The following is a 144,179-nucleotide window of genomic DNA, read 5'->3' as shown; positions in this document are numbered from 1 at the left end:
CATTGCTAGTGGAAGGTACATCACTAGCCCCCTGAGTTGATTTCATTGTCTCTGAGGCAACATCCTCAAAAGTGACTCTCCGAATCTCTATTTCCTTGATAGGTTGTTTATGCATTTTCGACTCATTGAAGATCACATCTGAACTACGGATGACTGGACAAGATTCCAGGTGTCAAAGACGATATCCCATCTCTCCATCTGCACCATATCCAATGAAAATACATTTGTGTGACTTTGGCAATAACTTCTGTCGGAGTTGTTTAGGCACGTGAGCATAAGCTTCACAACCAAAACACGTAGATGGTCATAGTGGGGCTTACATTTAGACTATAACTCTTCTGGAATCTCATAATTCAATGGCGTACTTGGCGAACGATTTCTAATGTGCACTGCGGTCAAGACGGCTTCTGTCCAAAATCCTTGTGTGAGATTTTCCCTAGAAAGCATGGCTATGACTCTTTCCTGAATCAAACTCCTTGGAGACATACTCTCCACCGTTGTCAGTCCGCAACCTCTTGAGCTTCTTGCCAGACTGATTCTCAATGAGTGCTAAGAATTATTGGAAACAGGAAGGACTTGATCCTTATGTTTCGAAGGATGTGCCCACACCTTTTGAGTAGAGTCATCTATGAATGTCACAAAATAGCTGCCCCCCCTAGAGATTTGGTTGACATAGGACCACAAACATCACTATGTACTAAATATTAGAGGTTCAAATCGCTTTTGACCCGATGGTAAGTGCACGGACCTAGTCTGTTTGCCATAGATACAGTGCTCACAAATAGGAAAGTCAACATAAGACAAGACAGGTAAGTAGCCAAAACGAGTCAGAGTTCTCATTTCTTTTTGGCTAATATGACCTAGCCGACAATGCCACAACTCAGTAGACGGCAGCTCGCCTATAGATATGTAATCATGACCAACATCTAACACATGCATGGAATATAAAGTACCATGCTTCTAACCTCTGAGTACAACAAGATTACCTTTGCGTACTATCCACGAACCATTGCCAATTGTGATGTTGTAGCCCAAATCATCAAGCTGACCAACATATATCAAGCTTTTAGTCAACTTGGGCACATGTCTGAGATTACATAAAGTAAAGTGCATGCCATTCCTTAGATGCAATTTGACGTTTTCGACACCCTCAATGTCTAGTTCATAAGCATCACCAAGTCTCACTTTGCCACAAGAGTGAGAATAAGTAGAGAACCATTCTCTATGTGGTTTCACATGGAAACTCGCACCAGAATCTACTATCCAATTTTGTGCATATTGCGCATCTTCTGTAGCAAGAGCCTCGACAGGTAGGTCTGGCATAACAACCGCTGAAAGAGTCTCTACAATAGGAGCATTTGAAGACTCTAGCACATTGATCTCCTCTAACTTTGCTTTGCCCTTGCTTGAATTATCAGACTTAGAAGTTTTACCGGATTGTTTATCCTTCTTGCTTTGCTACCATTTCCTGCAATCCTTCTTCACATGCCCTTTTTTATGGCAGTGATAGCACTTGACATTACACATAGAACCCTGAGACTTACTGCGTGAGCCCCCACGTTCCTTGCTTTTGGCACGACTTTGAGTGCGACCCCTATGTCTATCACTAGCAACATACGCATCACCATCCTTCTTGCCTTCGAGAGATTTCCTGCGAATCTCCTCGGTAAACAGACTCCCAAGGACGTCCTTGTACACTAGACCGGTACCAAGTACTAAGTTGCTAATTGTAGTACAAAACGCATCCCAAGATGAGGGTAAACTGCATAGCAAGAATATACATTTGATTTCCTCATCGAAGACCAAACCCTGAGTGGTCAACTGAGTGAAAATGATGAAAATGATATTGAACTCATTAATGTGAGTAGAAATAGTGCCCTCTTCCTTCATACGAAGGTCAAACAGCTTCTTCATTAAGAAAACCTTATTAGTGGCACTTTTGTTCCCATAACTGGAACACAACTTATCCCATACATCTCTAGCAGTCCTTTCTCCAACTATAGTAAAGTACACAAATTCGGCCAAATGCAAACGAAGGGTAGATTTGGCCTTTGCATCAAGTTTCTCCCACTCAACATCTGTATACTTGCCCTCTAGATGCTCCGTGATAGGATCCAGCTAGCCTTTTTGTATAAGAACATCTTGAATCTGCTCTTTCCAGATAGCATGTCCCATCAAATTTCTGGATATTGTAAATATCCTTTTCGCCACTAGATGACATGGCTGCAAACTAAAGATAATATGGCAATAAACACTGGTAATTCTGGGAAAAATTCGGCAGAGTTTCCCATAAAAACTGACAGAATCTCAATCCAAAACTGTCACAAGAGATCAGTAACGCATCAAAAGTAATGCTCTCAAAGCATAAGACAGGCGCATTAACCACTAACTATGCATAAAAAGTCAAAAGCTGACCCAAGACTGCCAACATAGCGTCAAATGCACCTAGCCCTCTCTATACATGTCCTATGGCGAGGCCACAAAAAAGGGGTACTCCAACAACCTGTATCACCAAAAGGATCTCAACATTAGAGAATCCCCCAGCTCAAGAAAACCTCACGCTATTGACCCTCACAAAAGGTTATGCAGACAAGAAACTAACCCACTCTTAGAAAGGGCCTCCGAACCGAGTCTCAGAAACGGTCAAGACTGCCAGAAAAAAGCCAAATCGGCTCCACAAAAGGTACATATGGCAGTTTCCACAACTCAACGTACATCCACTGTCAACAATACTGCAAGGTGCAGTATACGCGCTCAAACAGGCGCCAAACGAAATGTGCAAGTAGTAAACAAATCCCTGCGGGGGGTAAAACCGCTCTCAAAAGAGCTCAAGCACTATCAAAACAATGCATATGCGCATCAAGTACTCCCACTGAAATCCGTGCTGATGCTAAACACTTCAACCTGTAAGAAACCTGGATGTCCTATATGTATGCAAGAACCTGTGAGGAGATGGATGCCTGAAAAACCCGAGACAATGTCGATGCCAAAAAGTGCTCCTAATTAGCCCATAAACACCGTCTCAATAGCACATAATAGCCATAAAACGGCTATATACAATCCCAAAATAGTCTCTGAACAACCTGCACTGTGTCCTGTACCTGTACCTGTAGCTACAACAAATGTGGAGTTGAAAAATGCAACTCTTGAAGCGTAGCTCGGATGAAGCTTTCGACTGCACGAACATCTTCGAAAGGGGGGTAAAACTCCAAGACACCTGATGGAAATGCTCTCGAAATGCTGAATTTACCGATGCCGAAATCAAAAACCTGTTTGCATTTTTGAAAGTACGCACACGCGCATACGCGAAAACGGCAAGCACAAACCTTGCTCTGATACAAGTTCAAGGTGCCGCGAGAAGCGTGTGCGAATGCAAGTGTGAGTGCGAGAGCAGAGAGAGACCTGCTTTGGGTGGAGCGCACAACAACATTATCCTGTTGTTGATGCTCCTTATTCTGTGGTATTAAAGAATAAGTGTATAATGGTTAATTTAGTAGATGGGCTAGTAGTAAGTGGGATGTCTGGCCAGTTGGCCTGAATCCCAACAGAGTGCATCTCATATGTTACTCTTTTTAGAAGCATTGTGTCCACCTATGGGCACACTGTTGGAGATTGGTGGAGGAATAGGACCTATGTTGAAGGCTTCCATGCACACAGGACATCCTTGTATGCTCACCGATAATGATGGACAAATATGTGATAGATATCTTACTCCTTTGGTTGCAGGTTTTTATGGCAATTTGGGTGGGGTCAATATCCATGGAAGTGGAGCTTTTGCTAGTGATGATGATGATGATTTTGTTCTTAACGAGGCTCCTTTGGATTAGTAAGTGACATTTTGTTGTGCCCTTGAGATAGCATTAATTTTTTGTATGAGAATTATTTTTTTTCTTTATCAAATCATAGTGAGTTGCCTGTCATACAGAGGAGATACTTGTAGCCATTTTGCTGACAAAACTCTGGTGACATTTTTTTGACAGTTTTATGCGCATCGTTGGTGCGATTGAGATTACGATTGCTTGTAGCACTCAGGATTTGTGAGCAGTGTTTTCCCTTTTGGGCGATGCATCGCAAGCATGTTTTGCTCTGCAATTTTGATCTTGAGCTATGAGTGCTCCAAATGTCGACCATATTTGGAGCTTTTAGTTTTGATCTCCCAGCTTCAAGTTGAGTGTAGTACTCCCACATGTGTTTCCATTTGCAATTGAGGACATCTTCTGCAGTGTTTTGGCTTGCTTATCGATTACGACAAAGTAGGTGTTGAGAGGCACATGTTAGAAACTGACTCTGAATAGCTAAGTCGGATTTTGACTTATCGGATATTTATTGAGCTGTATTTTGCCAAGTCGGATGTAACTGTCTTTCAGTTGCAGTCTGCTGAATGTCTTGTGACTGGGTAGTTAAGTCGGATTTATCTATATAAGTGGGGAATGTATCTACGCACGAGGTATCTGTTCTCTGATATGAATGTGATGATGATGGTGCAGTGCAGTAACTATTCAGTGTATTGTCTCTGCTTACTCTGATATTCTTTGAGTAGTTATGTTTACTGTGTCTGAATTGTTGTTGATGAAGCATGGTGGAGTAGATTGTCATTCTTGTTGTGCATGATGTTCATGTGTTGACCTAACCCACAACACATTTGGCGATCCACTGGGTTAACATTTATTTTCAAGTAATGATGCATGTCAGAGGGAGACAGGAGAGTAGGAAGAGTGTACTACACAAGGGCTCAAGCACAGGCTGGAAACATTGATCCATTTAACTATGATCATGACAATCAGCAATCACCCGATGCTCAAGAGCAGCAACCTGTAGACCAAGGAGGGGTAGGATCAGGAGCAGCAGGAGAAGGGAGAGTGAGGCAATTTATTGGAGCTTTATTCCTGGCAGGAAAAACCACCAGGAGAAGGATCCAGTTTGACCCACTTCAGGGGGCTACCAGGCAAAGACCTAGGAGACCACCACAACCCGTTCCAATGGCTCAACCACCACCCAACCCAAAGGTCAAGGCAGCCAAGTTTAGAGCAGGGAGTAAGAAAGATGCTGACTGTCATGTGGCACAGTTTGAAACTAAGTGGCAGGCAAGTGGCTATCAGGTGATGTATGCTGATGGAGTTAAGATGGAACAGTTTGCTGCCACATTGGAAGGAAAGGCCATGAGTTGGTTCAGCCAATATGGCATTGCACATTTTGCTACTTATAATGCTTTGAAGCAGGCATTTCTGCAGAGATTTAGAAAGGAGAAGACTCCGACTGATGTCTTGAGAAAACTCAGAGACATTAAGCAAAATAAGATGCTGGTTGAAGACTATGCACAGAAGTTCAGAATTTTAGTAGAAAGATTGCAGGGGAATGAAAGACCCACTAATGAAATGTTAGCAGGTTATTTTTTGAAAGGATTGAGAAGCAGCTTAAAGGGAGCAGTAGCTAGCATTGATATTGCTGGAGGTCTGGATGACCTTGTTACTGCTGCTGCAAGGGTGGAGAAGAGACTTGGCATGACCAAGGCAAAAGGAAAAGAAGACAGTGACTCAGATTCAGATGAAGCATCTGAAGACACAGATTCCAGTGGGAACTCAGATTCAGACTCACCATCAGACAGTGATGAGGAAACAGAAAAAAGAAAGAAGAAACAGAGCAGTAAGAAGAAGAAAGTCAAGCAAAAGCAGAGCATTGAGCAAGATTTGGTAGGCAACCTTAAAAAGTTTGGTTATTCTGTTGTAGCACCTAAAGAAAAAGTGTATTGTCACATTTGTGAAAGGGATGGACATAGCACTGCTAGCTGTTGGTATAATCCAAAGAATAGAGGGCAGACAGCACCTAACATAGGAAGAGGAAGACCAGAAATTGGAGCAAATCAAGCAGTACCATTTAGGGGAAGACCACCATTTCAGAGGGCAAGACCTCCTAGACCTCCTTGGAGAGAGCAGGACAACAATAATAATAGGAGACCCTGTGTGTACTGTGGTGCACCAGATCACTGGGTAGGTCCCAATTGTGCTTTATGGGTGAAGCATAGGGAAGAAAGTGGAATGCCCATTGTAAGGTACAATCAGCCCAATCAACCTCGAAATCAGCAACAGCAGCAGCAGCAAAACCAGCCAGCAGCTCAGGCAAATGTAATCTTGTTTGATGTGTTTTCTCAGGATGAGCAGATTCAAGATACTGACCAAGAACAGGAGCAGCAAGGGAATGAAGAGGAACATCAATGGGCTTGTGACTGCAACCAATGTGTGCAGGAGGATCATGTTGAAGTTCTAGCAGTGACTAGGTCTAAGGATAAAGCACCTTTGGATTGGAAGGAGCAAAAAGGGGTAAGAGACCAGGTTACAAAAAGGATTGCCAAACACCAGGCAAAGCAGGTGGATATTGAGGATGACCCAAAAGAGAAGGAAGAGCAGAATAATGGGAGCAAGGAGGTGGAGAATAAACAGGATAAGGATTGGTTTGAAATACTTATTAGCTCACCTCTTCAATTATCTTTGGATCAGTTGTTGCAATTGGTTCCAGCTTTCAAAGACAGATTGTTCAGAAAGCTGCAGAACCTGAATGGACTTGGCACAATGGACAGGCAGTTTTCTCCAGCAGCAGCAAATAGAATTGATCCAGCAGATGTGGACTTTGTGGTACCAGTTATTAAAGTACACTTTCTTGGAGAAAATTTTGATGATGTGTTATTGGATGGAGGCTCTGGGGTGAATATTTTACCAGAGGCAGTGTACAAAAGAATGGAGTTGGGAGCTCTGGCTCCAGCACCTTTTCAGGTGAAAATGGCAGACCAATCTAGGGTACAACCTTTGGGAATTCTCAAAGCACAGGAAATTCAGGTGTCAGGATTATCCTTTTTTGTTAATTTTGTGGTACTCAGAATGTCAGACTCAGCAGCTGCATATGAAATGCTGTTAGGAAGGCCTTGGTTCAGATTGGCTAAAGTAAGACAAGACTGGGGAGAAAATGTTGTCATATTGAAAAAAGGGAAAAAGAAAGTAACCATACCTATGAGGGGAAGGAAGATGGTTCCATTAAGTGAGAAACCACTGTTTGCTCAGACTATTAATTTTGCTGATGAGGTCACAGATGACCAAGAGGAAGAGTTCTTGAAGGCCAATCCAACTGTTGTACCTGTGTTTGAAGTAGATGTGGAAAGCATGTTACAGCAAGGTAAGGAACAGGATGAGCCAGATACACGTTTAGCACCAGGACAGACAGTGCAGGGTAAGGAACTGTTACAGTTGGTGGACCAGAAATATGCTATGTCTGATAAGGAACAGATTCAGCAGGAAGAAAAGGAGGCCAGGGATATGGCTGAGAAAATTTATGAAAAGAAGTTTGGGGCATCTAGCAGGGTAGAAAAGGATGAACTTCAGGAGCTGAATTTAGGAACAGAGGCAGAACCAAGAATGGTCAAAGTGAGTGCACACATTCAAGGGGAATTTCTGGCACAGCTGTTGCAATTATTGGTTGATTATAAGGATGTGTTTGCTTGGGATTATTCTCAGGTGAGAGGCATTGACCCAGCACTACATCAGCATAGGATTAATTTGAAAGAGGGTGCAAAACCAATTGTGCAGCAAAGATATAGAATGAATCCTAACTTTGCCAAACATGTGAAGGAGGAGCTTGATAAGCTCCTGGCAGTAGGGTTCATTAAACCTGTACATGAAGTATCATGGTTGTCTCCCATACTGGTTGTGCCAAAGAAAAATGGAGCCTTAAGAGTATGTGTGGATTATAGAAAATTGAATGCAGCAACCATTACTGATCCCTTTCCTATGCCATTTTGTGATGCTGTGTTGGATGCAGTAGCTGGACATGAAATGTATAGCTTTCCGGATGGTTTTTCTGGTTATAATCAGATTAGTGTTGCTGAGTCGGAACAGCATAAAACAGCTTTTATAACTGAATGGGGAGCCTTTGCCTACACAGTGATGAGTTTTGGGTTAACCAATGGACCACCTTCATTTAATTTTGTTGCTCATAAGGTGTTTGAACCTTACTTACAGGACTTTATGAGAGTCTTTGTGGATGATTTCTCAGTGTTTGGAAAGAAGGATAAACATCTGCTACATCTGAAGCTTTGTTTTGAAAGATGCAGACAATTCAGGATGGCTCTGAACCCTTATAAAAGTGTAATTGCTGTGAGGAGTGGAATACTTTTAGGACATGTGGTGTCAGAAGCAGGAATGGCCATAGATGTCAAGAAAATAGAAGCCATTCAAGCAGCACCAGTTCCTACCAATGTTAAAGAATTAATGAGGTTTGTTGGACAGACAAAGTGGCACTCCAGATATTTGAGGTATTTGTCTAATGTATGCTTGCCATTAACTCAATTAACAAAGAAGGATGTGGCATTTGTATGGGATGAGCCTCAGCAGAAATCATTTCAGATGTTGAAGAAAATGATATCAGTAGCACCAATTTTGCAGCCACCTGATTGGTCATTGCCTTTTCATGTGTTTGTTGATGCCTCGGATATAGCAATAGGAGCTGTACTGATGCAGGAGAAGGAGAAGGGATGGTTCAGACCTGTGTATTATGCAAGCAGGGTTCTCACATGTGCAGAAAGAAACTATCCTGTGACAGAAAGAGAAGCTTTAGGGATGGTATATGCATTGAATAAGTTCAGGCATTACTTGTTGGGGAACAAGATAGTTTTTCATGTTGATCATCAGGCCTTGTTGTATTTGATCAAGAAGCCACTTCTTACTGGAAAGCTTGCAAGATGGATGTTGTTGTTGCAGAAGTTTGACTTTCAGATTGAGCATACTCCTGGGAAGGAGCATGTAATTGCAGATTATCTAAGCAGGATTGAAACAGGTGAAGCACCTACGGGGGTAGATGATGCACTTCCTGATGCTCAGCTGTTTGATGTGCAGACTGCTGTGACTGATTCTTGGTATGATCAGTTGCTGATGTTTTTGACTGATGGAACTATACCAAGGGAGTTCAATGCTAATCAGAGAAGAAAATTTGCACTGAAAACCAGACCCTATTTAGTTATTGCAGGGGCACTATATAAGAAAGGAATTGATCAAGTGATAAGAAGATGTGTGCCAGAATTTGAGCAAAGTGCAGTCTTGCAGGAAGCACATTCAGGCACAGCAGGAGGGCATTTCTCTGGAGATATTACAGGGAAGAAGATTTTGCAGGCTGGATTATGGTGGCCCACAGTTTTAAAGGATGCACATGATTATGCCAAAAGATGTGTAATTTGTCAGAAAACAGGTCAACCTGATTCAAACAGGGATAGGATGGGGGATCATCCTATTTTGCCTTTGGAACCTTTTCAAAAGTGGGGTTTGGACTTTGTAGGACCTGTTAAACCAACTTCCAAGAGGGGATGCAGATACATTTTAGTGGCTATAGACTATTGCACTAAGTGGGTAGAAGCAGTAGCATTGAAGGATAATAAAGCTTCAAGTGTGGCCAGATTTCTTTATCATAACATTATGACCAGGTTTGGGTGTCCAGTGGAGCTGGTAAGTGACAGAGGAACTCATTTTCTGAATGAAGTAATTTCAGAGCTAACAAGGACACATATGATTATGCACAAGAAGTCTACAGCATATCATCCACAGGCTAATGGTCAGGCTGAGAGCTCCAACAAAACACTGATAAGGATTTTGAAAAAGATTGTGACAGAGAATCAGAAGGATTGGGATGATAAGTTGGATTCTGCCTTATGGTCCTTTAGAACAGCTTTCAAAGTCACTACTGGTATGACACCATTCAAGCTGGTGTATGGGCTGGAAGCTGTGGTGCCTATGGAGTTTGTGGTACCAAGTTTAAGAGTCTCAGCAGAGAAGCAGTCTCCAAAGTTGTCAGTACTACACAGGAACAAATATCCGATGCAGCTGGAGGAGGATAGGTTGGTAAGCTCTTACATTACTGAAGTCATACAAAGAAGAAGACAAGCATGGGTGACCAAGAATGTGAAGTTCAAGATCTTTCAGGTTGGAGATTGGGTAATGTTGTACAACTCTAAGCTGGGACCACATCCTGGTAAATTGTCATTGAGATATCAGGGACCATATCAGATTGTGCAGGATAAAGGACAAGGGACATTCATCATAGTTGATGTGTTTGGTACAAGAGTGGAAAAGGCAGTTAATGGTTTCAGGCTGAAGAAATTTCAGGGAAAGCCACCTCATTTGGACTGGCCAAGTGTAGCCTGTATGACTGTAATACCCCTACAGCCAGGAGATTCAGAATCAGCAAAAGGAAAAGGCAAAATGCTGGCTTGCATGGATTTTAGGAGGTCTTTTCATAGTATCCCATATAATTCACAGGTTGGAGGAAGCAGGCAGTTCCAAAGTGCACATCCGATTCAGCATTGCAGATGTTGGAAGAGTACCTGTGTCGAAACTGACCAAGTCGGAATTTTTAATAAGAAATTATTAGGCCCGATTAATAGCCTCGGGGAGCGTGCTGAAAAGAAGTTTCGTAGCACTTCAAGGATACCGGGTGGAGATATGTGTGGATGGTGCAGCGAGTATAATCATACATGCAACAAAAGTTCAGTACGTCCAGTTCACATGCAGCAGCGCAGAGGATTCGGGTTTTCGCTTGAAGAAGCCTTATTCAGTCCTGCCATGCCGAAAGCAAAGCAATTGGTGGCCATGCAACCACAGCCTGATGAGGAGCAGCCCGAAGGTTCGGGGCGACGTTTGAGAAGCAAAGCTTTGCCAATGCGTCTTGACGTAAGCAGTGCAGACGAAAACAGTGACTCTGCAGAAGAGGAAACGCCAACGTCGACTCCTATGTCAGAAGGTAAGGTGATGCAAGCATTAATGGACCCTTTTATGGACTTCAAAGTTGACATAGATTGTCAGGCAGAGCGCAACGCCATATGGTTGCAGCAGGTAGGATTGTATGAGTTTGCGATTCTGCCTTGGGAAGAATGTAGAAACAATGTGTATGCAAAGTCTCAGTTGGAAATACTTAGGAAGACTAAGGGGAGAGTGTCACCGCATGTGATACTCAGTGTGGAGTTGGTGTCTGAGGTGTTCAAGCTGCCTTTGTATCCCAATACACCTATTCCAAAGTGTTCAGAGGAAGCACTGAAAAAGGAGTTTGGTCCAAGAGAAGGAGGCAGGCAGTATTACATGTTAAAGAATGTGGCATATGCTAGGAGAGAGCAGCTTAAGTGGTACTTGGAGAGGCTATGCTTTATTGTGAAGTTTGACTATACGTCAAAAGAAAACTTTGCTCCATTGAGCTATGCAGAGCAAGGAGGAGAAGTGAGCTGGGCCCACTGGGTGTATGAAAAGTTGGCAGCAGAGATTCATTCCTCAGACAAAAGGAAGACACAGGCAAATAGTAGGTTATGTGGTTACTTGTCAGCATTGTTCTTTTTTGCATAGAGAGTACAGAGTGGTGAAGCAAGGTGACCTGTGAAAGCAGAAAAACTGGTGCAGGAGAAGCAGCAGCCAGTTCAGATTGAGCAGCCTATCATGGTGCATTCTGAAAAGTTAGGATTTGTGGAGATTAATGCCAAGCATATGGAGGCTTATGAGGATTTGGTGAAAGCCAAATATACTCCATGAGAGGCCTTTGAAGAAATCACAGCAAAAATGCAGTTTGCAGATTTTGGCACCATGGATGTTGATTCACCCATGCAGGTAAAAGCAGAGGAAACACCAATAAAGCTTGGTAAGGCTTTCACACTATCCAACAAGAGGAAGAAGTCTGAACCAGTCAGCAGAGTGTTTTCTAGATTAGATTTCAGTGCTGAGGAAGTCTCTGGAGTATCAGTAGATACTGGGAAATTGGACAGTGATAAAGTAGTTCAGATGCTGCAGCAGGTGCAGGAATTTGTGAGGCAGCAGAATAATATGCTGAAGGTTTAGAGTATGCAAGCTGAAAGGAATGCAGAAAAGTTGATGGAGTTTAAAGGACAGGTGTCACAGGTGAAAGAGTTTGAAGAGCAGATAGCTATGATGAAAGTAAAGTATGAGCAGGATATGGAGGAAACAGTGGGGAAACAGAAGATGGAGTTAGCAAAAGTGAAGAGATCATTGGGGGAGTTTAAGCAATAGACTGAGAAAGTGGAGGCAGTTGTTGCTTTGGAGTTGGAAGACATGGCAAAGAGGAATGCAGAGTTACAGGTCACTGTGGAGATGCAAAGGTTGAGATTGGAACCTTTGCAGGTACTAGAGCAACAGATGTTGGCACAGGAGGAAATTAGCTTGAGTGCAGTATTAATGAAAGAAGGAGAAGTGTCTATCCTCAAGCAGCAGTTAGCTTTGGTTGCACAGGAGATGTGGCAAAAGACCAAGGAGAGAATGAGCTTTGTCATTAAGTATCCATATGAGGTGATAAAAGCAGGGTTAGTGCATGAGGTAGAAGCACAATTGTTGAAGGAAGTGGAGGAATTGCAAAAGGAGAGAGACTGTTTGAAGCAGCAAGTTCAGCAGATGGAAGAGAATCAGAGACAGCAGCTTGCAGAGGTAGAAAAGAAAGAGGAGAATTTTACTAATAGTTTTTTGATGCAGGATGTAGTTGAGGAGAAAGTTGCAGAAGAGCAGATTGATACTGTGATTGCAGATATAGCACAAGAGGTGGAAATGGGAAAAGCTGATGCAGCAGAGTCAGATGCAGTAAAGGAAGCAGAGCTGGTGGATCATAAAGTGAATGTTGAGGACAAGAGTAAGGAAGAAGCTGTGCAGCAGAGAGTGGATTCCTGATCAAGGGATCTGTGGATCCGGGTCAGATTTCTGCGAAATCTACCACCGGGACGTGCCATGTATTGAGAGGCACATGTTAGAAACTGACTCTGAATAGCTAAGTCGGATTTTGACTTATCGGATATTTACTGAGTTGTATTTTGCCAAGTCGGATGTAACTGTCTTTCAGTTGCAGTCTGCTGAATGTCTTGTGACTGGGTAGTTAAGTCGGATTTATCTATATAAGTGGGGAATGTATCTGCGCACGAGGTATCTATTCTCTGATATGAATGTGATGATGATGGTGCAGTGCAGTAACTATTCAGTGTATTGTCTCTGCTTACTCTGATATTCTTTGAGTAGTTATGTTTACTGTGTCTGAATTGTTGTTGATGAAGCATGGTGGAGTAGATTGTCATTCTTGTTGTGCATGATGTTCATGTGTTGACCTAACCCACAACAGTAGGTGTCTTGAGATTTTGCTTTGTGTATGCTTTTGTGGCATATTGGCTGGAGTTTACTCGCCATAGTTTGTGATCAAGCTTAGCTCTCACATTGACAGGTTTACAAGCAGGTTTGAGAGTCATTTGTGAGCTGAAATTTTCAGCCATCGTTCCCTCTTTGCAGGTGCCTATGTATGGCTCAATTGTAAGTAAATGTGCGGCACAGTTGTGACATGTTTCTTCAGCTATTTGAGAGTTGAATTTGGGGCTGATTTGCAACCATATTTTTCAGCCATACACGAGCTTGTGTTACTCTACAAGTACAGTTCTTGTTACTCTTCATAGTGGTTGAGTTTTGACTCCCACTTTTACAACAGGTTGTGTATGCTACAGTTTTCTGGCACATTGCCCATTCATTGACACATTTTGGCAACAAATTTTCACTCACATATGATGTTATTTGTGGCGCCGTTGAGTGATACTCCAGCTAGAGCGGTTTGGCTCTGTGTATGACTTTGTGAGATGATTCCGGACAAGTACGTTCCCGGATTGGCCATTTAGGCATTTGTTGTTGTCTCCATTACGATTTACTATTGAGTTTTTTGCTCCAGTTACAAAGGAGACTCAGCCAAAATTTTGCCAGATACGTACGCCTATTGCAAAGGCTAGTGAGCTTGACCGTTTTCTCACCTTTTTTGCTTGAGACAGTGGTTTGCTCTTGTGTGGGAGAGTCTTGTGATCTTGAGCATTGTTTGCCATAGTTTTCGCATGGATATGGAGACGCTTCAGGTTAGAGGCGGTCCTCACTCACGATCACGGCTGACATGTTGGCACTGTAGCCATGATGGGCATATTAGACACCGTTGCTTCATGTGTATGAGGAAGCGGAAGAGGCAAATGCATGGTGCTACTATGAGGACAGATGCTAGAGAGTATGCATGTGATAGGCATGTCATTTTTGAGTCTACCTCGCCTTCAGACTACATTGTGTCCTGGGATAGCACATTGTCTATGCGTTTTCTACTAGAAGAGCATGTAGTTTTTCACGTGACGCGACATCGTGATTTGTTTTTCTCTTTCTCTAGTGGGAGGCTTGGTTGTGTGAAATTTGATGATGGTTCAACATATAACATAGAGGGTGCTAGAGATGTATGCATGTCTTTACCTAGCGGTGCATTGCTTATGCTATGAGATGTATATTATATGCCAGGACTCGGCCAGAGTCTCATTTTAGTGCGTCAATTATACAGAGTAGTGGACATTGTGTACTGCTTGGAGAGCGGTCCTTTCAATTGCATAGGCAATCACTAGTGATAGCCAGAGGTGCTAGGAGTGGTTTGGTATACCCTTTGCATATTTTTGACACACGAGGAGGTGTAGTATCTGTGTATTTGCAGCCATGTTTGGAGCGAGAGATGAAGTGTGTCTCTTTTGTGGATGTGCTATTGTGTATTTGTCTTATGGTGACGTTCATGCAGACAGTGGTATCTCTGGGGATGCACAGCTTGGTCAATCATCAGTTGAGGTGACATCAATTGAGCCAGAGACCGATGCATTGTTCTATGATGCGTCTGATACATTTGAGGGTGACAATGTCCTTCAAGAGATGTGTGTGATTGTAATGGTGCTGATTTTTTTATTTTGGAGTCATTCTCAACAAATATGCCTTTGCCAAACGATGTTGACATGGTGATGCATAGTCAGATGTTTCCTGATGAGGATGCATATGGCACTGAGGGTGCTGACAGGGATAGATTGGCACACATAGTGCATGTTTCATCGGCTTTCGGGTCTCTCATGTCTAGCCTTTTGGTCTTCAGACCTGATCTTGCTTATGTGGTTGGTGCATTTGCAGTGGGAGTTGTCAGTTGTGTGATGATTAACACTGGCATTGTGCATTGTGGAGCCATGCAGGTCGTCACTCGATACCTACATCAGCAGTGTCATCGTGGCTCTAGCCCTAGTGCTATGCATGTTGTATTTCCACTAGAGCGATTACAAATGCACTCACGTGTTTGGAGTGACCCAATGGGCATAGATTGAGAGCCGTCTTCTCGCACCTCTTGTATATACTAGTTGTAGGCTAGTCTTCTCACCACTTATCGGCACACAACCTTTAGTGGAAGAATGTTAGGAAAAGGCGGTGTGCCTCACCGTACTTTGCCCGTGTCCACCGACGAGTATCCGATCGTCCACATTTATCTCCTTATTCTTTATACATACAAAGAATACGGAGCTCTCCATGAGCCACTACATTTTAAAACGCCTGTAGCATAATGTCACAAATCCGCTTATGCGAGCACTAGAGAGAGAGGCAAATGCCCCTACCCCCTCCTCTTTCTACATGCTTCACTTCCTTTTCCTTTGGCTATAAACCCTTTCTCACTCATTCTCTGAGATTTGGGAGCTCCACCCCACATCCTTGTGTCGTGCTCTCTTTCTCTCTCGCACTCTCTCCATCTTTGCTACACACACACACGCCTCTAATCCATTCCTTCAGAAGAGTACTTTCCTCACCATATATTACTCTTGGAGCTTAGCTTAGCATAGTAATATAGATGGTAGAGAAGATGAGCATGCCATTGAAGCTTGACTCTTGGTTGGATTTGCATTCCATATCCAAGATGTGTTGGTGTAGGATCTCTACTTCTCAAGCTTGGAGAAGGAGATGGATTTATTGCTCAACACAATGAGAGAATGTGTGAGTGTGTGTGTGTGTGAGAATGAGCAAAAACGAGAGCCCTAGCATGCCTTGGTCGACCCCTCTCTCTCCTAGCACTAGCTTGCACCCGATTGGCTTCATGCCAAGGTAGGCCAATCACAAGCTATGGTCAAAACAAGCAATAGGGGTAGAATTTGGACAAGTGTCCTTCTTTCCCCCTTTGAAAAAGAGAGCTTAATTAATTAATTACATGCATCTAATTCTCATTGGACCTCCCTAAAGGCCATCCAAAAGGCTTTAGGCACACCATGAGGGTAGCAAGGGTAGAGGATTGACATGTGTCCTTAATGCATCTTGAGTCTTGGGCTTGCCTTGAGTGTGTGTATAGCTGTTTTAACATAAATAATAAGACATAATTGAACTTTTACATTCGAAAGACAGCTGGCTCTAGAGAAAGGAAAATGATAAGTAACAAAACAACTCAGTCTTAGAATTATCTTTGTACAATGTTTATAAGAATGAAGACTCATTCCAGTATACAGATATCAGAAGTACTTCCCCTGCAGTAGGTGTATGTGTAATCATGTGTGGACAACTGCTTTAAGCCAAAAAAAACCTTCCAAGATAAGATAGAGTCCTTACCTGCATCCATCCAAATAAGACAACAAATATGTTAGCCTTGGATGTGTTTTACAGGCATCAATGCACTATACTAGCTATTATCCAGGTCCATCTTACAACTTTTTTCAAACTTACAAGCTTAGTCCAAAGTATTTATGTGTTCCAAAAAAAAAAGTTTTCTTTAAAACCCAAAGTTTATCTTTTAGCATAAATATTATTCTGATTAGAAGGCCAAAACACCTTCTAATCCAAGTGTCTTATTCCCCCATCAACATCTTTATCAGTTTTTTTGAGTTTTTACTTTTCCAAATTAGTGAAGCTCCACCACATGAAGCCATAAAAGAAGCCTAAAAAATTCCATTTATAGTTCAAGAATGTCAAGTTTGTTTTTGTTTATTTAGGACAGATACATTTTTATGACCATTAGGGTTCATGGAAACCAATCCTTTCCCCAGTTTGTATGTCACTTACTTTAATTATACATCTCTTAACAAACCAAGTGGCAGAGAACCCTTGCGGTATCCAGCCAGACCGAATGTCAAACCATGAAGTAAAAGGAATATATGCCCTTATGGGTTTATTTTCCAACTATACCCAACCATGTGAATGCAAAAGTATTGTAACATCTTATCAAAACAACCAGTAATAATGAACAAGTCTAGTATTAGTATGCAACTGGGGCATACCCCCCCAAAACCCAACCAACTATAAACAATCCAACATTCATATGCTGCCGAGCCAAACCCCCAATATACAATTAGCCAGTATTTTACGCGATCTGTAACCACTATCAATAACAAGTCTAAAACCAACAAACACCTAGGGTATACCCCCCATCCCAAAAGATTTAATTTGAACAAGTTCAACGTTAGTATACAGCCGGGGCAATCTCCAAAAAAACCCTAAACCACTGTGTATAAAAAATCCAATAACAGTACGTAGCCGGGCCAAAACCCCACTACTCAATTTGGCTAGTAATTTTGTGCGACCTGCAACCTCTATCAATAACAAGTAAAAAAACAAATAAACACGCGGAGTATACCCCCCATCCCACAGATTTTTATTTACCATCAGTACGTCATGCCATCAACAATAGATCCCTACATTGCCAAGCAAAGCGGTAGCAGTTATTTACAACATACCCCAATATTTTTAAACCAAATGAACAATTAACGCAGAGTAACCAAAAATTAGAGTTTTGCTAAGTCAAGCGGTCAACAATCCTTAAGCCACATACCAACTATTTAAGGAGTACCTTAAACCACTGAACTGTATTACGCGGTGTTACTTAGAACCAAAATCCAGAAGCGGGATCATTAGTTTTCCACATGTGTATTAAACCATTCAATGTACTGTTAGGTATATCCAACCCATACATTGGGCCTTACGAGGCTTTGAGCGACAGTGATTACCATAGCCGGTTGTTTACATTATCGTAAGACAAGCAAAAAAAAAAAAAACCTTAATAACAAGCTTAGTGGCCAACCTATGTCGGTTGAGTTGCAAGCTCCATGTTTGGTGCAACAGAGAATAAACAAACACACAGTCCTATCTCTTTATGCAAGTAGAACACACACACGGCTAAGTGAGGGGCAGAATGCGCCCTCACCTCTTTAAATAAAAGAAGGAATACCACCATCACTCATGGCATGTAGCGCACAGAGAGCACTGAGTAGATCACGCTCCTCTTGGGGAACAAAAAACGAGTAGCTGCCTCTGATGCAGTCCGACACAGTAGAGCAGAGCCATCACTGCGCCTCACGGCAGGGTAGGTGAGGCCCAAAAAAATTTAACCACTTTATTTAGTTGCTAGCTAGGGTCTTGCAACCATCATGACCCTTTAAGGGTTCTATCCCGCGGTGGATATCGACTCAGTGTAACTAGGAAAAGTGTAGGGCTATAGTGAAGATATATAGCCAAAGTGACAACATTTCGAAGGGCTCGGTGTTCTCAGAATTTCATTCTGAGGTCATCTCGGCCACCGTTCAGCTTCGACAAAGGTCTGCGCATGCCATTTTCGACTACGTGGTCTCAGCGGGTGCAGATCCGACTCTGCAAATTTGGGGTTTTCGGCCTACGACTGCAGGTGCTGAGGATATCGACACTCCCAGAGTGTTGATTTGTGGCTACCTACACATCGAAGGACGGCTCACAGTTCTTGGAGGCGTGTCACATACGACACGGGCGCATCTACACACAGACTGTAGGCGACATCCACTAGTTCATCAGGTAGCTTGTGTTTGCTGCTTGATATTCCAGATTTCATCCTGACATTGCAGGTACTTCCACATGGGATGTATTGTCAGAGATGATGTATGTCTATTGAGGGTTTGCTGGCTGTGAGTCACGCAGCAAACAACCGCCGTAGCGGTTACAGCATACAGTGGGAAATTTGTGGATGTATGACTTTGTGGGAAGTCTATGTACTGTCAGATTTACTGCAGCCTTTGTTGAGGGTCGAGTGAGGTTTTATTGAGCTGGGGGATTCTCGAATGTTGAGATCCTTTCGGTGATACAAGTCTTGGAGCGATCCCTCGAGCACCCTTAGATAGGCAGCTAGGATGTATTGACTGTGAGTTAGACAGTTGGGATTGCATCTCTACTTTACTGTCAATGAGGCATTGTCGCAGTCTATGCTTATAGGACAGTGACAGGACAGTGAGAGACAGTACAGGTGCAGGACAGGTTTACCCGCAGCTTACAGTGCCAGAGAGACAATGTTTTTGAGCTGTTTTTTGGTCTGTTTTTAGTACACCAGAGCCATTTCACAAAGGAGACTCTGCCAAAGTTTTTGCAGAATCTGAAGCTTTCTTGGTTCATTTGACAGGTTGATATTGGTTCAGAGGTCAGTTTACAGGGGAAACTCTGCCGAATTTTTCCCAGAAAAGTAAACTACTGTGAAGCGTAGCTATGGCTGGATCACAGGACACTGCTCTTTACAATATCAAGAAGCTGGATGGAACCAATTTCCCATTGTGGAAGAAGCAGATTTGGCACGTGTTGGTACAAAAGAAGTAGATAAAACCTATAAAGCTCAAGGGGATAAAACCAGAAGATATGGACGAAGATGAATGGAGCGAAATGGATGAATTGGCACTTTCTACCATTATGCTGACTTTGGCAGAAAGCGTTTACTTCAATGTAGCAGACAAGATGTTGGCTTATCAAGCATGGTTAAAGCTGAGTGATCTTTATGAGAAGCAAAGTGCAGCTTCACAGGTATACTGGCTTAAGAAGCTTGTTGACTTGAAGATGAAAGAAGGGACACCTATGTCCAATCATCTGAATGAATTCAACACAATCTATAGTCAGTTGTCAGCTCAAGGTGTCAAGTTTGATGAACCTGTTAGAGCTATGTTCCTGTTGATCACATTGCCGGAAAGTTGGGACACTTTTCGCACAGCTTTGAGTAATTCTGCACCTCCAAATGGTTTGAACATAGCAGGTGTAGAAGGAAGTCTGCTTACTGAAGAAACCAATAGAAAGACAATGGACAAAGGCAAAGGAACAGCCTTAGTTGTCAGGGGAAGAACCAAAGAAAAGTACAAATGTGGAAAGAGGAATCAGTCTCGTAGCAAGTCCCGCAGTGCTAAAGGCAATAGTGACATAGAATGCTACCATTGTGGCAAGAAGGGTCACATGAAAAGAGACTGCAGAGAATGGAAAGCAAAAAAAGGCAAAGAGAAAGCTCAAGACCATGGTGAGAAGAACAAGTCCTCAGTGAAGATTCAAGAAATAAATGTGACAAACACTGTTGCAGAGGATGACAGTCTAGTGTCAGGAGACATCTACTTCTTGAAGAATACAATGGACTCAGCTCTTCTTACAGCATCTGATGGAAATGCACTGAGTGACTGGATTATAGACTCAGGGACATCACTTCATGTGTCTCCAAACAAGGAGTGGTTTACCTCTTATGTGACCACTAAAGATCATGTTCGGCTAGGCAATGGGCAGACATGTGAGATCTTAGGTGTTGGAGATGTACAATTGTAGTTTCAGAATGGCTCTTCTTTCACGCTGAAGAATGTGAGACATGTTCGCGCAATTACAAAGAGCTTGATCAGCACAGGTTTACTTGATGATGCTGGCTACGTCACCACTTTTGGACAGAACATGTGGAAGATATCCAAGGGTTCTATGACACTAGCACATGGAGTAAAGTCTGGAGGACTTTACATGATTTATGTATCAAATGTCTCTAAAAATGTAATCAATGTAAGCGAGCAGCCGAACGTTTCTTTGTGGCATAGCCGGTTAGGACATATGTCCAAGAAGGAAATGGAAATCTTGTCTCGTTCTGGTTATTTGCCTGGCTTTTCATTTAATGATTTTGAATTCTGTGAACATTGTCTGTATGGTAAGCAAACACAGCAGCCACATAAGCATAGAAGCAGTAGAAGAGATACACGGTTGGCACTTGTTCATAGTGATTTGTGTGGACCTATGCCTAACCTATCTCTAGGGGGAGCTTCTTACTTTATGACATTTATAAATGATTACTCGAGGAAAGTATGGGTTTACTTTCTCAAGCACAAGGATGAAGCGTTTAGTGAACGTTTGTGACACTTGTGGAGAATCAGAGTGGCAAGAAGCTTAAATGCTTACGCACTGACAATGGTGGAGAGTATGGTTCAAAGGCATTTCAGGACTTTTGTGAGTCAAAAGGTATAAAACATGAACTTACTGCTCCTTACAATCCTCCTCAAAATGGTGTTGCTGAGAGGATGAATAGGACCATACAAGAGAAGGTCAGAAGTATGTTGTCTAATGCACAGCTGCCAAATGGGTTTTGGGCTGAAGCTGTATCAACAGCTGTTCATCTTGTAAATAGATCTCCTAGCAAGGTTTTGCAGAAGGATTCAGTGCCAGAGATGGTATGGTCAAGCAAAATGCCCTCATACAAGCATCTCAGAGTCTTTGGCTGTGAGGCATATACTCACGTTCCAAAGGAATTTAGGAACAAACTTGAGCCAAAGAGTAGAAAGTGCATCTTTCTAGGCTATGGTAATTCTGGTGAGATGGGGTACAGACTTTGGGATCCCGAATCCAGAAAGGTTTTCCGCAGCAATGATGTTCACTTTAATGAATCCAAATATCATTCTAAACCAGAGAGGGTTGAGGAGATTAGAAGAGTTGTCTTCCAAGAAGATGGACCTGCACATGCAAGACAAAATGTCAGGGCTCAAGAGGAGCAAGGATAGGATAGAGTGGAACCACAGGTTGTGGCTGAGCCTGAGCCACCTATTGTGCGTAGATTTGGACGTGTCATGCGACCTCCTGATAGGTTTGTTCCATCTATGAATTATGTCATGTTGACTGATTGCAATGAGCCTTCATGTTACAAGGAAGCAGTGCAAATGAAGGACTCCGAGAAATGGCAATTGGCCATGCAGTCAGAGATGAAAGCTCTGCATAAAAACAAGACATGGAAGCTAGTTAAATTACCACAGGGCAAAAAGGCTCTACCTTGTAAATGGGTTTACAGGTATAAGATCACCGCTCATGATAGTAGGCCAAAGTACAAAGCAAGGCTTGTTGCCAAGGGCTTTAAGCAAGAACAAGGCATTGACTTTGATGAAGTCTTCTCTCCGGTGGTCAAGATGACTACATTGACATGCTTTCTTGCATTGGTTGCCATATTAGATTTGGTGTTGCACCAAATGGATGTCAAGACAGCGTTCTTGCATGGTGATTTAGATGTGGAAATTTACATGCAACAGCCAGATGGGTTTGTTGAGAAAGGCAAGGAAGATTGGGTATGCCAGTTGTTAAAGAGTCTTTATGGCTTAAAACAATCACCGAGGACATGGTACCATAAATTCCACAAGTTTATGCTTTCTCAAGGCTACAAACGTAGTGAGTTCGATCACTGTCTATATACAAAGAAGGCTAAGGATGGCAGTTGGCTGATCCTTATTTTGTATGTGGATGACATGTTGATTGCTGGCAAGTACTTGGAAGAAATTTCAGCTTTGAAGTCAAAGATGGAAAAATCGTTTGACATGAAAGACATGGGTGAGGCAAGTCATATACTTGGTATGCGCATTGAGAGAGACAGATCAAAGAAGTTGATTTGGTTATCTCAAACAGAGTATATTGACAAGGTTTTGCAACGTTTCAATATGGAGAAGGGAAAGGCACTGAGTGTTCCACTGCCACCATATGTGAAACTTAGCAAACAAGATTGTCCTGTGTCTGAGGAAGAACAGGCTGAAATGGATAAGATTCCATATGCGTCTACAGTGGGTATTTTGATGTATGCAATGATTGCTACTCGCCCAGACATTGCATTTGCAGTGGGAGTAGTAAGTCGATACATGTCAAACCCAGGCAAGAAACATTGGGAGGCAGTGAAAGGAATATTGAGATACCTGAAAGCTACAAAGAGTATGCGTATATGCTATGGGAGTCAGGAGCTAAGTGTAAAGGGTTTTACAGACTCAGATTATGCAGGTGACTTAGACAACCGAAGGTCTACGTCAGGGTATGTCTTTACATTGGCTGGTGGAGCAGTATCATGGTGTTCTAGATTACAAGATTGTGTTACTCAGTCTACTACAGATTCTGAATATGTTGCAGCATCAGAGGCATGCAAATAATTAATTTGGCTTAATCGACTAGTAACATATTTGGGAATCAAAGAAGAGATGCCTGTGTTATATTGTGATAGTCAAAGTGCTATATAATTGGCTCGCAATCCAATTTATCACTCAAAGACAAAGCATGTGGATGTGAAGTATCATTTCATCAGGGAAATGCTCGAGGATAAGCAACTTCAGCTTGTCAAAGTTCACACCACAGAAAATCCTGCTGATCTACTTACAAAAGGACTTCCCTCAGAGAGCTTTGCGCATTTTCACAAGCAGTTAGGTGTAGGGTAGTACATCACTTCTCTACATCTCTTGTATATTAGCTTGTATAGTAGCTTCTCTCACACTTAAAGTACCACATTGGACTTTAAGTGGGAGGTTGTTGGGGTATAAAGCCCAATGTGGTCGCCCAGGTAAGTGGGCGGGCTGCCAGGTATGTACACATATTCTTTTGTTAAAACCTAATAAGAACTCACTATGCTCTACACATTACAGTAGAGCGAGTTCACAATATCGTCGTGCTCTTCTTCTTGCACTCTCTCTCGCGTCGCACTTCCGCTCGTACTCCTTCAGCCCCCTCCTTTGTAGGGATCAACTTTGACTTGAACACCACAAGCACCTTGGTCATCAAGCATGACAAGCACCTTAGTCATTAATCACGAAAAGCACCTCAGGCATCTTAGTCATGAAGCATGACAAGCACCTTAGTCAGTTCAAGCACCTCAAGTACCTTAGTACATCACTTCTCTACATCTCTTGTATATTAGCTTGTATAGTAGCTTCTCTCACACTTAAAGTACCACATTGGACTTTAAGTGGGAGGTTGTTGGGGTATAAAGCCCAATGTGGTCGCCCAGGTAAGTGGGCGGGCCGCCAGGTATGTACACATATTCTTTTGTTAAAACCTAATAAGAACTCACTATGCTCTACACATTACAGTAGAGCGAGTTCACAATATCGTCGTGCTCTTCTTCTCGCACTCTCTCACGCGTCGCACTTCTGCTCGTACTCCTTCAGCCCCCTCCTTTGTAGGGATCAACTTTGACTTGAACACCACAAGCACCTTGGTCATCAAGCATGACAAGCACCTTAGTCATTAATCATGAAAAGCACCTCAGGCATCTTAGTCATGAAGCATGACAAGCACCTTAGTCAGTTCAAGCACCTCAAGTACCTTAGTCAGCTCAAGCATGGCAAGCACCTCAAGCACATGCTTAGCTTGCCTAACGTGTAAAGTACCTAAAGGTCCTAGGTCTAAGAACTTTTAACACTAACCTTTGGAGGTCTTTAATGAAGCTGACCCTAAGGTCTTTTAAGCTCCATTACCTGCTCATTGCTCTTTGGTATACCATCTCCCTTTTGGACCCTTCATGAGATGAATCATTCTCTCCCTTTGGTCCCATGCTAAGATAGGTCTAAAAGCACATATTTATATTCTAACTCTTGTTCCCATTCATTGTCCCACATTAAATTATCAGTTCAATATGAGAAAATCGTTTGGGATAGGTAGATATTAGATTTTATAGAGAAGATAAAGCCTTAGTCATTAGTCTAAATTTCTTAGCGAGTAGAGGATCCCTTTTTACCCTATGACATCATTTCAGAATGGATGACTAGTCCATTTGGTACTTGGGAGACTTAGCTGCCACAAGCATGTGTGCTCTTTAGTCCATAGCATACTCCCAAAGTAGAGTGACAAATTCTAATTGGTGTTTGGGAGAAGTTGTCATCACAAACACGATTCTAAGCATGCATACTACTTAAATTTGTGCACGATAAAAAGAGAAATAGTCTTATAAGACAAAAACATTGTTCATTTAAAAAGCATTTACATTTGCTTACTCTAGTGGAGCATTGTAAGCATTGACAAGGTTCATACTATCCTTAAGTTGTGTTCATTGCATCCATTTAACATCTTCAAAAGGATAATTTTTGAACTTAATAAGATACCATCGGGTAATCTTACCATGTTTTAGTGCCTTGTCTTCATGTCAAAGGATGGATTCGGTTGGAGCACCTCTTCTTAATCTTCGATCTCGGGCGGGTCCTCAATTATTGGTTCTCTTGGTGGCTCTCCTTTGTAAGGCTTAAGTAAGCTCACATGAAAAGCATTGTGTATGAGTCAATGATTAGGCAACTTTAGTTTGATAGGCCATCTCTTTGATTGGTTTTAAGATTTGAAAAAGACAATAGTATCTTTTTGGTAGCTTAGCATAATACTTTTGGTGGCCCGTAGGATTTTTGCCCGTAGTTTGCCTCAATCAAGCCTTGGGACACTTGAGTAGGACCCAATCATTTTCCTTGAAAGTTAAGGCTCTTCTGTGCTTGTTAGCAACATATTTTTGCCTTTGTTGTGAGATGGATATAGCCTCCTTAATCTTTTGAAAAGATTCTTGTAGGTCTTGGCTGTACTTATCAGCATCGAAGATCTTTCCATGTACTTTAAGTAGCAAAAGACTTTTAGATCTTCCCTCAATAATCTCGAAAGGTGCCTTCCCTGTAGTAGTATGGACATTGTTATTGTGCGCATACTCTATAAGGGGTAAGTACTTCTTCCATTGTGAGCGTTGATCTACCTGTAACATAGGTCTTGAGTAGATCTAGAATCATAAAGGTTAGCTATTTCACTTTGGCCATCCATTTGTGGGTGATAGGCCGATGAGAAATTTAGCCTTGTACCTAGATTCTCAAAGAGACCCTTCCAAAAATTACTGGTCATTCAAGGATCTCTATCCGACACTATTGATGTTGACAACCCATGGTACTCGAAAATCTAAGATATGAAGAGAGTTGCCATTTGATGTGCCTTAATAGTCTTTTTGACAGGTATAAAATATGTTTGTTTGATAAACTTGTCGACTATTGTCCATATTCCCATATTCCCATGGATAGACTTGGGTAATTCAAAGAAAAAATCCATGGATATACTCTCCCATGGTGAATTAGGAATTGACAATGGCTGGAGTAATCCAAGTTGCTTCCCTTTATCATACTTTGTCTTTTGGCATACCACGCATTTTGAAACATACTCTTGTATGTCTACTTTCATGATAGGCCAATAGAAATACGTCTCTACTCCTTGAAGAGTAGGTTGAATCCCTCTATGCCCCACATAGGGAGGAGCATGGGATTCATACATTACTTTCTCATGAAGGGAGCTAGTAACACATAGCCTATTGCCATGGAGAAGATAACCATCCTACAAGGTGAACGGTTCTTCTTTCTTCCCTAAGGCAAGGGCTGAAATTATATCCTTGAAATTAGGATCAATAGCATACTCATCTATCATAGAAGATAGACCATTGTGAGTTGCTATAGACATTGCATACTCTTGGTCGTCGTGATAGTGCATCGGCCACTTGATTGTGCTTGCCAACAATATGAGCAATATGAAAATTTGTCCACCTCATGTGTTTATCGAAAAGCTTGGTTTGCATCATGAAGCACTTAAGACTTTGGTGATCCGTTCGTAGGATGAATGGAGTTCCCAAAAGATAATGCTTCCATGTGTCAAGGGCATGTAGAGTAGCTAGTAGCTCCTTTTCGTATATGCCCAATACTCGTTCATTAGAATTGAGTCTCCGACTCTCATATGCTATGGCATGCCCTTCTTGAAGCAAGACTGCTCCAAGGCAATCTCCACAAGCATCACATTGAACCTGAAATGGTTTTGAGAGATCCGATAGTGTAAGCACAAGTTGAGAGGTAAGCTTCTCTATGAACTTCTCAAAGCATTTTTCTCTTTTGCAATCCATGTATACTAAACGTTCTTCTTTGTTAAGTGATGTAATGGTCCTGCTATTTGTGAAATTTTTTCTATGAAGCATCTATAGTATGTACACATACCAATAAAGCTTTGTAGCTCATGTAGATTCCTTGGATTAGGCCATCCTTTTATTACCTCTAACTTTGTTGGATCCATACGGATACCATCTTGGGAGATAATGTGACCTAAGTATTGAATCTCTTAAAGGAAAATTTCACTCTTCTTTTGATTAATGAAAAGTTTATTCTCCCTCAAAGCTTGAAAGATTATCTGGAGATGTTGTGTATGCTCCTCGAGAGAGTAGATGATGATATCATCAAAGAATACTCCAATGAACTTGCAGTGGGGTCTAAAAAATTTCTCCATTAAGCGGTTGAATGTGGCCGGAGCATTGGGCAAGCCAAAGGCATGACAAGATATTCATAAAGACCGAATGTTCTACGAAAAGCGATCTTTACAATATCTTCATTGACTATCCTTATTTGATGGTAGACACTTTTAAGGTCAATCCCACTGAAGTAGGTAGAGCCTTGTAGCTTATCAAATAGATCTTCTACCTGCGGCACATGAAATCTGCTTTTGATAGTGATCCTATTTAGTGCTCTATGGTCAACACACATACGTTATGTGTTGCCTTTCTTTTGCACTAAGAGGAATGGTGAACAAAAGGGAGAGGAACTAAGCATCACCATCCCCTTATCCAGTAGTTCATGTACTTGCCTCATAATCTCCTCTTGTTGAGCTTGGGAAACTCTATAAGGAGGCTTATTAGGCGGTGAGGTCTCAGGTGGAAGCTCTATTTTATGGTCATTGCCTCATTTTGGAGGTAACTCTCCAAGAATGTCATCGATAAAAAATTCTTGGAATCCATTTAGGAAATTAGACAACTCTAATTTCTCTTGATTCCTACCATTTTCATTGGATAAGACATTAGGATCATTTATGGACTCTTTGACAAAAATCATATATGCGAAAACTTAGCTTTTCATTGACTTATCAATATCAAGTGAATTTACAAGAGGTATAGTACGACCCAACTCATTAGCATCTATGCACATGTTCTTTTCCCTCTAGGTGAAATAAATTCTTCTTTTAGGTAATTTCATATTGGCAGCCATGCGGTTGAACCATGGTGCCCCTAGGATAACATCATCATATTGGAGAGGAGAAATGTAAAAGTACTCTTTGTCGACGTAGCTTTGGACATGAAGCCTCAATTTCCCAATCAAAGGAGTAACAGAGGTGTATTGTCCCTTGAAAGCCCCATCGGCAATCACAATATCTCCCATCTCAAAAGCTTGTATGCCCAGCTTAGTGGCCAACTCCATTGCTATGAAGTTGTGAGTAGAGCCAGGGTCAAAAAGGATAAAGGCACCATGCCCCCTCACCTTTCCCCAATCATAGGAAAGGGATGATCCTTTGCAATGAGTATCATCTTTTGGAGCTTCGATCATGGAAGCTCTAAGAGTTTCATTGCGTGAATTTCTTTTGGGGCAAGAACGATAGCCATGTCCTTGCTCCCCACACTTGAAACATTTATGGTCTTTGCGAAAAGCCTCTAACTCTTCAAGAGAGAGTTTATTTCTACCTTTGTAAACTCTTTTCTCCTTGGTCTTGTTGTTGTTGTTGCTACAGTTGCCTTGGAAAGAGTTTTGGGCATTGTTATTCCCTCTAGGTTCATTTTGGTCTCTGGTTTCCATGGGCTTAAAATTCCTTTTTGCCCCTTGTTGGAAACTGATTCGTGAAGCCGCCATAGTATGGTGAATCAATTCAATGATGGTCCTAGGATTTTGAGATTTGACATACTTGGCCATATCTTCAGGTAGTCCCGCACAAAATTGTTGCTTTTGTTTAGGGAAGTCTATCTTTTGGTAGATTGTAGCTTTGAGATGTAAATTCTAAAACTTGTCCACATACTTGTGGATAGACTCATTGGGAGATAGCTTCAAACTTCACCATTTGTTAAGCACTTTGTCTCTAGCATTGATGTGCAGGAAACTGCGTCATTATGGAAACTCGTAGAGTTTTCATGTCTTTGGAGCTTTGCCATTGCCCCGTAGACTAGCCCACCATTGTCGGGCAGACTTTTGAAAATGCATAGCTACATGATGTAGCTTGGAGGACTCCATGAAGCCCTCATCTCCAAAGGCCGCTTCAAATTGTTGGTGGATGAAGGCCAAAACCATGTCTGTAGCACCAATGTGGCATCATAGGTGAGGAAAGAGACGCTCTTTCCTCCCTCCTTGAACTTCTTAAGCTTGTAGGACATTTTTCAAGCATCATAGGATTTGCGATGTCCTCTCTTCTTGTATTTTCTAGGAGAAAAACCGTTGATTTCATCAAAAGAGGAGGATGATGATGAAGATGGAGAAGAGAGTGACCTCTTTCTTGCCTTTTCCTTCTTTTGATTCCTCTCTTCCCTCTCACAATAACGAGGAGAAGGACTATATGACAATCTTTTCATCTTGGGAAGAGTTGGGGATCGTCGAGACCGTCGTCTTTGCGGAGCCACATCTTCCAAAGAATTTGGAGATTCACTTCTTTCTCTTTCATAGGATTCTTCCTCTTCTCTCACCGGAGAGAGTCTTCTTTTGGGAGTCTCTACAAGAGGCTTCCTAAGATCTCTCTCTTCTTGGGGAGTTTGGAGAATCCCATGAGAGCAAAGTTGTTGGTTAACTTCGACTTGCAAGGCAGGGTTGCCCATAGCTTGTTGCAACCTAGTAACAAGATAGTTCACAAACATGGGGCATCATTAGTAGCACCCTCATGTGCAAAATCAAAGTTGTCAATATTCATTCTACTCTCATTATTATTGTCAGCCATGATAACTAAATTTATATCTATGCTACTTTGTGCTTTGCTAACTTCAAAACTTTAGTTACTACTCTTCTTAACTTTTGAAAATTAGCTCTCAAGCAATCACACCCATGATTTAGAGACTGTTGATTGCAAAGAGTAGTAGAGAGGTCTAACAGTGCTCAATTGATTATGGTTCCTATTGAGCATGCTAGTAGCTCAATAGTGGAGAGGTCTAATAGTGCTCAGTTGATTATGGTTCCTATTGAGCATGCTAGTAGCTCAATAGTGGAGAGGTATAACAATGCTAAGTTGATTATGGTTCCTATTGAGCATGCTAGTAGCTCAATAATGGTTAAGCCAAAGGCAAGCCCCGAAAGACTCCATTATTAAGTCTATAGTTCCCAACGGTGTACCTCGAACTTAGTTCATTCCAAGCGGGATAATAAATCCCTATCCCACTTACCCTCTTGCAAATAACAGCTCCAATCTTTCATGGACAACTTAAGGACTTCTCTTCTTAAGCAAGAAAAGAGAAACTGTTGGGATCGGAGAGCACACACAGAGAGAGCTAGCACGAAGAAGGAGATAGACGCAGTGTGTGGCGGGGCGGTACTCACACTACAATGTGTAGTTATGAGTATAGTTATTATGAATGAGTAAATGAATGGCTGTACATGGGCGGCTGAACAACGGGCAGCCGGGCACACGGGCCTTTAACCCAACAATCTCCCACTTAAAGGCAGTGTGCCTTTAAAGTGGCCAAAGTACAGCAAAAGAAGTCAAGCCATACCCATCAGCGATCTGCAGTGTGCAAACCGCTGTGAGGCTAACGACTTCGTGAGTAGATCAGCAGGGTTATCGTCAGTGTGTACCTTGACAAGCTCTATGCGCTTGTCCTCTAGCACCTCTCGTATGAAGTGATACCTCACCTCAATGTGCTTTGTCTTCGCATGGAAGACAGGATTCCGTGCCAACGCTATGGCACTCTGGCTATCACAATGTAGAATCGGAGCATCACAAGCCATACCAAGATCTCCCACTAGTCGTGAGAGCCATACGGCCTCCTTGGCAGCCTCAGTGGCAGCCATATATTCAGCCTCTATAGTGCTCAAAGCAACGCATGGCTGTAAACGTGATGCCCACGAAACCGGTCCACCTGCAACTGTGAACACATAGCCGCTAGTAGACTTCCTCGAGTCCACTGACCCTGCATAGTCTGAATCTGTATATCCGCAAACAGACATATCCTTCTCACCATAACATAGGGACAACTCTGAAGTCCCTCTCAAGTATCTGAGAATACCTCTCACTGCATCCCAATGACGCTTGCCCGGGTTAGACATGTACCTGCTAACCACACCAACTGCATGAGCAAGATCTGGACGCGTAGCCACCATGGCATACATCAAGGAACCAACAGCTGACGCATAGGGAATCTGAGACATCTCTGTAGTCTCCAAATCTGTATGAGGGCAGTCATCATGGCTGAGTTTTACATATGGAGGCAACGGGGTACTAATGGCCTTCCCCCCTTCCATATGAAAACGCTCAAGCACCCTGTCAATGTACTCTTTCTGACTAAGAAAGAGCATCTTGCGAGAACGATCACGAGTGATCCGCATACCCAAAATATGACTGGCATCCCCAAGATCCTTCATGGAAAAGGTCTCATGTAGCCTATGTTTCAAGGCATCCACATCAGAAATACACTTTCCTGCGATCAGCATGTCATCCACATACAAAACCAAAACAATAAGACTACCATCTGCAGCCTTGCGAGTATAGAGGCATGGGTCCTCATAACTGCGTACATAACCCAATGAACTCATGAATGCATCAAACTTACGATACCATTCACGAGATGATTGCTTCAGCCCATACAAGGTCTTAAGAAGCCGGCATACCATCTTCTTTGAACCATGAATAACAAACCCACTTGGTTGCTCCATGTACAAATCCTCGTGCAAGTCCGGATGTAAGAAAGCTGTCTTTACATCCATTTGCTTCAACTCCATGTCTTTTGTAGCTACCAAGGCAAACAACATACGCAAAGTAGACATCTTCACCACTGGGGAGAAGATCTCGTCAAAATCAATGCCCTTCTGTTGCTTGAATCCTTTAGCCACAAGCCTTGCTTTGTACCTAGGCTTTGCATCCATTGAACACAATTTTATCTTGTAAACCCACTTGCATGGTAGTGCCTTCTTACCCTTTGGCAAAGGAGTAAGCTCCCAGGTTTTATTTTGGATCAACGAATCCATCTCTGACTGCATAGCTTGCTCCCACTTGAGCTTGTCAACACTAGACATGGCCTCATCATAACATGATGGCTCCCCGCAATCAGTCAACAATACATAATCCATAGAAGGCACAAAACGCTGAGGCTGTCTTGCACGCCGCTCTGAACGCCTCAAAGACTGTGCAGGAGGTGCATCTGGCTGTCCCACATCTACATGATCTCCCAACAAGGGCTGATCTGGCTGTCCCACATCTACATGATCTCCCAAAAAGGGCTGATCTCCCACTTGAGGGTCAATGGGCTGCCCACGAGCAGCCATGGGACCATCATACCGATGACCATCCTCCTCAAATATCACACGCCGAACCTCAATCGTTCGCGGTGATGCTCTATACATAGAGTCCTCATGAAAAACAACATCATGGCTGCGCACAATCTTCCTGTCAATAGGATCCCACAATCGATAACCCATCTCACCAGAGCTACCATAACCCAAGAAGATACATCTCTTGCTCTTTGGATCCAATTTGCTACGTTTTGCCTTAGGTACATGTACATAAGCTTCACATCCAAAAACACGAAGGTGACCATATGAAGGTGGCAAACCTGTCCATACCTCTTCAGGCACTTTGAAGCCCAAAGGAACACTAGGTGAACGATTTATCAAATGCACAGAAGTGGCAACAGCTTCAGCCCAAAATCCATTTGACAAACCAGCCATAGAAAGCATACTACGGACTTTTTCCTGTATAGTCCTGTTCATGCGCTCTGCCACACCATTTTGAGGAGGTGTATAGGGAGCACTAAGCTCGCGCCGTATACCCTTCTCAACACATAATGTTGTGAAAGCATGAGACATAAATTCACCCCCATTGTCCATACGTAAGCACTTCAACTTACAACCTGATTGGTTCTCAACAAGAGCCAACCATTGCTTAAATATATCAAACACCATATCCTTCTTACGAATGGGGTATGCCCATACCTTCCTGCTAGCATCATCAATGAACGTAACAAAGTACATAGCACCTCCAAGAGAAGCATTGGGCATCGGCCCACATACATCACTATGCACCAAAGCTAGCTTTTCCAAAGATCTGTGTGGAACACTTTTCTTATGAGAAGACCGAGCATGTCGACCATAAAGGCAATGCTCACAAAACTCAAAACCACCAAAATCTGAAACGGGAATGTAATCCGCACGTGCCAACAACTTCAAACCTTTTAGTGACATATGCCCCAAACGCTGATGCCATAAAGAAGCAGGAGGTTGCTCAGTGATCCCCACAATGTGATCAGCCACACTAGCTACACAAAGGGAATACAACGTATTCCTCTTAGCACCTTTAACCAAAACAAGGCTGCCCTTAGTGATCTTCCAACCTCCATCACCAAAAGATACATTGAAACCAAGTGAATCCAACTGACCCACACTAATCAAGCTTTTTGCAAGAGCCGGCACATGACGCACACGCTGCAAGACAAACGTAGTAGAGTTTGGCATAGCCAAATGAATATCCCCAATGCCATGAATCTGCATAGAACGCCCATCGGCAATCCTGACAGTACCTGTGCTCGAAGCATCGTAGTCATGAAACCACGACCTATGAGGCGTAACGTGAAAAGAAGCACCACTGTCAATGACCCAATCCATAGGCATACTACGCTCATGAGTGAGAAGAAAAGCGTCATCAAAATAGGATGCAAGCAACACATCACCAAGCTCTTCACTAGTAGCACTAGTCGGAGCACATACATGGTCATCTTGAGAGCTACACTCTCCCTGTGTTGCATTTAACTCCTCAATCTTGACATTGGATTTAGGCTTGTCCTTAGCATCATGGTCTTTCTTCTTACCATCTCCATTTTCCCTTTTCCACTTGTAACAATCCTTTTTGAAATGGCCTTTTCTACCACAATGAAAACATTCCACATCCTTTTTACTTGTGCCTGCACGGGACTTGCTTCTAGATTTACCCCTGTTGGACTTATACTTGTCCATAGTCCTGCCTCTGACAACCATTGCACTAGAAGACTTACTACCTGCATTATTCTTTTGATTAATCTCTTCCGTGAGAAGACTAGACTCCACATTAGTACTTGTCAACTCATTCGCAGGAACCGAGTTACTTATGGCTGTCCTAAATGTGTCCCATGACTCAGGCAACGTGACAAGTAAAAACATAGCTTTTACATTTTCCTCAAACGTAATTTCCTGCGTAGCAAGTTGGCTGAAAATTGTATTGAACTCATTCAAATGCGCATTCATGGAAGCACCTTCCTCCATTCGCAAATCAATAAGCTTTTTAATCCAATACACCATAGAAGCAGCCGAATGCTTATCATACATATCGCAAATCCGCTGCCATAGCTCATAAGCTCCACCCTGTGCATCTTTCACATTGTAATAAACAGACTTTGAAAGGGAAATCCTAATGGTAGACCTGCACATCTCATCCAACTCCTCCCAATCATCCCTCTCCATGTTCTCAGGCTTAACTCCCTGCAACTTTAGAGGTCGAATCTGTTTCTTCTGCACCAAGACATCCCAAATCTGATCTTTCCAATATGAGAAGTTAGCACCATCCAACTTCTCAATATTGAAAACTGTGTCCTCTTTAGTGCCCATTACAACAAGAATGCAACAATGAGAAACCTGTAACCAACCAACAAACTGCCACAACAAAGTAGTGTTGCAAATCTGACAACACCTGCTGCTCAATCAAAGAGCAAACGCATAGAGTATAAATCAGCCCATAATATGGTCAAAAAACGTACGTAGAAATCCACAAACAAATGCATAAACCCGTGACACCTGTAACTCAACCGGCCTAGGCAAACTGTGCCACAAAATGCATCAACAATGAGCTGTCATAGAGGCATAAACATACTCCATGTCTGAATAACCACAATAGAGACATAAGCTGACCAAGCTTACACAAATCCGTGAGCATAAATGGATCCAAGTGAGCATATAACCAATGCACAAGCTCAACGAAGTCCAATCTCTACTGTCAACCAAGTACCTATCCGTACTCAAACCGCAACACTGCAAGCAAGAGCAAACCCGCTCTATGTATAAGTGAACCAAATCTCCACAATATCATGCATAAAGAGTGTCTGTCAAACTGCCATATCCACATCCATCAACATACATAGATGATGTAAACCTGTAGCTCAAGAACACGCATAAACAGACTGCCGAGAAGAGTAGAAGCTCCCACTCAAACCACAACCATATACATGGCTGTCCCACAGTCAAAATACATGTTTTGTAACCACAGAAGAGACCTGTATCCAAAGCTCCCTGTAACCTGTAACCTGTACCCGTACCTGTACCTGTACCTGTACCTGCACCTGTACCTGTACCTGTAGTCGAAGAAGACAATGTCGCCAAAACTCCCACTCTTTCTGTGTGTATGAGGCCACTCCAAGAAGAGGCTACACACTCTCAAATGAGCTGTGGGCTCACGTAAGTGGAAGACACTACAACAATGGCACCTGTAATGGCTATGGAAGCTCTGGCAGCAGAAAACTACCAAAGAGAGCTGAAAAACGCAGCTCCTAGTCTGTAGCTCGGATGGGATTTCTGATGGCACGAATGGCTCCGAAAGGGGGGTTAAACCCCAGGATACCTGTTGAAAATACTCGCGGAGTGCTGAACCTTCCAATGCCAAGCTCAGAAAAACCTTCTGCTCTTTTGAAATGCGCGCGTGCGCGAAACCGAAAAACGGCAATGAAACAGCAGCAAGTTTCAACACACTCAACAATGATGATGAAGCTCTCAATGCTCTCACTACCAAGCTCTGATACCACTTGTTGGGATCGGAGAGCACACACACAGAGAGCCAGCACGAAGAAGGAGATAGACGTAGTGTGTGGCGGGGCGGTACTCACACTACAATGTGTAGTTATGAGTATAGTTATTATGAATGAGTAAATGAATGGCTGTACATGGGCGGCTAAACAACGGGCAGCCGGGCACACGGGCCTTTAACCCAACAGAAACCAATAGCTATGATACCAATGTAGCAGAATATGGCTAATAACATTGATTGTAGCGGAATTAAATTAACAATAATGAGCATTTTCTTAAGAGAATTCTTAAAGAGCATAAGGAGAGTACTTGATTAAAGGTAGCAAAATGAACATTATAACTAGTCAGCTTGGCATGAACAATACTTGTAAAAGTGAGAGAGAATTAAAGAAATTGACAATAGTTGAGGACCGGATTTACTTGGATCCGATACCCCCTCCAAAAGGCTTTTGTATTATAGACTCTCCCTTAAAGGGAGACTTTTGGTACAATACATACTTTGTGTTCCTTGAGACCTTGTTGGTGCCATGAAGATAGTAAGCTTCATGCACCAATATTATTCCTGTAACTAACTTGCAAAAGCATTAACTTGCCCCTGACCTCAATTTCAAGACCTCAAACACCTTCAAAGGTGGAGTGAGGGAAGGGAAGAAAAAGAAGAAGTAGCATATCAGAAAGAAGTACTTTCCTCACCATATATTACTCTTGGAGCTTAGCATAGTAATATAGATGGTAGAGAAGATGAGCATGCCATTGAAGCTTGACTCTTGGTTGGATTTGCATTCCATAGCCAAGAGGTGTTGGTGTAGGAAGCTTGGAGAAGAAGATGGAGTTCTTGCTTAACACAATGAGAGAATGTGTGTGTGTGTGTGTGTATGTGTGTGTGTGTGTGTGTGTGTGTGTGAATGAGCAAAAATGAGAGCCCTAGCATGCCTTGATCGACCCCTCTCTCTCCTAGCACTAGCTTGCACCCCATTGGCTCATGCCAAGGCTGGCCAATCACAAGCTATGGTCAAAACAAGCAATAGGGTTAGCATTTGGACAAGTGCCCTTCTTTCCCCCTTTGAGAGAGAGAGCTTAATTAATTAATTACATGCATCAAATTCTCATTGGACCTCCCCAAAGGCCATCCAATAGGTTTTAGACATGCCATGAGGCAGCATGGCTAGGGGCTTGACATGTGTCCTTAATGCCTCTTGAGTCTTGGACTTGCCTTGAGTGAGTGTGTGTGTGTGTGTGTGTGTGTGTGTGTGTGTGTGTGTGTGTGTGTGTGTGTGTGTGTGTGTGTGTGTGTGTGTGTGTGTGTGTGTGTGTGTGTGTGTGTGTGTGTGTGTGTGTGTGTTCTCTCTCATGCGCCTACCTTTAGGGCTTGCCCCCTCCTTTGTAGGGATCATCTTTGACTTGAACACCACAAGCACCTTAGTCATTACCTCCTTTGTAGGGATCATCTTTGACTTGAACACCACAAGCACCTTGGTCATCAAGCAGGACAAGCACCTTAGTCATTAAGCACGACAAGCACCTTAAGCACATTAGGCAGCTCAAGCACGTCAAGCACATGCCTAGCTTGGCTAAGGTCTAAAGAACATAAAGGTCCTAGGTCTAAGGATTTTTAACACTGACCTTTGGAGGTCTTTAATGAAGCTAACCCTAAAGGTCTTTTAAGCTCCATTACCTGCTTGTTGCTCTTTGGTAGACCATGTTGAGATAGGTCTAAAAGCAAATATCTATGTTCTAACTCTTGTTCCCATTCATTTTCCCACATTAAATGATCAATTCAATATGAGAAAATCAATTGGGATATTAGATTTATGAAAAAAATGCTACGCGTTGGCCCCTTTTATTAAAAGAAACATTGATCATTAAAAAGAGTTGCTTGAACCAACCAACCAAGGCAATGAACTAGATGATTATACAAGTGGGATAGAGTGCTACTTATTTCCTCTCTTGGTGTCCTTAAGTACTCCTCTCCCAGATTGCTTGACCTAATAAATACCTAAAAGGAAAAAATAAAGAATAGGATAACATTGGGCATTCAATTGAGATGCATAAACTTTATTAGCTTCCCCCTAATTGTAGAATGTTGAATTGAATAATACATGTGAATTGTCAGCTTCAAACCTTTTTGGTTGAAAGTGAGACATTGTAACTATTTTGTTATTGAGTCTTAATTGCTTAGATGTTGTTGCTCAAAGTGTGGTAATTGATTAACATATGTAGAAGCATTTCTAAAGTACACAAATAGTTTTCAATTTTGATAGAAAAACCCGCAAGGGTGTTTCAGGATACATTTAGATGCAACTTTTTCTCTCCTTCTTATAGCATCTCTGGCCTTGTGTGCCACAACACAACACACAATTTTGACAAAATGGACAAAGTTATGAAGTGCACAGGATTGAGCGAGCAACTCTTTCACGTTCATTGCCTTTTTCTTGATTCCCATCCCTGTGTGGTCGGGTGCTCCATGCACATGACTATAGGGCGGAGCGCAACTTTTGTCTCTTATGATTATGGGAGAGACACCGTGCCAACTCTCCACCATACTTTTGTATGGCACTTGAGTACTCTATGCACTTTTTGTCTCTCTGCATGTTTTGCGTAGTCCTTGTAGAGAGAAGAGTTAAATTGTTATGGTTTCCTTTTTAGCTCATGTTTTCAAATTCATATCTACACTCAAGCAAACACTTTGATAATCAAGTTAGTGCTTTCCTTTCCCTTGAACAAGTTGTAGGCATTTGGCGTTTAAACTAGAGTACTTAGTTAGGTGCATTGAAAATTGAGCTTGTATTGAGGAGTCATGTACAAGGGTGGAGGTAGAATGAGTGGAAGTAGTAGGTGTTGGAGAAAGTTCTACATTGAAATGACAGTATACAGAGTACAAAAGACATCGCAACAGAGACAGATCTTCACTAAAGCATGTTCTCTTCCCTTCGATCTATTATGTTTCTCATATGTTGGATAGCTTGGTCCTGTTGGGATGTTGAGTTTCCCTATGACAATAGAAAAACATAACAATTGGATGGAGAGAGAGAGAGAGAGAGAGAGAGAGAGAGAGAGAGAGAGCTTTTATTTGTTCTTTATGAGAGTATGCTACCTTCATTGTGTGATGACGTCATGTGTGTTGCAAGTCATTTGGAGCTATCTCATAGCATTTTGTATATAACACACAAATCTCGCAAAAAAGCCATAAGAAGCCTTCTAATTCTGATAGTTTAAGGAGTCTAGCAATAAATGAAAATACTATCATTTACGTTTTGTGTATCCATTTCTATGTTATAAAAGAAGAGAAAACATGCAAATTTCCTTGCACGTCAGGAGAGTTTGCACAGTCGTCCCCATAAATTTATAATACATGCCATTCCTACAACAACATGCAATTTTTAGAGTGTTTGATCACTGAATTCTAAATTTAGAAGAGTGTGATGTGATGCTCAATGCTTACACACATACAGATGTCCCTCATTGATGCACATGTCTTATGCTGACTTTTCGTGTAGGTGTAAGTCTTGCATGAACACAATATAACTCTAAATAGCATGTCACATTATGAGTTCACAAACACTTAGTTCAAAAATGTGATCCGACACCTCAGATTACTCCTGCCTCACAATGCCTAATGTGGGCCATTTATCCCCACCTCCTAGGGAGGTATCAATTAGCGAGGAGATCGGCCGAGTTCGATTCTTACCGCTGTAAGTCTGTATTAACGAGAAGCCTGTAGGGGGGGGAGAGAGAGAGAGACGAGAGGAGGAAGAGGGGAGGGCAGCAGCGAAGTCAAGGCGGGCGATTGATTCCAGGTGCGCACTCTTCTCTGTCTTCCTCCTGTCATTGCGCTGTCTGCTGTCCCATGTTTTGCTATCCCTGTGTTTTAATGGATTTCCGTTATGCGGTGCCGATCTAGGGCATCTTTTGTTTTCTCTGCGTATCAGAGCGCCCTTTGAGATGCTCATGTTTCCCTGCAGGCCCGAAGCTGTTGTTTTGGGCACCGCTTTGATCTAAATTCCATACTCTTGGGATACCCCTATAATGGATGGAAATAAAGATGCAGCGCAGAAATGTTTGGAGATTGGAAACCAGGCATTGAGGGAAGGGGACAAGCCTCGGGCACATCGCTTCCTATCAAAGGCACAAAGGTTAGACCCTAGTTTATCTCTACAGGACTTGCTTTTATCTTTAGAACAGGAGACGAATGAGCAGGATGCGGATGCCTCGCGGGAGAAAGATGTAGGCAAGGAATCCCCATCAGAGCAGGAAGCAAGCAGCTCAGGTGCGGGGATGAGCTCTTGTAATGGCAATGGTCCCCACACACACAAGGCGGCTCCTGAGTACACCACCGAGCAGGTGGATATTGTACGACGGATAAGGAAAACAAAGGATTACTATCAAATTCTCGGATTGGAGAAGGAATGTTCTTCCGAGGAGATCAGAAAGGCATACAGGAAAGTCTCATTGAAGGTTCATCCGGATAAGAACAAGGCACCTGGAGCTGATGAGGCCTTCAAGGCAGTTTCCAAGGCATTTGCATGCCTCAATGAGCCAGAATTAAGGCAAAAGTACGATCAGTATGGTCCCGAGGAAGCTAATGATGTCGCCCAACATCGGGGTCCTTTCCATCGTAATAGAAATGGGTTTGTTTATGAGGACATGTTTGATCCAAATGAGATATTCAATGCCTTCTTCAACGGTACACCATATGCAGCCAATGGTTTCCAAAGGACGTATCATGTGAGAACAGGTGGGGGGCCTCGAGTACATACACGCGAGGTGCATGTCGGAGGCATGCTAAACCTCTTGCAGCTGCTACCCATTCTGGCTCTGTTTCTTCTTACATACTTCCCGTTTTCTTCCAAGCCCATCTACAGTTTAGAACACGTTGCCCCCTATGAAGTCCAGTATCAGACAAAGGAAAACATGGTTCCCTTTTATGTTAAGTCACAGGAGTTTGATAAGGATTATCCGCCAGGAAGCATGTCACGTAGAAACCTAGAGTCACAAATTGAAAGAGATTTCCTTGATGTTCTCCGGTACCATTGCCGCCAAGAACTCGGATGGAAGCAGTGGCATCCTTCAACAAAGACCCCTCATTGTGACAGGCTTCAAAAGTTTAAAGTCTATTGATTTGTCTCTCGAGTTGCTACAGCATTTTTCAATAATCTATCTGCATAGCTCTTCCCTCCGCTGTATGAAAATCTCCCTTCAATGTGCTCCAATTGTAGGGTATGATGGTTGTTGGGAAACAAGTTCAGGTCATATTTTTGCGCTTTTAACTGTACTAATGTGCTGTTCATGAGAAATAGAATGGAGGGCACACACTTTGTATTAATCTTGAAGTTCTAAGTACAAGAAGGTAGTACAAGCGATGTATAGGAAGCTATCTTTGTCTTGCGGCAGAGATTTCTCGAAAATGTTGGTGATGAGATGCTGGTTTGGGCATGAGATGCGGTAAGGGCCTTGTGGGGTGTCTTTGTTTGGAGTGGTATAGCACTCTGAGGTATGTTAAAAAAAGGGCAGACATTCATAGAACATGTTTGTTTAGTTTACTGTAAATGTTTTTTTGTATGTACATGTATCCATAATTTATGTTTTAGAAGTTTGGTTCATTTTTGTTTTGTATTTGCATGCATGTTAGCTAAGAGGCAATCAGATGTGCTGCAGAAAGCAAAAAATTGTGTGTGTGTGTGTGTGTGTGTGTGTGTGTGTGTGTGTGTACGTACGGGTGCATGATCGGATCTGAATGAAAGAGATTTTAAGAACTGCTTGACTGGCTTGCGGTATCATAGATCTGTGCTGATTATCAAGCTTATAGCTGAATTTTAGACTGCTTTACCATTGGCGCTCCTCGTTTTCCGTTCCATTCAGAGAAATAACTGGACCTGCTAAAATTATACAGTTTATATGTTCCTTGAGAGATATGCTGGATTGCCTGTGACTGATAATTGTGATGTGCTTGAGTGCTCTTTGCGTACATTTACAAATTAAGTCGTGTGCTATCACTGTATTCAATTTTGTGGTTTTCCCTGTGGCATTTGCAAAGGAAAACTCATGAAATGACAATCTATTATTGGTTGTCTTGTCGTTAATGGCACTGTGTTTGTTTGAATGGTATGACTTTTAAGCCCGATCAGGCCAAGGCCAGGACTCCAGGTCAATGATGTAGCAAGCAATATTTGGTTTTTAGCTATGGTGGAATTGGACATCCCAGGATTTTCAAAGAGCCATCCTATCCCCACTCCTGGTTGTTATTGTTACAGGAGCCTTGCTTTTCAGGGTAATGGTTTCTTTGAATCCCATCTCAAAAGATGGACTCAAATGGTGACCTACATAATTGAGCATCATCAGTGTAATGATCAATTTTGCTTCAAGTTCCTAAAAATCTGCGCTTGTAATCACACGGAGATTTTTGTAACTGAACTCTTTCCTAAACTTTTGGCAGAAATTTGCAAGCTCTACTTCATGAATATGAGTTAACTATGATGGATGATGCAGGTTGTCTGAGAAACAACTGGCATCAAAAGCGAGCCACTGCTCGTCTTTGTCCATGTGGGTATCCTTCCTCATGGTAGGTTCATTGTTGTAATTTTGACTTCTTTTTTGGCCTGTATTAAGTGTTTTCTTTTGTATTATGCCTCACCTTAAATGTTGTCATGACTAGAAAGAAGAGTATTTGCAGGTCTGATTTTTGTAATGACTTTCTTTGTGCAAAATCCTTACAAATAATACTCTGTGGAAGCTCGAACTTCCTCGCGACCTTTATTTTGTAAGTAATGGCCACCTTTGATCATTCTACATCCAAGCTCTAGAAAGGAATTGGCTTTTTGTTGCTTTTGACTTAAAGCGTGTAGATGCACTTTTCTAGTAATTTTGAAAGCTTCAATTGCACTTAAATGGGAACTTGGTGTCAAAAGACGATGATGTGGAAGCATAGAGTCAAGGGAGAGAATGCACGAGATAGAGAGAGGAAGAGATTGAGAGATGCTGAACCAACTAGCTTGGCAATAAATTAGTGATTTACAATGGGGACTTGCGGACTCCTTATATACTAGCTTTGGGGGCCTTAAGTACCTCGCTCAGCAAATCGTCCTACCCAAGACTTTGACAAATAAGTAAAATAAATACCTAAAGCCAAAATAGATATTGGGATCACATTGGGCTATTCACTCAAGATGCTATAACTTGAACACCCTCCTTGTAGTTCATAGTGGACATATGTAGGAAGACCAAGTCAATGAAGAAGCTACCATGGACACCCTAGCAAGAGCTATCTCGGATTAGTTGTTATCACCTTAGAAGATTGCCAACTTGAGCACCAATTGTCTCAAAGAAATTTGAGCTACGTCCAAGAATCCCCCTTCGTGTGCAGAACACATCACGTCCAAACTTTTGTAGGTCGTGAACTTTGGAGCACATCCTATCCATAATTCGGTCAGCAACAACAAATTGGCACACACATCCATAGTGTTTTTATACTTCACGTTGGTTACTTGCAAGATGCATGTGCCTTGAGCTATGACAAACACTGATAGCTTGAACTATACATGGGTCCAAAACATTCGTAGGGAGCATTGTTTGCCCCTCTGTCTCTCACAAGCCTCTCCCTCGTTGAAGCTAGTTGCGGCAACATCCACCTAACTAGAACGTCGAAGCCTTTGCCAGTGTAGTCTCTACCACATCGGCAAACCCCCTCGTGTCCTTTCTTGAGTCATTGTCACTGCTTTCTTCATCATGCTTGCCTTTGCCTTTCTCATATGTCGAGCTTTTGTCTTTGCCTTTGGATAAGTGATCTTGAGACAAATGGCCCGCTTTCCACAATTGTAACAATGGCTAGTGCACTTCCTTCTGGAATCCGTAGTAGCAAGTGTTTCACCACTTTTGTTAGAAACTGGGATTTTTCCATGAGTGATTAACACGGCTTTCTCCTCAAGGAGAAAAGAGTTGAGATCGTCAAATTTCAGCTTTTTTCTTCGTGATTTGCAAGCACAGTGTCCAGACACCATTTCGCACTCCTCATGCAATTCCTTGAGTACCAAAGCAGTTGACAACTAATGCACTTTTCATAGCTGATAGTTAATCATGAATAACCTTTGCCTTCATAAGAAAAGAATGCATCGAACTTCCGGTTGGAAACTTAATGGTAAATAATTGTCCAAGGAGGGTGACCGCTTAAATTATAGAATCTCGATCAAACATTTCGACAAGCTTGGACCACATGTGAGAGAGAGAGAGAGAGAGAGAGAGAGAGAGAGAGAGTACCAAAGCAGTTGACAACTAACGCACTTTTCATAGCCGATAGTTGATCATGATTAACCTTTGCCTTCATACGAAAAGACTTCATCGAACTTCCGGTTGGAAATTTAATGTTAAAAAAAAAAATCCAAGGAGGGTGATTGCTCGCATCATAGAATCTCGATCAAACATTTCGACAAGCTTGGACCACATTGCATTGGCAACCTTTAAAGTCTGTATGGTTGGAGAGATTTCCTTCGTGCGAGATTTCATAATGACCGATATCGCCTTCGCATTGCTCACATCCCAATCAACACATGATTTGAGGTGCTCCTCATCCTGAAGGTGGGTGTACCTGTTGTTGCTATCCCTCGTAGGACGCATCTCCGAGCCGTCAATAATATCCCATAAGCCTTTTTGTGAAAACTAGAGTCGCATGATCAAGTTCCAATGAGCGTAATTATTCGAGTTCAGTTTGTCGCTGGCGCTCGAGCAAGGGGGGGTCATCTTGTAGGTACAAGATGTGGAAAGTTGATTGTCTTCCTCCTTGCACTCCAAAAGAATGCAAAAAATCCCCCAAGCTGCTCCAAAAAACTCCCGTTGCCCTCACAAGCCCTCAAGGGATCCTTGCTTTCAAGGGGGTCTTGGCTTCCAAGCCCTCCAAGAGCAAGGCGTTCCAAAATGCACATAGAAATGGGAATTCCAATCGATGGTCGCAAGCGTAGGCTTCTCATGATGCTAAAAAAGAAGCGGCACAATTGCGCTCCCTCCATTGTAGCGTTTTTCCTCTTCTCTCCAAGAGCGTTGATTCCTCTTCTCCACACCAGTGCCTCCCAAGCTCATCAAGCACGCTGCTCTGATACCATGTTAAAGTTGGTGATGAGGAAGCGTAGAGTCAAGGGAGAGAAAGCATGAGAGAGAGAGAGAGAGAGAGAGAGAGAGAGAGAGAGAGAGAGAGAGACTTTGTTGAGCCAACCAATTGGGCAATGAATTAGTGGTTTACAATGGGGGCCTAGAATCTCCTTATATCCTACCTTTGGTGGCCTTTAGTACCCTCCTCGGGAATTATTGAATCTTTTGTGTTCCAATCGTAGTAGCATTATTGAATCTTTTTTGGCCTGCCCAAAGGGCAAAGGCTACAGAGATGCCTTCTCTTTTTGCTGACTAAAATATTAAAAAAAGTTGAGTTATATTTTCAAGCATTTTTTCGTAGGCCAAAAATGCTTGTTGGTTGAAATAAGATAGTGGGCACTCATTTAAATGAAGAGTTTGTAAATCTAATGATGATGATGGACATATCTTGAGTTTTGAAATATGAAGTGAAAAGGATTTTGGACTCCTTTGATTTATAATGCATAGTTTTATTTTTAAAATAAACAGTTTTTGACTTTGGAGTCACGAGGGGAGAGCCCTAAAAAGAATGAGTATTTAATAAAGCCATTTGGGATAATGAGTGCAAATTCAACAAGTGATAAAATCACAAGGCCTTCGATTTTGAGGTTGTAACGATAAGTTGAGGTAGTATAGCCACAAACCACAGTTGTTAATAATGCAAAATCCATGCAAATATTCCCAGCTGGATTTAATTTGGCGACACAGCTCTCTCTCCCTCGCCTGCGGCTTACACTCGTCACTCTCTCTCTCTCTCTCTCTCTCTCTCTCTCTCTCTTTGAGGTACTTCATATTAGCGACGCTCAAAAGTGAAAACCCACGGCGTTGCTATAGGCATCGCTATGGGCGTCGCTAAGTTACGAGTAAACTAGCGACGCCCATAGCGACGTTGACAGGGGTAAAAAAATAACCGAGAGCGTCCGAAAATTCAGATCTCATATCTGAGTTTTCGACACTCAAGCAAGTAAAGGTAACCCGTGCTCTCCCTCTCTCTCTCTCTCTCTCTCTTTCTTCTCCACACACACACAGGAGTAGAGGAAGGAGAGCCAGGTATGCTTCTTCCCTCTCCTCTCTCTCATGTTCCCTTCCCCTCTTGCTCTCTCTCTCCCTCCTCTCTCTCTCTCTCTCTCTCTCTCACACACACACACACACACACACATTGTGTTTTTGAGTGAGAGAGAGAGAGAGAGAGAGAGAGAACACATGCATAAACAAAACACACACACACACATGCATGAACAAAGAATTCATACACACACACATTGAGAGAGGAAAAGAGAGAGAGAGAGAGAGATATAAAACAAAGAGAGAGAGAGAGAGAGGAGAAGAAGGAGAAGAGAGTTTTAACGTCGTAGGAAACTATCCCAAGAGACCTTAAAGATCTAGTGGACGAGGAGTTGAACTCAAGACCTGTTATTCAAGAGGGAAATGGCATAACCAATCTACCACACTTGGGTGATAGAAAGGTTATACCATTTTTCTCTTTTTATTGGCGCACACACCCACACACACACACACCCGAGAAGAAGAGAGTCTTAACGTTGTGAAAACTATCTCAAGAGACCTTAAAGATCTAGCCGACGAGGAGTTGAACTCAAGACCTGTTATTCAAGAGGGAAATAGCATAGCCAATCTACCACACTTGGGTGATAGAAAGGTTATACATTTTCCTCTTTTTATTGGCACACACACACACACACACACACACACCCGAGAAGAAGAAAGTTTTAACGTCATAGGAAACTATCCCAAGAGACCTTAAAGATCTAGTCGACGAGGAGTTGAAGTCAAGACCTATTATTTAAGAGGGTAATGGCATAACCAATCTACCACACTTGGGTGATAGAAAGGTTATACCATTTTTCTCTTTTTATCGTTTAAGATTAGGTTAGATTTAGATTTACGTTAGATCAGATTTAAGTTTATTTAAGTTAGATTAGATTAAATTCAGGTTTATTTTGAGTTAGATTTACGTTAGATTAGTTTAAGTTTATTTACGCGCGTTAGATTTAGATTTACGTAAGATTAGATTAAATTTAAGTTTATTTTGAGTTTAAGATTAAATTAGATCTAGATTTATGTTCGATGGACCATGCGGACCAGCAATTCCACGACAGTATAGCGATGGTGGTTGTTGTGGCGAGGAGCACGTCATTCCTGGAGCTCATGTGTTGCAGAGTCCCTAGGACACACCGAGGAGTGTCCCTGCTTGTGTGATTGCTCAGACTACACCGAAGGATTATACTGCCTACGCGTTTGAGAGTAGTGTCCTGGCCATTGCGTCGGAGATGCTGAGGAGTGATCCGAACACTGCATCGGGGTCGCCTAAAGGCCTGGACGATGAGCATTCACCGAACAGGGTTGCTATAGTTCACAAGAGAGACATGCCAAAGGGATACGCCTACCTCATCAATCGTATGTCCGATGAGATCATTATGACCCTTGAGGGGAAGCATGTGATGGGCTGCATACGACAGTTGTGTAAACAGGTTTTCTGACACACTATAGTCTGTCATGGTCTCTTGGAGGGCTCAGGATAAAGCCTCCAAGGATTATTTTATTGCTACGCTGCATCAGGAGTTCCCAATTCCCTCTCTGGAGAATACATTTGACGATGCTTGGATGAGGAAACGCATGCGCGACTACATGAAGCATCGGAGGTCAGATGCACAGATGTCAGACCTGACTGGCTTGAAAGAGAGGAATGGGTCATGGATCGACAGGCTGGAGAGGTAAGATTATTAAACTCTTGCATTGAAGTATTTATATATGTGAGGCCCATTCACATATACGCAGCTAGTAGCCCCATTCGTATGTCTTTTATCCTTCAATGGAGCGAATCACCACATGTTCAATTAAGTTAGATTTTGGATTGAGTTTTTATATTAGAGTCTACCTTCGAGATTACGGCAAAAAATTTAGAGTTAGACAACGGTGAAAAGATCTACTATGAAAAGATGTTAAGATGCTGTGAAATGCTACAGCTACAGAAGAGGCAAAGAGGTTTTTTCCACTACATGCACTATTATGTAGACGTGGGTGTGTTGATTTCTTGTATCCACAAATATAGGCATTGACCAATAAAGACGAGATGATAACCCGATGGTTCTGATCTTCGTGCACCTATAGACTGAGGTGTGCAGGGATTGGACATGACTAGAGAATGTTGTCCAGTTTATAAGATTTTTACCCTCATTATGAGTAGTAACGAGGATGTGGGGCCGTCCAACCAAAACACCTATCTCTCAACGAGGATCTTATGTCCTTGTAATCAATGTAAGCATGTTGTGCGACGGACAAGAGGCGTTTCTTTGCAGCACGTTCGCGAATTTGGCGAGTTCGATCCATCTATTATAGCTCGAGTTGTTGCCAATTATAACTCGTCGGACTCTGACGCTGACCAAAAGGCAGCAATCTTACAACCCAATAGACGTGTTCGTGCGCTTTGGTCAAGTAGTATATGTGAGGCCACAAGATGTAGCCTCTGACAGCTCCGGGGATGATCATGCAGACCACATTCCCAACGAGGCAATGTTTGAGCCCGAGATCGATAAAATAATCGAGACAATGATGGATTCAAAAAGGCTTATCTATGATGATATGAAAAGTGAAGCCGATACTCCATTGTATGATGGAGCACGTGTGTCTAGATTGAAAGCGCTCCTGGTTCTTCTCAACATGTAGACAAAGTTTGGATGGAGTGACACTAGCGTCACAGCGCTTTTCAGGTGATCTATTACAATTAGTTTACTTTAATAAAAAACTCTAGATGTATAATGATATGATAGATTTTTACACAATTGTACCGTATTTTTTTCGTCGTGTAGATTGCTCAAAGAGCACATAGTGCCAACTGATAATGTGATGCCAGATTCCAGAGAGGAAGCAAGAAAGATTTTGCGAAACTTGGGGATGGATTACAATTTGATCCACGCTTGTCCTAACGACTGCATTCTTTTCAGAGGGGAATACATAAACATGGAGAAGTTTCCGAAATGTGATTTCGAGAGATATCGAGTAGACCTCCACGGAACAAAAATTCCGCAAAAGGTTTTGCGATATTTTTCTCTGCTTCCTCGCATCAAGCATTTCTTCGAATGTAAGTCCATGGCCGCCCTAGCATCATGGCATGAGGAGAATAAATCTTCGAATGGTGTGCTACGGATTCCTGCAGATTGCGCAGCTTGGAAACATATAGATGAAACATGGTCGGATTTTGTCAGGGAAGCTCAAAATTTGCACCTAGGCCTGGCTATGGATGGCCTAAATCCATTTGTTCAAAGATCAACATCTTACAGTGTATGGCCCGTTGTCGTCATCAACTACAACATTCCCCAGTGGTTGACTACGAAGAAGGGACACCTATGGCTAAGCTCGATTGTGCCGGGGCGTATAAAGTGAAGAATATAGATGTGTATCTTCGTCCACTATTGGAAGAGCTACAACAATTGTGGATTGGCATAGAAGTGGTGGATATGAGCCGACACACAGGTCGACGGAATGCTTTGATCAGAGGCATTCTAATGTGGACCATGCATAACTATCCCGGACTAACAGAATGCTCAGGTGATTTACACTTAAACTCAAACACTGTAAATCTTGGTTTTTCTCAAGCTTATCTATTATCATGTGTATACATGCAGGGCTTCAAACAAGCGAATACAGAGTATGTGTCACATGTGGACCTAGACTGAATGCACGTCTGACGCCTCATTGAAGAAGCAAATCCACGAAGGTCATCAAGCGTATCTTCCAGAGAATCATGTGTTACTCAATGGCTTTTTGGGAAGAGAGCCACCGAGGATGTCTGCACAAGCATGGTTAGAGCAGAAGGAGATGTGTGATGACGGTTTGCCCCCAGGGATGAAGAGACTATCTCTATGGTACGAGTTACCATATTGGCCCCGACTCATGATCGATCACTTATTCGATCCAATGCACATATTCAAGAATGTGGGTAATCTACTATGGGACCATCTGACCGGCAAGAAAGATGCTTTGGGAGCCAGGGTTGACCTTAGAAATGTGGATCGTATGGAGCAATATTGGCCGCAGACAGCATCCAATGGATCGATAAAACTCCTAAAGCGCCATGGATTTTCACAGGATCCCAAGAGCGCAAAGTAAAAGACACCATTCAATCCTTGCGGACCCCCACTGGCGTAATGCACTCGCTCCGAACGTGTTTTACTAAAGAAGGAAAGCTTACCAGTTTGAAGTCACACGACTGGCAAAAAATGTGTCAGGTATGTTCATAGTGGAATATATCATAGTGGGAATTGTGTAACAAATTCCTGTGTGGACTTTAATATCATTGTTGCACGTGTTTTGCAGTTTATTTTACCGGTGGCCATTGAGGGATGTTTGTCTCTTGACATCCGTAACCCCAACAGAGAGAGTGGTACGCGGAGCGTCATTGCTCTGACGCCCCATCGCGCGTTCCTACTCTGGCCGCATCCCCCTCTGTTTTTTCGGAGCATTCAGCGCATTCAGAAGCTTCAGTGTCGACGAGACGATCTTCACACTCGTCTAGACACAGGCGCTCTAGTGGTGGTGGCGGCGGTTGTCGTAGGTGATGCCGCTGTCGATGCCTCGACATCGCTTCGTGTTCGATAAGGCTCTTTACCCTCCCCTTCTTTGCTCGCCCCGACACCAGCCACGACATCGCCATCTACACGAGGTTTTGCACGGTTGACGGCCGTTCCTAGCGGCTACACACCACTAGCTAGTTCTCCAGGAGTCACTCCAATCGACACTTCTCGCTTCGGGGCCCAGACTCAAGTAGAGACACCTGATGTCTGTACCCCCGTTGACACACTGCTAGAGACCCTTGCCGAGACACCCAGGTTCACGCGTCACCGGCGAGAGGGCTTGCCTTACTCCGTCGACTTCAGCGGCGGAATCATCTTGGATGATGAAGGCAAGAAGGTGATCTCGCGCATGCGCGGTCTTTGCTCTCAGGTGTTTAGACACTACATACTAAGTGATTTAAAAGACAGAGTCATAAGCATGCTTCATGACGAGTTTCCCGTTCAAACACGAGATGACCGCTTCAATGAAGACATGGTGAAGGTTCGAATGCGCAAATACTGCAAGCACAAGCGTTCCGAAGTGCAAAAACCAATTAAGCATGGGTGGAACAGGCCAGATTGGCTGACCATAGAAGATTGGAAGAATGCAAAGAAAGCAGTGCGCGAGAATCCTGACAAGTGGAAGCAACAAAAAAAGGCAGCCAGAGCGCGAGTAGAGGCAGGGAGCTCGCACCACTTGGGGAGCGGCGGGTGAGCATCATTTGAGGCCGATTTTGTAAGTGTTTTTACATTGCTCTTTAGGTTTGATAGTTTAGGATTTAGGGATTTTTAAATTCTAACATGATGAATTCTTTGTATGTTTTGACAGTGGTCGATGACAAGACGTGACTCCACACCGTACGAGCGCGAGTACGCAGGCAGAAAGGGCTTAAACGCCCTGATGAAAATTCTGAGTTCTCGCGGGGACATGGTTAGTATTAGGGTTTACTCTTTTCTATTTATTGTATTGTTTTATAAACGTCGCTATATGTTTTTACTTATAGAAAGCTGTCTTATTGTTTTTTTTTTGCAGAATCCGATGGATACGTCGCTTGGACGCGATACGACGTCTGATTATACGACGTCAGTTTAGCCGTAACTAAATAGCATTAGTTTTTTGTCATAGCATATGTATCATGAGATGACGTTTATACTTCTTTTTTAAAACCATGTATATTTTTTCAATAATGACAATGGTGTTGTAACTATTACATTTGCAAAGTTTAACAATCAAATGATTTTGCCTATGGTGTGTACAATTGTCATTGATTTACTTTCATCAATTTACTTTTGTCACTTTTGTATCTTTATTTTGCAAACAATACTATGGATGATGGAGTTAATGGTTATATTGTCTTGTGGGTGACTACTTTGGGTCTATATCTAAGCTTGCACTTTCTTCCAAAAGTGACTCAATTAATAAAACATTCAATATGGTTGATGGGTTGAATGCCTTGTCACCAAAAAAAAAATCTCTTGGACGTCGCTATGATCGTCGCTATATAAGGTTCTGCAGCGTCGCTGTAAACGTCGCTCGCTATAGGTGGCCTGTAAACGTCACCATGATTGTCGCTATAGGAATCACTATATAGCGACGTTTATAGTGACGCTCATAACAACGTTCCCGTATCGACGGTCTTAGCAATGCCAGGGAGTATAAAAACCCAATGTATTTCCGTCGCTAACAGTGTCACAAGTGCACTCTCCCTCTCTCTCTCTCTCTCTCTCCAACCTTTTCTCCCAATCACACCTCCGTCCGCTTGCTCGTGCATGTTGTCCACCTCTGGCTAGTAGCTAACAAAGCAGCGCCCAATAATTGCAACAACATGTGTTGTAAAGCAGTGAAGATGTTGCGCATAAATATGCAACACGAGCAAGAGATTTAGCCACTCTCCACGATCTAGCTCTTTGGGAAAGGAGAGGATGTTGTTGATACAGGTGTCGTGCTCGGCCATGGCATTGTGAAACTCCCTCAGCTCCGGGTTTAGAAGCTTCTCCTCCTCTAGCTATATGCCCATATTGCACAGTAGTATGCCCACATCGTACTCTACCATGGCTGTCATATGAAGAAATCCGAAAGATTTCCACCCTTGGGAGATTGCCCCTACGCATTGTCTCTCTCTAAGCATCACCTCGTTCAACTAAAAATTAAAGTGTGCTATCTGGGAAGGCGAGATGCAGCTTTGCTCCATGCTCTCTAATGGCCATTCCAGCCCCATTAATATTGCTCAAAGATGGCGTGGGTGAATTATGAGTTGGTCGCCGAGGGGACCGGGACGAGTTAACGTGGTGTCATGGAGATTCCCGAAGGCGCACTCAACAAGTAAAAGGAGCTTGAGGAAGTTGAGGAGGGTGATGGCGCGCTCATTGTTTGCAGCATTGGGCCAAAATTATGCACCCAGAGATCAGACAATGTCAGAGGAGGTCCTCCACGTATACAAGATCCTCTACTTAACCATTGCTCTTGTAGATGTCCGCCATCGAGGGGCCTCTGAAAGAGGACATCCAGGCCGTGTATCTTGGATGGCGCAAAGCAGGGAAGAGAGGCTCTTCTCTAGCCCCAAGTTCCCAACAATGCTGACTACCTATGCCTCCTTTGCTTCTACTAAAAATAAAAATAAAGGTATAGAGTTACTCTTTTCAACTGTTAGCCTCTTGCCCATATTCTCTATCTACCCCTGATTGACAGTCTGCTAATTAGGAAAGATATGAATATGACGGAGGCAAGGCCTAATGCGCAGGATAGGGGCTTGCAGCCTTATAGGAAGCACTTGCTTTCCTCTTGTGGGGTGCTCTCTCTGATTGCAGTTCTTTCCTACCCATATTGCGAGACAGAACGCCAGTTCTCCCTCTCTCTCTCTCTCTGACATCGAGATACATTTGCAAGTATAAGGGCCATGCTCTTGTTTTTTGGGGCCTTCGCCTCGCCTCGACAGATCCTAGGAAGAAGAGGAACAAGTGCCCCACCACCTGCGTGCAACAGCCCACGACCTCCTGTTGCTATAATTATTAGAGAGCAAGGTGCTGTGCCGCCCAAGGCAGCGAAGTCTCTTGTTATCATTTTCTCCTCATCAGAATCTCCTGCTCCTTCTCCACCTCGCTCTTTCGCACAACCATGGCTCTGACGGGGGCAATGGCTGTCTTCACACTGGGACAAGCAACAAAAAGAGCCACCTTCATTCTCGACAAGTGGATGCAAGCATTCCTGCGGGAGCAGAGATTGTCAAGGATGCCATGGTTACTGATCTCTCTCTCTCTCTCTCTCTCTCTCTCTCTCTCTCTCTCAGCGCAGGGGCACAGTGGTGCACGACTCCATCTCTCTCTCCAAGCACGACGAGGAAGCGACCAAGGATGCAAGCGTTTCTGCAGGGGTAGAGATTGTCAAGGATGCCATGGCTGCTGCTCGATCTCATCCACCTACCCTCTCTCTCTCTCTCTCTCTCTCTCTCCTCGTACACACAGTAAGAAGATGGAAAGAGGGGGAGGGGGAAATAGTAATTCACTGAAAAGTGACAGACTCATGCACGCCCCAAGTTCATCATTTTTTGGATCTCCTTTGCTCATAACGAGTGTCCACTGTCTGCATCAACCAATAAAGTAGTGCTAAAAATTGTGTATTTTCAAAATTTTAACCTCTCCTTTTTCGTTAGCAAAAAGGGAACACATCACTATAGCCTTAGCCCTTTGCCCAAGCCAAAAAGTTGATCTCATTCAGCATTGAAGTGAGAAGCTGCCATCACACCCAACCTCCGCATCCCTCCCCGGCCTCATCATCTTGCCTGCGTTGAGCTCTAACTCAATAAATACTGCATCACACCTCCTGTGTTGAGTACACGCTCGAGCTTAGCTTCCCCATCCCCTTTTTCTCACTACCCATTGTGGACTGTCTCCTTCTACTTCTCCTCATCCAGGAACTGCAGAATGAGGAAGACAAGCTCGCAACTCAATGAAAACATGGCTTCTGCAGAGTTGGTTGATCAGAAGAAAACGACAAGGATAAATGCCCACAACATACAGAGCAATTATGTCATCCGCTTCCAATGGGCAGCCCGTATTTGCAAAACACAATTCCAGGGATTGTCGACTGGGAATGATGACAGATTCTACCTAGCAAGAGGAGGGCTGCACACAAATAACGCACAAGCGGGGTCTGGCTATGGCCTATACTCAAAGGAAAAGGGCAGGGAAAACAGACATGATACAGGAGAACAAAGGAATGTCCAAGGCAGGGAATCCAGAGGCTAAAAGCAAATGGAAAAGGCAGGGCTAGCTATGTGCCACAGAAATAGTGGTAGAGGTAGTTATTTTGGCTCCGCAGTCATTCCGCCGGGCTTCTTTGCTTCCCTCTTCTGCTCGAGATCCCTCCTCATCGTCGTCCTTGCACTTGATCAGAGAGAGAGAGAGAGAGAGAGAGAGAGAGAGAGAGAGAGAGAGAGAGAGAGAGAGAGAGAGAGAGAGTCAAGTCGTTCTTAGCCGCCTGCAGGCAGGCGAGACGAGAGAGAGAGAGAGAGAGAGAGAGAGAGAGAGAGAGAGAGAGAGAGAGATCTTTTTATCGTGCTCCCTCACAATGCTGTCGTCATGCTGGATTCAACCAAGTGGAAGCATTGCCAAGCAATGGTTGAGAGAGAGAGAGAGAGAGAGAGAGTCTCTCCCTATATCTCAGTCTGCGTACTACCCTGCGTGATAGTGCCCTATTGGTGCATCACGTACAACTGGACGAGGTTGGGCCAGGTAGAGCTGCCTTGCATTGTGAGGGATTTGAGGAGAACTATGAGGGTGATGGGGCAACAGTGAAAAGGAATAGCACCCAGCGATGGGAAGGAGATGACACCAGGTTGAAAGTGTTTGTGAGCGCATGTGTGTGTGGTCTATGAGGGAGGGTTACATGTGGTTTCTGTTGATGATCTCAGATCTCTGAGAATGAGAAATAAATTGTTGGTGGTGCAACAGTAGAAATATCGCATATTGGGTAGCTGTCAAATGAAGCGTCGCTTCAGAATGCCAAAGGTGTAAGGGGGCAGGGGTGCCACAGGACTAAAGAACACGGGGTCTTTAATGAAGACCCCATCATGGAATCGACGACAGAGGTGACACACACACACATCTCGAGGGCGATCGATGGCCAACAAAAATGCGGGGTCAACGCCTGACCGTCGACGACTCAAACCCACAACCTGGGCCATGGCAGCGAGATGAGCTAACCGCACAGGCGCGTGCATTTCGTTGCCATCGACGCGCAAAATAAACCCTATATGGTAAACTCGGACAGGTCCGTTTAAAATCGGACAGCCGAGCTTACCTCTGCTTTTGTGCGCACACTCCCTTGCCATGGATCCCATGTGACGGGGTCTTCATTGAAGACCCCGTGTTACTTAGTCCTGAGGGCAAGGGTGCTCCAACCCCCAACTATTGGCTGCAGAGCTCTAGACAATAGTTTAAAGCAAGAAATGTGTGGTTGTGCCGGTAGAACCTAATTAATTAGTGACGCTATGTAATACCAATGGTGGCAAGATGTCCGAAGTAGCAGGAGAGACGGTGGGAGCACATACAAAATGTATGAGAAACTTTAGAGGTAATAACTAAATTTAAAAAATTTACACAAATTCTTTAAATTTTGAAGATTTTTTTGTTTTCAAATATAAAAGTTAAAGATAAATAACAAAAATTGTAGGTGCTCTTCACGTGCCGGCCTCTGACAACTACCACTCTTTTATTTTTGCTACTAGGTCACCCTCTTCATTGCTTTTCGTCTCCCACATTCACACAAGATGCGTTCCTACTCTTTAGAGATGAAAATATTCCAATTTGAGATGTAAATGCATTTTTGAAATGTTAATTTCTTGATTTTGAGATGTAAAGGTATTTTTGAGATTTAATTGCCCAAATCTGGCAATAAAGCCATTGTTATTGAAATTTTTGTAATGTTTGTTCCATTTTTCTTTTTAAAGATTGCAATGGTCCCGTGCTCTTCTCAAGGGGCGGGCCTTGTGATTTTATCACTTGTTTTTTTCAAAACTCACAAATTGTGAGTGATATTGTATTAAAGTAAAGCAAAAAGTTTACAAAAGATGACCCTGCTAATAAATGAGCCAAGGTGCCTAGAACCAACAACCATATATCCAACCACCACAACACAGGTAACCACAATAGCCCAAGTACATCGACTAAGAAAGGGGACCCTACCCGACCATATTACCAACAACCATGGTTGAACAAGGTGCCGCCCTCGATGAGAAGACAGACAACTTATATGCCGAAAATGGGACGGAGACTCTTCTGCCACAAGAGCACACTATGCCTCAAGAGGCCAAGAACAAAATAGCTCTACAAAAACAAAAACCAGAGCATCCCAAACCGAGAACGACACCATCAAAACTGCATCCACAAAGGTTTCGACACCATGCATAGCCCACAGCCCACAAGTATGTGATCTCCAAGGTCCACGAGCATCCGACCAAACAGACACCAACATCCACAACTTTGGAGAACAACACACGAAGAGAAAACCAGTCACTAATCCCCACCGCATCGGAGACAACGACAAGGAACAACCCGAGCAGCACTCCATATCGCTTCAACGAGTAGAGCCCCCCCCCCCCCCCCCCCCCCCCCAACTCGAAATAAGCCAAGCGTATTTCCTCCACAGGGGAAGCCATATTTTTGCTCCCTGGACTTGGCAACTGCCCCCGACATCTTAGCCCTAAACACCACCAGAGGGGAGGGGCAGTCAGGCACACCCTCCCTAGAGTGCCCCTGTCCCGCAGTCCTCGCCAAACCCCTCCTGCTGGCCTTCGAACCCACATTAGATCAAAAACTCTACGCAAACCTACCGACGAAACCCCAGACAGACCACCATAAGGGCCCCCCAACCCGGCGTGTATCCGCTGGAGCTGTCCGCAAGCAAGCCGATCAAAGGTTTAGAGTTCCCTCGCAAAGGAGATGCGAAGACTCCATCTTATTCCTCCATTATTGAATCCTATCAAGGCTCTGCTCGTCCACCTTACATACAGAGAAAGACTCATGGCATATATCAAACATGTTGTTGCATTTAATCAAACTCCACCTTCAAGCTGCTTGTAGAAGGAAGTTATACCTCTAATAAACAGACTTGGACACTCCAAATCAAGAATCTATCGTGACACGACAGGAATTTGCTTCAAAACAGTTTACAATTAGATTCAACACCGGCCCGACGGAGTTATGTGCTAAGAGGTATTGGCCCCAAAGATCGGTGCCTCTTTCGGTATTTCTTTTTATATTAATCTTCGAGAAAAGTACAACTCCCGCGGGTGCTCTCTCTCTCTCAGACCTTGCATCCAGATGCTCTGCAGAGGGAGCCCCCTTTGGTTTCTTATGAAGGTTACAAGGGTTGCTAAACGCAGAGCCCCAAAAGCTTCAAAATCAAAAGCTTCCACTTAAAAGCATTTAAAAATAAAGCAACTTGACTCAAAAGCTGCCCAAATTCAGCTACGCAATTTTAGCCCTGCTTTTGCGTAGAAAAAGAAGGTTCGTATAGCTCAGTCACGTCAGCACTACAGCACCGCAAATTACGGGTCCGTACAACATGCCACGTCAACAGATTTTGGCAATTTTTGGGAGGTGCCACGTCATCAATTGTTTCGTGTTTCACGGGGCTGTCCTGCTGCACATTCTAGGGGTGTATCGGGTCATGCCACGTCACCGGTTTGTGACATAACCCCCTCTTGAAATCATTGTAATCACCCTTGATTACGCTTGCAAAACAGATAGAGGCCATCAATTGTCTTAGTAGACACTGACTGTTAGTATTGACGCACTAGGAAAACACATCTAGCACATGTACCAATCACACGACATCACATGACAAATCACATTCAAAAATTCATTCGGATCTCAGACCATGATTTCTCGGCAACGTATTTAGCAATCGCATCTAGATCCACTCGGGACCTCATAGATGCCTGATTAACTAATCCTTATTGCAATCATGTCTATCGAGATCTTGCTGCAGTCATTTCCTCTATAAGTTCCTGCACTTAAACAAGTCAAGAACAAATTAGTATCATATTATCGAGAATTCTAGTTCATAAAGTCATACAGCAAAATATTGTCAACTCACAGTATCCCTGAAACTCAAAAGGGACATCAGTGACTTTCGTATCAAAATTGGGGCAATCTGTTGACAAAGGAGTGGAGGGACTCCCCTCTTGTGCATACTCGCTGCACCAAATTCCGCCCAAGCTGAGTTCGGGGTTCCATTTAGAATAGACTATGCTAAACCAAATGCTTCAAGGTAAAGATTCACAATTTGAGGAGTATCTGCCAACCTCCTCCTCCATTCACTTCGCATCCAATACGGAGTAGGTCTTGAATTTAACCAAGAACCGTCTTATCGCTTTACCTTCTATCTTTTTGTGCCAATAACTATTTTGAACGAGTATGTGCTCGTTTTCCTCCACTTCAGGTTGCTCCTCTGGCTCCCCATCATCGGGCACATTGCCTTTTAAAAAGGCTTCAAGAGACTATCATGAAAACATTGTGAAGTCTCCAAGTGTCAGGAAGCTTCAATCTAAAGGAGACATCATTTATCTTTTCAAAAATCTGGAAAGGTCCAAGAAAGTCACTTTCAAGCAAGTCGCTCCTTTCCCTTTTTCTTTCTCAGGCGTGCCTTCTCAAAAATGAAAGAGCACCCAATCGTTCTCCTTCAATTTCAAATCGCGACGATGTCAATCTGCTACCTTTTCCTGAGATTTCTGCAAAGCCTTCTGAACCAAGTCCAAGTCCCTCGTGAACTGGTCCGCTTCAAAGAAAAATCTTTTCTTTCGTGCTAAGGATGGGTGAAGCCTTCGTAGCAAATTCAACAATCACAAATGGCACCTTCCCCATCAAAGAGTTAATCGTTTTTCTTCCACCAAAAGTAAAAACCCTTTTCCCATGAAGTCTTAAAAGTCAAAGAAGAAGACTTCAACAAATCCAGTACCACTGAATTAGCAATCTCTGATTGCCCGTCAGTTTGCGGGTAGAACGATGACGAGAACTACAATCGCGTGCCAATGTTCTCCCAAATCTGGGGTCTCTGTCGGAGACAATCGTCTCACGCATGCCATGTAATATGAATATCTGGGCAATAAACAATCATGCCCACGCTGTGTTTTCGGGAGATCAAAATTGATATCCATTGCAATACTTTTCTAGGGGCGGGTGGTTTTGGGTAAAGGCTGTAACAATCCTTGTGCTTTATGCTTATCAAAGCTTGACCTTCTGGCAAACCAAGCAACTATGTACAAAATGGTCCACATCCTTCTTGAGTCTCGGCCAAACAAAAGTATCTCTCCACACCTTTCAAGGTGGTAACAATGCCGCGGTGACCCGTAAAAGGAGGACAATGGCATTCGGTTAGACCCTTTTTCCTCAACGGCTGTGTAACGCACAACATGGTTTTCTTCATCAAGTAGCCATCCCAAATGGAATATCTCGCTACTACCTCCCCATTCTGTGTTCAATTGAATACATCTGCAAAACCTATATGTGTGGCATACTGACCGACCATATCCTCGAAGCTTCTATGATGTATTGCGGAAATAGCCATAACCAACGGCTTCCGGGACAAAGTATATGCCGCCAATTTCTTATGTCCCTGCACATGGACAATCCGGAAGTAAAACTGTGTGACAAGGTGTTTGCCCATCGCATCTGCTTTTTCGATAGATGCTTCTGTGACAAGAAGCAGCATAAACTCCAACCATCTGTGAAAATCATAAAATCGGCTCCGAGTAGGTCATGTCGCCACTGAGTAAGGGCATGGATAACCACCAAAAGCTCTTTCTCTCATATTTGTACTGTCAATTCCGGTCTCGAAAACAATCGGCTCTCATAGGCAATGACATGGCCTTCATGCATTAAGATCGCATCCAGACTACGACCACAAGTATCACAATATACTTCACTTCTGCAAATCCGGCAAAGTCAAAACTAGTCTTGTAGTCGCAATCACCTCTGTGGGTCCCCATGAAAAAAAAAGACTCCTTTCTATGTTAACAAGTGCAAAGGGATAAGCAACCTCTGCAAACTTTTTGATGAACCGCCCGCCGGTAGAAAATAAGCCCAAGAAGCTTTGAACTTCATGGACTTTCTTCAAATCGGGCCAATCACGGATAGTCTCTATCTTGGTTGGGTCCATCTGCACTCTTGTTGCTGAGACAATGTGTCCCAAAAAGTGTATCTCTGGGCTCGGCTCACACGATAAGGTGGCCAGTTTGGTAGTGTGGTCCAGGTATCAGATCAATGGTATAATCCTCAGGATGAGCTGGCGGCAACTCGCCTAGCAGTCCCTCTGAAAAGCAATCGACATGAGTGTGGAGAAAATCTTGGCGTTCTTTTTCGAGGTCAAAACATATTTGACCTTCAATCATCATTCAGTCCTTTCCAGAAAGTAAAGAAACATAATTTCATCAAGTACAATGTATGTGCCCTTCATTTGTCAAAGTTGCTTTCTCGGCCCGATAGTCAACCACGGCGTTGTTCTTATGGTACCAAGGGATTTCGAGGAGGACGTCACAACTCTTCAATGGAATTACATAGAAATTCTCGTGCCCTAAACACCCCTGACATTGAAAACGAATTTTGCCAATGATTGGCTAACTCATGATCGGTGTAATGGCAACATCTCGTTCGGGTGCAGCTAGAACTGCCTCTGCCTATGGCCTCAGCCTGTCGGGCGTAATTCCAAATCGAGCCGCCAATTCAAGTGAAAATAAGTTGTCCTTGGCTCCTTCATCCAAGAAAAAGAGGGCTTCCTAATCTTCACTTTGCCCTAAAAGCGGCAAAGTTTTGTACTTTCATTCATTTGATTCGGTTCGGGCCCCACACAATGTGGTACTAGTTTTGTTTCCATCTGCCTTTTCTGCCACATTCCTCAGCTGCTTTCAAACTCTCTGACCTTTCTTCATTATGTTCTTTCGGTGCCTTTTTCAGGCACTTCACGGAGATATGCCTAGTTTCCTCGCATTCAAAACACTTTCCCTCTTTGATGTAGTTGATCCTCTCTCAAAGAGTGAGCTGGGGTCGTGCATCCTTTTCTTTCTTTTCTGGGGTCCTCTTCTTCTTTCTACTTTCATTATTAGAGTTTGTTTGGTTCTCTGCATCATGATCTCATCTGTGGGGTAAGTCAAATTTCCTGAATGAATGGCAAAACCCCGTTTTGCATGACTCATCAATTCTTGAATAGAATCTGACTTTTATTCTAAGCAGTTATCCCGGATCTCTGTAGGAAGTCCCAAGGTAAACCGCTCAATCTGTTCTTTAAATGAGATCTTCTTAAATGAAGAAGCTGGTAGAAAAGAGCTCCAGAATCTCTTGCAATATGCATCCAATGTATCTTTCTTGGTCATCCGAAGATGGTTCCAAACAATTTTTATGTCGCACTCGTACTCCCGAGTCAATCATGAAGAAATAAAAAGCCTTTTAAATTTCAGCCATTTAAGTGGCGCTTTCTTGTTAAATAGAAAAGTGAACCACCAAGTTCGAGCATTCCCTTGAAGTAAGAGGCAGCCTTCCAAATCTTGGAGTGCTCTGAGTAATGTCCTCCAGAGAAAGCTATGTCCAAAACTGCTGTATGAAGGCCAAAGCCTTCGAAGCATCTCAAAATCCAAAAAACGTGTCAAATCTAATTGATTGTCCACCTTCTTTAAATTCTCGGACTTTCTTGCTTTTATCTTCCAGAAAGTCGTGCTAGTTGTCTTTATAAAAATTCATTGTCCTTGCATAAAATCTGTTGTCGTTGGAGTCCGAACTATCCGCAGACGAGTCCTCTGTAGAACTGTCCAAAACTGGGCGAGATTTTGACTTCTTTGCCTTTTTCTTGCCCTTTTTGAATCGTTGCTTTTTGCTTCGCTTTTTCCCTTTTCAGTCTTCTTCGCTCGAGTCAGAAAAGCTAGAAGAACTGTCAGAAGAAGAAGAAGAAGAAGAACTGGGTACTCCTTCAAATTGCACACGCTTCTTCTGCTTTCTTACCAAGGCAAAAATAGATTGATGACCTAAATAACCGGGAAGTCAGTTCCTTTTTTCTGCTTTTTGGATTTGTTCTACACGTCAAAAAGTTGGCTAATCCGTGCATCAACCACCTCTTCTAATTCTTGCTCTGTAAACATCCTCGGCGTAGGAGGTTGTTTGAGCGTCGGTTTGAGGGGTGGCTCCATGGTTTGCCGCCACTATGAGTGCACCTCGTCGAAGGAGGTCTAGGTGAAAAATTTTGCAAGTTTAGGGTCCTTCGCAAAGTTCATCATCAACTTTGTCGCATCATCGACCAATCTCCGATGTTCCATCTCTTCAAACTCCACCTAAGTAGGCTGAGGTAGGCCGTACTCCTTGCGTGAATCTTGTTCGTGATCTTTTCCTGCATCTCCGCATGCAAAGGAAGTCGATTGTCCTTTGCTTGAATCCATAAGTGCCGCGTAAAAAGGATTGGATTTCCCGGTAGAAGAGAAATCGATCGTGCTCTGATACCACTATAACAGACTTGGACACTCCAAGTCAAGAATCTACCACAACACGACAAGAATTCACTTCAAAACAGTTCACAATTAGATTCGACACTGGCCCGACGGAGTTCCGTGCCAAGAGGTATTGGCCCCAAAGACTGGCACCCCTTTCGGTATTTATTTTTATATTAATCTTCGATCAAAGTACAACTCCTGCGGGTGCTCTCTCTCTCTCAGACTCTGCGTCCAGATGCTCTGCAGAGGGAGCCCCCTTGGGTTTCTTATAAAGGTTACAAGGGTTGCTAACAGCAGAGGCCCAAAAGCTTTAAAATCAAAAGCTTCCACTTAAAAGCATTTAAAAATAAAGCAACTTGACTCAAAAGCTACCCAAATTCAGCCATGCAATTTCAGCCCTGCTTTTGCGCAGAAAAAGCACGTTCGTACAGCATGCCAGGTCAGCAAATTTCTGCAATTTCCGGGAGGTGCCATGTCAGCAATTGTTCCGTGTTTCACGGAGCTGCCCTGCTGCACATTCTGCTGCGCATTCTAGGGGTGTATCGGGTCTACCACGTCACCGGTTTGTGACAATACCTACCTAGGAATTTCATGACTCTAGAGGACATAAAAGAGGAAACTTGCCTAGAGGAAGACACAAGCAAACAACTCCCATCGCCAAACAGTCACCCCATCATGGCACTTGGATACCCACTACATGTGCGTTTGAGTCTGCAGGAAGTTGCTTCAATGGGGGAATCACAAAAGCTTACATTGTTTCTCTCTATTGTGGATGCTTTTTAAGGTACACTATCTCGCACGGCCCACCTACGACGGCCTGAACGGGTCTCGCTCGCTCTTACCAATGATTTTGAATGACAATCTTTTACAATTTCTCAAGCTCACTCATGAGTACATATAGACACACTCACACTATATCTCTCTCATTTCCCTATTATCACTTTCGAATGTCTCTATGTATATGCGTATGCATGTAAGTATGTATTTATGTGTGTGTGTGTGTGTGTGTGTGTGCCTATGTACCCTTCCTCTCATCCTTGCCCTCTATGTGGCCTTGGTTCCATCACAGAGATCATAGACACTCGCATTATCACCATCCTTGGCTTACTCCGTCACAAAAGCAGTCAAGACAGTAGCAACAGAGTTGAAGTCGAGGTGAGGAGATAAGGGTGAGGGCATTCAAGGTCCAAGGAGGCAGCATATGTGTGGAGCTTAGTCGTGCACGAGAGAGAGAAATACAATAAGTCACTTGTGGACTGTGTGTGTGTGTGTGTGTGTGTGTGTGTGTGTGTGTGTGTGTGTGTGTGTGTGTGTGTGAGAGAGAGAGAGAGAGAGAGAGAGAGAGAGAGAGAGAGAGAGAGAGAGAGAACATGTTCTATAGTTCATGCCTTTTGTGTGGGTAGGTGTGGGGGAGTAAATGAGTTGCAACACCATGAAGAACCCAGGGAGCTGTGAGCTTGTGGGGAACTTGTCACTTTGGATTTTAGCCTTGAGGTTGTAGCTTGCAACACGTGTTAGGGATCCTCTTTGCCATTATATAGTAGTATAGATAGTATAGATATGAGAGAGAGAGAGAGAGTACAAATAAGCTCTAAATATAGAGACATAAGGAAGAACCATTGTAAGAGAAACACACACACACACACACGTGCGCGCGTAACACTACATGAAACTACTTTCATACATGTCCTTAGTCAACCTCTCATCTATTCACCAAGTGGAATCTCTCTTAATTTCTTTGCATTATCATCTATCTATTTACCAATATGATTAACAACTCACTAATCATATCCATCCTCTTGAAGTTTGCTCTCTCTTTCCTCCATCTCCACCAGGGTTGTTTTTTGTAGGCTATTTTCCCCTTTCTAATGTGTGAGACTGCAAGTTGCTCTTCAAGAAGTACACTAAACTACTCACAAAAGTTATAAAAAATTTGATGGCTTATGCTTTTTGCTAATAAATCAACCTTGCTCTTTGTATGTTCTAATGAGACAATGTGTATCATATGTCACTCAAAAAGGCTGACAGGCCACAACTAGCATAGACTTGAACCGCCATAGCTACTGACCACTGCCAAAGGGGTAGTTTGTGAACAAAAATCCTAAACAAGTTTGTACTAAAATGATATTTGTGTGTCTATGTGTGTGTGTATGTGTGTGTGTGTGTGTGTGTGAGAGAGAGAGAGAGAGAGAGAGAGAGAGAGAGAGAGAGGAGATCAATCGTTTTGCATTTATCTATAAGAGATAATTGCACCCATTATCTATAGACAATTATCTACATGTACATTCTTCTCTTCAAAAGTTTGTTCTATTAAAATGTTAAGCGATCCGTCTAGTTTAATTCCTTCTATTTCCTAACCGAATCTATTTATCTTCGGGCAGGCTATTTATACCTCTTGCAAGGTTAACACAACCTTTTACCAGATTTTATTAAACCAGTGCTCATGGGGCTGAATTCACTAATGTCAGCAAGAGAATTATGTTTTGCTCTTACCCTTTTTTTCCCTTCAATTCTACTCTCTCTCTCTCTCTCTCTCTCTCTCTCTCTCTCTCTCTCTCTCTCTCTCTAAATTATCTATCTTCCATCTTTGAAATCATCTATCTTTCTTATTCATCTCATAAGGAGCTATTGCCTCTTTTTTGAGCATTCTATCTCCATTTGGTGCTTCATCCTACTATGTATTGATAGGGCAACATACCCCGTCCTTGGACTCGGTGGCATTTTGGCTTGATCAAAGAGTTGCACATGCTTTCCACTTTTATGATACTTTGGCTACCCAGTGTGGCCATGACCAACCTATCAGTAATGAACCTTTCATATCATTGAATACTTGGTCTCTTTGGCCTTATTTCTCTACATATCATTTGGGGGGCAGCCACTTGGCTAAAACATTTTTTGGAGTCCCACTTGCCAATGAGGGGGCACAAAGAGATCCAGTTTTCTTTCTTATAGATCTGGGATGCAGATGTGGCATGTTCGACATGTTTCTTTTCGTGGTGCATGATTTTGACCTCCATCCCCGTGGCATTGTCTTTGTCATAATATCCAATATTACTTTCTAGATTATTTAGAAGGCCTGATACAAACATGTTTTGGGTGAGACTCCTTCAAAATTTGACACATTGGTTGAGAGAGAGAGAGAGAGAGAGAGAGAGAGAGAGAGAGAGAGAGAGTTCCAAGAAATATTATGAGTGAACCAACTCTATAAGCTTCTTGATTGCTATGTACATTTCTAGTTGGAGTCTCCTTGCCATTACCAATTTTTTCAACTTGGCACCATTGGCAAGTCCTTGAGGCTTAAAATGACGATGTAGAGGGTGAGCTAAAAAATTCATGTGGGCACCTTTGCTTCCATCACCTCTACCTCGCTACCTTAGTGTGCTCTGCCCATGGTTGTACCCATGCTCTCATCTGGTAGCAATTATCATACTCATAGATGTATTTATCATTTTCATGCCAAAAGCTATGCTCATGAATGCTTGCACATAAAGGAATGGTGCACTGAAATTGTGGTTGTTCAAGCTGACGTACGGCTCATTCTGTTGGCCATGTCCTTTTGGATGTCTATTGGTGGATGTAGTCTCTTTTAACATATTATATTGAGTTACATTGAGCGCTTTGTTGGCCATGTTGCGCAAGTCACTGTAGCCAATAAGCATATCAATTTTACCATCATTAGTGTCAATATATTGAGAGCACCAAGAAGTGGTCATAGTGAAGAATCTAAACTCGCAGGCATCTTGCTTACAACACTACAAAACCTTGGCTAAGGTGAGCCCCACACACGTGCGTGCACACACATACACACAGAGCTAGAGAGAGGAAAAAGGAGAAGAAGAGAAGAGACAAGATAGGCACATGCATCCATTGCCCGAGTGTTTAGCACAAAGTCCCCTTTAAAGATAGAATTGTTGCCCTACGCACATGCAAACTACCTAATACCCGAGTGTTTAGCACAAAGTCCCCTTTAAAGATAGAATTGTTGCCCTACGCACATGCAAACTACCTAATACCCGTTGTGGCAACCGAGCTAGAAATCTACAAAAAACGTGGAAAGTGGTAACAATAGGACATGGTAGGAGCGCAAGGAATTTTTTGAAATGTTTGCGCTACCAACATGATGCAGGGAGGGAAAGCAACTATGATGTTTCATGCATTGCACTTGTCACCTTGAACGTGTTCTTCAATTGGGGAGGGGGGGTGTTCCAATCACATTACGATTGATCTCGCGGGGGGGGGGGGGGGGGGGGGGGGGGGGGTCCACTATTGAGAACCACCCTATACAACACATATTCACAAGGTACTTTAAAAACCCTCTCATTTCTCATGAATTAACGAGTTTGTTTGCAAAAATAAATTAGAAAAACACCCATTTGCGAGTTCATCTTCGTTAAAATTTTTAACCATTAATTAAAAACCTCTCCTACTAAACCCACGCGTTATATTAACATGATTATACAATGGTTCCCCGAGGGGCCTGTGAGGAAACAACAATAAAGATGACGAAACTATGGTGGACACACGGGTGGACATTGCTTCCTTTTTGGCTTAACAAGCACAAACAGGCTGCATGTGCCCCCTTAAAAGAGTTTTATGAAAGTGTGTATCTATATTGAAGCCTAGAGCTAGAGGGAGAGCCGAGAAGGAGAGAAAGAATTGGTCCGCCCCAAAGACAATGCTCTTATCCGATTCTCAAAATCATGGCCATTACAAATGTTAGCCTTAGTTCACCATGACAATGTCACAACTCTCCTCTACTCTGCAAGCAATTGTAAGATGGTGAGGCCCACAAATTGATGAAGATCTATGACAAAAGTCCACATTGCATGCCACTTGCTACCAACACTATTATTGCCATTTTAATTTTTTTAAAAAGTTTTTGAGTTTACCACTACCTTCAATTTGTGTTAGCAAGGGATGGAAACTCTCTTGCAATGTGAGGCTATCATTGCACTGTTTGAACCCAGCCTCTCTCTCTCTCTCTCTCTCTCTCTCTCTCTCTCTTCTTCTTCTTCTATCTCTTTATAAGTTGATTTGCCTAGTTGCAACAACACAAATACTTCTCTCTCAAATACTTCCTTTGTGTGTGTCCCCCCCCCCCCCCCCCCCCCCCCCCCCCAAATCTCTCTCTCTCTCTCTCTCTCTCTCTCTCTCTCTCTCTCTCTCTCTCTCTCTCTCACACACACACACACACACACACACACACACACACACACACACAAGAAGATGGCATTGGAGTAATCTTTATATCACCAACTTTTGTAGGTTGTTTATTCCACAGGTCTTGAGTACAAGATTTGACAGATCAATTTTTGAGGTCTTTGGAAATTGTTCCTACAATGCTAAAGGATCTCTCTCTCTCTCTCTCTCTCTCTCTCTCTCTCTCTCTCTCTCTCTGTGTGTGTGTGTGTGTGTGTGTGTGTGTGTGTGTGCACTCGTGCGCACATAAATGGCTTTTGAGATGAAATGATCCAAAGTATAAAATTAAACAAAATATAATGGCCTCATTGTCATTAGTGAATCTTGCTAGCTAATTGTTTCGTTGCAGTCACCGACTAATATCAAGAATCAACGTAGTCCGCGCACTAATGGGTGATGTGCGTGGGGTTAGTTTATGAGCAGGTGCGGTGGGTAATGGCAAGAACTGGGGCTTGAGATTCATGGTATTGGGCTGGAGTAGGGGCACTCCACAATGTGAGGCTGGCTTTAATCATTTTTGCCAGCCCTGTGCATCAGATCGGTAGCACACAAATCTATGATAATAGAGAGGCCATGGAGGAGCACCTAGTCCCCTGGAGCTCCAATGATCTTCGTGGTGAGAAGAAAGAGGAGAGAGAGACTCCGAGTGGAGTATAGCAGCTGGTTTTTGGCTAGGGCTGCATAGATTCGATGCCCACACATAGCTAGATAAAAAGAAAGAAGCTATGTGGGTTCTGCTCTACCAAACCCCTTGTCGGATGTCAGTTATGCTAGCCCTCAACAAAGAAAGCTTTGGCACGCCCCTTCCATAACTACCCATGGAGCCTCGCATGTTCACACACGCTTCTGTTGTTGCAGTCTCGTACCTCCACATAACAAAAGAATCCATTATCCCTCTTTGCCCTACTCTAGACAATTAAGTTATCGCAGTGTCGTGCCACCAGATCCAGAAGACCTCCCTAGCTTTCCATTCCTCTCATCTAACCCAAACATGTTTGTCCTCATCACCACCAATTTCTACCTCAATGAGGCTGCTCTCAAACCCCTCCTACACTTCACTATAAAACTTTCTCAAAGTTTACCATGACCATTTACTACATTTTGTAGTGAGAGAGTCCAAAATGGAATGGCCAAAGGGGAGAGGCGGGTGAGAAGGAGTTAGAGAGAGAGAGAGAGACGGGAAAAAGGACGACACGACAAAAAATTCTCATAGAATATACAAAACGTTTACAAATCATCTTCAAAAAGATCTCTACAAGTCGCATCACCTAGATTTAAACCCATGGCTCCTAAATCAACAAAGAGAGAAACAATATCGTCATTTGTAGATGTGTTGGCTTCATCATCTTCACATTCGTCATCTTCCATCTCATCATCATCATCATGACAATCATCCTCCTTGTTAAAATTGGCGGTGGGACTTGATTCATCGATCTCTCTCTCCTTGGTCTCCTACTCATCAAAAGTAGCAGGCAAGAGAGGGTCAAAGATGATCTCCACTTTATTAAGAGGCAAAAATGGTGCTTAGTAGAGGTGTAAGTGGAACTATGAACCAAAATTTTGGTTGATGGATTGATGGGATATAGATGACCTGTAGAAGAGAAATTCAAAGTGAGTCACATTGGCATTATGGTACCAAAAAATAAATTAAACTTGGTAATCACTCACTTGCTCACAATTGCCTAACAAAACTAAGTTGTCATACCTTCCTATGTGATGCAAACTAGAGTCCACCATGTAGATTCCATTCTCATGCCATCTACACATTTGCAAACCACTTGCACTTGAAGTTGTAGGTACAAAAAGTTCTAAAATTGACCTTCAATATCCTTTCAATAGTCCCATAGTACATAACCTCATCACTATCTATGTCAAAGTTTCCCATGATGCCACAATCCATGGTGGTTTGACGCTCGTCAGTGTGGCATGTATGAAAGTGTAGACCCTTTGACCACATAGAGTTAAAAGAAACAACACTATAGAATAGTAAAAAGTATACAATCAAGTACAAGATAAAATCAAGAAAAAATTACAATATGGTTTACGTGCATGAGTACTCTACCTTTGGTATGCAACCTCGTACACACTCCCATTAATGCACACAAGAGTATACTAAGTGCATGTTGAGGAGTGTATATAAAATAGTTTAGTGGAATAGAAATATGATGTACCTTAATAACGCATGGAGCTTGAAAATAGCTTCCCTCACTTTGTCCTTGCACCCGCACATACTCACCGGCAAAATGAACTACAATGTCAAAAAATTAAGACAAGATATAGTTTTAGTCATACATTAAATTCAAGATCTAAACTAAACAAGGGACAACATAAACATTGAAGAATCTGTAACATTTTGTGCCAATCGTGAGACTTCATCCAACACAATTATATGCTTCATGTTTTCTTTGCCTTTGTAAAAGCTCTTTTTAGTGATCTCATGCATTCTACTTGTGTGCAAATAGAGGCAATGGAACCCTTCACTTGACCAATCTTGTCTTTGGTTAGTATCCATGGGACTTTAGGAAGCACAATCTTTCCATTGAGGCCTCGACGTGGAGTGGCTGATACGGGGAGATGTTTCAAGGCCCTCAAATCCTCTCTCGCCCCCAATGAGTCCCTTTTGCTAGTATTGGTCCCAAAGGGTGTGAGCAACATTCTTGAATATGTGCATGGGTCCAAGAGGTGTTGAATTTTCAAGTCCTTCCAATATGGAAGTTTTAAAAATATGTAGTACCTTGACATACCTGTTGGTGAGGTAGATGGGGGTGGATCATTGCTATAGTGCTCTTCCCAAATGCTTTTGCCAATTTTCCATTGTGCACTTTAGGGGGGTCTTCCCATTTGTAGGTTATAACTTTGAAGGAGTAAATGATGGTTGTTTGGATATATTACCTTGCACAAGGCATGTGCTCACTCTGTCACAAATGGTGGCCCGCAAGTAGGACAAGAATTGTGGACCACCCTGCACTCATATCATTACATGCCACTCCTCACAAATGGTGGCCCGCAAGTAGGACAAGAATTGTGGACCGATATGGACCACCCTGCACTCATGTCATTAGAGAAAAGCTATGCTCTTCAAGTAATAAAGAGCAAGAGGAATGAACACAACATGCCAAAAATATCTCCAAGGATGAGATAGTTGTGCATAGTCCACATAAGGATACCCCTCACAATGACCTCTCTCCTCTCCTTAGGAATTGATACATCCACAACAAAGTTGCCCTTCCATAACTCCTCCAACTCCTCAATGATTGGCTCAAGGTAGACATCAATATTTGCCACTTTGTACTTCCCTGGCATCAGAAAGAAGCATATTGCCCTTCTTGGTTGTCTCTCCATGGTGGAATTTTATAGTTGATGTTCACCACTAGCCAAGTGCTCCATGATGTAGGCTTGGTGCCACAGGGATTGGCATCGTCACTTGCCAACCCAAGCCTCAAGTACCTAGGCTCTAACATAGATTCTGGCCACTAAGTCTCTATGTGCCGCCATGTAGGTGAATCGGCATGAACACACATCATTTCATCATTTGAGCAGTGGTTGGTGTGCCATGTGAGAAGTTCCACGTAGACCTACTTTTAAACATTTACTGGATCCGAGGAATAAGTGGAAAATGCCTCAATACTTTACATGGTAAATGAGCCTCGATCATGTGGATCTTGTAGTGCAACTCCTCGCACATGGGACATGTGGTGGCATATGCATATTGATTGTGGTAAGTATGCAATCATTGACGCATGCATGAATGCACTCATACTCCATGCCACGTGCAGTGACATATGATCTTGCCCATTGATGATCCGAAGGCGTGTGGTGATCTCTAGGAAGCATTTTGCCCATCAACCATCTACAATCAAATAGATAGTCAATACAAGTGTACGGATCAACCAAGAAGAAATTGGAATAAACAAAAATGAAAATAGAACTTACTTGAGGAGTGCATTTACACTAGCATTGTTCCAACCAAATTTTGCTTACTAGTCAGTGAAGACTTCCAACGATGTTTGGAGCACTAAAAACTGTGCACCATTGTAAAGAGGTGTTTTAGCACTCAATATCAACATGTCCTCCATTGCTTGTGTCCCGTTTAGTGCATGGTCTACAATCCTCTTCTCACATGTTGGTTTAATGTACCAACAACTCATCAACCATGTCAAGCATGTGCTCATCCTTAAACTCAAAGTGACCCTGAGAGGCATGTGGAGGAGCTGTTAAAGTAGATCTAGTGCCACAATCACTCAGCACCATACCTTTGCTCACCCACCCTTGCCGTTGTTTTTCATTCTTGCATGTCCTCCCACCTCCACCAATAACAAACCAATGGGAAGCATCGTCAAGCGAGGACCAAATGGGGCTCCCACAACTCGAGTGATTTTTCAAGGGATCCGAAGCCCTTCATTCTCCACATGCTCAAGGCAATGCACCGCAAGTGAGGAATTGCACCTTTGCACTTGGCACAAGGGCAATGAAGTTTTTCCTTGAGCCATCGCTCGTACTTCAGACCGTTTAGAGGGTCACGATCATCCCGATCACTCTGCACACGTGAAAGAGAGCTACATTAATCCAATGTTTTTAAGAAATAAATGTTTCCTAAAAAATGAATAGTAAATAGGCTAGAATAAATCCAAGTGAAGGAAAAGACTAAGATATTAATTTACAAACAACTAATAAGTGTAAAAAGTAAAATAATAGTAAAATTTTTAAAAAGGCTAAAAATAGTACTAGGTAATGTCACATTGAATGGTGGTTGAATAGTGGTTAGGTCTGCAACCTCGGATTCTTTTTCAAACATTTAAAAAATTTAGATCGCGATAATATGTGTGGTAATATCCACAATAATATCCGCTATGAGGCCAAACAGTGCATTTTGCAGTGGGAGTGGTTAGTCAATATATGGCTAATCTTGGCAAGCAACATTGAATAGCGGTGAAACACATCCTTAGATACTTGAAGGGTACATCGAGCATGTGTTTACGCTTTGGTAACAACGATGCATCTATTGTTGGTTACACGGATGCAGATTTATACGGGTTGCAAAGATAGTAGGAGATCTACATCTAGCTACTTTTTCATATTTGCAGGAGGAGCCATTTATTGAAGATCATCTCTCCAAGATTGTACATCTTCTTCCACTATAGAGGAACATGAGATGCCAACAATGAAGCTATATGGTTGGCACATTCAGTGGGAGATTTAGATATTCAACAGGTTCCAATTGTGCATTGTGATAGTCAAAGTGCCATTGCTTTGGCAAAGAATCCCGTGTTTCACTCTAGGATTGGAAACACATCAAGGTGCGATATCATCTCATTCGAGAGAAGCGACTATAGCTTGTCAATGTCCATACAGATAACAACCCTGCGGATGCTCTTACAAAGAGCCTAACTACCAAGTGGTTTGCACACTGCATCGAGTTGATGGGTGAGGGTGAAGCTTTTGGATGTTTCATAGTTGTATATACTTCCTATATAGACTAACTTTAGCCCTAGCCACTATGGCTTTTAAGTGGGAGATTTTTGGGATAAAGACCGACGTGGCCAATACTTGGTAACACACCCATCACACTAACCCTATCTCTTATTCATAATACACAAAAAAGAATAAGGGAGTAGCTTACACTTAGAGCTGACTCCACCCGCTTTGTGTTCTCTCTCTCTCTCTCTCTCTCTCTCTCTCTCTCTCTCTCCGCACATGCACGGCACTCGTGCACCCTTCACTATGGAGATAATATACTTGTGGACCTATGAGAAGACTAGAAATGATATTGGAGAGTTTCCAAGTGCTAAAGTCATTCCAAAGAAAAATTGGGAAGAAAGACTTGGGAAATTTAATGAGACAAAGGTTTTCACGCATGGCAAACAAAGCTTAGGGGGTATCTCATGAAAAAGAACCTATGGTCTATTGTTAAGACATCAAATTAAGCATCACCAAGTGAAGGCGCACAAACTAGTGCAATGCATGCACAAAATTTACCCAAGGGTGAGAAAGCTCAAGAAATAATTATCACATATCTCCATGCCAACTATGTGCACTTAGTGATTTCTCCATCAAAGCTTGGGATGATTTTGGTGCTAAGATCAAGAAAAGAAAAGTTACCCAAAAGGAACTTTACAAGCTCACAATGTACCTAGATGAAGACATTGATAGCCTAGTTAATTGGTTCATAACTTCTGTGACAATTCACATACACAAAATATTAAGTACGGAAGGAGGACAAGATAACTACATCTACAAATGATTGTCTAGTCACCATCTTAGAAGAGAGAGACCCAAATGGATATTTACAAGATGTCATGCTACCACATTGAAGAAAAGAAGCACAAAAGAGAAAGCACAATCAACTTATGGGGAAGGAGCTTTCATAGCCTCATTTTAATCATTTGATAGAAACACCAAGAGTTTCACATGCGGTACGCTGGGTCATCTACTCAAATATACATACCAAACAACAAGTATACTCATTGTGACAATAAGTGACAACTTCCAGTACGCTGGGTCATCTACTCAAATATACATACCAAACAACAAGTATACTCATTGTGACAATAAGTGACAACTTCCAGCAAGGTGTTTCTACAAAGGCTGGTGAAGTAGTAGCAATAGTAGCACTAGCATCAACATCCCCAAGAAAATACAAATTCAGCAGCACATGTAGCAGATGGACACGAAGAAGAAGAAGATGAAGCCAACACTCACTTTGCCTACTATGAGTCACATGTTCACATGTTGTAAACAAACACTATCAATTGCCTTTCCTTTTTGAAGTGCACATTTCACAGATAGCCTAAGAGAGCTTGGTATTTGTCACAAGGATTGTTCAAGGAGAGTCCATGAGTGGGATATGAGTGTTTGTTTGCATCTTATTACAACCAAGGTGAGGGTTATTTGTAATGCACTTTGGCCTATGATCGTAATCTTATTTGTGAAACTCCTGTTATATGAAGCGATTACCATCTACCACATTAGTCAATGCCAGTCATAAGATGCTTCTTTCCATCTATGCAAGATTTCACTCGTATACTTTTCACTTAGAAGAGAGAAGTTAGTGTTTTTGATGGTTAATAAAATCGGAGCATAACCTAGGTGATGATTGCACCTCTTTGTGTGTGTGTGTGTGTGTAGGCAATAGCACTGTTTTTGAACTACATAAGGAGTTCTTAGTAAAGCGTTGGATTTTTTGTGCAATTGTGGACCATTGGATAAAGCCTGCAGATTAGTGCCACATGGCCAAAAAACTTTCTTTTTTAATATTTCTTCTAGGTCTTTGTGAGAGGCGTTGACATTCGTGTACCTCTCTCTTTAAAGAGGGCCATTTAATATTGGTTTACTCATTACTTTTTATGCTTTTAAAATATGTTGTAATCTAATTAAGTCGTTATTTTTTATGCTTTTGGAATATATTGTAATCTAAATAAGTTATTGTTACACTTGTTTCCAAAAAGTGCAATACTCTATCTTGACCAAATAAAAATTAAATGCTAGTGTCACTTTCTCATTTTTCCTATCATAAAGAACCCTCTTATTATTAAAGTCCTCTCAATATATTATGGAGGCCATAGTGAACTTTCACCTTGTTTCAAGGGCACTGCAAATCAATTTTATTTTTTGAAAAATGATTGTCTTGGGTATACACTCACGTTCAAAAATCTAGCACCTCGTTCCTCCATGTGTTCTGTTTCTTCAAATGGCACCTTCACTATTTTTATCTCATTAAAAACATTTCATTTTTGGCACCATCAGCATTGTTATCGATTTTTGTTGTTGTGCGCACTCGCTCTTCTTTGATGTGGTCCCCTCATAAAGCACGAAAAGTTCTTGACGTGCTGTTGATTGCAAGATATGCCCTCAATATGCCCAACATGGTTGTGGAAAGTGACATGGAACATCTAGGCTGTTTAAGAAAGATCTCTCTCTTGGGGTGCATTGGTTGAATGTTTCCCTCACAAAGCACGAAAAGTTCTTGATGGATTGTTGATTGCAGGAGGTGCCCAACATGGCTATGGCATGGAAACTCTAGGTTGTCTTAGCCAGGTGCGAAGGAAGGCCTTGCTCCAAATTCATTCATCTGGTGCTTTCTTGGCAATGCTTTGGTCAATATGTATGCCAAATGTGGTGCCCTTATGAAAGCACAAAAATTTTCTAGATGAGCTCTCTGTGTGACATGTCGTGTTCTAGGCAATGCTTTGGTCGATATGTATGCCAAATGTGGTGCCCTTATGAAAGCACAATTTTTATAGATGAGCTCTCTGTGTAAAATGTCACGTTCTAGAGTGCACTGATTACAAGATATGAGCAGAATGGTTGTGGCAAGGAAGCTTCGAGCTGTTTGAACTAGATGCAAAGTGAGGATTGCTTGCAAGATGAAATCTCTTCAAGTGCTTTTATAACATGATATGCCCGAAGCTCCAAACTATTTTGTTGGATGCAATATGACCTGGGCAAGTTCTTCATGAACTTTCTATCCCTAATATGCCCAACATGGTTGTAGCAAGGAGGCTATTTGGTTGTTTTAACCAAGTTCAAAGGTCCTTTCTCCAGAAGCAAGCACCTATGCTTGCAACTTGAAAGCCACCTCTCACAAACACATATACACACACAATCCTTTTTCATCGTTGATGAATCTTCTGTAAGCATCACCAGGTTTGTGTCAATAAAGTGGTGGAAAATCAATTAACAAATCCAAGGAAGAAACAATATTGGTCTAGCATAGACACGAAAAGCATGACGAGGAATCAATGTAACGACTTTTTCTTTTTTGAGGAGACTAAAATCTTGTGCTCAAAAGAAGGATTTGTACCAAGTCAGTAGGATACACGCTTAGCTTTGTAATAGTGGGTTATTTTAGAAAGATGCATATTTAGGGAGCATACTATTGACTGTATCCAAATGTGGCACCCTCACAAATGCGTGAGAAGTTCTTGATGGGCTGCTTGTTTGGAATGTTTTCACTTGGAATGTATTGATTGCTAGATGTTGCCAATATGGTTGTGGCAGGAAGCACTGTTTTGTTTGCACCACAAATTAGGGAAGAAGGCCTCTCGACCTTCACATGAGTGCTAGTTAGGGGCTATTGGAGAAACATGTTGTGCTTGATCATGCTTTGGTTGATACGTATCCCAATTGTCATCTGTTTGGAATGCCATCTCTTGGAGCACATTTATTGTGGCAAGGAATTTGTGGGATGCTCAGAAGAACCAAGAGCACATTGGTTCATGATGAGATAGTCAAGGGCTGATGGACAAACATTTTGTGCTTGACAATGCTTTGATCGATATGCATGCAAAATGTGGACCCCTTATGAAATCATACAAAGTTTTTGATGAGCTTTATGTGCAAGATGTCACCTCTTAGAGCACATTGATCGTAGGACATTGTGACATATTTGTGGCAAAAAGAACTATGGGTTGTTTTAACCAAATGCGAGGTGAGGTTTTCTTTCCTAGGCTAAGGAAGCTTTGAAATGTTTTTGTTGGATGCAATATAGTTGGGCACCTCCCCAACCCCAATAAATTTTCTTAGTGTGCTCAATGCAGGTAGTCACTCAGGCCTACTGGATGAGGGCCAAATGCTTCCACCTTGAAGGTGTACGCAATCACCTATGATTGCACCTTGAAGGCTTTTTCCCTTCCGCAAGACATTGACATGAGTGAGAGTACTTATGATGAGATTGCAAGTAAAGAAGAAGAGTTCATTCTTGGCGGTGTTTTTCTCAACATGTATGCCAAATATGATTCCCTCACAAAAGCACGAGAACTTCTTGATGGGAATCCTCTTTAGGATATCATCACTTGGAGCATGTTGATTGTAGGATATGCCCAACATGGTTGTGGCAAGCGAGCTCTAGGCTGTTTTAGCCACATGCAAAGCGAAGGCCTCTCTATAGAGTCAAGCACCCACGCATGCACCTTCAAAGCACGTGCCCTTTTGTAAAACATTGACATGAGATTGCTAATCAAGGATGTTAAAAAAGGTGTCATTCTTCATGGTTCTTTGCTTGATATGTATGCCAAATGTGGTGCCTTTGCAAAATGTCATCTCTTGGAGCACCTTGATTGCAAGATATGCCTAACATGGTTGTAGCAAGGGAGCTCAAGGCTGTTTTAACCAGATGCAAAGGTTTCTCCCCCTATGAAGTCTCTTGGAGTGCTCTTATAGCAAGAAGATATTTGTGGAGGAAGCCGTGAATTGTTATTATTGAATGCAACATTGGGCACCTCCCCATTGTAATCACTTTTCTTAGTGTGCTCAATGCATGTAGTCTGTCATGTCTACTTGATGAGAGACAAGTTCCTAATAGCACGAGGGAAGGATATGGCATTATCCCATACAAAGGGCAGTACACTTCCCTAATTGACCTTTTGGTAGGCAAGGAATTTTGATTGTACTATGAGAGCAATCACGACGATTCCATCATCTGATCATCCTCCAATTTTGGTTGGCTCCTTGAAAGCCTATGGTCTCACACAAGACCTTCACATGGGTGAGAACCCACGATGAGATTGCTAAGCATGGTGTTGGAGGAGCTTGTTGTGCTTGGCAATGATTTTACCAACGTGTATTCCAAATGTGGTGCCCTTAAAAAAGCACGAGAAGTTCTTGATGATTGAAGTGGCACGTCTTTGAGCACATTGATTGCAAAATATGCCCAACATGGGGCTGTGGCAAGGACGCTTTGGGCTGTTTTGACCAGATGCAAAGTGAGCGTTTCTCGTCAGCAGAAAGTCTTTTGGAGTGCTTTTTTGACAAGTTAGTAGGATACACAATGTGGTATCCTCATGAAAGCATGAGAAGACTTGACGGGCTTCCTGTCCAGAATGTCACACTCGAAATGCCTTGATTGCAGGGTATGGCAAACATTGTTGTGGCATGAAATCTTTCTGTTGTTTTAACGAGATGTGAAGTCTCCTAGAGTGCTTGTACAAGAGGATATGCTCAACAAGAGCTAGTTGATGAAGCTTTGAACTATTTTGTTTGGATGTAATACGAGGAAACCTCCCCAATTTCAAAAAGTAGGCAAAAATAGTAGCATGTGCAACAAACAAAATTGAGCAACCTAGTACACTTGTAGTGAATAAAGCAAGCATGAGAAGCGTAGATGGTAGGTTTGCTTGCAAGTCACATTCAAGACCAACTCAGTAGAGTGTCATCGGGGTTGCTTATAGGATGGGTATGCTGAATGTCTTGTAAGCATCACCGGAATTGTGTTTACAAATCCAGTCACAAGTCCGGAAAAGCACCATTGATGGAAAGTCTACCAATAGGTCACGTCCAAGGACAACTCCACAAATAGTCAGTAGGTTTATGAAGATCCTCTAAGTGTTACCAATTTTTGTCCCATATAGTGTTGACGACAAATCCACTATAAATCCATGAACAAGCAATGTTTGCGGCACAAGATAGTACAAGCATGGTAAAGAATCAAAAGCAACATTTTTTTCTTTTCTAATCTGATTTGACTAAAAGCTTGTGTTCAAAAGAAGGATTTGTATCAAGTCAGGAGGATAAACATAGAGCTTCACAATAGTGGGTTGCTTCAAAAACATTTGCACTTAGGGAGCACATTAGTGAGTGTGTATGCACGCTATGAGAGTATTTCAGGTGTCTTTGGCATAGGCCACTCTGCCTCCACTATCATGACGCCATACAAAAGGTTTTACACAACTTGTGTGCATTGGTGAGAAACATTCAATCATGAGGTGAGTCAGCACTACCATCTGCTGATTTTTGACACTGAGAACGTAGCAAACAAATGCACTAAGAATTGCACAGTGCCATGGGGATGTCACGTCCCCATGTATTATAAAAATTGGGGAGGACTGTACAAACTCCCCCATGCAAGGAGACATGCATGTTTTCTTTTTTTCCAAACATAAAAGGGGAACATCTTAAAGAGAACATAATACAAATGATTTGAATCATCAATTTATATAAATTCTAGACCTTCTTATGGTACTTTTGCGAGGTACATGGATCAAAATTGGATCATAACATACTAGAAACGATACCGACTAAAAAACAACTTAACTATGTTTTGATGAAAGGTAATAATCTCTCTCTCTCTCTCTCTCTCTCTCTCTCTCCAGTTTCTTCTTCAGGGATACATAATCTTATTGAATCTTCAAATTAGAAAAAATTAGTAACATTCTTATACAAATGACAAGAATGCACACAACAAGTGATATTGTGTCAAGCTTCTTATTTTGGGATGTATATCCGTGTTTACTAAAGCAAATTTAAAAAAATTGATAAGAATGCACACAATATAGAAGATTGAGTCAAATAGATATTACTATTTGGAAGCAAATTTAGACATGTTGTTTACTAATTTATTTGGCTTGACATCAGTTCAACATAACTATAGCTAATTAAGCACTCTAGCTAGGGACTCTTAAAAAAACCCTGTCGTACATGGAAATTATTTTGCATTTGGAAATTATTTGACACTATCCATCATAAGCAAACAAATTCTTGATGAGCTTGTTATTGGGAGATTGTTGAAGAACAAAAAGTCTTGTTGGGTGACGTTTCAATCAACATGTATGCATATTGTGGTGTCTTTTTTAAAATGAAACAAATTTTATGCTCAAGATATGGTCTAGCAATTCATTTAGTGCAAGATAGGTCTTGAACTTGTCTATGATGCAAGATTGCATTAATGTAAGGATCTGTATTTGATGAGAGAAAATGGGGACAAAGGATTGTATCCAAATACAAAAACATGCACTAGGAACTTGAAGCGAGGTGTGATTAGACAAAACGTTATGCTTATTCTTCTGTACTAACTCAATTTCAATGTAACTAATGAAGGACACTAGACAAAACTTCTTGCAAAATAGAATTCATATTGTATGATTAGAATGCATGATACTATCTTCCTTCCTCTGTCTTGCTTCAACTTGTGACTGCTCGTGCATCTCACATTTTCACCCTCTAGTTAATTTTCATTTGCCCTTAAATTTCAAGGTCATAAATTGTGGTATTTAACTTTAATTTGGGCGCCCATTACTCGTTTATTTGAAATCGATTACTGGGCGCCCAAAATCTATCGGACTACTGCGTGTGAACACTTAAAGTCGTCCATAGACGCAGTCCAGCTATGGCGCATCCTTTTTGAAAGAATTCAAGATCGGGGCTTGAATGCTGGAGGATCCCCATTACAGGTTGGTTCGTTTGTTTGATTGTTTGAGAGAGATAGAGAGAGTGTTGAGAGAGCGCCATGCATAAAATTGGATTCAAATTACTAGCCGTATCCTCAACGATCATAAGCTTCAATGGGTTTCTGAGATGTTTTCCTTATGAGCATGGATTGCAAGTGCACACACAAACTTTTGAAGCTCAAAACGCTTCACACCGCATTTGATAAGAGAATCTCTTGTAATTTGGCTCTCAGTTCAAGAAACGGACTTTACTTGTGCAAATGAGCTGCTTGAGCAGTGCCCTTTCTGGAAGCGAAACACCGGATGGTGTAAGTGGTGGAGGTCAAAGGTATTGTTGTTCTTCTTCTGGACAATTTTGGATTTGAATGTAAAACATTCTGTGCATTCGTCAAGGTTGACCATTAGCAAGAGGAAAGCAAAAGTAGGATTCCTTGGAAATTGGTATTTTGTGTGTTTGAGTAGGATTTTTTATGCTTAAAATCTATACAGCTTACATATTTTGGAGATGTTTTCTTAAGGAGATTGAAAATATGCTTCATGAGAGTCCAGCATTTGAACTTCTTAACACTTCACAGAGTCTCATAGTTTGCATATTCTGGCAATGCTACAAATTATTATTCAGCAATGGTTGAGATTAGATGGTAGGGGGCAACATTGAGAAGAGATGTTAGGTTTTGACAACGTTGAGATAGTGACACCATTAACATGGGTAAAGGAAGTAAAGCTGAAAAATTTGTGCTAACTTTGTGTCTCTCATAGTGTCTTAAAGTGAGCATGCTCAAGATTAAGAAATGAACCATTTCATGTGGCATCAGAGCCCAAGATTGTAATGGTTACACTATTTGTCTGATCAATACAATTTGTAAAGAACATAATTTCAAGCTGATAACAACAATCTAGACAAGAGCCAAGCTTTATTGCACTTGCATAATGGCTTAATCTGAACCCATTCTTTTTCTAAGGAAAACTGGCTTGCATTTCTTGGTGAAACGTTGCTTTTATGATGATAGCTCTTTGTTGCAATTGATTTTTTTTCTTTCTTCTTTAATTTTTTTTTTCTGGGCCTTGATGCACATTGTTTTTACTTGCATGAGGTAGTGCTTTAGACTACATCAAGCTGAGGATAGCTATAGAAGCTTCAAAAGAAAAATAGTTGTCATACACAAACAGAAGGGAGATGACGAGAAAAGAAAAGTAGGGAATAAATCAAAAAATCAGTGAGCCCTTGAACTTATTACTTTCTTGAAACTCATTTTACTTGTGTAGTATTCTACAGGCTATAATTTAGTTTTTGTATGTGGTATTTGATTTCTTTGAATCTTTCATCTAGGAAAAATTTGACTCTGCATTCCCATTGAAATTCTCTCTCTCTCCCCCCCCGTGCCCCCCATTCCCCTTGTGGCCTTTTAGCAATGCTTCTGTGTACTTGACCTAAAACTGTGGTCTTTTTTTTTGCCCCCTAGTGCTGATGGGAAATGTAGCTATGGCTATGCATGCTCGCGGGGTAAGAGATCGACCATGGAAGATTGTTATGAGGCGAGATTTGCGCAAGTAGAGGATTTTACCATTGGTCTGTTTGGCGTTTTTGACGGTAAATGGATAAGCTCTCACCAACATTTTTCAAAACTAGATATTTTTGTGTCAGTCTAGTATGTGGCCATGTTATCAAGTTTGTTGGAAGTATGTGTGTTGGGATTTATGCATGTTTCACGTGTTGTTTGTAGATTTATGCTTTCTATTTTTGCACAAAAAGATCCTTTTTTTAGTTTTCAATATGCCGAATGGGCTACACCTTCCCTGTGAAGAGGATACATTGTACAAAAGAAAAGGGCGACTCTTTGGTGATCAATAACACAAGTTCAATGAGTACGTTAGGAAATGGGATGGGAGAAGAGCCCCTTAGGTAGCTTGTAGTGCGAGTGGATACCATGGTCCATTGTAAAGAAAGTTCTCGACAAACACAGCTGAATGAAATCATGGTGCCGTCTCTCAGCCCTGTCGGTAGTGTACCAGGGAACGAGTGGAACACAGCCTTAAAGTTCTGAAATAGCGTTCCGGACAGGTTCAGCTTCCGGAACGGAGTCGGGGATGGAAGGCTCTTCCGGAACAAGGTGTAGCTGGAACGGTGGTCGGGAAGGGACGGGACGGAGTCCGTAGCGGCGGAACGGGCAAATGAGGCTGTTTGGGGGACATATTTGGGGCAGTTTGGGGGCAAATTCGGGGATGCTGGAGGGCAGTTTTGGGGGTGTTGCAAATGGATAATCAACAAGTTGAAAATAAATAGACTTTCAACCAAAATAGATAGATGAGGGAGAAGATCGACAAAGTATTGGGGACCAGAAGATGGGTTGCTCCCCCCTCCTTAAAGAGAATCTTTGTACAAGCACAAGAACCGGAGAGACCCCTCAGTTTTTCATCTTAGATTTTATGGTCGATTCCTTCCCGTGCGGGAAATTCAAAGAGATGAATGAACTCTGACTTCCGTTTGCACACGGAGCGTGAAACTTTGCAGGCAGTTCTTGATTCCGTTCCTGGAATCCTTCTTTCTTCGCGCTTGCACTCCAAGGCGGCGCGTTGCGCTTCTTGTCGTATTAACATGTCCATCATCGTCTTGACCAAAGCCTCCATAGGATTTGGTGCAATCCTTGGCGTAGATGGGGAAGGGGGAGGGTCGGAAAAACCTCTTGGTGGGGAAAATTCTTCTTCTCCACTTCCATGCTCATCACCTCCATGCAAAGTATCCATTCCGCTTCGAGTGATGACCATACACTGAAGTCTTGGGTTCTTAAGTTCACGAGGAACTTGGGTTCTTGTGGTTCTTGGGTGCTTGAGTTCTTGAGGTTTTTGAGGTTCTTCTTTAGCTTGCAATCTATGTTAGAGAAGGATCTTCTCTTACCCGAGCTCTTCTCTTTCCTGCGGGCGCACCCCTTGGCGGCCTTGCGCTCACACCAAGGTTGCTTTTTCCCACCTCACGTCGATTGGCCGGCCGCTAAGTGCACGGTCTGCTCTCAATGAGTGAAAAGAGGAACAAGGGGAGTCTGGACAAGCCCTTCTTTCTTGGGTTTCATGTCACTCTTCAAAAACACGAATAGGAATCGACACGCCCAAGTGGACTTGGGTTACATGCGACCACAACAAGCAAAAACAAATTCTTGTGGTTCTTTCCTTGAGTGACACAGAACACTGCCAAAGCTCTGATACCACTGTAAGGTGCAGCGGAAGTGAATGTTGAACTTTGCTCAAGATGAGTGCTCCAAACTGTGCTCAAGGGTTCCTTTTACTTATAGAAGGGAGAGCCTTCCGTTCCTTTAGTGAGAGAATGCAAATGATCACAAACAAAGTGGTAAACACTGTGAATGAAGGTGCTGAGACTGAGAGATAGATAGAGAAGAATACAACACCAGAATGTTGTCAAACCCTCCTTTAAGGGCCCCTCTCTCGACGGCGAGAGAAGTCTTTGCTATTGATTGCACAAATCTCTACAATGGTCTAAATGCAATGGTCTTGTTGACGATGATGGCGACGACGAGACGAGCTGAAAACTGAAAACGCTAGGTGCTGAAATCTGCAAATCTTGTATTTGCTGAATTCTGACTCTATGCCAGTGATGACGGCGATCATGACGACGCGACGACGATGCGTTGAAAACGCAGATGCTGAAATGTGCGAATAGCGTGCTGAATCTGCAAATGCTGGCTGATCTGACCGTGCGGCGAGGATTTGCTGCTGGAGGTGAGATCTGTGAGGTCTGGGGCCTGCGGTACAGATGCTAACTGTTGAAAATGCAAAACGCTGATGCACATGGATGTTCTGCCGCGGGGAATTTGGAAAACGCTAGGTGATCTGCAATCTGCAAAAACGCTAGGGCTATTGCTGCAAAAACGCTAGACAATCTGTTGTGAATCTGCAAAACGCTAGGCTGATCTGCAAGTGCTGAAAACGCTGACTGGTCTTTGGTGGAAAACGCTATGTTCTCTTGCCGGTCTTGCTCATTTCAGATGGTATTTGCTGCCTCTTCTGCCAGAAAGTGCTAGCGCTAGGTTTCTTATATATTTGCTTGGCCAAATTGCCCTACCCAGTTTCTCAACAAAGTCAGTTATTAATAATAAGTGAAAAATGGCTAAAATAGGGAAATTAGGTTTCATTCACTGTAAAATGCTCCTGATGGAATCTGATGGTAATGTTGATGATCATGTTGTGTGTAACTAGAGGAAATGCAACTACTCTAAGTGCTTGGACATGCACGGTCTGCGAACAGACTCACAAAGGTGCCAGAACACTTCCTAAGCTGAACTGAACCCTTGTCATGAAGTAGCTTGTCCACATGCACATAGGGTTAGATGTGCACGTGACGCTGAGTCTGAGGAATAGAGAGAGAAGAATACGACACCAGAATGTTGTCAAAACCCTCCTCCAAGGTCCCCACTCTCTATGGTGAGAGAGGTCTATGCTATTGATTGCACAAATCTCGTACAATGGTCTAAATGCAATGGACTTGCGATGATGAGGACGGCAGTGAGACGGGCTGAAATCTGAAAACGCTAAGGGGGGCTGAAATCTGCAAATCTTGTATCTGCTGAATTCTGACTCTATGTCGGCGATGACGGTGATGACGACGATGCGACGACGATGAGTTGAAAACGCAGACGCTGAAATCTGCGAATAGGGGGCTGAATCTGCAAACGCAAGCTGATCTGACCGTGCGGCGAGGATTTGCTGCGGGAAGGTGAGATCTGCGAGGTTTGGGGGACTGCGGTACGGAGTCTAACGGCTGAAAACTGAAAACGCTGATGCAATGGATGTGCTTGTTGCCGGGAATCTGCAAAACGCTAGGATGATGTGCATGTTGCAAAAACGCTAGGCCGATCTGTTGTTTGCAAAAACGCCAGGCTGATCTGGGAGTCTGCAAACGCTAGGTGATCTGATGCTGTGGAAAACGCCTGGGCTGATCTGCTGTAGATGAACGCCAAGGCTGATCTGCAACTGAAAAACGCTGGCTGGTCCTTGTGGCTGAAAACGCTAGGTTTCCTTGCCGGTCTTGTTGAGAAGGTGCACTGCCAGATGCTATCTGTTGCCTCTTCTGCCAGAAAGTGCTAGTGCTAGGTTTCCTTATATATTAGCTTGTCAAAAATGCCCTACCCAGTTTCCCAACAGTCACTTAATAATAATAAGTGAAAAATGGCTAAAATAGGGAAAATGGGTTCTATGCACTATAAAATGCTCATGATGGGTACTGACTGTAATCTGATGATCATGCTGTGTGCAACCAGAGGAAATGCAACTACTCTTAAGTGTCTGGACATGCACGGTCTGCGAACAGACTCACAAAGGTGCCAAAACACTTCCACGGTCTGCGAACACTCACAAAGGTGCCAAAACACTTCCTAAGCTAACTGAACCGTAGTCATGAAGTAGCTTGTCCACATGCACATAGGGTTAGATGTGCACGTGACAGGGAGTCTTCAGGAATATGGTGCAGCCGTCTGATCTTGATCCCATGCAACCGCCTTTGCCACCGCCGTTGCCCCCACCTCCCCCACCACCACTGGCACCAGGCTACAATGGTTGGAGCGCATATGGATACCCTTATTATCCGTACCCGGGATACGCGCCTAACCGACCCAAAGATTTCAAGGATGGCGGCATGACAGTCAAATTTTTCACTTTTTTTGGGGTGAAAGATCGGAAGAAAGCATTGCAGTTCCTACAACAATTCGACAATATCTATGCTTTGGGGAACTATATTGAAGAATCCAAGATTTCTCGAGCAGCAGGATTTCTTAAAGATAATGCTATGCAGTGGTCGAGTTCAATCGCGACACAACCGCATGCTCCAAGGACCTGGCAAGCTTTCAAGACAGTATTTGCAATGTGCATGCAATTGTATGACTTCTATGTTTGAAGTCCGGATCTTGGCAGAATGGGGCAATTTCAAAATGCTTGCTACAGAGAGTCTGGTGCATGAGTACATAAAATCAATGTCTATTGAAGAAAGTTTCTGTCCTATGGCTGTTTTGCATGTGTAATCGAGGGCGATTAGAATTCTTTCAAGAGGGTGGAATGTTACAAAGTGATGGCGTGGCATCCTAGGGTTAGGATTAAAAATCCTAATCCAAAATAACTTATAAATATAAAGAGCATTGGTCGTGGGACCTAAACCCATAAAACTTAAAAGCTTGAAGTCTGAGGCTGATTTTTGCAAATCGCGTTGACATGCCATGTGGCACAGTTGTACGGAAATTTCGTGATTTGTGTTGATTTGGTGACATGGCAGGTTGTACGGTTTTTCGTGTTTCATACTGGCAACTTTTGGAGATTTGCATGGAGCTTTTTGGTAGTAGATGCTTTTGGGTACTGTGCGTTTAGAATTAAGGGCTCTGCTTTTAGGCAACCCTTCTACTATTTAAAAGGATTTGAGGGCCTCACTTTGTAGAGCATTTGAACGCAGAGTCTGAGAGCAGAGGACCCTCGAGAATTGTACTATTGCTGCAAGCAATAATAAAGAAATATTGGAAGGGGTGCCAGTCTTTGGGGCCAATGCATCTAGGCGCAAAACTCCGCCGTGCCGTATCCTCTCTGTGTGTGTGTGTGTGTGTGTCACCAGGAGGTGTATCTTTCCTGTTGCCTTCTCTAAATATGTACTACATATTTTTATTTCTTTTATGTTTACTTGTTTTCCTTGGGACCCTTGAAAAGGTGCTAGTGGACATTGCATGCCAGTGTGAAACGGCTGTGGCCGAACAGGTTTCTCACATCGGGAGTCTAGGTCGATCAGTTTGGGATTGGTGGGGCCAGTTAGCATTGAATTCTGATGAGTATGGAAGCTTGTGTGCACCAGATGGAATTTGGGCCACTCGGCAAGTCACTTACAACTTTATAAGTTGGTGGGTACTAGGAAATTAAACCAAAGGGAGTCAAATGGACACATGGCAGTAGGGGAGCTGCATGCAGGCCAATGCACACATTCCAGAAGCCTCATCCAAGAGGGGGCGCTTAAGATTGAAGCGGAGGTTGATTTTTGAAGCATTGTGACTTGAATGTGTGTGAGAGTAGTGGGTGCAGGTTCGCAGCTTTAATGGAAAGCTTGTCTCCTCCCTTGCTCTATGTAGCGCAATGATTTTCTCTCACGCATCTCTCTCTCCCCTTTGCACATACAGTAATGCCCCACTAGTTGGGCTTCTTAGATGATCATGTACAGTTCTGGGGTTTTTATGCGCGTTTGCCAAGGCAAGAGCCTTCTGAACAGGAACCGGATTAGCTGCTAATCCTTCACAGGTACGCACAATTCTATCGCGAAAGATTGCAAATTTGGAGAGTTTTCTCGTGTGAAAACTCGTCCAAATCATAGGGGGATTGTCCCATTGTGTGCGGGATCCCTTGGGACACGTGTAGACATGTTCGCTCCGCCCAAAACGATCCAAAACAGAGAATTACAACCTGCTGTGTTTTTCTGCAGGTTTAGGGTTTCGCACCTAAACTGCAAGAGAATGCCAAGGGAGCCTCGAGAAGGCCTTGGCATGCTTGGACAGGGCTTTGGGCACCTGGCAGTGGCAAAACAAGGAACTGCAACACATTGAAATTCTGTTACAGCTCACCAGAAAGCTTCTAAATTGCAAGGGAATTTGTCGTAGACAGGTACTTTTGACCTACAGGGGATTTGGCGTCGTTATGTTGCCAAAATTGGGTCAAAAACCTGCAATTTCAGTCTTCGCCAGGTTTGGACAGCTTTGTGAGAGTATGATTTAAGTGTTAGGATCGTCTACTGTCAATTGAATAAAGAAATATCGAAAGGGGCGCTAGTCTTTGGGTCTACAGGGTGTCTGTCTCGTGTGCGCACCGACATTCTAGTCGTTGGACGCATTCTCTTTTCTTTTGTCCCCCCTCCCTCTTCCCCCCGTTACACGCTTGGACACTCCAAGCGAGAAATCAATACCAATCTACGAACAGAAACTGCAAAATCACTAAACTTTATGAGAGAGAGAGTATAACAGGCCTGTACACAGTAGAGGGCGGTACTATTTCAATTACCTGTTAACTTTACACAGAGCACTGTAGCCGCGGGGGGGGGGGGGGGACCAACCCATCTTCAGGTCCCAGTACTGTGTTGATATGCTCTCTCTTGGGATAGATCTTTGAGGTCTCTTGGGATAGTTTCCCACGACGTTAAAAATTCTCTTCTTCTTCTTGTGTGTGTGTGTGTGTGTGTGTGTGTGTCACGTGCACATCTAACCCTATGTGTACGTGGACACGCTACTTCATGCCTAGGGTTCAATTCAGTTAGCTTAGGAAGTGTTTTGGCACTTTTGTGAGTTTGTTTGCAGACCGTGCATGTCCAGACACTTAGAATAGTTGCATTTCCTCTGGTTGCACACATCATGATCATTAGATTACAGTCAATACCCATCAGGAGCATTTTACAATGCATGGGACCCATTTTCCCTACTTTAGGCATTTTTCACTTATTATTATTAAGTGACTTTGTTGGGAACCTGGGTAGGGCAATTTGGCTAAGGAAATATATAAGAAAGCTAGTGCTAGCACTTTCTGACAGAAGAGGCCGCAGGGAACCCAGTTCTGGCAGCAGTGCACCTTCTCAGCAAGACCCCGACAAAATCCCTAGCGTTTTCAGCCATCAAGAAGCCTAGCGTTTTCCGTAGCAAATCAGGCCCAGGGTTTTGCAGATTGGAGATCAGCCTGGCATTAGCAGTTTCCAGCTGTTCAGCATGGAGTTTTTGCATCAGATATCACAACAGCCTAGCGCTTTTGGAACAGTAGATCATCACTAGCGTTTGCAGTTTCTTGGCGACAGATCCTCCATTTGCATTAGCGTTTTCAGTTTTCAGCAGTCAGACTCTGCACGGCAGCCCCCAAACCTCGCAGATCTCACCTTCCCGCACCAGATCCTCGCCGCATGGTCAGATCGGTCAGCATTTGCAGATTCAGCCCGCTATTCGCAGATTTCAGCATCTGCATTTTTAGTGCCTTGTAGTCGCATCGTCGTCATCACCTCATCACCGACATAGAGTCAGAATTCAGCAGATACAAGATTTGCAGATTTCAGCCCTCAGCGTTTTCAGTTTTCAGCCGTCTCGTCGTCATCATCATTGTCGTCGACATCGTCGGCAAGACCATAGCATTCAGACCGTTGTAGAGATTTGTGCAATCAATAGTAGACCGCTCTCGCCATAGAGAGTGGAACCCTTGGAGGAGGGTTTGACAACATTCTGGTGTCGTATTCTTCTCTCTCTATCTCTCAGTCTCAGCACCTTAATTCACAATGTTTATCCACTTGTTTGTGATCATTTGCACTCTCTCACTAAAGGAACGGAAGGCTCTCCCTTCCGTAAGTAAAAGGAACCTTTGAGCACAATTCGGAGCACTGCTCTTGAGCAAAGTTCAACATCCACTTCCGCTGCACCTTACATTGGTATCAGAGCTTTGGCAGTGTACTGTATCACTCAAGGAACCACAAGAAATTTTTTGCTTGTTGCAGTCGCACGGAACCCAAGTCCACTTGGGCGTGTCGATTCCTAATCGTGTTTTTGAAGAGTGACAGGAAACCCAAGAAAGAAGGGCTTGTACAACCTCCCCTTGTTTCTCTTTTCACTTATTGAGAGCGGACTGTGCACTTAGCGGCCGGCCAATCGACGTGAGGTGGGAAAAAAGAAACCTTTGTGTAAGCGCAAGGCCGTCAAGGGGTGTGCCGCGGGAAAGAGAAGAGCTCGGGTAAGAGAAGATCCTTCTCTAACACAGATTGCAAGCTACAGAAGAACCTCAAGGACCTCAAGAACTCAAGGACTCAAGAACCCAAGACCCTCAAGACCGCCAAGAAACCCAAGAACCTCAAGACCCTCAAGAACCCAAGAACCACAAGAATCCACGTTCCTCGTGAACTCAAGAACTCAAGACTTTAGTGTACGGTCATCACCCGAAGCGGAATGGATACTTCGCATAGAGGTGATGAGCATGGAGGTGGCGAAGAAGAATTTTCCCCACCATGAGGTTTTTCCAACTCTCCTCCTTCCCCATCTAGCCAAGGATTGCACCAAATCCTATGGAGGCTTTGGTCAAGACGATGATGGACATGATGATACGAGAAGAAGCGCAACGCGCCGCCTTGGAGCGCGAGCACGAAGAAAGAAAGGCAGAATTGGATCGTGAACACGAAGAAAGAACGGCAGCCTTAGAGCGTGAGCGCGATCAAGCGTGCTTGGCGACCGAAGAAAGAAAGGCAGAATTGGATCGCGAGCGCGAAGAAAGACGAGCGGCCTTGGAGTTAGAGCGTGAAGCGTAGAGAGACCAACGCATGCAAGCGTTGGTCCTACAGGTACTCACCTCGAAACCTGAGCCTGCCAAAGATGTCGGTGGTTCGTCAAGTGGCACAAGCCGAGATTCGGACTCCAACAACCCCGTCACCGAGAAGATCATGTTCAGTAAGTATGATGGTAAGATGGATGCTAGTGTTATTCATTCTTGGTTGCATCAATTTAATGCTCATTTTGCGACAACTAAGAAGATTGAAAATAGCAAGGCTTTAATGGCAGCCATGTACCTTGCCGGTGATGCCATTAATTGGTACCACGCATGGCAGGAGGCACAGTTGGCTGCACACCTAGAGGAAGCTGACGGAGACGCGTGCCTTTCCTTCAATTGGGCCGACTTCCAAGACAAGCTCAAGGCGCGGTTTATGCCACCACAGTACCTAGCACGGTTGAAAGATGATTGGCGCAGTTTCAAGCAAAATGGTTCTCCAGTTATGTCTTTTTCTAACCCTGTTTTGTAGCTCGGCACCCAAGTACGCAAATCGGATGATGAGCGCAAAGAGGCTTTGATTTTCGGGTTGGACGACTATATCAGGTTTGAAGTCCTCGGACCCGTAGATCTCAACAAGGCGGTAGTGATTGCTCTCGCACAGGAGATGAAGCACAATAAGGGAAAGCTGAAGGAAAACAAGACTTCTCAAAGTATCACTCAGACTTCTCATAACCCTCAGAACGGTAAGAATGGTAACTCTTCTAACCAATCTTCCTCTAGTCTCTTAGAAAAGAACTCACAAAATGAATCTAAGGGTAAAGTTAACACAATTGCTAAACCTAAGCTCACCCATATGAAAAGGGAGAACAAGGAATTTTAGGAGGATACATCACGTCGGAAGAACAAAGCATTTATTCTAAGGAAGGTCGATGTTATCATTGTCACATCAAGGGTCATATAAAAAGAACATGTCCTAAGCTTGACTCTAATGAATCTAAAGAACCCACAGAACCCACATCCTCTGTCAATCAATAAATGAGAACACGAGTGTGACCCAAGTTTCTCATGATCCTCCCGTTGACGAGTCTCTCATTAAGTGTTATGGTCATGTGAAGGGTCAGCGTTTTGTCATATTGTTTGACCCAGGCAATATGCATGATGTGATTAGTGACCCTTGTCGAAAGAGCCCGCTTGGAGGTTAGCAAGACATCTCCTTTCGAGCTGTCGGGCTTCGCTCCCGGTACGGACTCTCTCATCACGCAAGAGTGCCTTGATGTGTTGTTCATTGTTCAACAAGTGTCCTTCAATAGAAAATTTGTCTTATCTTCTCTTTAGGATGTGATATGCTTTTGGGCATTTGATGGTTTCGTGAGCATAACTTGTCACCAGCGTGTGACTACTATCTATCCTTTTTGTTGATTTCTTTCTTATTATCTATTTACTTTCACTTTTTGGAAACACCCCTCGGGAAATCTAACTGCCCTGCATTGCATAGCTAGTGTGGAACTGTCCAGAGGGAGTCCAGGCCTGAGGGCAAGAGAGCACTAAGGTTGGACAAGGACTATGGTTAGCCAAGTGGGGTCATTGACTAGCCAAAGTGGAATCCTTTGCTACAGAGGCTACATTTCAGTTCTGGATGTGGCCGCCGTGTACAAAGAGGGTCGGATGACCTAGAAAGATACAATGGTAGTATCTCCTAAAATTTAGGGAACTGCTATTTTGGGACCTGAAAATGTGTTGGCGTCATTACCTCCGGAATGACAAAGGGAACATTTTCTTACTCTGCCGTGAAGTCAACTAGGCAACCGGTTGGGATATTTTTAGGCGGCAACCCCGAAACGGGAAAATGCTTGTAAATGTGCCAAGTGGCACATTCTGGTGCACTTGCCTCATGCATCAAGAAGTGGCGCTGAATTTAGGAGGGGGAGAGCCTCATTTTCAGATTTGTCACAGGTTAAGAGCTATGGAGTGCTTGCTTTCCCTCTTATGCATAGTGCGGTGCCAGGAGTGATGCCCTGCACGCTACGCACTGCCCTCTCTCTCCCCTTTGGCAGTATGTTATGCCCCTCTAGTGGGCTCTTCATTTGACCAATGTACAGTTGTGTGGGTTCATGCGCGATTGCCGAGGCAAGAGCCTCTTGCACAGGTACTGGATTAGCTAGCGGTTAATTCCCCCGCAGGTACAGGTGAATTCGGAGAGGTTTCACGTCAGAAATCTCGTCCGATTCAAAGGGCAAGTAGCCCTACAGGTGCGGGAGCTCGAGGACTTGCTACGGATGCGACCTGCACGCGAAACGGAGCCCGAAACAGCAAATTACAGCCTGCTGTGTATTTTTGCAGGTTTAGGGTTTTGGCCCTAAATGAACCCTAATACCCCCATGAGGTTCGGGGACGCAAGGGGACCGCTGTACAGGTGATCTGGCGCATTTTCAGGGCTGAAAACAGAGAATTCAGCGTGCTGCAGATTCTCGCCAGGTTTTGCAAAGTGCCCGTATGCGTCGGGAAAGTCATTTAATGTGTGGGAATACTGACCGTGAAGGGTTCTAGTACAGTTATGTTGCCGAAATCGGGCTGGAACAGTGGAAATTCAGCCGAGTTTGTGCGGGGCAGCTTGTAGGGATTCACAACGTTTATTCCCTCTTTTGAACAATAAAGAAATACCGAAAGGGGCGCCTAAGTTAGGGGCCAATCTGGTGTCCGTCTACTCATACAGGTGCAATCTAGCAGCCTGTATCCCTCTCCCCTTTGTTGTGTCTTGAAAGTACAGGTAAAATAGACGACTAATAATGGGTGAAAGCTAAATCAAGGTTTGAAGTAAAGTCTACCGCCCTTTTTGGATTGAACAGGCCGGTTACATGGTTCCATCGACGGGATTAAATCACTTTTTCCCATAGAAGTGAGCCTTGGTCAGTTTTGGGCTTGAAGACACAGGGGATCATAGACCAGACACAGGGAATTGCAATTATGGTTGACAGACCAGATGATGTGACTGAAGAGGTTTCCTCTTCACAGGGTCAACAGACACATGAAGTGGTTGAGTCCTCAAGACCACCACAGACAGATGACGATATATTCAGGACCCAGTTGGCTACTGCTGTGGCTATGTTCACACAAGTAATGTAGAACCCGAGGTTTTTAGCCTTTCTACAACCTCCTGTTCCGTCTCGGCAAGTTGGGTCACTGGATCATATTCAAAAGCCTGTTAAGGCTCGAGTACAGGTGATTCATACCGCACAATCAATGGAAACACCTGTACACTTGACGGAGAACATGCAGTCTCCACAACCTGTGCCTAAGGTGCAAGAACAGGTGGCTGAGATGCCAGTCTTTCAGGCTGTACCAGTTCAGCCCGCCACCTTTCAACAGTCTATAGCTGGTTCTAATGGGCAGGGAAGCAACCTACAGGCTATGCAACAGGTCTTCCCACCACCTTCAGTACACCCTGGCTATTTTGGAGGTGGATCCGTGTTCCAGAGCATGGCTGGTCATGCACCTGGAAATCAGTTTTACACGCCAGGAACAGTGTTTGAGGGTGCTCAAACGATGATGCCTAACCCCATGTACAGTGTCATGGGTATGCAACCAGGGTTTCAGAGCACTCGGGGCCAATTTGGGATGCCACAGGCAAATTTTGGTATGACTGGAATTACAATTCAGCAGCCAAATATGGCATTTCCAGGTCAAGTTAATAGCGGCCAAGGAACACAGATGAACCCTAATAGTGTTCCCATGTTTCAGTCACTTCCATATGACAATTTAACGCCGCTGGAGAGGCCAACTCCGTACAAAGAAGGTGGCAAAGGTGTGACTTTCACGACCTTTACAGGGTTTGATGACAGGAAGAAGGCTCTCTCATTCCTCCAGCAGTTTGACAAGGCCTATGCAGGGGGAAACTTTACAGAGGCTTCAAAGGTCCGCAAGGCAGCCACTTTCTTGACAGGGAATGCGGGACAATGGTGGACAACTTTATTGCTTCAAGGGCAAGCTCCGTCCACATGGATTTACTTCAAGCAGATTTTTGCAGCAGCATGGTTTCTGATGATTTCGAAGCAGATGTCATGACAGAATGGCACCAGCTAAATGCTGCCACTTGCAGAAATCTGGATGATTACAATCGGAAGTTTTGGAAAGCTCTACTTCCAGTAACTTCCTATAGGTTTGTGCCATTGACAGAACAGATTGAAAAATACTGTTGTGGCCTACCTAAAGGATTGAGAAAGTACTGTACGAAGACAAAAGTCACTACTTTGACGCAGCTCATCGAGGTAGCAAACACTGGCAATGGTTTGCTCAAGGGAGAAGATTGTGAATTTAACACTGGCGTCAAGGCAGGATCAGCAAGAAAAATTCAGCCAAGAAGCACGTTCCCAATGAGGCTCCTAAAGGGACTCAGGAGTCAGCCAACGCAGGGAAAGACAAAGCTACGGCTGAATCAGAAAAAGGACCAGCAAAGAAATGGAAAAGACGTTTTCCTCGCAAGTCAGAAGAGCAAAAGAAGGTCCTGAGGACAGAGAACAAATGCTTTATATGTGAGCAGCCTGGCCACATTGCTTACAACTGTTCTACAAAGAAAAGGCTAGCTGATTCTGAAGACAAGGAGGACAGGAAAGGAAAGAAGCCCATGGCTGGTCTAGTGCCAGATATGGTGGGCGACAAGCCAAATTCAGATGCAAGTGAGCTTTGCAGAGCATGGGGAAAGGTCAGGGATCAAACAATGCTTATCTTCTTTGATCCAGGTGCCAAAGCCAACTTTATTTCCCCAGAATTGGCTTCAAAGTTGGGAATCAGACCTGAAGAGATGGGGTATACAGCAGAGGCAGGTTTGGCATGTCCTGGCCATACAGAGGCTGTGACACCCATCATTGTAAAGTTGCGTCTACATATCCAGTCCTATGTAGATGCTGAAGAATTTTACATCATGCCACTGGACGGATGTGATGTGTTGTTAGGTATTCCTTGGTTGTTTCGTGTACAGGGAATCATGGATGCCTACAACAAAAAGATCACTGTACATAGCAGGGGAAAGACTTACATTCTGGATGTAAAGCTTACAGGGGAGTCTATTCCTACTGTATCAGCTTCCGCTATTACTTCTGTAATGAAAAAGCATCTTTCTGCGTACTTGGTTTTTGCGCGTGAAGTGTCAGATTGTGATGAATCAAATTTATCTGTGCTAGATAAAGAAAGGTCAATGTTTTTAGAACAGTATAGTGACTGTTTTTCCGATTCATTACCATCTCAATTACCGCCAGAGAGACCCGAGGACCATGCGATAGAGATTTGGTGCCAGGCAGTAGCCCACCAAATAAGCCTCCGTACAGGGTTAGTGCGGCTCAGCAGAAAGAGATAATGGGCCAAGTACAGGAGCTGTTAGAAAAGGGGCTGATTCAGCCCAGTTCATCTCCATTCTGTTCTCCAGTGTTGTTGGTGCAGAAAAAGGATGGCTCATGGCGTATGTGCATCGACTACCGTGCACTGAACAAGAATACCATCAAGAATAGGTTCCCTATACCTAGAATTGATGATATTATGGACAAATTAGAAGGAGCAGCTATGTTTAGCAGGATAGATCTAAAGAGTGGGTACCATCAGATCCGCATTAGATCAGAGGATGTGCACAAGACTGCTTTTAGAACAACGTTTGGCCTTTACGAATTTTTAGTGATGCCCTTTGGTCTCACAAATGCTCCTGCTACGTTCACTAGGATGATGGACAGAATTTTCCGTCCACACCAGCAGTTTGTTGGTACATTCTTTGATGACATGATAGTCTACTCAAAGAATGAAGAGGAGCATAAGCATCACTTGGCCATTGTGTTCAAAGAGCTACGCAGTCATAGGTTGCTCATCAATGCAAAGAAAAGTGAGTTTTTTCTGGAAGAGATTCACTTTCTGGGACACATTGTCTCAAAAGATGGTGTCAGAATGGATCCTGCAAAAGTTGAAGCGATCAAGTCATGGCCAAATTTGAAGACGGTGCATGATGTCCGAAGTTTCTTGGGACTATGCTCCTATTACAGAAGGTTTGTCCGAAATTTCGCTGAGATTGCTTCACCTTTACATGCTCTTCAAAAGAAGGCAGTCACCTTTAGATGGACACAAAAAGAGATTTCAGCTTTTAATCTCTTAAAGGAAAAGATGACTTCAAATCCAGTCATTGTGTTGCCAGATCTTAGGAAGTCATTTGTGGTCCAGTGTGACGCCTGCGGTAGTAGCATTGGTGCAGTGCTAATGCAAGATGGCAGGGTAGTAGCCTATGAGAGCAGAATTTTGCAAGGGCCAGAGATGACCATGCAGGTCTATGAGAAAGAGTTACTGGCTGTGATTCATGCGCTCTTAAGTTGGAAACACTACCTTCTAGATGCAGATTTCGTTGTCCAAACGGACGATCAGACCTTGCGATACTTCTTGACACAGACAAAGTTATATGAGAAGCATATACGATGGGCAAATATCTTGTCCATGTTCCATATGAAACCGGCCTGTATGAAAGTAGAATGAAAAAGAGCAATCCAGAGAAAAAAAAAGGATGCACGACCCAAGCTTACTCCTGAGGAGAGAGCTCGCTTCATCAGAGAGGGGAAGTGCTTTGGATGCGGGGAACATGGACATATTTCCGCAAAGTGCCCTGATAAGGCACAGAAAGAAGAGAATGATAAAGACGACGACAGGTCTCAGAGTTCGAGAGCAGCTGAGGAATGTGGCAGAAAAGGCAGATAGAAAAGCAGAACTAGTACCACATGGCGTGGGACCTGCATCGAATCTAATGAATGAAAGTACAAACTTTGCCGCTTTCGGGGCAAAGCGAAGGATCAGGAAGCTCTTTTGAAGGAGCCAAGGCCAACTTCTTTTCACTTGGAATTGGCGGCTCGATTTGGAACTACGCCCGACAGACTGACGCCACAGGCGGAGGTAGTTCGACTGGCACCCGGATGGGATGTTGCCATTACACCGAGCATTGGCAAACTTCGTTTGCAATGACAGGGGTGTTCAGGGCACGCGAGTGACGTTCTACTCAGGATCCCTTGGTACCACAAGAACTACGCCGTGGTTGACTACCGGGCCGAGAAAGCGACTTTGATAAATGAAGGGCTTAGAGATTGTACTTGAAGAACTTCAGTTTTCTTACTCATTCTTTTGGGAGAACTGAACGATGGATAAAAGTTGAATATGTTTTGACCTGAAGAAAAGAACGCTAAGATTTTTTTCTCCACGCTCATGCCGATTGCTTTTGAGAGGGCCTGAAGATCATACCATTGATCTGAAATCTGGAAGCACGCCACCGAATCGGCCACCTTATCGTGTGAGCCGAGTACAGAATGAAAAGATTATGAACTCAGTGAAAGACCCCTTGGAAAAGGGTCTTGTCCAGCCTAGTACTTCACCGTATTGCTCTCCAGTGTTGTTGGTTTTGAAGAAAGACGGATCTTGGAGAATGTGCATCGATTATAGCACTCTCAACGAAATCACCATCAAGAACAGATTTCCGATTCCTAGGATCGATGATATACTCGACAGGTTACAGTGATCCTCGTGCTTTAGCAGGATTGACTTGAAGAGTGGATATCATCAGATCAGGATAGCACCAGGAGATGTCTACAAGACAGCTTTTCGGACGACTTTTGGGTTATTTGAGTTTTTGGTGATGCCTTTTGGCTTAACCAATGCTCCTGCGACATTTAACCGGATGATGGACAGGATTTTTCGAGAGTACAGGCTATTTGTTGGCACTTTCTTTGACGACATCATTGTTTTCTCGAAGAATGAGGCAGAACACAGAGATCATCTGCTTCAAGTCTTTTAGGCATTACGAGATCACACGCTAGTGATTAATGCAAAGAAAAGTGAATTTTTTTCCTACCATGGATACACTTTTTAGGACACATTGTGTCAGCAGCACAACAGGAGTGCGAATGGACCCGGCCAAGATAGAGACTATCCGTTATTGGCCCGATTTGAGGAATGTCCATGAAGTTAGAAGCTTCTTGGGACTGTGTTCGTACTACAGGCGGTTCATACGAAAGTTTGCAGAGGTTGCTTTCCCTTTGCATATTTTGACACAGAAAGGAGTACCTTTTTCGTGGGGACCCACAGAGGTGACTGCCTTTCAGACATTGAAAGAGAAATTGACTACGGGACATAGTTTGACTTTGCCGGACTTGCAGAAGTCATTCGAAGTATATTGTGATGCTTGTGGTCGTAGTCTGGGTACGGTCTTGATGCAAGAAGGCCATGTCATAGCTTACGAGAGCCGTTTGTTCTCTAGGCCGGAGATGACAGCACAGATCTATGGGAAAGAGCTTTTGGCGGTTATCCACGCTCTTACTCAGTGGCGGCATTACCTACTCGGAGCGGATTTCATTGTCTTTACAGACCATCAGAGTTTGCGCTACTTCTTGTCACAGAAGCAGCTTTCGGAAAAGCAGATGCGGTGGGCGAACATCTTGTCACAGTCTCACTTCCAGATTGTCCATGTGCAGGGTCAGAAGAATGTGGTGGCAGATGCTTTGTCTCGGAAACCGTTTGTTCTGGCTATTTCCGCGATACATCATAGGAGCTTCGAGGATATGATCGATCAGTATGCCACAGATACAGGTTTTGCAGATATTTTCACACGGATACGGGATGGGGAGACAATAGCTGGATACTCCCTACGGGAAGGCTACTTGATGAAAAAGACTATGTTGTGAGTTACATAGCCGTTGAGGGAAAAGGTTATGACTGATTGCCACTGTCCACCTTTTACAGGTCACCGCGGCATTGCTACCACCATGAAAGGGGTACAGAGAGATTTCTTTTGGCGGAGACTGAAGAAGGATGTGGAAGAGTTTGTGCGCAGTTGCTTGGTATGCCAGAAGGTCAAGTTTGACAGGCATAAGGCACAGGGATTGTTACAGCCTTTACCCATACCCACCCGCCCCTGGGAAAATATTGAAATGGATTTTATTTTTGATCTCCCGAGAATACAGAATGATCACGATGATTTTCCGATTACATGGCACGTCTGAGACGATTCTCTCCGACATAGACCCCAGATTTATGAGTTGGTTTTGGAAGGCAATTTGGGAGAACATTGGCACGTAGTTGCAGTTCTCGTCATCGTTCCACTTGCAGACTGACGGGCAATTTGAGATTGCCAATTCAGTGATTTTAGATTTATTGAAGTCTTGTATCTCGCATCAGAAGACTCAATGGGAAAAGAACTTACCTTTGGTGGAATTTGCCTACAATAACACGATACACTCTTCGACGGGAAGACGCCATGAGAGATTGTTGAAACTGCTGCGAAGGTTCCATCCTTCCTGAGCACGAAAGATTAGAAATTTGAAGCGGATGAATATTCGCGAGATTTGGATACGGCTTTTGCCAAGGTTCGCGAGACTTTACAGGAGTCTCAAGAATGACAGAAAAAGGCTGCAGATCGCCATCGTCGCGACTTGAAATTGAAGGAGGATGATTGGGTGCTCTTACTTTTGAGAAGGCACGCCTGCGAAAGAAAAAGGGAAAGGAGAGGCTTTTTCCAAAGCTTAGTATGTGATACTACGGACCTTTCCAGATCACTGACAAGATAAATGATGTCTCCTTCCGATTGGAACTGCCAGATACTTGGAGGATTCATAATGCATTGCATGTGAGTCTCTTGAACCCTGTTAAGGGTGATGTGCCTGATGATGGGGAGCCTGATGAGCAACCCGCAGTGGAAGAAAACGAGGAGACCCTTGTTCCTGAACAGATTTTTGGCACATAATGATACGAAGAAAGGTAAAGTCCGAAGGCGGTTCTTGGTTAAGTTCAAGAACTTTCCTGCATTTGATGCGAAGTGGATGGAAGAGGAGGACCTAGCAGATACTCCTCGGATTGTGAAACTTTACCTCGATGTTTTGGTTTAGCATAGTCTACTCCAAACGGAACCCAGAACTCAGCTTGGCCGAAGATCTGGTGCAGTGGGATGCACAAGAGGGGAGTCACTCCACTCCTTTGTCAACAGATGCCTCGATTTTGATACTAAAGTCACTGATGTCTCTTTGAGCTTCAGGGATACTGAGAGCTGACAGTATTCTGCTGGATGACTTTATGAAATGGAATTCCTGATTATGATACTGATTTGTTCTTGACTTCTTGTGAGTGCAGGAACTGATGCCGAAATGACTGCAGCATTTTGGTCTGATTGATCTCGAATAGACATGGTTGCAATAGGGGTTAGTCAATCGGACATCGATGAGGTCCCGATTGGACCTAGATGTGATTGCTAGCTACATTGCCGATAAATCATGGTCTAAGATCCGAATGAATGTTGAATGTCATGTGATGTCCTGTGATGTCTGGTGATGTCCTGTGATGTCGTGTGATGTGACTGTCGATTCTGTACATGTGCTAGATGTGCGTTCCTAGTACGTAGGTACTAACAGTCAGTGTCTGCTAAGACGGTTTATGGCTTTTGTCGGTTTTGCAGGCGTAATCGCGGTCGATTACAATGCTTTCAAGAGGGGGGTATGTCACAAAGTGATGACGTGGCGGACAGTAGAAACCCTAATTTCTGCCAGAAACCCTAAAATTCCTGCAAACCCTAATTTTTGCCAAAAACCCTGAATTCCGGAAATCGCGGAGGCGGATTATTAATTTTTTTTTTTTTGGGGAAAATGATGAGCGACGCGAATTTTGCTTTTGCTTTTTTTTTTTTAATTAAAAAAAAGAGAAAAGACTCTCAAGAGAGAGAGAGAACTGATGCTTTTGATTTTAAAAGCTTTTGGGGCTCTGCTTTTGGGCATCCCTTGTAACCTTTAAATTAGTGGTGAGGGCCTCACTTCTCAGAGCATCTGGACGCAGAGTCTGAGAGTGAAACCCTAACCGCTCTCTTGTACTTTGATGATTGATTAATACAAAAAGAAATACCGAAAGGGGCGCCAGTCTTTGGGGCCAATATCTCTAGGCACGGAACTCCGCCGGGCCAGTGCAAATCTATTGTGATCTGTGAATTGTTTTGAAGTGGTTATTTGGTGCTGTCGCGGTTGATTCTTGACTTGGAGTGTCCAAGTTTGTTACATACCACTATGTCATTGGGACAGGGTTCACACGCAGGCAATACATGAGTCGACAAGGTGTTGAATACACCAGGGTTGACAATGAGCATGTATGTGTCGTACATGTGTCGACAGGTGTTGAATACATCAGTGTTGACTAGGAGCATGAACGACATAGATGCAAACGAGGACGTTTGAGATTTCAAGAGGGGGGTATGTCACCAGCGTGTGACTACTATCTATCCTTTTTGTTGATTTCTTTCTTATTATCTATTTACTTTCACTTTTTGGAAACACCCCTCGGGAAATCTAACTGCCGTGCATTGCATAGCTAGTGTGGAACTGTCCAGAGGGAGTCCAGGCCTGAGGGCAAGAGAGCACTAAGGTTGGACAAGGACTATGGTTAGCCAAGTGGGGTCATTGACTAGCCAAAGTGGAATCCTTTGCTACAGAGGCTACATTTCAGTTCTGGATGTGGCCGCAGTGTACAAAGAGGGTCGGATGACCTAGAAAGATACAATGGTAGTATCTCCTAAAATTTAGGGAACTGCTATTTTGGGACCTGAAAATGTGTTGGCGTCATTACCTCCGGAATGACAAAGGGAACATTTTCTTACTCTGCCGTGAAGTCAACTAGGCAACCGGTTGGGATATTTTTAGGTGGCAACCCTGAAACGGGAAAATGCTTGTAAATGTGCCAAGTGGCACATTCTGGTGCACTTGCCTCATGCATCAAGAAGTGGCGCTGAATTTAGGAGGGGGAGAGCCTCATTTTCAGATTTGTCACAGGTTAAGAGCTATGGAGTGCTTGCTTTCCCTCTTATGCATAGTGCGGTGCCAGGAGTGATGCCCTGCACGCTACGCACTGCCCTCTCTCTCCCCTTTGGCAGTATGTTATGCCCCTCTAGTGGGCTCTTCATTTGACCAATGTACAGTTGTGTGGGTTCATGCGCGATTGCCGAGGCAAGAGCCTCTTGCACAGGTACTGGATTAGCTAGCGGCTAATTCCCCCGCAGGTACAGGTGAATTCGGAGAGGTTTTCTCGTCAGAAATCTCGTCCGTTTCAAAGGGCAAGTAGCCCTACAGGTGCGGGAGCTCGAGGACTTGCTACGGATGCGACCGGCACGTGAAACGGAGCCCGAAACAGCAAATTACAGCCTGCTGTGTATTTTTGCAGGTTTAGGGTCTTGGCCCTAAACGGACCCTAATACCCCCAGGAGGTTCGGGGACGCAAGGGGACCGCTGTACATGTGATCTGGCGCATTTTCAGGGCTGAAAACAGAGAATTCAGCGTGCTGCAGATTCTCGCCAGGTTTTGCAAAGTGCCCGTATGCGTCGGGAAAGTCATTTAATGCGTGGGAATACTGACCATGAAGGGTTCTAATACAGTTATGTTGCCGAAATCGGGCTGGAACAGTGGAAATTCAGCCGAGTTTGTGCGGGGCAGCTTGTAGGGATTCACAACGTTTATTCCCTCTTTTGAACAATAAAGAAATATCGAAAGGGGCGCCTAAGTTAGGGGCCAATCTGGTGTCCGTCTACTCATACAGGTGCAATCTAGCAGCTTGTATCCCTTTCCCCTTTGTTGTGTCTTGAAAGTACAGGTAAAATAGACGACTAATAATGGGTGAAAGCTAAATCAAGGTTTGAAGTAAAGTCTACCGCCCTTTTTGGATTGAACAGGCCGGTTACATAACCCTCTCATTGATTGGGCGGAAAATACGTCACTTTCAATGCCAAAAGTGACTCTTCCATTGTCATCGTGGAGAGGAAGTTGTTCATTCTTCATCTCTCATTTCTAATGTACAGGCGAAGATTGAAAAGAATTAGGAGAAGGAGACTCTTAGTCTTGTCTTCTCCAAAGGACGACACACATGATTTGCATTATACATATGTGATTATTTACAAGCATGATGATTTGCATGATCAAGATGTGATTGTTCACAAGGATGATGGTTTAGTTGATGCTTTTTCTAGTGAAGCTAACCTCATTGCATATTCAATCAATCACGAAGAATCGATCTTGGCTCTCGAGCCAAGGTCCAAGGAACCCCCCCGCAGGAAGTATTATGTATTCATATGATTAGTCAACACGCATTGTTCGTGTGTTTCATTCGTGATGGTTTCTTGTATTTTGGTCACCGACTTTATGTGTTCCCTTTCCATAGGCAAGCCATATTGTACGATGAACACGATTCACTCATGAATGAGCACGGATGTATATGCGGATTACTCATAAAAAGATGAAATGTTTACATTCAAGGATTCACATTCCATGTCTCTTCCTTGGTATGACGCAGTATCCGAAAGAGCACAAGGAGGATTGAGCATCAAGCATCGGCATTTCCATTGTGATTTGCCACAGTTGATAGATTTAGATCAGAAAGACAAGTTTCGAATCCATTGTTTGCGTGTGTTTGATGAACGGTTTGGCACTCCGTCTATATGTTCGTCTACATTGCATGCACAGTCTTTAAAGAAGACTAGAATTTTTCTAGTCACTTTACATGGAATGGGTATGTTCATGTTTTTGTGCTGGAAGTGGTTTCATGAATTTTCATCGTCGGAGATGAATTGGCCTCTTCTGACTGTCCATCAGTTTGTGGATGAAACGAAGACGAGAACTTGAGCGTAGTACCCATGTTCTCAAACAATCCTCTCCAGAACAAACTGGTCATGCGAGGATCACGATCACTGATAATTGATTGTGGCATACCATGGTACTTAAACACATTGTACATGAACAAGCATGCCATCTTATCAGATTTTATCTTCTTCCTGACAGGGATAAAATGGGCTTGCTTGCTGAACCTGCAGATAATGGTCCATATACCATCATTCCCTGTTGGCGTCCTTGGAAGATTAAAGATAAAGTCCATAGCAATGCTTTCCCATGGCTTATCCGGAATCGGCAGTGGTTGTAACAACCCTGGTGCCTTTTGCCTGTCAAACTTGACCTTTTGGCAAACTATGCATGCTCGCACAAAGGCATCCACATCTCTCCTCAAGGTAGGCCAATAGAAGAACGTCTCTATCGCTTTAACTGTCGCATCAATGCCACGATGCCCTGCATACGGTGGGACATGACTCTCTTCCATGACCTTATGTCGCAGTGGCCTAGTGACACAAAATCTGCCATGCATCATCATAAAACCATCTCTGAGGAGGTAGTGCTCGTGATGTTGCCCCTCTTGTAACTGTTCAAAGATCCTTGCAAAATCTTCATCAACAGTATACTGTTCCTTCATGTCATCTAACTCATGATGATAAGGAATTGACACAGTTGAAATTTGTGGCTTTCTTGATAACGCATCAGCCACAACATTCTTCTTGCCTTCCACATGCATAATCTGGAAGTGGAACATGAAAAGAATGTTTGCCCATCGCATATGCTTTTCGGATAACTTTGGCTGTGTCAAGAAGTATCGCAAGGTCTGATGATCTGTTTGGACAACAAAATCAGCACCTAAGAGGTAGTGCTTCCAGCTAGAAAGCGCATGAATAACGGCCAAGAGCTCTTTCTCATAGACTTGCATAGTCCTCTCTGGCCCTTGCAAAATTCGGCTTTCATAGACTACTACCCGTCCATCTTGCATTAGCACTGCTCCGATGCTACTGCCACACGCGTCACACTGGACCACAAATGACTTCCTGAGATCTTGCAAAACAATAACTGGATCTGAAGTCAACTTTTCCTTTAAGAGACTAAAAGCTGAAATCTCTTTTTGGGTCCATCTGAAAGTGACCTCTTTCTTTTGCAATGCGTGAAGAGGCGATGCTATCTCTGCAAAATTTCTGATAAACCTTCTATAGTAGGAACACAATCCCAAGAAGCTTCTGACATCGTGCACAGTCTTCAAGTCTGGCCATGTCTTGATAGCTTCGACCTTTGCGGGATCCATTTTTACACCATCCTTTGAGACTATGTGGCCCAGAAAGTGGATCTCTTCGAGGAAGAATTCACTTTTCTTAGGATTGACAAGTAACCTGTGAATGCGCAGCTCTTCGAACACAATGGTCAAGTGACGCCTATGCTCCTCTTCATTCTTCGAATACACAATCATGTCATCGAAGAATGTTCCAACAAACTGTTGATGCGAGCGGAAAATCCGGTCCATCATTCTGTTGAACGTGGCAGGAGCATTTGTTAGCCCAAACGGCATCACTAGAAACTCATAAAGACCAAATGTCGTTCTAAACGCAGTCTTGTGCACATCCTATGGCCTTATACGAATCTGATGGTACCCACTCTTCAGGTCTATCCTGCTGAAAATTGCAGCACCCTCTAAACGATCGAGAATATCATCAATGCGAGGAATAGGAAACCTATTCTTGATGGTATTCTTATTCAACGCACGGTAATCAATACACATCGCCATGAGCCATCCTTCTTCTGCACTAGGAGCACTGGGGAGCAATAGGGTGAAGAACTAGGCTGAATCAGCCCCTTCTCTAATAACTCCTCAACCTGGCCCATAATCTCTTTCTGCTGCGCCGCACTAACCCTGTAGGGAGGTCTATTTGGTGGGCTACAACCTGGCACCAAATCTATCCGATGGTCCTCAGGTCTCTCTGGCGGCAATTGCGACGGTAATGAATCAGAAAAACAGTCACTAAACTTTTGCAAAAATGCTGACCTTTCTTTATCTAACACAGATAAATTTGACTGATCCTTATCTGAGACATCACGTACAAAAATCAAGTACACAGAAAGATGATTCTTTATTACAGAAGTGATAGCAGAAGCAGATACAATAGGGACTGACTCTCCTTTAAGCTTTACATCTAAGATGTGAGTTTTGCCCCTATGCTGTACAGTGATCTTTTTGTTGTAGGCATCCAAGACTCCATGCACTCGGAACATCCACGGGATCCCCAACAAGGCGTCACAGCCTTCCAACGGCATGATGTAAAACTCTTCAGTGGCCACATACGACTGAATATGCAGAGGCAGTTTTCCAATGATGGGAGTAACACACTCTGAGTGGCCAGGACATGCCAACCTTGCCTCTGCTGTGTACCCCATCTCTTCAGCTTTGATGCCCAGCTTCATAGCTAACTCTGGTGAGATAAAGTTGGCTTTGGCACCTGGATCAAAGAAGATGAGTGCCGTCTGATCCCCAACTTTACCCCATGCCCTGCATAACTCACTGGCATCTGTGCTGGGCCTGTCACCCACCATGTCTGGCACTAAACCTGCCGTGGGTTTAGGCTTCTTGCCTTTCTGGTCTTCTTTATCCTCTGAGTCAGCTGGCCTTTTCCTTTGTGGACAATTGATAGAAATATGACCAGGCTGCTCGCATATAAAGCATTTGTTCTCCGCCATTAGGACCTTCTTTTCCTCGAGCGACTTGCGCACAAAAGGCTTCCTTTTCTGTTTCTTTGCCTGCGCTCCAGAAGTCTTGGCTGAATCCTTGTCCTTGATGGCCTTTTCTGACCCCTGTGACGCATCAGGAGCCGTCTTCACAAAGGGCTTCTATGCTGAATTTTTCTTTTGCTGCCCTCCTTTATCACTGCTCGGAAATCCACTGTCCTCTCCTTTCAACAAGGCAAGACCAGTGTTCGCAACTTCCATAAGTTGAACAAGGGTAGCCACTCTGTTCTTTGTACAGTAATCACGAAGCCCTTTAGGCAACCCACAACAATACTTCTCTATCTGCTCTGTCAGTGGCACAAATCTGTAGGAGGTCACTGAGAGTAACGCTTTACAAAACCTCCTATTGTACTCCAGCAAGCTCTTGCACGAAGCTGCCGTAAGCTGGTGCCAATCCGTCAGGACATCGGCTTCAAATTCATTTGATAGCCAAGCAGATGCAAACATTTGCTTGAAGTAAACCCAAGTGGCGGGTGCCTGTCCTTGCATTAACAATGTCGTCCACCATGTAAGCGCATTGTCCTTCAAGAAAGTGGCAGCTTTCCTGACCTTCGAGGCCTCTCTAAAATTCCCTCCCGCATAAGCTGTATCAAACTGCTGGAGGAAAGTGAGTGCCTTGGTCTTGTCCTCGAAACCACTGAAGGTACTGAACTTTACTGCTGCACCACCTTCTTTGTAAGCCTTCGGCTTCTCTAGTGCCCCCAAGTTGTCATACGGAATGGTCTGCAACATGGGCACTGTACTAGGCATGATCGGCACGTGTTGGCCATTCACATTTTGCGTGAGAGGTGCGATATCTGGCTGCTGTCCAGAAAAACCAGCCATGCCAAAATGACCCTGTGGCACCCCAAACTGGCCATGGTTGCCGTGGAAACCTTGCTGCATGCCGATAGTACGATACATGGGGTTTGGCATGATGCCTTGCATACCCCCGAACACTGTTCCTGGCATGTACGGCTGACTTCCCGACGCATAACCAGCCATACTTTGGAACACTGATCCACCCCCGAAATACCCAGGATGTACCGTGGGTGGTGGAAAAACTGAGTGCATAGCCTGGTATCCAGCTCCTTGCCCATTCAAGACAGCATGTTGGCTCTGAAAGGTGGCGGGCTGAACTGGCATAACTTGTGGAATAGGCGTTCTAGCCACCTGTTCAAGCACGGGAGGAACCTGCTATGGAGCCCCCGACTACGCAACATGCGAGTGTTCCCTTTCCTCCTGCGCCTCATTAAGTACCTGGGCTTGAGCTTCAACAAGCTCCGTACGCGGCGTAGGTTGCCTATTTTGATGTTGCACTGGTGGTGCTTGCAAGAACTTCATAAACCTCGGATTCTGCACCGGCTGCGAAAAGACATTCACCGCGGCAACTAACTGAGTCTTAAGCGCATCATCCTCAAGTTGCCCTGTCATAAAGCCCTGTACTACCGGAGGGACATTCACGTTGACAGGAGGTACAGACTGACGTGGCCGTGAGCTCTCGCCAATCTCAAAAACCATAGGAATCTCCTGCTTGTCCTTTGGAGAGGAACCCTCTTCCATAATTCCCTTCCCCTTGTCGGCCATAGTGTAATCCCCGCGTTCTTGCACTGTGTGTCTTTACCCTGAACAATCCAGGCTCACTCTTTGAGGAAAAAGTGATTGATATCCGGGCAATGGAACCATGAAACCGGCCCGTAGGGCGGTAGGCGTTGGCTTTCACCCGAAATTCTTTACTTTAAACACACGCAGAGAGCACCTTGCAAAGAGAACCTGCGACGGGAGTTAACACTTGAATACACACACGGCTCGGAAGTTAAAATGCTCCGAGCAGACGCCGACAACGTGTAGGCCCCAAAATTGGCGCCCCTTTCGGTATTTCTTTATTCTTTAGGAGGGTAAATTACAAGGTAAGGTCCTGGGAATCCTTCACGTGTATCCACCTAGATACCATTTGATTTGGCCAAATTTCGGCAGCATAACAGCCCCAAAACTTGCGCGAAACCAATTCCCCTGCTGGAACTCGCTTGCACTGTCGTATACCCTCTGATTCCTGTCCAAAAACAGTAAATTCAGCACGCTGTATTTACTGGTTTTTGCCCTGTTTTCAGCCCCAAACAGTCCCCTAATTGTCCTTTGCCAGTGGGGCACGATTCCCAATGGTCCTGGCGTCCGTATGGCTGAAAAACAGTGAATTTACAGCGCATACACAGCGCTGATTTGCACCTGTAGGATGAGGTTATGACCCTCACCAGTGCCTGCTTTGGAGCAGCAGCTAGCTACCCCTGTTCCTGCTCAAGGAGGCTCTTGCCTCAGCACAAAAGCATGAACCCACACAACTGTACATCAGTCAAATGAGTAGCCCTCTTGTGGGGCATCACATAACTGCACGTAGGGGAGAGAGAAAGCAGTGTGTAGTGTGCAGGGCATCACTCCTAGCACCACACTGTACATGAGAGGGAAAGAAAGCACTCCATAGCTCTTAACCTGTGACAGGTTGCAAATGAGGCCTCTCCCAGCATAAAAATCAACGCCCATTTTTCTGCAAGAGGAAAGTTCACGAAAATGTGACACTTGGCGCATTTTCAAGCATTTTCCCGTTTCGGGTTCGCCGCTTAAAAATATCCTGACCGGTTGCCCAGTTGACTTCACGGCAGAGTTATAAAATTTTCCCCTAGTCATACCGGAGGTAATGACGCGAACACATTTCACGGCCCAAAATAGCAGTTCCCTAAATTTTAGGAGATGCTTCCGTTGGGCTCCCACTGGTCTTCTGACCATCTATCCTCATTGGGACCGCATCCAAAAATGCAATGTGGCCCAACTGTCGGATACTTTTTGTTGGTAGTCCCACCTTGACTTTACGCCTTAATTGAGTTCACTTCCTAGTATCCACCAACTTGCTAAGTGCGACGGGGGGACCTATATGATCTTGCTCTGAGCTTAGACATCCTCTTACCATACGAATTCCAGTGCCGACCACTTCCCGTCTGCGGGTGAATCTACCGTTCACATTGGCCATACAATGTCCGACCGTCTGCTACTTCAAAAAGAGGGTCTCAAAACAAATAAAATAAACCCCATTGGAAAGAAACCAACAACCAAGGTTAGCAGTTGCCACATCTCTGTGACATGGTTAATAACTGCCACGTCCTCGTGACATGGTCTACTGAGGGTCCCCATACCTGAACTCCATAGAGCATAGCTGGAGTCACTAGAGTGTCAAAAAGCCAGAGCTTTGTTTGCGGTTCCTGAAACTACACCTGCGAACACATCCTCTCCAGTCCTCCCAAAGCTGCATATGCTCTCCTCAGTCTAGTCTCTGATGCTCTCCTAAGTGAAAACACCGGTCCACCCAAAAACTACCCCAAGATAAGTATATGCATTTGTGTACTCGACAGTCTCCTGGCCATACGTAAATGTTGGTGCCGACCTCTTGACCCACTGTGGTGTGGTGTTGAACACCATAACCTTGGTTTATCTCAGGTTGACAGACAATCCACTGTCACGAGCAAATGAGAGAGAGAGAGAGAGAGAGAGAGAGAGAGAGAGAGAGAGAGAGAGAGAGAGAGAGAGAGAGAGAGAGAGAGAGAGATGAATGAAATGTTATATTAACGTCTTCCAAAAGGCCAAAATGACCTATGAGACCAGAGCGTTACAATGTGGTGAATTTGATACAAAGTCAGAGTAACAAAATGAAATGACAAAATGATAAAACAATAACATAAAAGTACTATGGGATCCTAAACTGGTAGGCGTGAACTAAGCAGCTAGTTGGGGTGGTGCTAAATCACAGATCCAGCATCGGCCGATGGCGGATCTCATCAATCTCCTCCCTGGACAGCAGTCTGACCGGGCATCAAAGTGATCCTAATCCTCTGATGTAGCCTCTGTCGATGCTGTGTAGTCCTCCGGAGTCATGGGCGTCTCGATCTCCCCAACTCAGTCGCTCGATCGATCAGTGTGCCTTTGGTGTGAGGCGACAAGATTTGCTGTGGTAGTAGCTCTTCTGGGTGTCCAGTGTCTGCTCTAAAGAAGTCTGTGATGCGTCTCTAAGACTAGCTAGCCTCTCCTCTCATCAGGCTCTCTCTGTGTGCGCAGCTCGAGCAGAAACAAACCCAGGCATCTGTGATCCTCGTACCTCATTACTTTGGAGAGTGGTCCAAAGCCCTCTCTGAACAAGCAATGGAAGCGGCCTCGTATCTCATAGTAGACGGGGCAGTGGCATGTATAGTGTAACTCTGTTTGAGGCTCCATGTCACACAGGGTGCATGTCCTAGCCTCTGCTGGCACTCCGCTGTATCTCCCAGTCTCGATTTGCAGCTGGTGTGAAGATGTGCGTATTTGGCCAATAGCACACCGTATCCCATGAGACAAGTGGGTGTCCATGTATCTGGGCCTCGTCACAAAACCGTCCGCCATAAGCTGGAGAAGATGCTCTCTGTAGAAAGCCATCTTCGTGCCCAACTCCTGTGCTGGCTGTACCCATGTCCTTCTGGTGTCTAGCCGAGTCAGATCCTTGCGGATGAGCCTGGTGGTCTCGGACTGTGTAAGAGTCAAAGAGGGTGCATCCAGTGAGTATTGGAAGGGGGCAAATCTGTCTATATTGAACCCATGTGTCTGGAACAATGACGTCATCTCCCCATACCAACATGTTGTGTCTCCTTGCTTGGCTAACTGTCGAGAGGACTCAAGTGCAAGGTGGGCGTATCTGTCTCTGGGAAGTTCCCGCAAGTGGTGTATGAAGGAAACAGATCTGGTGAGCGCCTCAACTACTAGTGGGGGGATAGCTAGCTCTGCATGGATAATGGCACGTGGTACTGAAGCCTTGGCTCTAATGAGCCGTGAGATCATGGAGACCACAGGCTTCTCGAGTCTCCCCATCCATCAGTACGACCTGTTCACCCGTGATGATCCAATGAAGGCCCCCATATCTCCGCTCCATAGAGCAATGCAGAAGCCACCAAAGTGTTAAAGAGCGAGAGCTTTGTCCGAGGCTCCTGAAACTGAACTTGTGAACACCTCCTCTCCAGTCTCCCCAATGCCTAATGGGCTCTGGTCAATCTAGTCTCTACTGCTCTCCTCAGAGAAAATGCTGGTCCACTAAAAAGCACTCCAAGGTAAGTGTAAACATCTGTATATTCCATCGTCTCCTGGCCATATGTGAATGCGGGCATTGACCTCTTGATCCACTGTGGGGTGGGGTGGTATTAAATACCATGACCTTGGTTTTTACCAAGATTGACAGACAAGCCACTCTCATGGGCAAAGCTATGCAAAGCATCCAAGTGACGTTGCATCCCTTCGGAGAGTCGGAGATCAGCACAATATCATCAGCATATAACAATAGCGAAATCCATGTCCCTGCCAGCAGTGCACTTCTATCACCATCTCTCTCAATGTAGTCAGAAACCTCATCCACATACATACCAAATAGAGTAGGAGAGAGCGGGCATCCTTGCTTCACCCCAATAGTGGAGTGAACTGGTGTAGATAGACCCTTTGAGGTGCGTACATGGCACATGCCCTACTATTGATCTATACAGTGCCATGATCCCCCAAATGAGCTTTGTGGGTACTCTCATCTCCTGTAATCTGCGCATCAATCTAGCTTTGGGTACTGTGGCAAATGCCTTGCGGAAGTCCACAAAGCTACAATAGATCCGTCTCCCATGGGATCTTCCCTCCTCGATGATGGCCCTGAGTGTCAAGATATGGTCAAAAGTAGAAAAACCTCTCCTGAACCCTGCCTGCCCAACAACACGCATTCCCTCCCTCTCTGCCCATCTACTCAGCTGCTACTCAAGAATGGATGCGTACAACCGTGCCAATGTGTGTCCAATCATGATAGTGCGATAATTTCTGGCTCCATAGGGTTTCCTAACTTGAAGATATGTACAATCGTAGATAGGCTCCAAGTATCAGACAAGCCCTCACACATGGCACGATTAAACATAACTGCTAGAAGCTTTGTTAGTAGATCTCTGGCATGCATGAAATGCTTAGCCACTAAGCCATCATAATCATATGCTCTCCCAGTCCTCATCTTGTCAATGGCCTTCTTCACCATCTCAGTGGTGAAAAAAGCACGTGTGTGTGGCATGGATTGGGGGGGGGGTCAGGAAGGGGCTGCTGTCCACAAACTGTGTACAAAGATGATGCGTACTGACCCCAGGTCTCTATAGAGGTAATCACGGGGGGGGGGGGGGGGTTACTGCTCATGAAAGAGCCTCCATGCCTCATGCGAGTGTTGACTCAAGAATAGCTAGTATAGATCCTGCTCTAGTCGAGCCAAAAATGCCCCCTTCTTCCGCCGCACTAGGCATCGGAAGTCAATCTGTGACTGTGTGTGTGATGTCCCCCAAAAGCACTTCCCTCTGTTGCAGTGGATCATGCTATTGTGTCGCTGACCATCTCTTTCCAGTTCAGTGTAGCACTCATTCCACGAGTAGTAGCCCCTACTCCCTACACCTTCACGCAGGAGGCGGATTCTGTATACATAGACGGGATTTACAGACGCCTATCCATTGAGGAGCCAGGACGACCTCTAGAGGAGCTTACTACTATACTGACAGAGACATTACATGATGCAGCAGCAGAGGCATACCCACACACAAAGCCTGAGCAGAGAGGTCGTTTTGGGAGCACGCCTCATAATAGCTGGTATGATAATGTCACCATCTCTAGAGGATTCCCATATGTCATCATCCAAAATAGTGAAGGGGGACCGTCTTCTGGGATGTGCATATACTGACGTACTCGGGGGAAAGTAGCAAATGGCAATGTAAAGATATCTGCCAGTCTCTGCTCCCAATCTCACCCACATGTACCTAGCTTGTTCATCCCTACGAGCTATATGTATCAATGGTTGCAACTCCTCCCTGAATAACAATGCCACTCCTCTTGAGCCCCGCCCTCTGTGCTCTGATCGTGTCTCCAATCTACAAACTGTCTCCCATCTGTATCCACTAATGTGAGGCATAGACTGCCAAGGGGCCTGATGTGTCTCAGAGTAGAAGATGATGTCTCTCCCGGTAAAACTCTCCTCAAAAGCACCCACATCAAGACGCATAGATCCATTACAATTCCAGGTAGCAACTTTGAGTGTGGTCCCATAGGCATCACACCGTCATGTGGAGCGTGGCTCCAATATCACCACTCTTCCATCTCGGTAGAAAGCAATCTTACCTTTTTCCCTTGCCGCTCTAATCTCTGGCATTACTTCCTGCATATGGGCGACCTGTGAGAGGGTAAGGTCATCCCCGAGAAAGATGCCCGTCTTCTTAAGAGTTTGTCTCTTCTTCAAAAAGTCCTTCGCTTCCATGGAGGGAAAATGAAGGATGAGTGCCCTTTCTTTTGAGTTTTCCCCCTTGCTCCCATTTTTCTTGTTACCCACTCTCCAAGCTCTTGAGTGCATCAGCTCATGAACCCCCATCAAAGCCATGAGTTCTTTTACCTCTTTGTCTACATTATCTTTGTCTTTAAGGCCGCAAATTCTCACATGTAGAGAGCGTACACGTCTTCTTTGCTCCTCTGCTAATGTCAGGTTGATAGGGTGGGTGTGGATGTTGTTTCTTTGCTTTTCCCTTTCTTGGCAACCTCAATCCATTTCTTAGCCTCATCTGCTTTCTGTTGAGTCTTTGTAATAACGTCCACCCAAGAAGTTGTCATTTCTTTATGCTGCTCTTCCCCCTCTTTGATGGCTCGCACTTGCTCTTTGATTGTGTTTAGTTCTTTTATCACAGAGGGTTGCAATTCTCCCTCTTGAAGCGTGTTTCATGATCGTGCCTCAGCGAGCTCCTTCTTGAGTGACGCAATCTCTTCGTCTTGGGCCGTCATCCGATCTCCCATTGCCGTGATCTTACTTTCTTGGGCCGAAACGCGATCCTTGAGTATTTTTATTGTCCCTAATAGGTGGCGGTTGATCTTGTTAATTGTTTCGACCATTTCTTCTTTGCACTTTTGAACTGTATCTTCTAAAGGGTCGGCCTTATCATTTTGCTTCCTCATGTTTGATCGGTGCCAAAAACGAGAGAAAATTGACCTACATGCACAAGTGCTTCCACATTATGGATACATGTTCCACATTAAGCGTACATAGCGTGCATTTCCTACAATTTCTGCAAAATATGATCAGAACGACAAAAAATCCGCTTCATGCAATTTCTGCAATTTTCTGCCAATTCTGCAACTTTTGAAAATCAGCAATTTCTGTAGTTTTTGAATTCTGTAATCTCCTGTAAATTTTCTGAAAATTCTTCAACTGTTGAAAATCAGCAATTTCTGCAGTTTCTGAATTCTGTAATCTCTTGTAAATTTTCTGAAAATTCTGCAACTGTCCTTCTTCAAAAAGTCCTTCGCTTCCATGGAGGGAAAATGAAGGATGAGTGCCCTTTCTTTCGAGGTTTCCCCCTTGCTCCCATTTTTCTTGTTACCCACTCTCCAAGCTCTTGAGTGCATTGGCTCATGAACCCTCATGAACCCCCATGAAAGCCATGAGTTCTTTTACCTCTTCGTCTACATTATCTTTGTCTTTAAGGCCGCAAATTCTCACATGTAGAGAGCGTACACGTCTTCTTTGCGCCTCTGTTAATGTCAGGTTGATAAGGGTGGGTGTGGATGTTGTTTCTTTGCTTTTCCCTTTCTTGGCAACCTCAATCCATTTCTCAGCCTCATCTGCTTTTTGTTGAGTCTTTGTAATAACGTCCACCCAAGAAGTTGTCATTTCTTTATGTTGCTCTTCTCCCTCTTTGATGGCTCGCACTTGCTCTTTGATTGTGTTTAGTTCTTTTATCATAGAGGGTTGCAATTCTCCCTCTTGAAGCGGGTTTCGTGATTGTGCCTCAGCGAGCTCCTACTTGAGTGATGCAATCTTTTTGTCTTGGGTCGTCATCCGATCTCCCATTGCCGTGATCTTGCTTTCTTGGGCCGAAACGCGATCCTCGAGTATTTTTTTTGTCCCTAATAGGTGGCGGGTTGATCTTGTTAAGGGTTTTGACCATTTCTTCTTTGCACTTTTGAACTACATCTTCTAAAGGGTCGGCCTTATCATTTTGCTTCCTCATGTTTGATCGGTGCCAAAAACGAGAGAAAATTGACCTGCATGCACAAGTGCTTCCACATTATGCATACATGTTCCACACTAAGCATACATGGCATGCATTTCCTGCAATTTCTGCAAAATACGATCAGAACGACAAAAAATCCGCTTCATGCAATTTCTGCAATTTTCTGCCAATTCTGCAACTTTTTGAAAATCAGCAATTTCTGCAGTTTCTGAATTCTGTAATCTCCTGTAAATTTTCTGAAAATTCTACAACTGTCCGAAAAACTGAAAATCTGATTTTCTGCAAAATTTCGATTTGCTGCAAAATTCTGACCACTGCTGCTGCTGTACCTACGGAGGTGGAGGTGGGGTTGCAGCGCGAGGGGGGGGGGAGGTGGAGGTGGGGTTGTAGCGCGAGGGGGGGGAGGGGGGGGGGGGGGGGGGTGGTTACGCGATGGGCTTACGGGAGGAGGTTACGAGAAATGAAATGTTATATTAACGTCTTCAAAAGGCCATAATGACCTATGAGACCCGAAAGTTACAAAGTGGTGGATCTGATACAAAGTCAAAGTAACAAAATAACCTAACAATAGTACAAAACAAAGATATATACTATGGGGTCCTAAGTTGATCGATGTGAACCAAGCAAAAGACTAAGCAAAAAAATGGGCGGCTTGTTGGGATAGCTGAATCACAAGAGATCTAGCATCGGTCGTTGGCGAATCTCATCAATTTCCTCCATGGTCAGTAGTCTGACCGGGCGTCGTGCATGCCTGGCCAGCGTGCTCCGAATTTTCTGTCGTAGCCTCCGTCGATGCTGTGTAGTTCTTCCCAGTCACGGGCGCCTGGATTTCCCCAGTTCAATCGCTCGGTCAATCAGTGTGCCTCTGGTGTGAGACGAGGGGGAGCTCTGCTGTGGGAGTGGCTCTTGCGGCTGTCCCGTGTCTGCTCTGAAGAAGTCTGTGATCCGTCTTTGAGACTGGCTAGCCTCGCCATTCATCAGGCTATCTCTGTGTCTGCGTAGCTCGAGCAAGAACAAACCCAGACATCTCTGATCTTCGTATCCCATGACTCTTGAGAGTGGTCCAAAACCTTCTGTGAACAAGCAATGGAAGCGGCCTCATATCTCGTAGTAGACGGGGCAGCGACATGTATAGTGTAGCTCTGTCTCAGGTTCCATGTTACACAAGGGGCATGTCCTGTCCTCTGCTGGTACTCTGCTGTATCTCCTAGTCTCAATCCGCAACTGGTGAGAAGATGTGCGTAACTGGCAAATAGCACATCGTATCCCATGAGACAAGTGGGTATCCATGTATTTGGGTCTCGCCACAAAACAATCTTCCGTAAGCTGGAGAAGGTGGTCTTTGTAGAAAGCCATCTTCGTGCCCAATTCCTGTGCTGGTTGTATCCATATCCTTCTGGTGTCTAGCTGGGTCAAGTCTTGGCGTATGAGCTTGTTGATCTCTGATTGTGTAAGGGTGAGAGATGGTGCATCCAATGAGTAATGGAATGGTGGCAGCCGGTCTATGTTGAACCCATGTGCGTGAAACCATGATGTCATCTCCCCATACCAGCATGTTGTATCTCCTTGTATGGCTAACTGTCGAGAGGATTCAAGTGCTATGCGAGCATATCTGTCTCTAGGAAGTTCCCATGTGCGGTTTATGAAGGAGACTGATCTGGTGAGCGCCTCCACCACAAGTGGGGGGGCCGCTAGCTCTGCTCGGATAATGGCCCGTGGTACTGATGCCTTGGCTCTAATGAGCGGCGAGATCATAGAGACCAGAGGTTTCTCCATGTTCCCCCATCCGTCTGAGCGACCCGTCCTCCCGTGGTGATCCAGTGAAGGTCCCCATATCTCGGTTCCATAGAGCAATGCTGAAGTCACCAAGGTGTCAAAGAGCCAGAGCTTCGTCTGGGGCTCCTGAAACTGAACCTGCGAACACATCCTCTCCAATCTACCCAATGCTGCGTGGGCTCTAGTAAGTCTAGTTTCTGCTGCTCTTCTGAGTGAGAATGTAGGTCCGCTAAAAACCACTCCAAGGTAAGTGTAAGCGTCTGTGTACTCCACCGTCTCCTGGCCGTATGTGAGTGTAGGTGCTGACCTCCTGATCCACTGTGGGGTGGTATTAAACACCATAACCTTGGTTTTACCCAGGTTGACAGACAAACCACTTTCGTGGGCAAACGTATGCAGAGCATCTAATTGACGTTGCATTCCCTCTGGGGAATCGGAGATCAACACTATGTCATCAGCATATAACAAAAGTGGAATCCATGTCCCTGCCAACTGAGCACCTTTATCCCCATCGTTGTCAATGTAGTCAGAAATCTCATCCACATACATACCGAAAAGAGTGGGAGAGAGCGAGCAGCCCTGCTTCACCCCAATAGTGGAGTGAACCGGTGTAGAAAGTCCCTCCGGGGTGCGTACATGCCCTACTACTGATCTGTACAATGCCATGATCCCCCAAATGAGTTCTGTGGGTACTCCCATTTCCTGTAATCTGCGCATCAGTCTAGCTCTGGGTACCGTGTCGAAAGCTTTGCGGAAGTCCACAAAGCTACAATAGATCCATCTCCCATGAGATCTGCCTTCCTCGATGATGGCCCTGAGTGTTAGGATATGGTCGAGAGTAGAGAAGCCTCTCCTGAATCTTGCCTGCCCAGTTGCACGTATTCCTTCCCTCTCTGCCCATCTACTCAGCTGTTGCTCAAGAATGGATGCATACAACCGTGCCAGTGTGTGCCCAATCATAATAGTGCGATAATTCCCAGGCTCCATGGGGTCTCCTGATTTGAAGATAGGTACGATTGTAGATAGGCTCCAAGTGTTCTGTAGGCCCTCACGCATGGCACGGTTAAACATAACTTCTAGAAGCTCTGCTAGTAGGTCTTTGGCATGCATGAAATGCTCAGCTACTAGGCCCTCATGATCATATGCTCTCCGAGTCTTCATCCTGTCAATGGATTTCTTCACCATCTCAGCAGTGAAAAAGACACATGTATGCGGGCATGGGTCGGGGGGGTTGGGGAAGGGCGGCTGTCCAGGTACTATGTACAAAGATGATGCGTACTGACCCAGGTCTCTGTGGAGGAAATAGCAGGGGGGGGGGACTGCTCATGAAAAAGACGCCTCAGGCCTCACGCGAGTCTTGACTCAAGAATAGCTGATATAGATCCTGCTCGAGTCTAGCCAAAAAAGCCCTCTTCTTCCGCCGCACCAGGCGTCGGAAGTCCATCTGTGACTGTCTGTGAGTGACGCCCCCCAACAACACCTCCCTCTGAAGTCTGGCTCTAGTTTGGCGGCACTCCTCATCGTACCAGCTGTTCTGAGGCATGCTCCCAAATCGGCGGCTCTGCTCAGGCTGGGTGTGTGGGTATGCTTCAGCTGCTGCCTCATGTAATGTCTGTGTCAGTATAGTAGTTAGCTCCTCCAGAGGTCGCCCCGGGTCCTCAATGCATAAGCGTGTGTAGATTCCGTCCATGTATACCGAGTCCGTCTCCCTTGTGAATGTGTAGCGAGTAGGGGCTGCTACATGTGGCCTGTGTGCTGCACTGAAATGGAAGGAGATGGTCATTGACACCAGAGCATGATCCACCGCCACCCCGACCGGTCTGGGCCCAACTGTGAGATCCTCGATACTAGAGATGAGATTCGGTTGTGCCATGACATAGTCCACCGTGCTGGCTCCATGTCTATGTGGGAAGCATGTAAAACCTCCCGCAGCAGGAAATCTCTGTAGGCCATTCAAGATGGCCAATTGTCACGAGGACGTGGCAGTTATTAACCATGTCACAAAGATGTGGCAACTGCTAACCTTGGTTGTTGGTTTCTTTCCAATGGGGTTTATTTTATTTGTTTAAGACCCTCTTTTTGAAGTAGCAAACGGTCGGACATTGTATGGCCAATGTGAACGGTAGATTCACCCGCAGACGGGAAGGGGTCGGCACTGGAATTCGTATAGTAAGAGGATGTCTAGGCTCAGAGCAAGATCATATAGGTCCCCCCGTCGCACTTAGCAAGTTGGTGGATACTAGGAAGTGAACTCAATTAAGGCGTAAAGTCAAGGTGGAACTACCAACCAAAAGTATCCGACAGTTGGGCCACATTGCATTTTTGGATGCGGTCCCAATGAGGATAGATGGTCAGAAGACCAGTGGGAGCCCAACGGAAGCATCTCCTAAAATTTAGGGAACTGCTATTTTGGGCCACGAAATGTGTTCGCGTCATTACCTTCGGTATGACTAGGGGAACACTTTACAACTCTGCCGCGAAGTCAACTGACGCACCAGTTGAGATATTTTTAGCAGGGAAAGCTCAAACTCGGAAACGGGGCGACGTGTCAGCTTGTGAGCGATTCTGCCACTCTGGGAGGCAAAAACGAGCTGCATATCAACAAAGGGGGCGCCATTTTCAGCCACAGGCGGATTGCAACAGGTACAGAAGCTATGGAATGCTTACCTTGCCCTCTATGCACAGTATGGTGACGGGAGTGATGCCCCGCACGCTACATACTGCTCTCTCTCTCCCCTACGTGCAGTTATGTGATGCCCCACAAGAGGGCTACTCATTTGACTGATGTACAGTTGTGTGGGTTCATGCTTTTGTGCTGAGGCAAGAGCCTCCTTGAGCAGGAACAAGGGTAGCTAACTGCTGCTCCAAAGCAGGCACTGGTGAGGGTCATAACCTCACCGTACAGGTGCAAAATCAGCGCTGTGTATGCGCTGTAAATTCACTGTTTTTCAGCCATACGGACGCCAGGATCATTGGGAATCGTGCCCCACTGGCAAAGGACAGTTAGGGGACTGTTTGGGGCTGAAAACAGGGCAAAAACCAGTAAATACAGCGTGCTGAATTTACTGTTTTTGGACAGGAAACAGAGGGTATACGACAGTGCAAGCGAGTTCCAGCAGGGGAATTGGTTTCGCGCAAGTTTTGGGGTTGTTATGCTGCCGAAATTTGGCCAATCAAATGGTATCTAGGTGGATACACGTGAAGGATTCCCAAGACCTTACCTTGTAATTTACCCTCCTAAAGAATAAAGAAATACCGAAAGGGGCGCCAATTTTGGGACCTACAGGCTGTCGGCGTCTGCTCGGAGCATTCTAGCTTCCGAGCCGTGTGTGTATTCAAGTGTTAACTCCCGTCGCAGGTTCTCTTTGCAAAGTGCTCTCTGTGTGTTTGTTTAAAGTAAAGAATTTCGGGTGAAAGCCAACGCCTACCGCCCTACGGGCCGGTTTCATGGTTCCGTTGCCGGGACATCAATCACTTTTTCCTCAAAGAGTGAGCCTGGATTGTTCAGGGTAAAGACACACAGTGCAAGAACACGGGGATTACTCTATGGCCGACAAGGGGAAGGGAATTATGGAAGAGGGTTCCTCTCCAAAGGACAGGCAGGAGATTCCTATGGTTTTTGAGATTGGCGAGAGCTCACGGCCACGTCAGTCTGTACCTCCTGTCAACGTGAATGTCCCTCCAGTAGTACAGGGCTTTATGACAGGGCAACTCGAGGATGATGCGTTTAAGACTCAGTTAGTTGCCGCGGTGAATGTCTTTTCGCAGCTGGTGCAGAATTCGAGGTTTATGGAATTCTTGCAAGCGCCACCAGTGCAACATCAAAATAGGCAACCTACGCCGTGTACGGAGCTTGTTGAAGCTCAAGCCCAGGTACTTCATGAGGCGCAGGAGGAAAGGGAACACTCGCATGTTGTGGAGTCGGGGGCTCCAAAGCAGGTTCCTCCCGTGCTTGAACAGGTGGCTAGAACGCCTATTCCACAGGTTATGCCAGTTCAGCCCGCCACCTTTCAGAGCCAGCATGCTGTCTTGAATGGACAGGGAGCTGGATACCAGGCTATGCACTCAGTTTTTCCACCACCCACGGTACATCCTGGGTATTTCGGGGGTGGATCAGTGTTCCAAAGTATGGCTGGTTATGTGTTTGGAAGTCAGCCGTACATGCCAGGAACAGTGTTCGGGGGTATGCAAGGCATCATGCCAAACCCCATGTATGGTACTATCGGCATGCAGCAAGGTTTCCACGGCAACCATGGCCAGTTTGGGGTGCCACAGGGTCATTTTGGCATGGCTGGTTTTTCTGGACAGCAGCCAGATATCGCACCTCTCACGCAAAATGTGAATGGCCAACACGTGCCGATCATGCCTAGTACAGTGCCCATGTTGCAGACCATTCCGTATGACAACTTGGGGGCACTAGAGAAGCCGAAGGCTTACAAAGAAGGTGGTGCAGCAGTAAAGTTCAGTACCTTCAGTGGTTTCGAGGACAAGACAAAGGCACTCACTTTCCTCCAGCAGTTTGATACAGCTTATGCGGGAGGGAATTTTACAGAGGCCTCGAAGGTTAGGAAAGCTGCCACTTTCTTAAAGGACAATGCGCTGACATGGTGGACGACATTGTTAATGCAAGGACAGGCACCCGCCACTTGGGTTTACTTCAAGCAAATGTTTGCATCTGCTTGGCTATCAAATGAATTTGAAGCCGATGTCTTGACAGATTGGCGCCAGCTTACGGCAGCTTCGTGCAAGAGCTTGCTGGAGTACAATAGGAGGTTTTGTAAAGCATTACTCTCAGTGACCTCCTATAGATTTGTGCCACTGACAGAGCAGATAGAGAAGTATTGTTGTGGGCTGCCTAAAGGGCTTCGCGATTACTGTACAAAGAATAGAGTGGCTACCCTTACTCAGCTTATGGAAGTTGCGAACACTGGTCTTGCCCTGTTGAAAGGAGAGGACAATGGATTTCCGAGCAGTGATAAAGGAGGGCAGCAAAAGAAAAATTCAGCGAAGAAGCCCTTTGTGAAAACGGCTCCTGATGCGTCACAGGGGTCAGAAAAGGCCACCAAGGACAAGGATTCAGCTGGGACTTCTGGAGCGCAGGCAAAGAAACAGAAAAGGAAGCCTTTTGTGCGCAAGTCGCTCGAGGAAAAGAAGGTTCTAATGGCTGAGAACAAATGCTTTATATGCGAGCAGCCTGGTCACTTTTCTATCAATTGTCCACAAAGGAAAAGGCCAGCTGACTCAGAGGATAAAGAAGACCAGAAAGGCAAGAAGCCTAAACCCACAGCAGGTTTAGTGCCAGACATGGTGGGTGACAGACCCAACACAGATGCCAGTGAGTTATGCAGGGCATGGGGTAACGTTAGGGATCAGACGGCACTCATCTTCTTTGATCCAGGTGCCAAAGCCAACTTTATCTCACCAGAGTTAGCTATGAAGCTCGGCATCAAAGCTGAAGAGATGGGGTACACAGCAGAGGCAGGGTTGGCATGTCCTGGCCACTCAGAGTGTGTTACTCCCATCATTGGAAAACTGCGTCTGCATATTCAGTCGTATGTGGACACTGAAGAGTTTTACATCATGCCGCTGGAAGGTTGTGACGCCTTGTTGGGGATCCCGTGGATGTTCCGAGTGCATGGAGTCTTGGATGCCTACAACAAAAAGATCACTGTACAGCATAGGGGCAAAACTCACATCTTGGATGTAAAGCTTAAAGGAGAGTCAGTCCCTATTGTATCTGCTTCTGCTATCACTTCTGTAATAAAGAATCATCTTTCTGTGTACTTGATTTTTGCATGTGATGTCTCAGATAGGGATCAATCAAATTTATCTGTGTTAGATAAAGAAAGGTTAGCATTTTTGCAAAAGTTTAGTGACTGTTTTTCTGATTCCTTACCGTCGCAATTGCCGCCAGAGAGACCTGAGGACCATCGGAAAGATTTGGTGCCAGGGTGTAGCCCACCAAATAGACCTCCCTACAGGGTTAGTGCGGCACAGCAGAAAGAGATTATGGGCCAGGTTGAGGTGTTATTAGAGAAGGGGCTGATTCAGCCTAGTTCTTCACCCTTTTGCTCCCCAGTACTCCTAGTGCAGAAGAAGGACGGCTCATGGCGCATGTGTATTGATTACCGTGCGTTGAATAAGAATACCATCAAGAATAGGTTTCCTATTCCTCGCATTGATGATATTCTCGATCGTTTAGAGGGTGCTGCAATTTTCAGCAGGATAGACCTGAAGAGTGGGTACCATCAGATTCGTATAAGCCCAGAGGATGTGCACAAGACTGCGTTTAGAACGACATTTGGTCTTTATGAGTTTCTAGTGATGCCGTTTGGGCTAACAAATGCTCCTGCCACGTTCAACAGAATGATGGACCGGATTTTCCGCTCGCATCAACAGTTTGTTGGAACATTCTTCGATGACATGATTGTGTATTCGAAGAATGAAGAGGAGCATAGGCGTCACTTGACCATTGTGTTCGAAGAGCTGCGCAGTCATAGGTTACTTGTCAATCCTAAGAAAAGTGAATTCTTCCTGGAAGAGATCCACTTTCTGGGCCACATAGTCTCAAAGGATGGTGTAAAAATGGATCCCGCAAAGGTCGAAGCTATCAAGACATGGCCAGACTTGAAGACTGTGCACGATGTCAGAAGCTTCTTGGGATTGTGTTCCTACTATAGAAGGTTTATCAGAAATTTTGCAGAGATAGCATCGCCTCTTCACGCATTGCAAAAGAAAGAGGTCACTTTCAGATGGACCCAAAAAGAGATTTCAGCTTTTAGTCTCTTAAAAGAAAAGTTGACTTCAGATCCAGTTATTGTTTTGCCAGATCTCAGGAAGTCATTTGTGGTCCAATGTGACGCGTGTGGCAGTAGCATCGGAGCAGTGCTAATGCAAGATGGACGGGTAGTAGCCTATGAAATCCGAATTTTGCAAGGGCCAGAGAGGACTATGCAAGTCTATGAGAAAGAACTCTTGGCCGTTATTCATGCACTTTCTAGCTGGAAGCACTACCTCTTAGGTGCTGATTTTGTTGTCCAAACAGATCATCAGACCTTGCGATACTTCTTGACACAGTCAAAGTTATCCGAAAAGCATATGCGATGGGCAAACATTCTTTCCATGTTCCACTTCCAGATTATGCATGTGGAAGGCAAGAAGAATGTTGTGGCTGATGCGTTATCAAGAAAGCCACAAATTTCAGCTGTGTCAATTCCTTATCATCATGAGTTAGATGACATGAAGGAACAGTATATTGCTGATGAAGATTTTGCAAGGATCTTTGAACAGTTACAAGAGGGGCAACATCACGAGCACTACCTCCTCAGAGATGGTTTTATGATGATGCATGACAGACTTTGTGTAACTAGGCCACTGCGACATAAGGTCATGGAAGAGAGTCATGTCCCACCGTATGCAGGGCATCGTGGCATTGATGCAACAGTTAAAGCGGTAGAGACGTTCTTCTATTGGCCTACCTTGAGGAGAGATGTGGATGTCTTTGTGCGAGCATGCATAGTTTGCCAAAAGGTCAAGTTTGACAGGCAAAAGGCACCAGGGTTGTTACAACCACTGCCGATTCCGGATAAGCCATGGGAAAGCATTGCTATGGACTTTATCTTTGATCTTCCAAGGACGCCAACAGGGAATGATGGTATATGGACCATTATCTGCAGGTTCAGCAAGCAGGCCCATTTTATCCCTGTCAGGAAGAAGATAAAATCTGATCAGATGGCACGCTTGTTCATGTACAATGTGTTCAAGTACCATGGTATGCCACAATCGATTATCAGTGATCGTGATCCTCGCATGACGAGTTTGTTCTGGAGAGGATTGTTTGAGAACATGGGTACTACGCTCAAGTTCTCGTCTTCGTTTCATCCACAAACTGATGGACAGTCAGAAGAGGCCAATTCTACTGTCTTAGATCTGCTGAAATGCTATGTGTCAGATAATAAGGGCAAGTGGGAACAGTATTTGCCTATGCTTGAGTATGCGTACAATAATACGGTGCATTCGTCTACTGGCAAAGCACCTTTTGAAATTGTTGAAGGCGGCAAAAAGGTTCCTCCCATTTTGCACACAAAGGACAAGATCTTTGAGGCAGATCGATATGTTGAGAACATGGATGAGATGTATAAGAAGATTAAAGTTGCCTTGGAGAAGACTCAGGCAAAACAGAAAAAGGCTGCTGATCGTCACCGTCGTGAATTACTAGTATCACCTGGTGATTGGGTTTTCTTAAGGTTCGAAAAGGCAAGGTTAAAGAAGATGAAGGGCAAGGAACGGCTGTTTCCTAAGCTCAGCATGCGTTACTATGGGCCTTTTCAAGTGCTTGACAAGATCAGCGATGTGGCTTACAGACTGAAATTGCCTGATGCGTGGAAGATTCATAATGCGTTTCACGTGAGTCTTCTAAGACCCTTCGTGGGTGATGTGCCAGAAGATATGCCAGTTGAGGATCAGCCAGAAGTTGAGGAACTTGATGAGATCCTGGTACCTGAGCAAGTTTTGGCACATAAGGACAGAAAAGTTAAAGGACAAGTTGCAAGACGCTATTTGGTGAAGTTCAAGAACTATCCGCCTATGGATGCAAAGTGGATGGAAGAGCATGAACTGTCAGAGTCACCAAATGTATTGCAGCTTTACCTTGAAGCCTTTGGGTTATAGCCTACTTATGCCCCAACCCAACGTGTGCAAAGGAGGGGTAATGATAGAGCTAGTACATCAAATGTACATATGAATTCAGTGCCATAGATGGAAATGGCAAAAGTATGAAGGCCTCATTAAGTCATTTGTATCTATGTATGTTACGACCTTTCTTGCGGATACATGCGATGATAAAAGAGTGTTAATAGCACAAGATCATCAGTGGCGTGTATTTATGGTATGCAATCGAGGACGTTTGCGATTTCAAGAGGGGGGTATGTCACGAGGACGTGGCAGTTATTAACCATGTCACAGAGATGTGGCAACTGCTAACCTTGGTTGTTGGTTTCTTTCCAATGGGGTTTATTTTATTTGTTTAAGACCCTCTTTTTGAAGTAGCAAACGGTCGGACATTGTATGGCCAATGTGAACGGTAGATTCACCCGCAGACGGGAAGGGGTCGGCACTGGAATTCGTATAGTAAGAGGATGTCTAGGCTCAGAGCAAGATCATATAGGTCCCCCCGTCGCACTTAGCAAGTTGGTGGATACTAGGAAGTGAACTCAATTAAGGCGTAAAGTCAAGGTGGGACTACCAACCAAAAGTATCCGACAGTTGGGCCACATTGCATTTTTGGATGCGGTCCCAATGAGGATAGATGGTCAGAAGACCAGTGGGAGCCCAACGGAAGCATCTCCTAAAATTTAGGGAACTGCTATTTTGGGCCACGAAATGTGTTCGCGTCATTACCTTCGGTATGACTAGGGGAACACTTTACAACTCTGCCGCGAAGTCAACTGACGCACCAATTGAGATATTTTTAGCAGGGAAAGCCCAAACTCGGAAACTGGGCGACGTGTCAGCTTGTGAGCGATTCTGCCACTCTGGGAGGCAAAAACGAGCTGCATATCAACAAAGGGGGCGCCATTTTCAGCCACAGGCGGATTGCAACAGGTACAGAAGCTATGGAATGCTTACCTTGCCCTCTATGCACAGTATGGTGACGGGAGTGATGCCCCGCACGCTACATACTGCTCTCTCTCTCCCCTACGTGCAGTTATGTGATGCCCCACAAGAGGGCTACTCATTTGACTGATGTACAGTTGTGTGGGTTCATGCTTTTGTGCTGAGGCAAGAGCCTCCTTGAGCAGGAACAGGGGTAGCTAACTGCTGCTCCAAAGCAGGCACTGGTGAGGGTCATAACCTCACCGTACAGGTGCAAAATCAGCGCTGTGTATGCGCTGTAAATTCACTGTTTTTCAGCCATACGGACGCCAGGATCATTGGGAATCGTGCCCCACTGGCAAAGGACAGTTAGGGGACTGTTTGGGGCTGAAAACAGGGCAAAAACCAGTAAATACAGCGTGCTGAATTTACTGTTTTTGGACAGGAATCAGAGGGTATACGACAGTGCAAGCGAGTTCCAGCAGGGGAATTGGTTTCGCGCAAGTTTTGGAGCTGTTATGCTGCCGAAATTTGGCCAAATCAAATGGTATCTAGGTGGATACACGTGAAGGATTCCCAGGACCTTACCTTGTAATTTACCCTCCTAAAGAATAAAGAAATACCGAAAGGGGCGCCAATTTTGGGGCCTACAGGTTGTCGGCGTCTGCTCGGAGCATTCTAGCTTCCGAGCCGTGTGTGTTTTCAAGTGTTAACTCCCGTCGCAGGTTCTCTTTGCAAAGTGCTCTGTGTGTGTGTTTAAAGTAAAGAATTTCGGGTGAAAGCCAACGCCTACCGCCCTACGGGCCGGTTTCACCAATCCATGTGCAGTGCCCATGTCTATCAGGTGTCGCCCATACTCAGTATATTCCATATCGTGTGATAGTCTGGAAAGGCCCGTCTCTGCCACATCTATCTCTCTTAGCATCTCCTCTGAAGTATCATAAAACACTGCCTGGTGATGGGCAGTCCTAGCATTGAAGTCCCCGAGGATGATAATGTCACCGTCCCTAGAGAACTCCCATATGTCATCATCCAAAATAGAGAGAGAGAGAGAGAGAGAGAGAGAGAGAGAGAGAGAGAGAGAGAGAGAGGGTGTAAGGGATGGAGAGGGAATTTTGTACAGACCTCCTCTCTCATCTTTTCCTCAGTTCTATGGTGGTTCACATCTGTCATCCAGTTGCATTATTGCAGGCCATGGAGGATCTCAAGCTGCAGAATATGTTCGCAAGAATCTCTTCGATAATCTGATTAAACATCCGAAACTAATTACCGACACAAAAATTGCCATCGGTACATTTTCTTTTGAGTTTTGCGAAGGTCAATTTGCTAGTTGTTGATGAATTTTACAAGCCATTGAGCTGTTGTTGACAGTGCTATTGCTGTAGTTGAAACATATCAGCAAACTGACTCGGAATTTTTACAAGAGGAGATCAATGAAATATATGATGCTGGATCGACTGCCTCAACTGCAATACTTGTGGGGGATCGCTTGGTTGTTGCAAATGTGGGGGATTCAAGAGCAGTAATTTGCAGGGGCAGCACTGGTAAGCTTCTCAGATGTTTTGTGATGTGATAGTACATGCATGTCGTTAAGCATCAAAAGCGACCTTTTGGCAGATCTTTCTTTGCGAATTTACATAAAAACACTTGGCAGGTGCACATGCAAACACGCTACACCCGTGCACACACATACACAGATTCAGTAGGCATGTAGGGTGAGACGTGTAAGGCTTATAAAAGTTCTGATGCTATTTATAGGTATCGAACTTTGATTTTTCTTCTTCTTCAATTCATGGATGGCCATGTTGTACTACTTCCTCCTATAGTATCTCTATGTAGATTATCTGCTGCTTATTTTTCAGTGTCTATGTGTGTCATTATCATAACTCCCTGTCTCAGGCTCTTGATACCCATCTTTTACAACTATAGTAATGTTTCTATTTAGTTAGTTTCTTTCTTTCTTTTTATCCAGACCTTGTATCAGATTCACCATGATGTAACTCTCTGGTCTTATAGATCAATATGGCCTTCAGAAGACGTACATACAGTCCTGCCACGCGTCATTTCAGAGCATTTTATGAGCAGCTTTTGGTCTTTAGGATTTTAGGCCCTGTGGCTGGTGCTCGTAAGTTCTTCGGAGTGTGTTTGTCTTGTCCACTCGGCCGTTTCTCTTCCAGTTGGGCATGCCACGTCATCACTTTGTGACAGGTAACATTCCCAGTGTATTGTAAGTTTACCCAGCAGGTGTGAGCTGGAGAATGGGATCATCCAACTCCCCCCCAAAGGTAGGATGAGGTCTGGGTAAGTGATGAAGCCAGCTGACCTTGTGCCCGTGTCCCATAAAACATACTCAATATTTAATCTAGCTCTTAACAAACGCAAACAGATAGCTCTGTATACCCCGTAATGGTGTGGGCAATACACGAACATATGTCTGATAGACTCAAGAGGTCAGAGTAAACAGATGAGACGGTAGGGACTATGAACCCTACTGCCTTGCCCATGTGCGAAATGGTAGACCCTCTTGTGCTATCAGACAGCTAGCCCATCTGCCATCAATATTTTCCCTTACTTCTCAAGGTCTCAACGGATGGTGGCAGCCCCACTGATTAATCGGCATGTAACCAAAACTCTCAATCTTTGTAGGCTGCTGGGCTGCTGGGCCTGAAGTCTCACAAGAATCTCTGTACTACTCTGAATTGTCTACTCCAAAAAGGAGGGAATGCGTATTACCACTTGATACATCTTCTCATTGCCAAAACCATTCCTGTGGGTCCCAAGCTAAAATAAGGCTGACTATCCCAAGTCACGCAGAAGAACATCTGCTGGGGCTAGTGCATACTGTCTTCCAAGTACGTCCACCACCATAACAATTGTCTGGGCAAGGTCTTACCTGTAGGCAGAGTGATGAGGGTCAAAAGAGAACGAACGTTAAAGATGATCCCTTGAAGGGGACAGTCGAATTATTGCAGCACTCACAAATAGTTCACCAGCCCATAGAGAAGTCTGGTTATAGGCTCTGAGAGGCAGGCTCTTGTGCAGGTGGAAAAGTTCCCCCAAGCTCCAAGAGACGCTCGAGAACTTTACAGCAATTATCATAAACTTGGGCCAGGACATCTAGATCATCATCTGCCGCTCTGAAAAGGAAGCAGGGGTTGAATCCCAAGCAGTCGAATCATTAATGCTATCATGGGCCAGCTGTGTGCCCTCATGGTATGTGACATTGGGGTTCCAAATCAAAGGCTACAGAAAAAGTAGTCTATCATGCCTATCATTGGATGCATTTTTCACATCGTTACAGTCCTTTCACTCTCATATTAGGCACCAAGTAACCTGTCAACTTTATACCCATATACTCTCCCAGATATTAAAACACCAGGGTCACAAACTTAAGATGGCCTAGATAACAAAAATGCAGACACTGCCTCTGCATAACATAGTCCATAAAGCAGGCTCCTAGAAAGGCAGAGAGCGTCCTGAAAGAATGTGTTCTACGTAGCCTTCCTAGTAGATACCCTACTACTGATAGCATCATAAAAGGGGCTAGCTGTGAAGCTAATTGCAAGCCTCTTGGCTTCCTGTTTGAAAAGACAAATATCTTGGCTGTTTGGTCTACACCGTAGAGAGGCATCCATGGACCCACGCGACGTGTGGTGAAGTGCAGGAGGCCATGCAGTGAGCGCTATGCTCGCTGCGAGATGTTTCATCATAGTTCTGTAGCAAGTTGATGATTCTCCCATGGATGAAGGGAGTGTCCTCCCTTGTGCAGTTAAAGGATCTGTGCCCAAAGTAACCCTATAATACTGAGATGCATGAGTGATCACCGCATGAGAAATGGAGCTGTCATCTCGAGGATTGGTGTGTAACTGGCTTGGCACTGACAAGATGGTAAATCCTCAGCAACACACATGGTGCAATGTGGGAGCTTTGATGACTCAAATTGTTGCATACATTACAATCATATCCAAAACACAATCTTTAAGAGATGAACTTCAAAACTCAAAGTAGTTGAGACATGAAGTGGCGGAGTTTCACTTCTTGATGCATTGGCCCCAAAGTTTGGCGCGCCTTTCGGTAGTCTTTTATGTCGATAAGAACAGAGTACGAGTGCCGAGGAGAGCCCTTTGCTTTGTGTGATCACATACTGACCTGCTAGAGACTCCCCCAAGGCATGCTTTTAAAGGTTCTGAAAAGTGCTGAGGCCCAAAATCTAGACACCCCAAAAATCTCCCAATGGTCACACTGATCTGCTAGAGACTCCCCCAAGGCATGCTTTTAAAGGTTCTGAAAAGCGCTGAGGCCCAATAGCTAGGCGCCCCAAAATTTCAAAAAATAGCAGGTCCAAAAGCTGCAACTGTTTTTGCATAGGCTGCTGCCTGTTAGACTTACATCACTCCGCTGCTTCACAGGTCTAGGGCATGCATGTACGGCTAGTGTGCCTCCGGGTTGGCCACCCATAGCATATGCATGTAGGCTGCATTGTCCGGCCGCCTTCTCTTTTGTCCACGCGCCCTATACACAGGACATTTTCTTGCTGGGTTGTGGGGTAGCATCTGCACTGCTTGACCTCCCTTGGGCACTCATATATATGGGGCCAAGGGGGTACCCACTTCACACATATATAGATTGTATTGACAGGTCTCATGCTCTGGTAGTCAGGGGAGACTGATCCCCCTCTTCCCCTACACCAGCGTTTTGTGTTGTGTCTACTGTCTCTCTCTCTCTCTCCTCTCCTCTCACGTTTCCGCGCACGCGCACTCTCACACTGCCATGTGGCATTCCGTAAAACGCACCACAAAATCTGGAACCCATGTCAGCAGGGTACGGACGCCATGCCATCAGTGTACGGTTGCTGCTATGTCAGCATGGTGATCTCTGGTGCCACCTCGTCATTTTTGCGACATGTTGCTTTTCAGAGAGTTCCTGTGACACACAATGGAGGCCCTCTTTTTGGTTCTAGATAGTAGTCACACTACCTCTTTTCATTCTGCTGCTTTTCTTAAAGCTTCTATTACGGTAGGTAGGACTCTTGCAGGTTTCACTAGAAGATGCTTTTTTTGTTCAACTGACCACGGTTCCTTATAGCTCATTCATCGCTCTTTTCTTGTGTGGAGTTTACGTACAGTTTGATTTTTGTTAATGTCTTGTGATGATTCCGGGATTGAAGTAAACAGTTCTGATCAGAGGGTAACATTCTCCAAGTGGAAGGAAACTTTGTGTTGTATGTTACTTTGCTTGCTTATGCTTTTCGTGTGAAATGAACGTATGGTAAGACCCACTTTTGGGAGTGATACTTATGCAACTGGGCTAAACCCATTTTTACTTCAGGGGTGAGGGTGTCTTGGAGCTTGTGCTTTTAATTTTCTCTTCTTCTTTTGTTTGGTACGAAATTTAGATGAGGTTTGTGCTTTGGGCTTTATATGCTGAGGGGTGTCAATTGAGGATTTTAGAATTTTCGTAAGGTTGCTGGAGGGCATTTGCCAATGATGCTAATTGTGGCTGCTTTTCATTGCAGCTTATGCACTGTCTGAAGATCATAAGCCTAACCGAAAGGATGAGCGGCAGCGCATTGAAAAGGCTGGAGGAGTTGTCATCTGGGCAGGTTATTGTACATTCTCTTTTACTTTTTGAGTTTGTTTTTCAACATAGGGGTTCTTGACATTTATGTTACTGGAACTTTGTGAGCAGGCACTTGGAGAGTAGGAGGGATACTAGCTGTTTCGCGAGCCTTTGGAGACCGGTCTTTGAAACAATTTGTGGTGGCTGAGCCGGAGCTCCAAGTATTGTCATTAGCTGGTTTGCAATTTGGTTGTCCTTTGCGCTGGAAGGCATTTGACTCGTTTTCTGTACAGGAGGAGACGATTAATGATGGAGTTAAGTTTCTAATACTTGCAAGTGATGGCTTATGGGACGTTGTTTCCAACCAGGTTATCTTCTAGAAATAGTGTCTTGTTGCTGGTGTGCTCCTTATGGGACCTTTCCTCATGTGGCCAGTGGCCGTGTAGGATGCTGTCACCTTGGTCGAGGCCATCTCAGATGCAGAAGACGCAGCCAAAAGCCTTGTGAATGAAGCCATTTGCAAGGGGAGTGCAGATAATGTCACATGCATCGTCATCTGCTTTCATAACGGGGCAACAGAGGACCAGAATGAGATTCCCCCTTAAGTCCCCGGAGTTTACAGTCAGTCAAGTACCGTATCTTGTGTGTTCGAATGGGCTACATTTTCATGACAAAGCTGTACTGTTTACAACAAGTTCAATGTCACGTGCAGGTCATTAATCATTTTTGTCAACGTCTGACCTCCACCATTCACTTAGTCCTCTTTAGTGTTGTGTTTTAGCCTATCCTTAGAGATGCCCAATCATGGGTGAAGCCTCAAGGGACTTCGCGTATCTAAGGCTACACATGTACAATACCAGCTGTGACTGGACACAGTCTGGTTGTGGTGAGTTTTTAGATTCTTAACTGAAAGTATTAAGCTCTTTCAAGCACACTGTATATTAACTTCTCCTCCGTGGAGAGGCCAGCTAATAAAGCTATGTACATGATGGAAAACAACTGCTCTGTTGCTGTCAAGTAGTGCTCAGATTTGACATAGCTTTCTTCCTTGGTATGTATGCAATTCATGAGATGATTGTTATATTGGGTGCGAAAAATGGACATTGTTTTTGTGCTATGGACAAGAAGGTGCAAGAGATCGAAGCCTTATTACCACTGTTATACATATCTCCAGCTCATGGAATTAGAACATTTTGTGCAGAAAGTTACGTATATTTTGGCTTTTAGAGAATAGAATTTGGTCAGAGCACCCTGATAACTTGAGAACTTGGCTCTTTGGTGGCAAGGTTCATGGCCAGTTGTTCTGCTGAATTAATCATCGGTGTACTCTGGTTCTGTTGCTTGCTTCTTGGGAAGTAGTAGTCCATAGAGAAGGTGGCGTTTCTGTGGCTTTGCTGAATGCTTGCTGGTTACAAAAGTACGATGGTGTAGTGCTCTAACCCTGTGACACATGCTTTAGGGGGTGGCAAAATATTATAGCAACATATGTGGGCAGAAGATTTACGGGTGAAAACGCACTTCAATGACTAATGCTTTGATTAGAAGGGTCTTCAAAGCTTACTTAAGCCATTCTTGTAATTCGAACGCAGCTCAACAAGTATTAGGAGCCTCCACTTCCAGCTTAATACACAAGGCACCATGAAAGTGATCAAAAGTTGTGTCCTACCGTAACCAAAGAAGGCTGCCAGATACCATACCCAAACAAGGCTGCCAGACACAATGCACGCATTCTCTGATGCAACAAAGCTATGATGATGGATACTTTTTCAATGTTTGAATGACCTTTTCAATGCAAGACATTGCGACTCCACATTCTCTTCAATCTTGTAGGTAGCAACCATGAGGAGCTCTACAAATAGTTGGCCTTAGTATACACCTCATCTTTTCCTCCATGTCCAAGAAACTGCAATGATCTGCCAAGGAGAACCCAAACTTCTCTCTATCCCTATAAGTTCAGTGGTGGCAAACACTGTCTCTTTTTCTGGCCATGCTACCTTGTAGACACAATCTGTTGCAGCTCGCATTGCATTCCATTGCCGTGCTGTCTTGCGTGACAGATTTTACACACAAGAGAGTTGTGGGGGAAAGAGGCGACATGGGGACTAGGAGATAGAGGGGGAAGTTATGGAGCCGACATGCACAGGGAGGGGAGGCCGAGGAGGAATTGGTGCAAACAAGGTGAGGGGAAGGGATTTAATTTTTGGAGCCTAAAAGGATTCCGTCTAATAAATTTGAAGTACTGCTAGGGTAATAGGCCTGCATCGAGGTGGAGGAACTGGAGGGGAAGAGAGGGAGGCTGCCCCAAATGGATGACATCATGAAGTGGGTGTGGTGTGGGAGGCAGCTTTTATCCACAGAGAGAAAGTCTCGTTTGTCACTGCTGTGGGAATCATCATTGTGTTGTGTATGTGTGTGTTGCATGCAGGGGGTGTTGTCCATGGAGTGGTTGGGAGGAAGGTATGTGAAGGAGTGATCCAAGGCTAAAAGTGTGATGGAAGCTAGCTCAAATATGATTGAAAGATGAGCACTCAAGTTGCATGCACGAAGGGACTCCTCTCCAGTGCCCTAATGCCCTATCTTACATCGAAGGGAGAGGGAGTTAAGTCGGATCACTACTAAGGCGTGGATTACAAAATAATAAATAACCTCAAACATGTATGGGTGTGTACTGTGTCCTCTCTTAGAGAACATGCTTTTGTAACTGGGGCAATATGTGTGGTGTAATGCATGACATGTCAGCCTCGATTATTTTTCCATGTTATGAGATAAATTGGCGTTATAGGAAAGTCTCATTCATTGTAGGGTTTAGTGATGCATCATGAAGCAACGATGTTGCATCCATCTTCCAAAGCACTTCTTCATGTCTTGCATCCATTTCAAGCTTACTCTCGATTCAGGTGAGGGCGCCGGTAGCCCTTGTCGAATTCTTCTGCCTCAACCCTCCTGGTTCACAGTAGGCAGCAGCTCTCTGCCACAAGAAAAGTTAACCTAAGCCTGCAACAAATAAAAAAAACCGTGTTGGCGTGCAATAGGTTGTGGCGGGTCTTGTCGGAGTGTCTACGTCTTTTGTGTTGAAAAAGTGTACATAAATCCTCCTCTTCCGAAAGGGGGGGGGGGGGGGGGGGGGGGGGGGGGGGGGGTTCGCCCATTTTCTTGGTGGGTCTAGAGAACTCTTCATTTTTTTCTTCCAATGCTTGCATGCCACCTCACGTCAATGCCCCTATGGGTGTTGCGCCACTGCCCCATATGAACCTACTCTTATTATTTTGCTTCTATGAGTCTTCTAAACTTTGGTTCTTGTCTCGCTTGCAATTTTAGATGGTTAATGTGGCAAGCTATGACACATCTTTATCATGTATTCCACAAGTCTCTCCTTGCCCGTAATTTTAATTGGAAGTAATCCGGACTCAGAGAGAAGGGGCATGTAAGATGTTTGTATCTTCACTTGGAGAAAGTGTGTGTGTGAGAGAGAGAGAGACGATAGAAATGAACAAAAAAGTTATTCCTCCGTCCCCTTCCCCATCCCTCTATCATTAGTTTACCTTCCCGTATCCCTCTTTCCCCTTGCCCATCTTTCCACGTATCCCCCCCCCCCCCGGCTCTCTCTCTCTCTCTCTCTCTCTCTCTCTCTCTCTCTCTCTCTCAAAAGGCGATGTGCCTTTGCCTAGGCCCCGGACATCCGGTGTCTGGCCGCCCACTGACCACATATCCTTATTCAATGTACATATATATGGATAAGGAGCTCCTCATTTGAGGCATACTCCACCCACACACAATGTTGCTCTTCCCCTTCACGCATGCATGCATTTGTGCACTGCGCACTTTCAATCGGTATGAGAGCCATGCAGCATGGCGACGTCGGATCGGAGCTCGTCGGCTATGGGAGCTTGAGGATCAAGCTTGGCCCGAGTCTGGCAAGGAGAAGGCGGCGGAGCTTGGAGCTCGCATTGCGTGCAACCCCCCTCCCCCCCCTGAAGCTCATGATGGAATCTTGAGGAATATCAAATCTCTACAAGGAACATGCACCCAGTAGTGAGAATCAGGCAGCTTGAAGTGGCATTGAGTAGAGCTTGGGCAAAGAACTAGGAAGGCATTGAAGCCTTAGTGCAAAATCGACCTGCCGAGAAGATTGAAGTCGAGCGGTCAATGAGCTGAATCGACTTGTTGGGGGATTTAAAGGATTGGAAGGAAGTGCATCAAGAAGAAGAGGAAATCACAACAGATGCAGACAATCGAGCAAGGCTATAACGTATGGATTTGAAGCCTCAAGCTTTGCAGCAAATTGAGCACGCGCTCTTGTACACACTTACACATGTCACTTTCATATGTGGCTTATTATTCTGAGAATGGATACTTGCTGATATTGAACACTACATGGATGGTAGGTATAAATTAAAAAGGTTTTAAGTAGGACATGAATAACAATTGATAGGCTCGTTGACACTTGTAATACATATTCAAGCCTAACGAATTTGTTGTTTTGTTTATATGGATGTAGGTGAGGACTCTATCTTTACTTATGATCTTTTTGGATTAGCTTCTATCCATCACTGTCGAACCTGGCCTCTTTCACTTCATAATAAGTTGTTCTTGAATATCTTACATACAAAACACTAGAATGTTACCATTTTCACTATGATGTACAAAAATGAATCAAAGATTGAGTTGTTTTTGTGCTCATCATTGTCTTTTGTCTAAAGCCAGCTGCCTTTTGAAATGTTATGTTCTTTTGTATATAAGTAGAAGTCTAAAAACAACAACACACACATTCTAAGCACAAGGTTCTCCCGGAAAGCTGGGAAACCAAGACGTTGGCTTTGGAGATTTTTGTCTATAGGCTTTGATGGACACAGTGCCTATAATTTCTTGTTAGGTTGACAGGTATTAGGTGGTCTTTCCTTGTCTATAGATTAGATTTTTGCTCACATGTATTGTAGTCTTTCACTTTGTTGGTTTTAGGTTGTAGGTTAATCCAAAAGTACTTACCCTTGTGTAATTATTTTGGTTCTTATTATTTCAGGAACATTTTTCCTATAAACGAACTACTCTTGGATGGACGGTTTGTTTGAGGACTATCCATGAAAACTTGTTAAAGCATGGAAAGCTCCTACGACTGACTATGAACGACATCCATACTATTCTTTACTGGCTAACAAAGCGTTAAAACTTTACCTGGAGTATAAGCCTCTCTGTTAACATTGTCACTTATAGCTCCAATGAGACTCATGGATTTTTTGATATGATACAGCTCTTTGGCTTCAGACTTGACTATTCTATTCTCATCAACTTGATGAGACAATAAGGCCCTACCCAATGGGCCTACTGTCGACTCATTGAGTATGGTGCCTGGGTTAGGGCACGTGCGCGCGCACACACCCACGCACGTCACTTTCATCTGTGGCTTACTGTTCCAAGAATGGATATTTGTTGATTGAACGCTACATGGATGGTAGGTATAAGTTAAAAAGGTTTTAAGTAGGACATGTATAACAACTGATAGGTTCGTTGACACCTGTAATACGTATTCAAAACTAACGAATATGCTGTCTTGTTCATATGGATGTATGTGAGGACTCTATCTTTACTTAGGATCTTTTTGGCTTAGTTGCTATCCATCACTATCGAACTTGGCCTCTTTCACTTTACATAAGCTGTTCTTAACTATCTTATATACAAAACACTAGAATGATACCTCATTCTCACTATGATGTACAAAAATGAAACAATAATTGAGTTGTTCTTGTGCTAATCATTGTCCTCTATCTCAAGCCAACTGTCCTTTGAACTATTATGTTCTTTTGTGTATAAGTTTAAAAACAACAACACATACGTCCGAAACACAAGGTTCTCTCAGAAAGCTTGGAAAGCAGGACGTCGGCTTTGGAGATTTTTGTCTATAGGCTTTGATGTACCCACTGTCTATAATTCCTTGTTAGGTTGACAGGTGTTAGGTGGTCTTTCCTTGTCTATAGATCAGATTCCTACTCAGAGCTATTGTAGTTTTTGACTCTATTGGTTTTAGGTTGCAGATTCAACTTTAAGTGGATGGTTATTGAGGTAAAGACGATGTGCCTTTATCCGAGGTCGGACATCCGGTGTCTGGCCACCCACTGACCACATATCCTTATTCATTGTACATATACATGAATAAGGAGCTCTTCATTTGAGGTTTGCTCCACCTGCACACAATGTTTCTCTGCCCCTTCCTTACACCCACATACACATGCATCCGTGCACCGCACACTTTCGTCTTTGTGCATGCCCCCTCCATAGTCAATATCACGGCTTCCTTTTGCCTACACACCACCTCCTTTGTCTCTCTGTATCTGTTTATCATCATTGTATGTTCCCTTATATCCTTCCCATGTGGCTTCCCGCTCCACCTCTTGCTGATTTGTCTAACTTCCATCCTTGTTCCCCCTTTTTATTACTTTTTTCTTACTGATTAGCCTTCTCCCTCTTGATAGGATGCTAAAACTTTTTTTTTCTCTCTCTCTCTATATGTGTGTGTGTGTGTGTGTGTGTGTGTGTGTGTATTCACCATTCATGTTCTCTCTCTCTCTCTCTCTCTCTCTCTATATATATATATATATATATATATATATGTGTATGTGTGTGTGTGTGTGTGTGTGTGTGTGTGTGTATTCACCATTCGCATGCTCTCTCTCTTTATGTATATATTCACCATTCATATGCACAAATGTATCGATACACAAATACATAGATACGGACTTACAGAATGTATACATGAAAATTAGTTTGTGTGCATCTAAGTCTACTAACATATCTACAAACGTACATATGTATTTCTAAATAAAAAGATCTAGACATTCACACATATACATCTTATTTGTCTGAGGATGTATCTCTATATGCATGTATATCTCTTTGTTGACATCTAGAATATGTAAATATAGCTATAGGCATGTGTGTGTGTGTGTGTGTGTTCGTGTTCTCCAATAGATTATGCCAATTGTATCACAATGCTTAATCCACCTTTTTTGCCCAATGCAAACATGACAAGGTATATGGGTTATGCAATTACTTTTATTGATTATGCTATTCAACATTTATTTTATGGCTTCATACAATTTGCTAATTGGCTACAAGTCTTTTTGTGTTTTTTGGTTGCCTAAGGAAGGGGTATCTGTGGACGGGGTGAAATTTTTGTTCTAAAATGATGATGATGTTCTTTTCTAAAGCTATTTTCTCAACTCAAGATAATGAGTAGCTTGATATAAAGGAAGCACTAAGAGATTTCGTTTAGATTTCAGGTCTGTTTTTCTTGTCTCCAAACAATGAATGGAATGAGTTGGTCATAAATAAATAAATAAATATATTTATAAAATATTTTTTCTAAAAGGAATCCATAAGTGCATTTTTGTTACAATATTCTATATTAATATCTTCTGGATAGAAATTGTCGACAAACATTAATCCCTTTCTCTTTGACACGAGTTCTCTCTTCTTTTAATGTGTGGGTATTCATGTGTGCACGAGAGAGAGAGAGAGAGAGAGAGAGAGAGAGAGAGAGAGAGAAATTTTTTTAATAACTTTTTTAAATTTCTCTTTTTCTCTAAATGAGAAAGGCAAGTCGTTTTCAAAGTTCTATAACTTGTTTAAAAGTAGGTCATTTTGACTTGTTTCGTTAAAATTAATCGCTTATCTAAAGTTATAATTAAAAAAAAAAAAATCAAGGTAGTATTTAGAATGCCTAGGAGACAAAGCAATGCAAAGGTGTATTGCAATGATGGCATCACACCGTTTGTTAAAGCAAATGGAAAGAAATTGGACCCACTACGAGAGAGAGAGAGAGAGAGAGAGAGAGAGAGAGAGAGAGAGAGAGAGAGAGAGAGAGAGAGGATAGGAGTGAACAAAAAAAGCATTCTTCCTTTCCCTTCCATCTTTCCATGTATTCCTAATCACCCTCCCTCCTCATCAGTCTACCTTCCCATATCCCTCCTTCCCCTTGCCCATCTTTCCACTTATTCCTCTCCACCCTCCCTCTCTCCTCAGTCTAAAAGGAATCCATAAGTACATTTTTGCTTGTCGACAAACATTAATCCCTTTCTCTTTGACATGAGTTCTCTCTTCTTTTAATGTGCGGGTGTCCATGTGTGTGCTTGAGAGAGAGAGAGAGAGAGAGAGAGAGAGAGAGAGAGAGTTTTTGAATATAAATCATATATTTAGAGCTTTTTTAAATTTCTCTTTTTCTCTAAATGAGAAAGGCAAGTCACGTACAAAATTCTACAACTTGTTTAAAAGGTGGTCATTTTGACTTGTTTTTTAAAAATTAATTGGTTATCGTAAGTTATGAATGAAATCGAGCAAATCAAGACATTATTTAGAATACCTAGAAGACAAAGCATTGCAAAGATGTATTGCAATGATGGCATCACGCCATTTGTAAATAAAAAATGGAATGAAATTGGGCCCACTACGATGAAGGGCAGCCTTCCCACACAGACAAGAGAGGATTTTGTGCCCTTTTTATCGCAAAATGCGCTCACCTTATTCATTTCTAGACCCCACATTGTAGTTGTGATCGATCCACCCAAGCTGTTGTCGCTTATTAGATGTAAACAAGGTGGAAATTCTCTATGGCCTACATAAGGCTATTGAGAAGAATTTCATAATAAGAGGCTTCTTTGTGAGAGAGGAAAATAGAAAGTGACACTAGTATTAAAAAACATGTGGTATTACAATATCATTTTTTTGGAAAAAAGTGTAACAATGAATTATTTAAATTATCACATGTACCAAAAGCATAAAAAATAATGTTTGACACAATACTCCCTGCCCCTCTTTAAAGAGAGAGGTACACAAATGACAACACCCTCTCACAAGGGGCTAAAAGAAAAGATAAAAGTATTATCTTTAACATCTAGCTTTCTACACATCACCCTGAAGAGAGCTTACTTCCTCTTTCTCATCAACGACACAGATCACAGAACCAGTTTTCAATAACGCAGTCATACACAGTGAATCAACAACAATGCAAAAGATCTCCACATGACTTCAAGTGCGCCGTGTGAATGTAAAGCTTGTCTGATAGGCAGGCATACACAATTACAAGGACTTCTACGCACACCTCTACTTTTGCATAAGAATGGTGCAAGAGTTTGTTGCTGTGGTAAAGTCCACGTCTTGCCTGTGTTTATGTGCAAGCACCCTCGCAGCAAAGCCCCATTTATTTCTCCCAAACTTCCCCTTCCAACCACACAACAACAACCAATTGAAGACTTGCAACAAGATCTACCAATGGCCACTTCAAATAGGAAATTTTCAGTGAAGGAGTTTTCCAAACTTATGGAGAATACATCAGACGAACACTGTCTTGGCATAAAATAGTGGTAAGTACTCTTTGTTCAGATCATTCATCAGGGCTTTCTATTTATACTTCTATCTTTAGTATATGCCTCGTGTATGCTTAATAGTAAGTTTTGTCAGATTGCATATCTAAAATGGGCACGAGAAAGCAAGCAAACCCAACACCAACGTCATCCAAAAGCAACCATCTACATGCAGACCATTTTCAACAGTTTCCTAAAATCACATCGCCAAACAAGTGCAAGAAAAGAGTGCGTTTCACCCCTGCAAGAAATAGTATCCACATTGCATAACCGAAAGGGAGAGAGGCCAAATGTCAAGGCCACAAAACAATGCCATTCAGGCTTCACCAATAGAGTATCCAAGAAGCCATCGTGCAACCCTAACTTCAACACCTAAAGCAACAAACATGCAAAATCACATTACTAATAGCTAACCACCGCTGGGTTAAGCAAGCCAAGCCAAATTTTCTACAGACAAGGGCATCATCAAATACTCGCACACAACCAACACTTATCGAGAGCCCATGTCAAGTCACCCAAGAAGATGAGGAAGGACCAACCAAACCCATTAAAAAGCCAAATCGACGCTCACTTTTAACTTGGATAGAAAAGGATATGGCAAGAGCATAGCAAGCCCGAGAAGAGGGTCTTTTATTAAGGAAATGCTCTTCGCAATTTGGAATCAACAGATCTGCTATAACAAACTGGGAGGAAGGTAAACTTAGAAAAATAAAAGAGGCCTGCCAACTCATCTAAATTCTCAAGAAGAAGAAGCACTCTTGCAATGGATTTTCTTGAAGTGGGAATCAGGCCATCGTGTATCAATTCTTGAGATGTGAAGCTAAAAGTTGTTGAAATATGCCAAACCAGGCATACAATGTTCTCCAATGGAATCCCAGGAAAGAGCTGGTGGGATGGGTTTTGAAGAAGACATCCTAACCTCGTGTTTAGAGTGTTTGAAGGACTAGATCAATCAAGAGCAACCAATATCACTTCACGTCAACCTTCAAAAGCTTTATGCAAAGAACAATTACCCCCCTACCAACATATGGAATGCAGACGAGACGAGATTTCAGGCTCAAGGGACAAAGGGATGAA

General features: G+C 43.8%; 2 protein-coding genes and 1 long non-coding RNA gene across 3 annotated transcripts; all 3 read left to right on the top strand.

The window, feature by feature from the left end:
* The first annotated feature begins 39,251 nt into the window (after positions 1 to 39,251).
* LOC147440289 (chaperone protein dnaJ 49-like) lies at positions 39,252 to 40,870 on the top strand. Its single transcript, XM_086530073.1, has 2 exons — positions 39,252 to 39,405; positions 39,571 to 40,870. The coding sequence occupies exon 2, from the start codon at positions 39,635 to 39,637 to the stop codon at positions 40,724 to 40,726; it is 1,092 nt and encodes a 363-aa protein (XP_086386199.1). The 5' UTR covers positions 39,252 to 39,405; positions 39,571 to 39,634; the 3' UTR covers positions 40,727 to 40,870.
* A 249-nt stretch (positions 40,871 to 41,119) lies between these two features.
* LOC147440288 (uncharacterized) lies at positions 41,120 to 51,531 on the top strand. The gene is made up of 4 exons (XR_015190374.1): positions 41,120 to 42,167; positions 42,279 to 42,365; positions 51,122 to 51,223; positions 51,326 to 51,531. It is a non-coding gene; the product is annotated as an uncharacterized LOC147440288 (long non-coding RNA).
* Positions 51,532 to 80,976: 29,445 nt separating this feature from the next.
* On the top strand, positions 80,977 to 134,785 carry LOC147440287 (putative protein phosphatase 2C 59). The gene is made up of 11 exons (XM_086530072.1): positions 80,977 to 81,127; positions 81,358 to 81,452; positions 82,588 to 82,715; positions 129,382 to 129,480; positions 129,576 to 129,734; positions 133,706 to 133,792; positions 133,879 to 133,970; positions 134,043 to 134,117; positions 134,196 to 134,252; positions 134,329 to 134,379; positions 134,462 to 134,785. Exons 2-11 carry the CDS (start codon positions 81,385 to 81,387, stop codon positions 134,528 to 134,530), a joined length of 885 nt encoding a protein of 294 aa, XP_086386198.1. The 5' UTR covers positions 80,977 to 81,127; positions 81,358 to 81,384; the 3' UTR covers positions 134,531 to 134,785.
* Positions 134,786 to 144,179: the final 9,394 nt, after the last annotated feature.

This window comes from Adiantum capillus-veneris, chromosome 15, assembly GCF_014529385.1.
Source record: "Adiantum capillus-veneris isolate H3 chromosome 15, ASM1452938v2, whole genome shotgun sequence".
NCBI lineage: Eukaryota > Viridiplantae > Streptophyta > Polypodiopsida > Polypodiales > Pteridaceae > Adiantum > Adiantum capillus-veneris.
Note: the sequence above shows the minus strand (reverse complement) of the source record. Positions and strands in the feature narration are given on the sequence as shown.

Bases quoted from the DNA above. Each gene is read 5' to 3' on its own strand.
- LOC147440289 (XM_086530073.1), top strand. From the start codon at position 39,635: ATGGATGGAAATAAAGATGCAGCGCAGAAATGTTTGGAGATTGGAAAC.
- LOC147440287 (XM_086530072.1), top strand. From the start codon at position 81,385: ATGAGCTGCTTGAGCAGTGCCCTTTCTGGAAGCGAAACACCGGATGGT. The intron at 81,453-82,587 runs GTATTGTTGTTC...TTTGCCCCCTAG, and splicing joins GTAAGTGGTGGAGGTCAAAG to TGCTGATGGGAAATGTAGCT. The intron at 134,380-134,461 runs GTACCGTATCTT...TGTCACGTGCAG, and splicing joins CGGAGTTTACAGTCAGTCAA to GTCATTAATCATTTTTGTCA.